We start from the raw sequence: 144,179 nt of genomic DNA on the forward strand, positions 1-144,179 counted from the left end.
GGAAGCTGAAAATGTCCCAGTTCTTCCATGACCTGCATACTCACCAGACATTGAGCATCTCTGGATCGACTTGTACGACAGCTTCCTGACAATTCCTGCCAATATCCAGCAACTTCGCACAGCCATTGAAGAGGAATGGGACAACATTCCACTAAAGGGCCACAATCAACAGCCTGATCAAGAAGGAGATGTGTTGCACTACATGAGGCAAATGGTGGTCACACCAGATACTGACTGGTTTTCTGATCCACGCCCCTACCTTTTTATTAAGGTACCCGGTACCAACAGATGCATACCCATATTCCCAGTCATGTGAAATCCATAGATTAAGGCCTAATGAATTGATTTAAATTGACTGATTTCCTTATATATATATATGAACTGTAACTCAGTAAACTCTTAGAAATTGTTGCATGTTGTGTTTATATTTCTGTTCAGTGTATGTTCAACAATATATTGAACATTTAGCTAAATAATTTTTTTGATATTTTCATAATTACAGTATTTAAGATATGCAGTAAAGCTTTACATGACACCAATGTTTGCTTTGTAGCACCTACAGATGAAACGGGAGGCCTGGGTAAGGTCAAAATGTAATAAATATGACAACTTTGATCAATCATTTCTCAATGATGTTTCAAGATACAAATGTGAAACATACAGTATGTCACCAATCCTTCCTCCAAAGGACCATTCTATGGATGACATTTTGTGAAAATCCCCCAAATCGTGGTATATTTTTGTCTGGGTTTCTCTCTCTCGTCTGCGTTTCCCCCTTCTCTCTTCCAGTGGCAGTTGGTACCATTTAAAATAATGGAGGACGATTATTTTTTTACGAGTATGGCCTTATATCTATTACAGCATGTTGGATGACTGTCATTCATATTCCATTCACCCAGCTCAATGTAACATCAATAGGTTTAGGCTACTACATGATACTCTAATGTTCCCTATACCCATCATGAGGTTGCTACAACCTAGCCTATGAATTAAAGTTTACAACGTAGGTGCACAGGTCAAGAGAAACATTTGAGTTATCAAGGTGGCAGACATTCAATACCGCCTTGCACACTCTTGCCTGCACTTAGCTGATATCGGGTGTAATCATTAGTCCAGCAGTTGCAAACGAGAGTTTCTATTGGACAAAGTCAGGTATGTTTATCCCTGTTTCGATCCGTTTGCTTCCATTTAAGAAATGTTTTTCAACAGAAATGGCGGAATGAAACACAGTTTGCTTTCATATAGCGTGTGCCGAGTAGTCGGACAAAACAAGTATCGTAACGGATACGGGCAATTCTCTGGATATGATTATGATCGGAGAGTATTATTTGGAATTATCTGTGATCGGGGAAAAAAAGTTATTTTTGAGTGTCAGCAAGCATCTTTCTCATGTCAGTCAGTCACAGAGTTGTTAAACCATACTGTACTGTCTTTGAGTCAGACATGTGCTGTATAAATAACTCAACCGTACATTGATCCCGTTGTTTTGATTGGATAGAGTGAAGCTGTATTTATCTGCCCACACTGCCTGTAGACCTGATCCCGTTTCTTCGCATGTTTTCGGGTTTGATCATTTAGATTGCTGCAGCCTGCTTCCAAGATGAATCACATGGCAAGGACATTGCTATCAACGTCGCAATTCAAAGGCTTAGACACGAGACGTGTTTGTGGTCTACAGGCAATCGCAGACTACAAAAAGAAAACCGGACACCGACGTCTTGCTTCCAGACAAACAAAACACCTTCTTTGCCCGCTTTGAGGATAATGCGGTACCACCGACGCGGCCCTCTACCAAGGACTGCGGGATCTCCTTCTCCGTGGCCGACGTGAGTAAGACATTTAAATGTGTTAAGCCTCGCTAGCCACGTCCTCAGAGCATGCGCAGACCAGCTGGCTGGTGTGTTTACGGACATGTTCAATCTCTCCCTATCCCAGTCTGCTGTCCCCACATGCTTCAAGATGGCCACCATTGTTCAAGAGGAATACCTATGTAAGAATGCTGTTCATTGACAACAGCTCAGCATTCAACACCATAGTACCCTCCAAGCTCATCATTAAGCTTGAGGCCCTGGGTCTCAACCCCGCCCTGTGCAATTGGGACCTGGACTTCCTGACATTGCCGCCCCCAGGTGGTGAAGGTAGGAAGCATAATCTCCACTTCGCTGATCCTCAACACTGAGGCCCCACAAGGGTGCGTGCTCAGCCACCTCCGGTACTCCCTGTTCACCCATGACTGCGTGGCCATGCACGCCTCCAACTCAATCATCAAGTTTGCAGACAACACAACAGTAGTGGGCTTGATCACCAACAACAACTAGACAGCCTATAGGGAGGTGATGAGGGCACTCGGGGTCTGGTGTCAGAAAAACAACCTCTCACTCAATGTCAACAAAACAAAGGAGATGATAGTAGACTTCAGGAAACAGCAGAGGGAGCACCACCCCATATTCACATCAATGGGATAGCAGTGGAGAAGGTGGAAGGATTTAAGTTCCTCGGCGTACACATCACGGACAAACTGAAATGGTCCACCCACATAGACAGTGTGGTGAAGAAGGCGCAACCTTTTACAGATACACAATTGAGAGCATTCTGTCGGGCTGTATCACTGCCTGGTACGGCAACTGCACCGCCCACAACCGCAGGGCTCTCCAGAGGGTGGTGCGATCTGCACAATGCATCACAGGGGGCAAACTACCTGCCCTCCAGGGTATCTACAGCACCCGTTGTCACTGGAAGGCCAAAAAGATCATCAAGGACAACAACCACCCGAGCCACTGCCTGTTCACCCCGCTACCATCCAGATGTCCAGGTCACATGCATCAAAGCTGGGGCCTGAGAGAGACTGAAAAATAGAGAGAGGCTGAAAAATAGCTTCTATCTCAAGGCCATCAGACTGTTAAACAGCCATCACTAACACAGAGGCTGCTGCCTACATACAGACTTGAAATCATTGGCCACTTGAAAAAATAGGTCACTAGTTACTTTAATAATGCCACCTAGACTTCCGGCGCCGACAGAGATGGCCGCCTCGCTTCGCGTTCCTAGGAAACTATGCAGTTTTTTGTTTTTTTTACGTGTTATTTCTTACATTAGTACCCCAGGTCATCTTAGGTTTCATTACATACAGTCGAGAAGAACTACTGAATATAAGATCAGCGTCAACTCACCATCAGTACGACCAAGAATATGTTTTTCGCGACGCGGATCCTGTGTTCTGCCTTACAAACAGGACAACGGAGTGGATCCTATGCAGCGACCCAAAAAAACGACTCCGAAAGAGAGGGAAACGAGGCGGTCTTCTGGTCAGACTCCGGAGACAGGCACACCGTGCACCACTCCCTAGCATTCTTCTTGCCAATGTCCAGTCTCTTGACAACAAGGTTGATGAAATCCGAGCAAGGGTAGCATTCCAGAGGGACATCAGAGACTGTAACGTTCTTTGCTTCACGGAAACATGGCTCACTGGAGAGACGCTATCCGAAGCGGTGCAGCCAACGGGTTTCTCCACGCATCGCGCTGACAGAAACAAACATCTTTCTGGTAAGAAGAGGGGCGGGGGCGTATGCCTTATGGCCAATGTGACATGGTGTGATGAAAGAAACATACAGGAACTCAAATCCTTCTGTTCACCTGATTTAGAATTCCTCACAATCAAATGTAGACCGCATTATCTACCAAGAGAATTCTCTTCGATTATAATCACAGCCGTATATATCCCCCCCAAGCAGACACATCGATGGCTCTGAACGAACTTTATTTAACTCTCTGCAAACTGGAAACGATTTATCCGGAGGCTGCATTCATTGTAGCTGGGGATTTTAACAAGGCTAATCTGAAAACAAGACTCCCTAAATTTTATCAGCATATCGATTGCGCAACCAGGGGTGGAAAGACCTTGGATCATTGTTACTCGAACTTCTGCGACGCATATAAGGCCCTGCCCCGCCCCCCTTTCGGAAAAGCTGACCACGACTCGATTTTGTTGATCCCCGCCTACAGACAGAAACTAAAACAAGAGGCTCCCACGCTGAGGTCTGTCCAACGCTGGTCCGACCAAGTTGACTCCACACTCCAAGACTGCTTCTATCACGTGGACTGGGAGATGTTTCGTATTGCGTCAGATAACAATATTGACGAATACGCTGATTCGGTGTGCGAGTTCATTAGAACGTGCGTTGAAGATGTCGTTCCCATAGCAACGATTAAAACATTCCCTAACCAGAAACCGTGGATTGATGGCAGCATTCGTGTGAAACTAAAAGCGCGAACCACTGCTTTTAATCAGGGCAAGGTGTCTGGTAACATGACCGAATACAAACAGTGCAGCTATTCCCTCCGCAAGGCTATCAAACAAGCTAAGCGCCAGTACAGAGACAAAGTAGAATCTCAATTCAACGGCTCAGACACAAGAGGCATGTGGCAGGGTCTACAGTCAATCACGGACTACAGGAAGAAATCCAGCCCAGTCACGGACCAGGATGTCTTGCTCCCAGGCAGACTAAATAACTTTTTTGCCCGCTTTGAGGACAATACAGTGCCACTGACACGGCCTGCAACGAAAACATGCGGTCTCTCCTTCACTGCAGCCGAGGTGAGTAAGACATTTAAACGTGTCAACCCTCGCAAGGCTGCAGGCCCAGACGGCATCCCCAGCCGCGCCCTCAGAGCATGCGCAGACCAGCTGGCCGGTGTGTTTACGGACATATTCAATCAATCCCTATACCAGTCTGCTGTTCCCACATGCTTCAAGAGGGCCACCATTGTTCCTGTTCCCAAGAAAGCTAAGGTAACTGAGCTAAACGACTACCGCCCGTAGCACTCACATCCGTCATCATGAAGTGCTTTGAGAGACTAGTCAAGGACCATATCACCTCCACCCTACCTGACACCCTAGACCCACTCCAATTTGCTTACCGCCCAAATAGGTCCACAGACGATGCAATCTCAACCACACTGCACACTGCCCTAACCCATCTGGACAAGAGGAATACCTATGTGAGAATGCTGTTCATCGACTACAGCTCGGCATTCAACACCATAGTACCCTCCAAGCTCGTCATCAAGCTCGAGACCCTGGGTCTCGACCCCGCCCTGTGCAACTGGGTACTGGACTTCCTGACGGGCCGCCCCCAGGTGGTGAGGGTAGGCAACAACATCTCCTCCCCGCTGATCCTCAACACTGGGGCCCCACAAGGGTGCGTTCTGAGCCCTCTCCTGTACTCCCTGTTCACCCACGACTGCGTGGCCACGCACGCCTCCAACTCAATCATCAAGTTTGCGGACAGTGGTAGGCTTGATTACCAACAACGACGAGACGGCCTACAGGGAGGAGGTGAGGGCCCTCGGAGTGTGGTGTCAGGAAAATAACCTCACACTCAACGTCAACAAAACTAAGGAGATGATTGTGGACTTCAGGAAACAGCAGAGGGAACACCCCCCTATCCACATCGATGGAACAGTAGTGGAGAGGGTAGCAAGTTTTAAGTTCCTCGGCATACACATCACAGACAAACTGAATTGGTCCACTCACACAGACAGCATCATGAAGAAGGTGCAGCAGCACCTCTTCAACCTCAGGAGGCTGAAGAAATTCGGCTTGTCACCAAAAGCACTCACAAACTTCTACAGATGCACAATCGAGAGCATCCTGGCGGGCTGTATCACCGCCTGGTATGGCAACTGCACCGCCCTCAACCGTAAGGCTCTCCAGAGGGTAGTGAGGTCTGCACAACGCATCACCGGGGGCAAACTACCTGCCCTCCAGGACACCTACACCACCCGATGCTACAGGAAGGCCATAAAGATCATCAAGGACATCAACCACCCGAGCCACTGCCTGTTCACCCCGCTGTCATCCAGAAGGCGAGGTCAGTACAGGTGCATCAAAGCTGGGACCGAGAGACTGAAAAACAGCTTCTATCTCAAGGCCATCAGACTGTTAAACAGCCACCACTAACATTGAGTGGCTGCTGCCAACACACTGTCAATGACACTGACTCAACTCCAGCCACTTTAATAATGGGAATTGATGGGAAATGATGTAAATATATCACTAGCCACTTTAAACAATGCTACCTTATATAATGTTACTTACCCTACATTATTCATCTCATATGCATACGTATATACTGTACTCTATATCATCGACTGCATCCTTATGTAATACATGTATCACTAGCCACTAACTATGCCACTTTGTTTACATACTCATCTCATATGTATATACTGTACTCGATACCATCTACTGCATCTTGCCTATGCTGCTCTGTACCATTACTCATTCATATATCCTTATGTACATATTCTTTATCCCCTTACACTGTGTATAAGACAGTAGTTTTTTGGAATTGTTAGATTACTTGTTCGTTATTACTGCATTGTCGGAACTAGAAGCACAAGCATTTCGCTACACTCGCATTAACATCTGCTAACCATGTGTATGTGACAAATAAAATTTGATTTGATTTGATTTTAATAATGTTTACATATCTTGCATTACTCATCTCACATGTATATACTGTATTTTATTTCCATCTATTGCATCTTGCCTATGCCACTCGGTCATCATTCATCCATATATTGATATATTATTATTCCATCCCTTTACAGATGTGTGTATTAGGTAGTTGTTGTGGAATTGTTAGATTACTTGTTAGATATTACTGCACTGTCGCAACTAGAAGCACACGCGTTTCGCTACACTCACACATGGTTAGCAGATGGTATTGCATGTGACCAAAACAATTTGATTTGATGTATCAAGCTAACAATGTGCATAATATCTAACAGGTGGAGCAAGGGTAGGGAAAGTTGAGGACACACAGACACAGAGGAGCGCACATACACACCCGACCCTTGGCACTTCTCCTAATCTACAGCTTTCTTTGCAGTGAGAACATGCAGGGAGGTATTTTGCCAACATCTATTTTTAGCCTGTTAAAACGCTTCAGTTTTTTCTGATCATGAGTATCATCCGATTCGACTATCAACATCTATGTTCTCTCCTCCTCTCACCTTTTCCCTTCACTTGTGGAGTTCAGTGCACAACATCAGCTGTCTGTGACCAGGCGAAAAAACCTTTCCAGGCCAAATCTTCATATCATAACCACTACACCAAGCCTACATGTTTGTCACCGTATTAGCTAATGTCAGGTCAATATAGCTACTACAACTAACGTGTTAGTAAACCCACTACAATCATGCAGTGCAGTGTACAGTTAGGAAGCAGTTTAGCAGTTACACCGATGGGCCTTGTTGGCAATGAATTAATCAAACCAAAAGCTTACCTTGACTTGGAAGAGTCAAGCCATAGCCAGCTAGGTAATATATAATAATATACCATCCCTCTCTGTTTGAGTAGGCTAAACTAGCTAGATGCATTTGCTAAGTAAGTGAAAGTGAAATACAAAATATAGCTCTCTCTCTCTTGCTTCTCCTTCATTTTTTGAAGAAATGAAATTTGTTCAAAACAGTTAAACTATTGTCTTTCTCTCACTTTGAGTCAACTACTCACCACAATTTATGCACTGCAGTGCTAGCTAGCTGTAGCTTATGCTTTCAGTACTAGATTCATTATCTGATTCTTTGTTTAGGTGGATAACATGTCAGTTCATGCTGCAAGAGCTCTGCTAGGTTAGAGGACATCCTCCAGAAGTTGTCATGATTACTGTGTAAGTCTATGGAAGAGGGTGAGAACCATGAGCCTCCTGGGTTTTGTATTGAAGTCAATGTACCCAGAGGAGGACGGAAACTAGCTGTCCTCCGGCTATACCATGTTGCTGCCCTACACAGTGCTGTTGAGGCTACTGTAGACCCCTTCCTCCTCTCAAGAGCCTCCACTGCTTTCTTCCCTCCCTCTTTCCCCCTCCTCTGCCCCCCTCTCTTTTCTCTCTTTCCCCATCCCCAGCTTACTGTACAGAGAAAGAGAAAGCAGAAGAGATAGAGAAAAAGAGAGAGAGAAGTGTGTGGAGTGCCTTACAGACCTCGAGCTCGCTGTGCAGTAGGTTATTGAGCTATCTGCAACAGCAGTGGTGCAGGATTTGGCTTTGGGCAAAGGAGTGAGTGCTTTCCATTCCAATCATTACTATTGCTGACCAACCAGGAAGAGTTGAATAAAGAAAGAGACAGAAAGAAGGGTGGGAGGGAGAGAAGAAAAGAGGGTGGAAAGGGATAGATAAAACGAAAAAGAGATGGGGGAGAGTGGGGTATGTTGAGCCATTTTGTTTTTTACATTCAGCAACACTACGTCAAGGGAAATATAGTATTCGTTCTAACAGTGTTTGAGGAGTAGTGAACTTCATGTAGTTCAACTAGTAATTGAATTACATTTTGCTGTAGCTTGGTGGTAGTTTAAAGTCAAATCTTGGTTGTGTTTTCTGTTGTGAATAACTTTTCTGCCATGTAGTGGTATAGCTAACTACTGGAACTGCACACTATTTTTGCAAAATGAAAATAAAACATAGGAAATTCTTGCCTACTTTACACTTCTTCTTTGGTATCAGACCTGCCTAATTCTCACTTGAAACAGACAGTGCATTCGGAGAGTATTCAGAACCCTTGACTTTTCCACATTTTGTTACGTTACATACAGCATTATTCTAAAATGGATGAAATTGTTTCCCCCCCTCAATCTACACACAATACCCCATAATGACAAAGCAAAAACAGGTTTTTAGAATATTTTGCAAATGTATAAAAAAATGTAAACTGAAATATCACATTTACATACCGTATTCAGTATTCAGACTCTTTGCTCAGTACTTTGTTGAAGCACCTTGGCAGCGATTACAGCGATCAAGTATTCTTAGCTTGGCACACCTGTATTTGGGGAGTTCCTCCTATTCTTTGCAGATACTTTCAAGCTATGTCAGGTAGGATGGGGAGCGTTACTTTCAGGCGTTACTTTCAGGTCTCTCCAGAGATGTTCAAATCGGGTTCAAGTCCGGGCTCAGGCTAGGCCACTTAAGGACAGTCAAAGACTTGTCCCGAAGCCACTCCTGCGTTGTCTTGGCTGTGTGCTTAAGGTCATTGTCCTGTTAGAAGGTGAACCTTCTCCCCAGTCTGAGGTCCTGAGCACTCTGGAGCAGATTTTAATTAAGGATCTCTCTGTGCTCTGTTCATCTTTCCCTCAACCCTGACTAGTCTCCCAGTCCCTGCCGCTGAAAAACATCCCCACAGCATCATGCTGCCATCACCATGCTTCACCGTAGGGATGGTGCCAGGTTTCCTCCAGACGTGACGCATGGCATTTAGACCAGACCAGATAATCATGTTTCTCATGGTCTGAAAGTCCTTTAGGTGGCTTTTGGCAAACTCCAAGCAGACTGTCATTTACCTTTTACTGAGGAGTGGCTTCCGTCTGCCCACTTTACCATAAAGCCCTGACTGGTGGAGTGCTGCAGAGATGGTTTTCCACAGAGAAACTCTGGAGCTCTGTCAGAGTGACCATCGGGTTCTTGGTCAACTCCCTGACCAAGGCCCTTCTCCCCTGATTTCTCAGTTTGGCCGGGCGGCCAGCTCTGTGTTCTTGGGGACCTTCAATTCTGCAGAAATTGTTTGCTACCCTTCCCCAGATCTGTGCCTCGACACAATCCTGTCTCCGAGCTCTAAGGACAATTCATTTGACCTCATGGCTTGGTTTTTGTTCTGAGATGCACTGTCGACTGTGGGACCTTATACTGGTGTGTCCCTTTCCAAATCATGTCCAATCAATTTAATTTACCACAGGTGGACTCCAATAAAGTTGTAGAAACATCAAGGATGTAACGTAACATAATGTGGAAAAAGTAAAGTGGTCTGAACACTTTCCAAATGCAATGTATGAAGGGCCTACGTGTATCAACTTTCTCAGCGTATGCTTTTGTTTATACATTTTGTGCGAATGAATTGAACATCGCCAAATGCATCACAAAACAAATATTGCACCTATTTAATGCAACCCTTGCTGTTAATAGATCACAAAGCAGTACAAAACTGAGATAAACGTTTGGAAATGACAAGTTCACTTTCTCCTTCATAGCCTGAAAATGCATATCAAGTTCAAATGAGCTGTTTAGCTCACATCTGAAGGTTGGGGGGCTTTTAGGACGTCTTAAACTGCGGACCACTAAAATAGCATAATGATTATGATCACACTTCCTCAATTAAAAAATGATGGTGACACTATTCCAAAGATGGTTTACAAACTTGGGAACCAAGGTCGAGTTATCAGTGTAGCCAGTTATCGCCCTGATTTGTTGAAATACCAGTGTCTTCACGCATAGAAAAAAAAAACCCTCCAGGCTTCCATCTCCTGTCAATTTATATAAAATAGATAGATAGATAGATAGATAGATAGATAGATAGATAGATAGATAGATAGATAGATAGATAGATAGATAGATAGATAGATAGATAGATAGATAGATAGATAGATAGATAGATTAGATAGATAGATAGATAGATAGATAGATAGATAGATAGATAGATAGATAGATAGATAGATAGATAGATAGATAGATAGATAGATAGATAGATAGATAGATAGATAGATAGATAGATAGATAGATAGATAGATAGATAGATAGATAGATAGATAGATAGATACAGTTGAAGTTGGAAGTTTACATACACTTAGGTTGGAGTCATTGAAACTCGTTTTTCAACCACTCCACAAATTTCTTGTTAACAAACTATAGTTTTGGCAAGTCGGTTAGTACATCTACTTTGTGTATGACACAAGTCATTTTTCCAACAATTGTTTACAGACAGATTATTTCACTTATAACTCACTGTATCACAATTCCAGTGGGTCAGAAGTTTACATACACTATGTTGACTGTGCCTTCAATCAGCTTGGAAAATTCCAGAAAATTATGTCATGGCTATAGAAGCTTCTGATAGAATAATTGACATAATTTGAGTCAATTGGAGGTGTATCCATGGATGTATTTCAAGGCCTACCTTCAATCTCAGTGCCTCTTTGCTTGACATCATGGGAAAATCAAAAGAAATCAGCCAAGACCTCAGAAAAAAACATTTGTAGACCTCCACAAGTCTGGTTCATCCTTGGGAGCAATTTCCAAACGCCTGAAGGTACCACGTTCATCTATACAAACAATAGTATGCAAGTATAAACACCATGGGACCACGCAGCCGTTGAACTGCTCAGGAAAGAGATGTGTTCTGTGAACGTACTTTGGTGCGAAAAGTGCAAATCAATCCCAGAACAAAAGCAAAAGGACCTTGTGAAGATGCTGGAGGAAACAAGTACAAAAGTATCTATATCCACAGTAAAACGAGTCCTATATCGACATAACCTGAAAGGCCGCTCAGCAAGGAAGAAGCCACTGCTCCAAAACCACCATAAAAAAATCCAGATTATGGTTTGCAACTGCACATGGGGACAAAGATCGTACTTTTTGGAGAAATGTCCTCTGGTCTGATGAAACAGAAATAGAACTGCTTGGCCATAATGACCATCGTTATGTTTGGAGGAAAAAGGGGGAGGCTTGCAAGCCAAAGAACACCATCCCAACCGTGAAGCATGGGGGTGGCAGCATCATGTTGTTGGGGTGCTTTGCTGCAGGAGGGACTGGTGCACTTCACAAAATAGATGGCATCATGAGGATGAAAATGTGGATATACTGAAGCAACATCTCAAGACATCAGTCAGGAAGTTAAAGCTTGGTCACAAATGGGTCTTCCAAATGGACAATGACCCCAAGCATACTGCCAAAGTTGTGGTGGCAAAATGGCTTAGGGTCAACAACATCAAGGCATTGTAGTGGCCACCACTAAGCCCTGACCTCAATCCTATACAACATTTGTGGGCAGAACTGAAAAAGCGTGTGCGAGCATGGAGGCCTACAAACCTGACTCAGTTACACCAGCTCTGTCAGGAGGAATGGGCCAACATTCACCCAACTTATTGTGGGAAGCTTGTGGAAGGCTACCCGAAACGTTTGACCCAAGTTAAACAATTTGAAGGCAATGCTACCAAATACTAATTGAGTGTATGTAAACTTCTGAGCCACTGGGAATGTGATGAAAGAAATAAAAGCTGAAATAAATCATTCTCTCTACTATTATTCTGACATTTCACATTCTTAAAATAAAGTGGTGATCCTAACTGACCTAAGACAGGGAATTTTTACTTGGATTAAATGTCAGGATTTGTGAAAAACTGAGTTTAAATGTATTTTGCTAAGGTGTATGTAAACGTCTGACTTCAACTGTAGATAGATAAATAGGAGGATTATAGGGGCCAGTTTTGAAAAAACGAATCCTGTCTGAATCATCCTCTAGAATAACGGACATTGTTGGTTAATAAATACATAACCAACATTCTCTAGTAATATTAGTGCCATGCAAATAGGGCTTAAGCCCCGTCGCCCCACGAAATAAGCTTTTTTTGTGTATGGAAAATTATATTTCAACTCATGAAACATGTTACCAACACTTTACATGTCGTATTAATATTTTAGTTCAGTGTATTTCATGCTATTGTGTATCCCTGGAAATAATCAGAAAAATCTGAAAACATTGCCCACCGGGTATGGAGTAAATTGAGCATAGGGACAGAGTAAGTTAGCTTGCCTGGCTACCCAGATTCCTTGCTCTGGCCAAACGCTATGCCACGCCCACAGACGTTAGTTTCTTCTCCGTAATAAGTCTGGATCTGAGTATCTCTGGAACATGAACACATTCGGGCCGTCTGATTGGTCCAGAAACCAATGTTTTGGGCCAGAGCGGGAACACACATGGGTAAATTGGCGGTTAAAAAATGAATCATTGGCTTTGATTCTTCTATTGCTTAGAGATGATCCAATTACTGATGACTTTCTTTTTTACAACACCCCTCGTGACCACAAAATAGTTCAATTATGGCACTCTCAGACTTCAGTATGGAGCAAATGAAAGAGCAGGGGAAGAATTTACTGGGAGTCGTCAGGCTAAAGTTAAGCCACCTTGGGGTAAGTGGGTGAATGTGCTGGTTGGTCAAAGTTGAATTCATGGAATGGGGATGTGGTATGTATGCCTACCTTCAGATATAGAGCCCTCTGTTCATTTTCCATTTCTTGAACAGTTGTCTGGGACAGGGATGTTGTTTCGATGTGCCAATTCGTGAGTTCTCAGCATTTGAGGCTACGCAAGATACTGGTTTGCAAGATTCTTGATATGTTCAGCAAGCTCAGACTCCATGTCATCAGATAAGATCTTGTGTGCCTCTGCTACTCTGTCATAGCTTCTCTTTCACACAGGCACATTGGCTCTTTTTTTGTCAATGTTCCTCTTCAGTGTCATTGTCACATTTGTTCATCCCTTGCTGCTGCTCAGATGGACTTCTTCCTTGGCCGCTCTCAAGAAGCTCAAGGGGGGTTAGATCCCTGCTTGTTTTACTTTTGATTTTTTAAGGGGCATGATTGAGTTCATATGCAGAAATAAAAAAATACTATGCATAAAACTGACAAAATGTACTCATCATTTGTATGGGGTATGGTTGCCATTGGCTCAACCCCAATGCAAACATTTGGACTATATTTGCCCACACAGCCACAAGGACACACTTTCATCCTAGGTTTATTGTAGTTTATAGAGACCCCCAACTGATGTATAAAACAATCTTAAAACGATCTATATACTTTGGTTTAGATACAAGCATCATGAAACCTATTACACATTTTTCCATGTGGTTTCTTCCTTCACAGACTCCATTACATGATGACCTCTTCCTAAATATCACATGAAAACATTGTGTATGGTTTCCTAGAAAGTAGGGGAAGATTTCAATTCCATACTCGTCTCCTTCTCAAAACCCATTGGGTGAGAGCACCAGAGGTCCCTTCCCTCTGACCTTCTCCTCCAATGGGCTTTGAGAAGGAAACAAGGCGAGAGCATGCGAGGAGTATGTGATTGAGATCTTCCCAAGGGGTGGCTCAACTAACCCTTTGGCCTAACTTACCCCACTCTCCCCTACTGTTAGTAAAGTAAGCGTGCAGGCAGGCAGTGCTGGAAAGTGGAAAGGGGAAGGCTGCAGAAAAGTGTGGGCTGGGTTAGACTGCTAGCCACTTAAAAAGGAGCCGGCTGTGGCGGCTCAGCATTTAAGGAACCGACAGAGGCAGTAGGAGAAGAGAAGCAGGAGGGAGACTTGGATGAGAAAAACCCAGGGAAGGTGTTAGTTACTCTACTCTCACAGCAACAAGTGTATTTTTAGCCTTCTCTACTTCTCTCTAGGGCCGGAATGGCCAGAATGCTTTGGGGAGCGGTGGTGGTGCTACTGCCACTCTTGGGACTCTGTCATTTTGTCCTGCCGCCCGAGTGGGGGCCAGGGACCTTCCCTGCCACAGAGGCCGGGGCCAAAGACTTTGTCACTGCCTACAATACCGCCGCTGAGCTGGTCATCTACCAAAACCAAGAGGCCAGCTGGACATACCAGACCAACATTACGCCCCACAACGCCGAGAAAAAGGTAGGACCCTTCCCCCACTCAGCACACAGAGGTGTTTGAATGAAATGTTGACAGTTGTTTAATTACTTAGTTGTTGGCCTCTTCAGTCCAAAGCTAACCACTATGGACACGTTTTGTTGTGAGTAACTGTGAAAGCTAACTGTGCTTCCCCTCTAGTCGCATTACACATGTTGATATTGCTTGGTCACCTCACCCAACATTCATTTTGGTTGAGTAGGTTATACCTAAACTAAATCGTTCCTGAACATTGAAGATAAATAACAGTAGGGGAGAGTGGGGTAAATTGAGCCCTTTTTTTTTTTTTGCATTATTCAGTCAAGGGAAATATTATTTCTAACAAAGATATCTACATATTTTAGGATGTTTGTATCCCTGGAAATAAGCAGAAGTAATGTAAACATTAGACAGACTTAACACAACACTAGTCAAAAAAATCTATAGAAAATGCTATCAGATTTATTGGATTATAATCCTATAAAATACAAATCTATAGGTTAGAATCGCATAAGAGTCCATTAGGACTGGGTCCAAAATCTGATAGGATTTCTCGGTTGGTCCCACTGCAAATGAACTTGCAGCCTTGAATCCCTCCAATATTACAATGGTGTGTGAGAACCATCACTGGTGGGAGTAGGTAAATATATGGAGATTGTGCTCTGGAGACACAGGAGAGAGGCTGTTCTTCAGTTTGCTGGTCTTTAACCTTGATTACAGTTGGACATAAATGTGCAGGTTTCTGTGCAATATTTAGCTGTGAGATTGTCCAATAAAGCTGTATGTATACAATTGTGGTCTGAAATAACAATGAATAGAATACTATGGGTTCTAATAAAGTAGGCAGGGTGACTGAACAGGCTTGCTGCACGGTCACTATGGGAGCTCTTTCTAGAGCGCCTGGTTAAAATTGTGCATGTGAGTATGTTTTAACTCTGTGAATGGCTAAACTAGTGAGACGTGTGTACACAATCCGCCTAAATTGAAATGTTGATTTATTTGGACAGTACGTGTTACAGAACCTCATGTTTTGACCACATCCTTTTTTACCTCTGGTTAGTGATATGTACGTTTATAGTGATCACAATGACAAATCGATTGCTTAAAACAGATCAATATCATTGGTTTTTTTACCTTTTGATTTTGTCATACATGCTGGTGGTCTTACGGCGTTGGAGAATGCTGGTTGTCTTCGGCATGTTGTCCTCTAACGAGTGACACTCAATATTTCCAGTTCCATGTGGTTTGAATCGTTAGTTTCAAAAGCGAATACAACTTGATTTCCCCCCTAATCAATATGAGTGGTGCATATGCAGATTAAGGTGCTCGTAAAAATAAATGATATGATTACTATTGTGGCACGTATGTAGTACATTTTATGTTTTCAAGATATCACAAACGGATTATTGATTCAGACACTTCACAACGGTGTTTTGACACTGGGCTATTTATCAAATTACTGTTGCTGCTTCCCATTGACAATATCATTTAACTTTCAACATTAATTTCCAATAGCATTCTACTTAGTTAAAAAAAAACTGCCAAAAACTGCTGTATGAGTCCAAAAACGTGATTTTATTTTGATGAGCTACCAGAAATTATGAAAACGGGGTTGACTTGCCTATAAAAAGGCACATCTACTTTATTTAGCAATAACATGAAAACATTTATCCTCTGCGATAACAATCCAGTGACTCAAAAAAGACAACTAGTATAATAGTATACTAGTATAATGACAGGCAAAATGTGGCGAACAGTTGTTTCTTAGTTAGCATAACATTCTGTACAATGATGAAAATGACTAAAACATTGACAACTTCGTCAGGAAACAAATGATGTACTCACAGTTCTTGCATTCACACACAGTAAACGATAAAACCGATAGTATCATAATGTTAGCAAACCAGAGATTCTCTGCATAACCACAGGTGGCAAACTGAATTTGGGAGTAAGGCTAATTAACACCGTTAGCTGTGACATCAGTCACTCTTAAAGGGACAGGCTTTCTTACAAGTGAATAAAATAGAAAGGAATAGAACTTTTTTTAAAGTTGTATTATTAACCCATCCACCACGGGATGGGTTAAACTGTTTCCAGTGGCTGGAGAGTATAAATCTCAGGTGTAGGCCTTTTGAGAGATTTAATTCAAAATGTCCACCTGCCTCTGCTGTGAGTCCTAGGGCTAGTCACGACTGATCGATTGTCAGTCTTTATCTTCTTTTGACTAGTTTCAATCAGTTTCATTACTTTACTTTGAGCCTGGTCCAGCATCTTGTTGGATAAGTTGAACCTTTTGTAAATACCTGCACTTGCTCCAAGAGCTTTAAAGGGATAATTCAACCAAATTACATATTGGCTTCCTTACTCTGTAAGCAGTCTATGGACAAGGAATGACCAAAAACCATGATTTGGTCTAGTTTCCCTGGCATTGCTTCCAAATGCTAATGTTTTAGCATTTGTGGGCCAAATCCCATTCAAGTAATCAGACTGATATTTACATTTTTCATGCATCATGTCTAAATCATCACCCGAAATTATCTCCTTTGTATTGTGAAGCTTACCAATGTCACTTATAGATTATTTGAACATTATGCGCAAAAAAATCCTAATATCAGTCCCATGGCTTAAATGGGATTTGTGCCACAGTTCCAGCCACTGCCAGGGAAGCTAAACCAATGGATGGATTGCTGTCATACCTTGTACATGGACTGCTTACAGGGTAAGGAAACCAACAAGTCATTTTGTAATGTGGGTGAACTATCCCTTTAAAATAAAAACCATGTATTGGATATTCTACTTCCTGCCTCTCCTTGCTAACCAACGCCAGACAGCCTGAAGCATTCAGGGCAAGTAAGGGGCCTACCATTCACCCTTACAGTAACACTTTATGAATGCCTACATAAGGGAGGATACAGTAAAGGCTTTGTGAATGTTGTATAGCTGGTAAAAAAAGGCTTTATGGGGTACTGTAAAGTGTTACCGAGTTGTGTTTGCCAGGGGTTCCTTGTATGACAACAGCACCCATAGAGGGATGTTTGTTGGGTTGAGCCCTGCACGGCTTTACAACCAACACTATTCATCCTCATCCAAAATGATATGCTCAGTTCCTCCCATTTCTGCCAACTCGGCTTGTGTGTTTTCTGAAATCATCAAAAAACACATGTGGTTCGAGGGGTGGTGGTGTGTGGAGAGGGGAGAATTGGCCAAGTTATTTTTATTAAGTTCAGAAGCCTGCTTATTTTCCAAGCATTGTACAAAATGCAATTTCACAGGTTGATGCACTTGACATTTTATAACATGGATTTCCAAAGATAAACAATAAAAGACTGTAGTGCGGTTTAAATGGGACTTTTCAGAGTGGAGTAATGAGACATTTGCATGCTACTGCCACCAGCTTATCTTTTACTGCTCCTCCCGTCTCACCATATGATAGCAGGAGAACATTTGCATAATCGTATGGGCTGGTTATGTTTGCTGGAGACTTAAAAATGAGAAAGTAGAGCCACCCAGGCATTTGGAGGGATCAATGAAACTGCAGAGGTGTGAGGCAGTATTCTGTAGCGCTGAGAGATAAAAGCACACACACAACACCAGGCATTGAGTGTCTATGCCTCAAAGTTATCCTCCCTAGCCAGACGGCTGTCTCAACAGGGTTTTCCTCCACTAGCCAGGCTTAGAATGGAACGATGGCTCCACCCCACGTTGGCCACAACAGGTGTAACCTCTCCGGAACCCAGCCCGTGTCACCGGTGTCAACTTACACAATGCCTGCTGCTTTCCTCTATCCAACAGTGAGCCGAGGATGTGAGGTGAAAGAAAAGCAAGCTCTGGTCTGACTGGTAGGTTGCCAGTTATGAACGCTATTATTCCTTACACATCAAAGATGGGATCAAAGAGGATCAGGGGCTTTGCGTTCTATAAGATCTGGCAGGCAGAGGGGAGCCTGCCAGGTCTCTCTCCGAGTCTCCTCCCCACAGGCCCCGACACTGAATTGGCATGACCGTCACATTGACTGGCGGGGGATGTACTGAAGAGTTAACCCCAACATTCCATTCAACTTGGGCTGGGATTACCACGTCACTGAGTTCATCTTTGTCTCAGTCCTTGTCTCAGACATGAGCTTTGTCCTAGTGGATTAGATTCTGCACATCAGCCTGAGGCGAAATGTACTCTTGTACCGTTCCATAGTAAAGCATGTTAGGTAGTTGAATTTGGGTAGATATCCCCCCCCCCCCATCTCTATGTAGACACACGTAGGGACGCACGCATGCACACACACCTATGATAACCTCGCAGTCTCAGAACACATTATTCAATCTCAGTGCAAATTAGCCCATGCCGAGGAGAGCAAAGGATCAAACGGGGGATATATTAAGCCGCCGGACAAATCTCAATTAGGCTCTGAAAATGAAACTCTCAAAGAGCACCGCTGGTTTTGGGCAACAATCAGTTACTTTGTAACGCCGCTGGAATATCAACTACCCAAAAAGTACACGAAGCGTGTGCACCCACGGCTGTCAAAGCAGGTCCAAATCCATGGTGTTGTGACGTCCTCACAACCTCTTGGCTGCTACACCATCTGTATCAATGACTGATTTTCACCTATCGGCCAATTCCTACACTTTGCACTTAAAAGTAAATCTCGGCTATGTTAAAAATACAGGGAATACAAACCATTATATTTACATAGTGATTCAGGAGTAACATTTAAAAAAGAATATGGCCCACTATCATTAGACAAGTATACTAAAACTCAAATTGTTGAAATAAGTCAATGAGAGAATAGTCAGATTAACTGATAATTTAAATAGCAGTGCAGATGGAATTCTTTTGTTAATTGTAATTATTTATTATAGGTAGGATTTTGTGGAGCAGCAGAAAGATCAGCATACCCTAAATCCTATTGGGGTACATAGTCAGTACTAAGTGATTATTTCAAATGTAATCATATTGTCATTGATTCAATATCTTTACACTATTTTAGCTGAACAGCGTAGTACCTTACAACCCTGATACCATTTTTACTTTACTTATAATGGTTTGGGACACCCGGGACAATCAGGGGAGCTTTGAGACAATAACACAACGTAACAAGACTGTCCTAAAAACATCCTAAGGGATGTCCAAGGGACACACAAGGAACTAGACAAAACCTCCTGAGGACCATGATACAATGTCCCAAGAACGTCCTAAAAATGTCTTCGGGGATGTCCCCAGGACAAAAAGGGACCTAGAAAAAAGGTCCCCCAGAAAACGTTCCCAACTTCACGCGACATCCTAAGGACAGTAAAATGTAAACTTCCTGAGAATGTCCTACAAAAAGGTCCTGACACAGTCCTCTATGACGTCCTGGGAACTTACAGGGAACTAGACAAAGATCCCTTTCTTAACATTTCCTTGGAACCCTTATGCAATGTTCTTAAAACGTTCTCAGAATGTCAGAGGGTTAACGTAGTGCCAAAACCGTTAAGGTACCTGGTGGAAATGTCGCCGAATGGCCTTAGGACATCCCCTGTTTGCTGGATACACTATACAGTCAGGGCCTTCGAATTAGAGGCCAACTTTCATAAGCGAGTGAACACATTCAATGGCCTTGAGAGAGAGAGAGGAGGGCAGTCAACAGCTTTTCACCTTCTCTTTATTATCCTATAGAAATATACAGTGGGGCAAAAAAGTATTTAGTCAGCTACCAATTGTGCAAGTTCTCCCACTTAAAAAGATGAGGCTTGTAATTTTCATCATAGGTACACTTCAACTATGACAGACAAAATGAAAAAGAAAATCACATTGTAGGATTTTTTATGAATTGATTTGCAAATTATGGTGGAAAACCTTTTATTGACCAAATACTTATTATCTCAATACTTTGTTATATACCCTTTGTTGGCAATGACAGAGGTCAAACGTTTTCTGTAAGTCTTCACAAGGTTTTCACACTGTTGCTGGTATTTTGGCCCATTCCTCCATGTAGAGCTCCTCTAGAGCAGTGATGTTTTGGGGCTGTTGCTGGGAAACACTGACTTTCAACTCCCTCAAGATTTTCTATGGGGTTGAGATCTGGAGACTGGCTAGGCCACTCCAGGACCTTGAAATGCTTCTTACGAAGCCACTCCTTCGTTGCCCGGGCGGTGTGTTTGGGATCATTGTCATGCTGAAAGACCCAGCCACGTTTCATCTTCAATGCTCTTGCTGATGGAAGGAGGTTTTCACTCAATCTCACGATACATGGCCCCATTCTTTCCTTTACACAGATCAGTCGTCCTGGTCCCTTTGCAGAAAAACAGCCCCAAAGCATTATGTTTCCACCCCCATGCTTCACAGTAGGTATGGTGTTCTTTGGATGCAACTCAGCATTCTTTGTCCTCCAAACACAACGAGTTGAGTTTTTACCAAAAAGTTATATTTTGGTTTCATCTGACCATATGACATTCTCCCAATCTTCTTCTGGATCATCCAAATGCTCTCTAGCAAACTTCAGACGGGCCTGGACATGTACTGGCTTAAGCAGGGGTACACGTCTGGCACTGCAGGATTTGAGTCCCTGGCGGCGTAATGTGTTACTGATGGTAAGCTTTGTTACTTTGGTCCCAGCTCTCTGCAGGTCATTCACTAGGTCCCCCCGTGTTCTGGGATTTTTGCTCACCGTTCTTGTGATAATTTTGACCCCACGGGGTGAGATCTTGCGTGGAGCCCCAGATCGAGGGAGATTATCAGTGGTCTTGTATGTCTTCCATTTCCTAATAATTGCTCCCACAGTTGATTTCTTCAAACCAAGCTGCTTACCTATTGCAGATTCAGTCTTCCCAGCCTGGTGCAGGTCTACAATTTTGTTTCTGGTGTCCTTTGACAGCTCTTTGGTCTTGGCCATAGTGGAGTTTGGAGTGTGACTGTTTGCGATTGTGGACAGGTGTCTTTTATACTGATAACAAGTTCAAACAGGTGCTATTAATACAGATAACGAGTGGAGGACAGAGGAGCCTCTTAAAGAAGTTGTTACAGGTCTGTGAGAGCCAGAAATCTTGTTTGTATGTGACCAAATACTTATTTTCCACCATAATTTGCAAATAAATTCATTAAAAATCCTACAATGTGATTTTCTGGATTTTTCTTTTCTCATTTTGTCCGTCATAGTTGAAGTGTACCTATGATGAAAATTACAAGCCTCATCTTTTTACGTGGGAGAACTTGCACAATTGGTGGCTGACTAAATACTTTTTTTGCCCCACTGTAGTTGGGTGTGGGACAGCAAAACCGAGGTTAAGAGAGGGGGGGGAGGGGGAAAATGGGGAGGAGAAAGGTCAGAGTTAAGGCCTCAACACTGTTACCAGTTTTCCGTTCAGCCCATTGTTAATCAGTGGTGTTAGATACACATCAGCTAAGCTGGAAGTCAATGAAAACATCACAGTAACAGAAGCTACTTTCCTGACAGGATGTCTATGTCCTGGGCTGTGACTGCAGACAGCCCCAGTGTAGTCAGTGTCCTGACAGTGGCTCTTTGCTCTGTGGTTAAGAACACAACCACTGGACCTTCTTCAACCCCTAACACTGTGGATGTCAACAGATTCCCTGTAGGAAAACACAAAGTGAGAAAGGCAATATGTGATTTGTTTTTAATAGCACAAAAAAAACAAGGGTACCCAAATGGGTTAAATTAGCAATGCATTGAGAGCACCCGAAAGTATACAAAGGCAAGTTACCTAAGGTCCGTCTATTCAGTTTAGGAACAAACAGGAGGGAAAGGAGTGGCTTTGTTTTCCCCAAATGTGAAAATAGAGTATTCAGAAACCCCAAACTACTGTAGCTGGTAGCATATTCACAGTTAGGGAAACATTATAATGTTAGCATGTGTGACTGTGTGCATTAGGCGAAGTTCACTATACTGTAAAAACACCCTAAACTGATAATAAAAACAACCCTAGTTAATATGTTTGACAGTCTAGTTTTTGTCAGTATTGGTAAAAATCAGCTGTCAGAAGCAGGAAGCTGAACTGAGGCGGCTTAGCTAGAGCTTCTCAACCCTTTGATACATCTTCAATGTGCTTCAGTCAGTGTCAGAACTGAAAGGATAACATGTTATGTACTGTGTGTGACGTTCTGAGCGGCCTTGCCTTCCAGTGTCACCCATTTTGTCATCGTTATAATTCAGTAGTAAGAGAACAATATGTCTGTATGCCATCCTTGAACTGTGAGTGATGGTGCTTTCCCAGTGCAGTAGTAGTCTTCACTACTTATGTATTAGGCACTTTTTTTTTTATCCGGCGGTGAGGGTTCTCTAGCTTTACTCCCACTCAACCCCTGTGCTTTAACTGTTACCAGAATGAGGGCCTTCTGGCCCCACAGCTAATTGCCACCATCCACATTAACATTCAATATGCTGTGGGCCTTTGCCTGTGATTGGTGCAATCAGTCTAACAACACTAGACCAGAAGTAGGGAATAAGAAAAAAATACAGTAGGAAAATGATTGTGTGATTGGCCATTGTATAAAAAGGGCAACTACAGTTAATGGGTTCCTTGAGTCTGGCAAGTCGTTTTGGTAGGGTTATTAATCGTTTTCTGAACAAAACATATCAATGTCCCAAATGATTGGATGTCAATAGTACACACAGGTACCATTTTCACCTTGGACTGTGACTACTAGTTACGTGTGCTACTTTATCCAAAATACGGGATGCTGTGAAGCGAGGGCTGTTGGGCAGCTAGATTATATAACCTGATCACCGGTCTGTGTCTACAGGTGGAATCTGATGGGATGAAGCAGGCCTTCACAGAAGCCTGGGGGAAGAAGGCTAAAGATAACTTCTCTCCTACTGTGTTGGCCACCTTCAACACTACTCTGCAGAGGCGTCTCAAGAAGATCAACATCCTGGGAGCGGCTAACCTACCTGCAGGAGAAAGAAATGAGGTCAGTCTTCTATTGTCTACATCTTATCAGATGAGTCGGACTCAGATGTGGTGTATAATGTGATACTGAAATGTCAGAGAATCTGTAGCAGATGTTATAAAACATAATCCGTTTATTTCAGCTGTTGAAGGACGGCGTCAGCAAGGTCTGAATGAAGTCAGGGTAATTGAGTCGTTTCACAATCTCCTTATTTCCCCAGTACAACGTCATACTAAGCAAGATGTCTGAAATATACTCTACCGCCAAAGTGTGTCCAAAGACTAATGAATGCTGGTCTATTGAGCCAGGTAAGTGGCTGTCTTCATGTAATTACAGTTAAAGACATGCTCTGGTACTTTGGCGACTAAGAAACCTCCCGCTTTGGGCTGAATGTGTCCATGTGTAGTTCTTCCATGCATCATCTATGAGCAGAATTACTGTCTCACCTCAATTAGCAATGACTTGCACGAGACAAGGTGTCATTATAGAACAGACAGAGACAGACTATACTTTTGGCTAGTGAGCGCTGCTTTCAGAACTACAAAAGTACCAGAGAATCTCTAAGACAAAAAGTAAAACATTTTTGTTTTTAAAGTAGGGAAATGTATTAACAAAGAGGGGTATAGTTGTCCAAAGAAAGACAAGAGAAGCGGTAAATATTATATCAAGTTAGAAAAAGCAACAGGATGAGGGTAATTACTTTGAAGAGGTCTCTGGGGGAAGTGGTTCAATTCCAGCTCTTTAGGAACGTTGAAACGTCCTGCTACTGGTCATCAGACTACAGTGCAGAGCACGTCGACTTCATCAGTCATTCCCAATTATCTATGTGTTGGTTTAAACCCTGGCCTGTGCTTTGTGGGCTGTGCCCGCCCAAAAAATAATTGTGAACTATCATGATTGCCAAAAGACCGATGTGTGAGAAGATTGTGTGAGAGCCATTTCCAATGCAACATTCAGTAATGCACCCAAACAATCCCCGTTGCACTTACTGTAAGTAATTTACCAATGTTATACAGTGTAGTGGACGTAAATCAAACGTCAACAAAAACGCTCTTACAGTCCTGCTACACTGTGTACATTTTGACGCCCTAATATACATTTCAAACCAGTTCATGGAAACGGTTTCTGCTAATGTGTTTACACTCCAAAATGAGAGTCCACTTCCACCCCAGATGATTCCTCATTTCACAATCTACTAAAGTAAACATTGGGTGGTCCTGGGTAACTAAAGAATCTGACCGGTGTTGAAAAACAACACTTTGGGTTGTATTATAATAACAAACAGGGACCCCAGCCATTGGATCATTGCTTTTTTTCCCCCCCAGCAAACTCATTTTGTTCAGTGGCCTTCAACTTTCCTCACCTTCACTTCCTATGCTCAGCCTGTAAAATACAGTGCCTTGACTTCTTCCACATTTTGTGCTACAAAGTGGGATGAAAATTGAAATCTACAGTACACAAAATATTTTAATGTCAAAGTGGAAGAAAACATTTATAAAAAGTAAAACACTATGATTAGATACGTATTCACCCCCTGAGACAATACATGTTAGAAACACCTTTTGGGTAAGTCACTAAGAGCTTTGCACACCTGGATTGTACAATATTTGCCCATTTATTCATTTTACAATTCTTCAAGCTCTGTCAAGTTTGTTGTTGATCATTGCTAGAAAGACATTTAAGCCTTGCATTAGATTTTCAATACGATTTCAAGTCAAAACTGTAACTTGGCCACTCAAACATTCAATGTCGTCTTGGTAAGCAACTCCAGTGTAGATTTGGCCTTGAAATGTTAGATTATTGTCCTGCTGAAAGGCGAATTTGTTTCCCAGTGTCAAAGCAGACTGAACCAGGTTTTCCTCTAGGATTTAGTCTGTATTCCGTTTATTTTGATCCTAAGGACAAGCATACCCATAACATGATGCAGCCACCACCATGCTTGAAAATATGAAAAGTGGTACTCAGTGATTTGCCCCAAACATAACACTTTGAATTCAGGACAAAAAGTTCATTTCTTTGCCACATTACTTAAGTGCCTTGTTGCAAAACAGATGCATGTTATGGAATATTTTATATTCTATACAGGCTTCCTTCTTTCCACTTTGTCATTTAGGTTAGTATTGTGGAGTATTTACAATGTTGTTGATCCATCCTCAGTTCTCATATCAGAATCATTAAACTCTTTAACTGTTTTAAAATCACCATTGGCCTCATGGTGAAATCCCTGAGCAGTTAACTTCCACTCCGGCAACTGAGTTAAGAAGGATGCCTGTATCTTTGTAGTGACTGGGTGTATTGATACACAATCCAAAACCTACTTAATATCTTCACAATGCTCAAAGGGATATTCAATGTCTACTTTGTAAAATATATATATTTTTATACATCTACCAATCGGTGCCCTTCTTTGGAAGGCATTAATAAACCTCCCTGGTCGATTGAGAGACCTTACAATTATCTGTATGTGTGGGGTACAGAGATGGGGTAGTCATTCAAAAAGTATGTTAACCACTATTATTGAATACAGTGAGTCCATGCAACTTTTTATGTGAATTGTTAAGCACATTTTTACTCCTGAACAAAGGGCTTGAATAATTTCACATTGACATTATGGGGTTGTGTGTGTGTGTGTGTGTGTGTAAAATGTAGATCAGTCACACAAAATCTCAATTGAATCCATTTTTAACTTCAGGCTGTAACACAACAGAATGTGCAAAAAGTGTGTGAATTGTTTTTTGGCCACTCTGCCGGTGTTGCGTCATCATAACTCAAAGCTAATCTCTTAGAAGATGTATCTGTAACCCACCTGTCGCACGGAGAGGAGATCAGGAAGTCATTTGACCACTTAAATGCCTCATTGTTTTAGGAAAGTTACGACTATTGTTCTCTCTTCGTTGGCAACGTTTGGAAAACCAGTAGTCCCCTATGTGCTCTAGCAGTTTCTGTATTCTGTAACTAAGGGTGTCTGACTTTGGCTCCACAGAGCTGACAGAGACCATGGCCAACTCACGGAGCTACAAGACACTGCTGTATGCATGGGAGGGTTGGCACAATGCATCGGGTGTGCCACTCAGGGCAGAGTATACAAAGTTTGTGGAGCTTAGCAACAAGGCCTATAAAGCTGACGGTAAGAATGTCACGTTCACCTTACATATGTGTATCACTGAATGTCACCATTTCTAACATACAGTGTTGTAAGTTATGGCCATAGCTGTAGTGAAAGAGGACATTTCACCTCGTCCACTCATTGTTGATAAATATTATGGTTATGTCCTCTATAGGTTTCGATGACACGGGAGCATACTGGCGTTCGTGGTACAAGTCAAATACTTTTGCGAATGACCTGGAGGCTATTTACAAACAGGTGCAGCCGCTCTACCAGAATCTTCACGCCTTTGTGCGCCGCAAGCTCTACGACCATTACGGACCGAAATACATCAATCTTAAAGGACCTATCCCTGCTCACCTGCTAGGTGAGTTTACCTTTACAAGTCTGTGTTAACTTATAGCCAATGCACGATGTCCAGTCACTGATTTATCAGCCATTTTTCAAACTAACTCAGTCCATCGTAGCTTAGCATTAGCTTTAGCTAGAGCCCTGAGTTTTTCATTATTACTTGTCCCCTGATCTGGGCCCTATAATATACGTTACTGTCAGCCACTCAGTAGGTTAGAACGGGCTCCGATGTTTCCTGATCAAGTGACTGTGTCAGGAAAGCAGGTTGGCATTGATTGTCATGAATCTTGCCCTGGAGGCAGCTCTGCAGAGTGATCACTAGCTGGCACAGCCACAAAGTCATAAAATCTGATTTTAAACCAAACCTCAACCACACTGCTAGTGCTAACCCTAACCTAAAATGAAGACCAAAAAGCAATTTTTTTTCATGAATTTTTACAATATAGACCATTTTTACTTTGCAGCTAGCCCATCTAGCGGAAATCTCAGTTCTGCCTCCAGGGCAAGATTCATGACAATAAATGTGCGCCAGGAACCCCCCCGCTGCGAGCTATAATGCAATGGCGGTATTTGCTCAGTGTCTGTGACTAGGAAGGCTCAACCAGTAGATTTATCAAGCCTCTGGCTAATGCTAAGTGCCTGGGCTTCATTTCCTCAGGAAACATGTGGTCGCAAACCTGGAACAACATCTATGGCATGATGATCCCCTTCCCCGGCAAACCCAATGTGGACGTGACCGATGAAATGGTGGCCAAAGTAAGCTGGTGAAATATGAGATTTTATTACTGTAGATCAGTTTACATGTAGAACTGTGAGAAATTGTGAGTTGAAAGTTAAGGAATTACATTACTGTATATAAAAAAAACTACATCCAAAAACACTGTTAAAAATAAAAGCCCAAAGTTATCTAGCCTAGTTGAACTCCCTTTTCCCAAATTATTCCTAATCACTTTAACTCAGGTAAAAGTAAAAGTTCGTCCATTGGAGGTCTGTTAACATTAGCTTGGCCGTATATACCTGAAATACAACGATTTTCCTCATAGAACTGGAATGCTACTCACATGTTCCGGGTGGCTGAGGAGTTCTTCACCTCCCTCGGCCTCATCAAAATGCCCCAAGAGTTCTGGGACAAGTCTATGTTTGAGAAGCCAGAAGGTCGCGAGGTGGTGTGTCATGCATCTGCCTGGGACTTCTACAATAGAAAGGACTTCAGGTGAGCAAGTGGAAATGAACTCAAAGAGAGGGGATGCGAAAGAAGGTTCCGGTGTCTTCATATGTGATGTCTCCTCACATTCAGGATCAAACAGTGCACCACAGTCAACATGCAGCAGCTTTTCACAGTGCACCACGAGATGGGCCATGTTGAATATTACCTGCAGTACAAGGAACAACCTATAAACTTCCGCCGCGGTGCTAACCCAGGCTTCCACGAGGCCATTGGTGATGTCATGTCCCTCTCTGTGTCCACACCTAAGCATCTGGCCAGCATCGGCCTATTGTCTAACGCGACCAATGACAACGGTATGCTCCAATTTATTTGCTACCTTGTTTTGAAGTGTATATACAATTTCCTTTTGTGGTTAGTAGGTAGTTTTTCTAAGTAAGTAAATTTGTCACAGAAATTCTAATTAATAATGAGGAGAGACCAGGGTAATCACCTATCAGGATATTACTTTATTCAAAACGTATTAATAAGAAGCAGACCACACACACACACGTGAATGGAGTGAGTGCTCAGCAATAATGAGGCTGACCTGACCCAACACTCTTGAGCCTGACCTTTCAGAGGAATCCTGGTTCTTATACACCCAGATTAGCTGCAGGGAGCTAGAGTGGAGACCATAAAGACACAGCATTAGTAGAACAGAAATGTCTTATCTGTTAACTATTAATATCAAACAAATCAGGTAAATACGTAATTTCTCTCACATTAGGAGTGTAAGAAAGTTCATAAGTAAGTAGCCTAAGTTATTATGTAACTGAGTAAGTTAGTTTCTTACTTACATGCTGACCACACCGCTCGTGTTGCAAAATAAATGTACACATACATGTTATTCAATCATTGCACCCACACTCCTAGCGAGCGTCTGCATGGTCAGGCGGTAAAATAGAAATAGGTTCTATTTGTGACGCTCAATGCGCTGCAAGTCCGGCCTCTCCCATCTCCTCATTGGTTTTTAGGAGCACATACCCACGTGGGTGATTGGAAGAGGAATTTAGGTCCACACTCCGGTTGGTTGTAGTAATGCTGTGAAGTTGGTTGCCAACCGCCACAAAGTCCAAAGAAAGAAAGCCTGAAGGAAGGAGAGAAAACAGTAAACTGAATTAGTGTCTTATCTGTGGATTAATTGTCGGAGTAAAAATTGTCAACCTTGTGCATTTCAGGTAAAATAACAACCCAATGTTTATATACTGGGATAAATTAGCTAGCAACAGCAAGCTAGCTAGCTAAATTGCCATAAATGTTTAATGGTTTTTGACCTGTCCCCAAATGAATATAATTGGTTCAGAGTTTGTTTTGATATTTCAATCTGAGTGTCCTGAATGCTTCTGGTGTGGGTGAACAAAATCAAAGTGTGCGCGTGTCAAGTTTTGTCAGCGTGTTAGTAACTAAGGTGCTTAGTTACTTATTGTTGTGGTTATTCTTTTGTGTGATTTAATTGGCTTGTTTATTGTAGAGAGTGACATCAACTACCTGCTGAAGATGGCTCTGGACAAGATGGCCTTCCTTCCCTTTGGCTATCTCATTGACCAGTGGAGATGGAGTGTGTTTAGTGGGCGCACCCCCCCAGAGCGATACAACGCAGACTGGTGGCACCTCAGGTGAGTGGCACGAAAATATTTAACATGAGGGAAATTGTTAATATCCAAAATAAGTTTCATTATATAAAATGCACTGTTTCAGAAAACACTGTCAATTTGCCTTCCCTTGTTCACTTTTCAAGGACAAAATACCAGGGTATATGTCCACCCACCAAACGCACAGAGGAGCACATGGACGCTGGAGCCAAATATCACATTCCAGGAAACACCCCATACATCCGGTAGAATTCTCTTTCAAACCATCTCTTCTTTTCCTCAGATCCATATACAGCAGTATTATAATGGACGATGTATAGTCATTTCTAAAAAAAACCCACTAAGAATAAAGGCCACTGAGGGAATATTAATATTTCAAATACACATCAATACAAAATCGATCCTCAAACCCCATCAAAATCGATCCTCAAACCCCATCAAAATCGATTTGACAACATTGATTAACTGTGTCGTTTTTCTCTCCTGCAGGTACTTTGTGAGCTTCATTCTGCAGTTCCAGTTCCACAAGAAGCTGTGTCAGGCAGCCAATCAGACAGGACCCCTGCACACATGTGACATCTACCAGTCCAAGGAGGCTGGAAAAATTTTAGAGTATGTACACTGTTAGTCACCTACACTATGGTGTTACCTGATCAAGTGAGATGAGACACAAAAGATGGCCTTTGAATCTCTTAGTGACCCTAAGAAATAAGTTGATCTTTTCACATTTTAGACTAATTTGAACTGTGGTATTTTCCCCCTACCTGAATCAACCATCAAGCATTGTCTCTAGACTTGCTAAACCATACAAAGTTATAGTAAATTGTGCATGACACATTTCCCTAAGTGCCTTTGACTTTTACAGGGCAGTCCTTAAATCCGGAGAATCCAAGCCCTGGGAACAGGTGCTCCAGGAAGCAGTCGGGACAAACAAGATTGACGCCAGCTCCCTGATGGAATACTTTGGTCCCATCATCACATGGTTGAAGGAACAGAATGCAGCAATGAATGAGACCTTGGGCTGGCCTGACTTTAACTGGGTTCCACCCGTACCAGAGGGCTACCCCGAAGATATTGGTGAGCCAGTAAATAGGTTTAACTGAAGGAGGATGATATTCCAATAAAATAATGGATATTTCAATAATAATTTTCAACATGGTTCTTTTGCATTGAATGTCTGTCCCCCTACTTTTGGCAAATGGATTAAAAAAAATGTATCCACTTTAAACAAGAAAATATCCAATTAAGCTTAGATTTTTTCAGGACAAATTCAGGAAAACCCATCTTAAATCTATTAATTTTTGTTCTGTTTGTACGTTAATCTTAAAATAAAAAAATAAAAAAAAACTTATTTATGAATTCATTTTGTTTATCATTTTTCATTAAATGTTCCTTTTCTGACTGATTATGGCGTTACAAAAATCTGTAATTATAATATGAACACTTAATTGTTGGTCATGAATGTCTTTGTTGATTGAATCCAGACTGCAATTATTGTGATTGTTGTAATCGTTATTATTAATGATCATGATGATTATTGTAGTTATTATGAGTGATGGGTATTTTTTCCCTTGTTTGGACATTACATTTAGAACTCATTGTTACAATGTGCATTGAAACATGGGAAAGATCAATACAAATATGTACTTCTCTCTTTAAATTGTGTATGGTGACATTGAAAGATGAACTTGCATACAAATTTAAGCTATACTCACTTAAGTTAGAATCGGGCCACGGTCACAGAGCCATGTACAGTGGGGCAAAAAAGTATTTAGTCAGCCACCAATTGTGCAAGTTCTCCCACTTAAAAAGATGAGAGGCCTGTAATTTTCATCATAGGTACACTTCAACTATGACAGACAAAATTAGAAGAAAAAATCCAGAATCACATTGTAGGATTTTTAATTAATTTATTTGCAAATTATGGTGGAAAATAAGTATTTGGTCAATGACAAAGTTTATCCCAATGTCATTGCCAACAAAGGGTATATAACAGAGGTGAAGACTTACAGAAAACGTTTGACAAGGTTTTCACACACTTGCTGGTATTTTGGCCCATTCCTCCATGCAGATCTCCTCTAGAGCAGTGATGTTTTGGCACTGTTGCTGGGCAACATGGACTTTCAACTCCCTCCAAATATTTTCTATGGGGTTGAGATCTGGAGACTGGCTAGGCCACTCCAGGACCTTGAAATGCTTCTTACGAAGCCACTCCTTCGTTGCCCGGGTGGTGTGTTTGGGATCATTGTCATGCTGAAAGACCCAGCCACGTTTCCTCTTCAATGCCCTTGCTGATGGACGGAGGTTTTCACTCAAAATCTCACGATACATGGCCCCATTCTTTCCTTTACAAGGATCAGTCGTGCTGGTCCCTTTGCAGAAAAACAGCCCCAAAGCATGATGTTTCCACCCCCATGCTTCACAGTTGGTATGGTGTTCTTTGGCTGCAACTCAGCATTCTTTGTCCTCCAAACATGATGAGTTGAGTTTTTACAAAAAGGTCTATTTTGGTTTCATCTGACCATATGACATTCTCCCAATCTTCTGGATCATCCAAATGCTCTCTAGCAAACTTCAGACGGGCCTGTACATGTACTGGCTTAAGCAGGGGGACACATCTGGCACTGCAGGATTTGAGTCCCTGGCGGCGTAGTGTGTTACTGATGGTAGGCTTTGTTACTTTGGTCCCAGCTCTCTGCAGGTCATTCACTAGGTCCCCCCGTGTGGTTCTGGGATTTTTGCTCACCATTCTTGTGATCATTTTGACCCCACGGGGTGAGATCTTGCGTGGAGCCCCAGATCGAGGGAGATTATCAGTGGTCTTGTATGTCTTCCATTTCCTAATAATTGCTCCCACAGTTGATTTCTTCAAACCAAGCTGCTTACCTATTGCAGATTCAGTCTTCCTAGCCTGGTGCAGGTCTACAATTTTGTTTCTGGTGTCCTTTGACAGCTCTTTGGTCTTGGCCATAGTGGAGTTTGGAGTGTGACTGTTTGCGGTTGTGGACAGGTGTCTTTTATACTGATAACAAGTTCAAACAGGTGCCATTAATACAGGTAATGAGTGGAGGACAGGAGCCTCTTAAAGAAGTTGTTACAGGTCTGTGAGAGCCAGAAATCTTGCTTGTTTGTAGGTGACCAAATACTTATTTTCCACCATAATTTGCAAATAAAACCTACAATGTGATTTTTCTGGATTTTTTTTCTTATTATTTTTCTGTCATAGTTGAAGTGTACCTATAATGATAAATTACAGGACTCTCATATTTTTAAGTGGGAGAACTTGCACAATTGGTAGCTGACTAAATACTTTTTTGCCCCACTGTAGCTTGAGCTATGAAAGCTATTCTACTCTACTTGTACCTTTCTTTCTATACCCAGACTTGATTGCAGATGAGGTGCAGGCGAAGAATTTCCTGGAGGAGTACAACAGCACTGCGGAAGTGGTCTGGAATGCCTACACTGAGGCATCATGGGCCTTCAACACTGATATCAATGAGAAGAACAGGCAGAACATGGTAACAGTTGTCTGAATGGAGCATCTCTCATATTTATACTGTACACAGGCAACTAACCCACAAATTCCTCTCTGTATTTCTGAAACATGGTTCGGAGGAGTTACTGGATGAGCAGGCTTTTGTTCTAGCCCACCACTAACACACTTGATTCTACGGCTCAACCTGCATCTTTTCTGGCACATTTCTTGCACTTGGACAAACCAATTTCGACAAGTGTGTTGTTTACTCTGTCTCCAGCTGCAGAAGAATTTGGACATGTCTAACCACACACTGACCTACGGAAAGGAGGCCCGCAAGTATGACACCACAGACTTCCAGGATGGGGCCTTGAAGCGTATCTTGAATAAACTCGGTGACATTGAAAGGGCCGGACTTCCCGACGAGGAACTGAAAGAGGTAAGAATTAGCTGAATGCTTTTATTGACCCAAGACCTTCAAATAATCCCCTATTCACACACCAAAACAAGAGCAAAAATCACATTATATTGACCTTTTTAATTAAATTATTCTAAAGCGATTTAATAAGTAGGCCTATTAACAAAACTTGAATCTACATTGGGCAGTTGCACGTTCTTATGCCGTTGGTCATTGTTTTTCACTTAGTACAACAATTTGCTGGCCAACATGGACACCAAGTACAGTGTGGCTGAGGTGTGCAGAGCCAATGGGACCTGCCATCCACTGGACCCAGGTAAGATCCCACAATATATTTGCCAAATCCCATGCCTGGTTCAGGGCCCTAAAACACTTACCTAATTGAAAGGTCCATCTGTTGTCAATTTATATAACTGGTTTGTATTATTAGTCCATGTGATTATTTTAATTTTATTTACATCCAATATAATGAACTATCTGGAGAAAAATTTGACAAGAGGTGACATGACTAACTCATAAGGAATTCCACTTTCCCAGGGGATTTGAATCAGAGATGGAGTCTTGGTCTTGTGGTCCCGGTCCCAATACACTGGGTCTTGGTCTCAGACAACCATAGTTTCTATAGTCTTAACTCATGTAGTCAATATGCAAGACATTTAAAAAAAAAAAATAGTTGGTCCAGGTCTTGTTCTTTTACATTTATTGGTCTCATCATGGTCTTGATACACTGGTTCTGGGTCTCAAGAGGTTGGGTTTTGGACTTGGGTCTCCAGGGGTCTTGGTTTGGGTCTCGAGTTCTGGGCCTGCTTTCCCGATAGCGATGGAACGCAGGCTTATGAGTGTTTTAACGATGCATCGTTCCTACAACGGCCGAAGATGTAATATACGTTTCCCAAAACACCACGCAGAAAGAACGTTTGTTAAGTGCGTCGTTGGGACATGTGTCGATATTGATAGGATCCAAAGAAAGGCATAGCTGCTCTCGGCTCAGCTTTCTCCATTCACATCTTACTGTAACATTATAATAATTCCACAATACTGACGTTGAATGTTTACATACACTTAGGTTAGAGTCATTAACTAATTTTTCAACCACTCCACACATTTCTTGTTAAACTATAGTTTTGTCAAGTCGGTTAGGACATCTACTTTGCATGACAAGTGTTTTTTTTTTCAACAATTGTTTAGACAGATTAGTTCACTTATAATTCACTGTCACAATTCCAGTGGGTCAGAAGTTAACATGCACTTTGTTGACTGTGCCTTTAAAACAGTCAACAAAATGATGTCATGGCTTTAGAAGCTTCTGATAGGCTAATTGACATTGTTTGAGTAAATTGGAGGTGTACCTGTGGATGTATTTCAAGGCCTGCCTTCCAACTCATTGCCTCTTTGCTTGACATCATGGGAAAATCAAAAATCAGCCAAGACCTCAAACATTTGTCGACCTCCACAAGTCTGTTTCATCATTGGGAGCAATTTCCAAATGCCTGAAGGTACCACGTTCATCTGTACAAACAATAGTAGGCAAGTATAAACACCAAGGGACTACGCAGCCATCATACCGCTCAGGAAGGGGACACATTCGGACTCCTAGAGATGAATGTACTTTGGTGCGAAAAGTGCAAATGAATCCCAGAACAACAGCAAAGGACCTTGTGAAGATGCTGTAGGAAATGGGTACAAAGTTATCTATATCCACAGTAAAACGAGTCCTATATCGACATAACCTGAAAGGCCGCTCAGCAAGGAAGAAGCCACTGCTCCAAAACCACCATAAAAAAGCCAGACTATGGTTTGCAACTGCACATGGGGACAAAGATTGTACTTTTTGGAGAAATGTCCTCTGGTCTGATGAAACAAAAAAATAACTGCTTAGCCATAATGACCATCAATATGTTTGGAGGAAAAAGGGGGAAGCTTGCAAGCCAAAGAACACCATCCCAACCGTGAAGCACGGGGGTGGCAGTATGATGTTGTGGGGGTGCTTTGCTGCAGGAGGGACTGGTGCACTTCAAAATAGATGGCATCATGAGGAGAGAAATTATGTGGAGATGTTGAAGCAACATCTCAAGACATCAATCAGGAAGTTAAAGCTTGGTCACAAATGGGTCTTCCGAATGGATATTGACTCCAAGCATACTTCCAAAGTTGTGGCAAAATGGCTTAAGGACAACAAAGTCAAGGTATTGGAGTGGCCATCACAAAGCCCTGACCTCAACCTATAGAACATTTGTGGGCAGAACTGAAAAAGTGTGTGTGAGCAAGGAGGCCTACAAACCTGACTCACTTACACCAGCTCTGTCAGGAGAAATGGGCCAAAATTCACCCAGTTAATTGTTGGAAGCTTGTGGAAGGCTACCCGAAACGTTTGACCAAGTTAAACAATGTAAAGGCAATACACTCAATTAGTATTTTGGTAGCATGTAAACTTCTGACCCACTGGGAATGTGATGAAAGAAATAAAAGCTTAAATAAATCGCTACTATCACTCTGACATTTCAAGTTTTTAAAATAAAGTGGTGATCCTAACTGACCTAAGACAGGGAATTTTTACTAGGACTAAATGTCAGGATTTGTGAAACTGAGTTTAAATGTATTTTGCTTAGGTGTAAGTAAACTTCTGACTTCAACTGTATATTATCACCTACATGGCTGCAAATAGTTTATTCTAGCCTAATGCTTAACCTACCCTATAATGACACACTAAATCGTAGATATGGCATATCATTGAGCACGTTGCACCATTTAAATATATAGAGGCAAATTTGACAGCCTACAATTAGCAAAATAGAACTCAATTGAATCAAATTGATTTCAATATGATTGAAATACTGAGCATACCAAACATTAGGAACGCCTTCCTAATATTGAGTTGCAGCCCCCTCTTTTGCCCGTCAGAACCGCCTCAATTTGTCGGGGCATGGACTCGACAAGGGGTTCGAAAGCGTTCCACAGGGATGTTGGCCCATATTGACTCCAATGCTTTTAACAGTTGTGTCAAGTTGGCTGGATGTCCTTTGGGTGGTGGACCATTCTTGATACACACAGGAAACTGAGTGGAAAAACCAAGCAGCGTTTCAGTACTTGACACAAACCGGTGCCCCTGGCACCATACCCTGTTCAAAGTCAGATTTTTTTGCCTTGCCCATTCACCCTCTGAATGGCACACATACACAATCCATGTCTCAAGGCTTAAATTCTTCTTTAACATGTCTCCTCCCCTTCATCTATACTGATGGACGAAGGGGAGTGGATTTAACAATTGACATCAATAAGGGATAATGGCTTTCACCTGGTCAGCCATGTTCTTAATGTTTTGTATACACAGTGTATAATGTAGTCATCTGTTTTTTACTTGAAGCATATTTGTATTCTTGATTGTAACAATTGCAAAGACATTGGCAAATTTGTATTTGTAGTCAACTTCGTTCTGAAGTTATCAGCGGTCACAGACAGAAACTTGATTTTATTTTTAATGGAGATCTTCTCTGTATAAAATGACATAGAAAGGCAAAGATGTATCTAATGACACTGTTCTACAAGTGTTTAAGTGCAAGTGTAATAACGAGGGTTTTGGGATGCTCCTATGAAGGTTCTTACAATAAACTTCGTCTTAAGATACTTTTGGGAAACCGGGCCCTGGTCTTGACTCAATCTCCTCTGGTTTCTCTCGTTTCAGACCTCCAGAAGATCATGGCTGAGTCCAGAGACTACAATGAGCTGTTGTTCGCCTGGCAGGGCTGGAGAAATGCCTCTGGCAGAGAACTGCGACAGGACTACAAGAGATATGTGCAACTGGCCAACAAAGCTGCCGCTCTTAACGGTAAGGTCTTATTACAGACCCATTCCTAAAGCCATTTCAACCTCCCCAACTGCCAGCATCTGTCTTCTAATTGGTGCAGGCCGGTTTCAAGTGCTAACACAAATAAAATAGGTGATGGGGGAAGCCTTGTCAGTTTCCGCAAATTACTTGTGTGCTATTCAGGCACTGAATTCCCCTCACCCTAATGCTGTCTGTTCATACTGTAGGACATTCTGACAATGGGGCGTTCTGGCGCTCCATGTACGAGACCCACTCCTTTGAAGAGGATCTAGAGCATCTGTGGAAGGAGCTGGAGCCCCTCTATCTCAATGTGCACGCCTACGTGCGCAGGTCTCTTTACAGGAAGTATGGAGGCAAACACATCAACCTGAAGGGACCCATCCCTGCACATCTTCTAGGTGAGACTGTCAGAATACAGCGTGGATTCAGCACCAAAGGCCAAAACTCCTTTTACGTTCTGCATGACCACTGCACATTGATGTTCTGCTGATTTATGGAGTTTTTTGGGGGAGAATCAACTGGATTTCGTTTGCTTTCAGAAGCATTGCACGTGACAGTGACAGGCTAGGGATTGACCTGGCTTTGAATCTAAATCCACTGGTTTGAGCTCTGTCGGTGGTGCAAGGATGGAATATAAAGTAGTTTCTGTTGAACATTTAGTTTAGTTATGGATAAAACAGCACAGACATGTTTCTCTTGTCCTATCAGGCAACATGTGGGCGCAGACCTGGTCTGGCATCATGGACTTGGCCATTCCGTACCCCGATGCCACTCAAGTAGATGCGACACCAGCCATGATAGCCAAGGTAAGAAGACCGTCACCACTGCAGGTGTTTTTGTTTAAGGGCTGTATGTTGAGTCTCCATGTGACCGGACCAGGAAAACCTTTTTTGGGGTTTTCTCCACAGGGCTGGAATGCCACCAGGATGTTCCAAGAGTCAGACAACTTCTTCACTTCTCTGGGGCTATTGCCCATGCCTCCAGAGTTCTGGGTCAAGTCCATGCTAGAGAAACCCAATGATGGACGCAACGTGGTATGCCATGCCTCCGCCTGGGACTTCTACAACCGCAAAGACGTCAGGTACTTTGGAGGGACGTAGAGTCTGTAGCTTCCTCAGAACATTACAACGCCAGAAACTTTGTCAAGGGCTTTGGAACTCTTGGTCTAATAACTTGGCTATTGGAACTGACATGTACTTGGTTGCAGATTTGAGTCCCAACCAAGCTACCCCCCCACCCGTAGTCTTTGTTTTTTACCTTTCAAGATGTTTACATTCCCTATGAAAAACAAAGATGACAGCCCCTTTTGGCCATTAAAATGATGAATTCTTATCCTTCATTTCCAGGATCAAACAGTGCACCGTGATAACCATGGATGACCTCATCACAGTGCACCATGAGATGGGTCATGTGCAGTACTTCCTGCAGTACAAGGACCAACCTATTTCCTTCCGCGACGGCGCCAACCCAGGCTTCCACGAGGCCATTGGTGATGTGCTGGCCCTGTCCGTCGCCACTCCCAAGCATCTAAAGGAGATTGGTTTACTAGATGTGGTGGAGGACAACCCAGGTGAGCGCATACTAATGATTAGTTTTGACCCTGGCCAGATTTTTTCGCTCTTATAAATGAGGAAAATAACTAAACTAAATAACTAATTTTCAATTCACTACTAAGACCTTCTGCCAAACATAACAAAAAAGGTTATGTGGTGACAGTGCAGCTTCAGCCATAGCATTAACAAAACATCTATTTTAAAGCAAGCTGTGTGGTGAACATAAATTAACTAGCTATATGTTGTGATTGCACTACACCACTCTAACCTTGAATGTGTCTGTTCATTTCCAGAGAGTACGATCAATTACCTCATGAGCATCGCCCTGGACAAAATAGCCTTCCTGCCCTTCGGGTACTTGATGGACCAGTGGAGGTGGAAAGTGTTTGATGGACGCATCTCTCAGGGGGAGTACAACAAGGAATGGTGGAACATGAGGTAAAGACCACTTTTGTCACTTATGTTTACTTACCCTACATTACTCATCTCATATGTGTATATACTGCACTCGATACCATCTACTGCATCTTGCCTATGCCGTTCTGTACCATCAGTCATTCATATCTTTATGTACATATAGTCTTTATCCCTTTACACGTGTGTGTGTGTGTGTGTGTGTGTGTGTGTTTGTTGTTGTGACATTGTTAGATTACTCGTTGGTTATTACTGCATTGTTGGAACTAGAAGCACAAGCATTTTGCCACACTCGCATTAACACCTGCTAACCATGTGTATGTGACAAATACAATTTGATTTGACTACATTTGCTACAACAAAAAAAACTTTTAGGGGAGGATGGAGAAGGGGGTTATTCGCCATCTATGTAAAAGTAACAAATACAATTTCTTTATACTGTCTGTCCCTTCCAGAGTGAAGTACCAGGGCGTGTGTCCACCTGTGGCCCGTACTGAGCAGGACTTTGACCCAGGTGCAAAGTTCCACATCCCTGCTAATGTGCCCTATGTCAGGTGCGTCGTCTGACGTTTATTACTCTTTAACTAGAGGAAGCTAAAGGAACGTTTGATGAAATCAGTGGCGCAACGCACTTGAAGAAAAGTGAACCAAACGTTCAACTGTAAACCACCTAACTTTCATTTGATCACTTTTCTGTCTTGTTCATAAAAACACAAGTGGGCCTACATTGCGTTTACTGATACTCTTACCATGTCGATCAGTAGATTTAAATGGCATTCATAAAAACAGAGCGTTTTTGTATGTGGGATGCAGTGGGAACGTCATGTGACGGAGTGTCTTCCTATCAGGTACTTCGTGAGCTTCATCATCCAGTTCCAGTTTCATCAGGCTCTGTGTAACACCGCCGGGCATGTCGGCCCTCTCCACCAATGTGATATCTACCGCTCCAAAGAGGCAGGGAAACTTCTAGGGTCAGTAATGTACACCCTCAAACCAGTAGCACTGTCAATCTTTTTTTATGTGATAATGTTGTTTACGTAAATGTGTTCGAAGTTGTCGTTCAGATATGTGGAAGTGTTGTATAGTATATAAACTGTTGCATCTGAAACATTTGTTTGACTGTAGAAAAATTCTTTCCCATAGACTTTTGGAATGACTGTTTCATCCATTTCCTGTGTTTTTGCAGTGACGTGATGAAGCTGGGTTTTAGTAAGCCCTGGCCTGAAGCGATGGCTATGATCACTGGAGAGCCTATCATGTCCGCCAAGCCACTGGTACAGTACTTCAAACCTCTCACTGATTGGCTGGAGGTAGAGAACAACAAGAATGGCGAGGTCAGAGGCTGGCCGGAATATGACTGGAAACCACCAAGTAAGTCTGATAGCCAGGCCCAGTGTTGTGGGGGGGCTTAGGGGGCCGTGCCCGCCCTACCGTACCTCCTTTATCCAAATAAAATGGTTAAATAAAATTTAGCATGACTGAATCAGTTGTTACTATGACACTTAAGCTATGTATTTTTAGCCCATTTAAAATAAAATTACCCCCCCAAAATATTGAATTGTTAAATGAAATACAACTCGTAATTATGACGAACGGTTTTAGACCTATCGTGAAGTGCACGTCTCTTTACCCACCCTCAGCGGGGCTGAACTAAAACGGATGCATCCAGTTTTCTGGGTAAGTAGAAAGAGCTTGTAACGTGACTTCTGCTTTTGGACGTTAAGGTGACACTCCATCTTAACTCCTCCTCCACATTTACTGGATTGGTTGAACAGTGCAGAAGAGAATCTCAACATTTTTTCCCCCCAAAGGTTTCAGGCCTTTCTTTTAAACCTGCTACGTTAGGTTACTTTTTACCGATTCAAATGAATAGTGAGTGGAGCGTTAGGTAAAGTGTTCGAATGTCAAGTTCGTCGTAATTTGTCTCACACAATCAATTGTGTTAAGGGCCATCCACAGCAAGGACGATAACGATAAACTATACATGTTGGCGAGCATCCACACGAGAAGTTTATCGTTCTACAGTATACCTGTCAATCAGCTGATCAACGCATCAGCTGATTTAAAAAAAATAATAATAATAAAAAAAAAATTGGGGGGGTCTACTAAGCTAACAGATGGAATTGTTTTAAGATGGTCATGCCATGAATCATTTGGTATTTGAGGTATCCCCCCCAAAAAAAATGTTTATGGCCAGATAAGAAAGTTCAGGAAGTCATTTTGATTTGACACATTTCGCACCTTATTTTCGTTGGCACAACTACCTCCATACTTCCATTCATTTGTACCCTCAGACGAGTCCCGTGACATGTTGGAGTCATCGTTCCATAGAGTGGTCATATTAGTTTAGGCCAAACAATTTGGATGCTAGACGTTTGTGAGAAGACCGATTTTTCTGGGATGTCTCATGGTCTGACAACCACCGCTATGTCACCTTCCACCACAGATGCAGAAGGCTGACAGAATTTTTTTTCATGGTGCATCTGCCTATCTTCAAGTGACAGATTTTGATGGGGGTGGTTTTATGTTACTTAGATTGACAGACAGGTGAATCAGAATCTTAAGGATTCCATTTAGTGTTGATAGGCACGTTAAGGAGTGCACACACCGTGGGTGGTGAAGTTCAGTCACCTGCCGACATGGCAGCCACGTTTGCAATCTAGCAAATCACCTAAACTTACCCTGTTGCTTCCTCATTATTGGGATTGTACTTTCATGTCACGTACAGAATACTTGGCGACGAAGTGGATACGGACTAGAATGGAAGAAGATTCATGAGTAAAGTGCCAAAGTGGAGTTTCCTCTTTCGTGGCAATCATGGTGGAGTTTATTGATGAAAATGATAGCTCCTGGGAGGAGTACGTTGAAAGGCTGGAATGTTTTGAGGCTAATGAAATTGATAATGGTGAAAAATAAATGAGCTGTGCTGCTGAGTGCAGACCTACCTACTGCAAAGAGTTATGATGATGCCCACCTGTGTGACAGAGCTGGCCATATCCCGTGCACATCAAGATGTTAAAATAATAACTGAACTGATGAAGATTGTCAGAATTGAATAAATATTTTAGGCTTATAAAACAGATGGGTTCAAAGAGGTTAAAACACAGGCTAAAAGCTTAATTAAAATAACAAAAACCTTTCCTGCAGAGTATATAGCATGTCTACCTCTTCCAAGCATTTCTTTTCCCACTGTTCAAACAGACCACCTTTCAAGACCTCAACCAATTAAGATCAGGTATGGCCAATTACTAGCAATGGCCAACACACTTGAACACTGAAATTGACAAGACAAACTACTGACTGAGGAGGAAGTTGATGGTAATGTGTACATCACAGGAGGCTGCTGAGGAGAGGAAAGCTCACAATAATGTCTGGAATGGAGTAAATGGAATGGCATCAAACATGGAAACCATGTGTTTGAGTTCAATACCATTCCACTTACTCTGTTCCAGCCGTTACTATGAGCCCATCCTCCACAATTAAGCTGCCACCAACCTACTGTAGTATACATATATGGAATGGGTTGAATAATGAAACTGTTTTGGACCCAAATAAAATACAAGTAACAATCACATTTGAAAAAGGTATAAGTAAAGATGCATTGAATGCAATAAAATGCCACCTTCACAGCCTACTCTTCACCCTGAAGGCCCGGTCCTACTCCAACTGTGTCTGGAGCATGTAATGGAGGATAGACCCAGGCTCTAGATGTTCACTAATTAGAGAGGAAACTTACCATGCATTGTGGCTTTTGCAAGACAATGAAGTGTTAAGGCAATGATCACAGGTCCAGTTAGAGGTGGGGGGGGTAGGATTTTTGTGGTTGTGCGCTATCGAGGCAACCACAGAAAGCTACCCCTTGTTTTACCCTAATTCTGACTAGAACTTCAAATTTGTTGATTATAATTTTATACATTCTAATCAATTCCATACAATTATATGGTTTCAGGGTGGAATATTCTAATCATTCAATTAACAGAGAAATCCCAGTAACACAATCCCAGTGTACAACAATCCCAGTGTACAACAAGCTATTGTAGTCTAGATTTTCCTGAGGTTCCAATAGCTAAGAGGAATATCTGTAGCTGAGAGAAACTTTTGTACTTATAGTGGCTGCCACTATAATGTAAAAAAAAAATAGTAGAGTGATTTCTTTCAGCTTTTATTTCTTTCACCAAATTCCCAGTGGGTCAGAAGTTTACATACACTCAATTAGTATTTGGTAGCATTACCTTCAAATTGTTTAACTTTGGTCAAACGTTTCAGGTAGCCTTCCACAAGCTTCCCACAATAAGTTGGGTGAATTTTGGCCAATTCCTCCTGACAGAGCTGGTGTAACCGAGTCGGGTTTGTAGGCCTCCTTGCACGCACACACTTTTTCAGTTCTGCCCACATATTTTCTATAGGATTGAGGTCAGGACTTTGAGATGGCCACAACTTTGGAAGTATGCTTGTGGTCATTGTCCATTTGGAAGACCCATTTGCGACCAAGCTTTAACTTCCTGACTGATGTCTTGAGATGTTGCTTCAATATATCCACATAATTTTCCTCCTCATGATGCCACCCGGCCCTCCTGTAGCAAAGCACCCCCACAAAGTGATGCTGCCACCCCCGTGAGTCACGGTTGGGAGGGTGTTCTTCGGCTTGCAAGCCTCACCCTTTTTCCTCCAAAAATAACGATGGTCATCATGGCCAAACAGTCCTATTTTTGTTTCATCAGACCAGAGGACATTTCTCCAAAAAGTACAATCTTTGTACCTTCAGGAGTTTGGAAATTGCTCCCAAGGATGAACCAGACTTGTGGAGGTCTACATTTTTTTGGTGTGGTCTTGGCTGATTTCTTTTGATTTTCCCATGATGTCAAGCAAAGAGTCACTGAGTTTGAAGGCAGGCCTTGAAATACATCTACAGGTACACCTCCAATTGACTCCGGCTAATTGACATCATTTATCAGAAGCTTCTAAAGCCATGACATAATTTTCTGGAATTTCTCAAGCTGTTTAAAGGCACAGTCAACTTAGTGTATGTAAACTTCTGACCCACTGGAATTGTGATACAGTGAAATAATCTGTCTGTAAACAATTGTTGGAAAAATGGCTCGTGTCATGACTTGCCAAAACTATAGTTTGTTAACAAGACATTTGTGGAGTTGTTGAAAAATTAGTTTTAATGACTCCAACCTAAGTGTATGTAAACTTCCGACTGTACTTTGTGCCAAATTTTGTACAGTTGACTATTGATTCCACATTTTCAGCACATTTTCATACTTGCGTGCACCAATAGTATACTAAAGAGATTATACAGTGCATCAATCTACACTCAATAACCCATTATGACAAAGCAAAAACAGGTTTTTGGAAATGTATTAAATACAAAACTGAAATATATTTATGTAAGTATTCAGACCCTTTCCTCAGTACTTTGTTGAAGCACCTTTGGCAGCAATTACAAACTTGAGTCTTCTTGGGTATGACGCTACAAGCTTGTCACACCTGTATTTGGGGAGTTTCTCCCATTCTGCTCTGAAGCTCTCAGGTTTGATGGGGAGCGTCGCTGCACAGCTATTTTCAGGTCTCTCCAAAGATGTTCAAGTCTGGGCTCTGGCAGGTCCACTGAAGGACATTCAGAGTTGTCCCGAAGCCACTCCTATGTTGTCTTGGCTGTGTGCTTAGGGTCGTTGTCCTGTTGGAAGGTGAGCTTCCGCCCCAGGCTGAGGCCCTGAGAGCTCTGGAGCAGGTTTTCATCAATGATCTCTCTGTACTTTGCTCCGTTCATCTTTCCCTCAACCCTGACAAGTCTCCCAGTCCCTGAAAAACATCCCCACAACATGATGCTGCCACCACCATGCTTCACCGTAGGGATAGTGCCAGGTTTCCTCCAGATGTGATACTTGTTATTCAGGCCAAAGTGTTCAATCTTGGTTTCATCAGACCAGAGAATTTTGTTTCTCATGGACTGAGTCTCTTAGGTGCCTTTTGGTAAACTCCAAGCCGGCTGTCATGTGCCTCTGACATGCACTGTCAACTGTGGGACCTTGTATAGACAGGTGTGTTTCTTTCCAAATCATGTCCAATCAATTACATTTACCACAGGTGGACTCCAATCAAGTTGTAGAAACATTTCAAGGATGATCAATGGAAACGGGATGCACCTGAGCTCAATTTCAAGTCTCATAGCAAAGGGTCTGAATACTTATGTAAATAAGGTATTTCAGTGTTTTTATTTTTAATACATTTGCAAACATTTCTAAAAACCGGTTTTCACTTTGTCATTATGGGGTGGTGTGTGTTGTGTGTGTGTGTGTGTGTGTAGATTGATGTAGAACAATATGATTTCATCCATTTTAGAATAAGACTGTAACGTAACAAAATGTGGAAAAAGAGAAGGGGAATGAATCTATTCCTAGTGCACTGTATATTTAATTTCCCTATCTTACCACAGTATTCAGGTAGCCTAGTGGTTAGAGCGTTGGACTACTAACCGCAAGGTTGCGAGATTGAATCCCCGAGCTGACAAGGTAAAAATCTGTCATTCTGCCCCTGAACAAGGCAGTTGTTTCTATGCTGTCATTCAAAATAAGAATTTGTTCTTAACTGGCTTGCCTAGTTAAATAAAGGTAAAGTTGATAAATACATTTATGATATTTTATTGTTGTTATATAGTTGCTTGACAAACTCCTAACATTTCCGAAGGATCAGAAAAGTTTTTCGAAATTAGGACATTGTTTAACCTCTTGGGGTCAAAATGGACCCTTAATGACACTTTTTAGGGTTAATTAATTTAACTGAATTACTAAATTCCGAGTCATAGTTTAGTAGTTAAGCTTGACGATTTGATGACTTGGAGACGTGTGTTGGGTGAAAAAAAAAAACGTATGGCCTTGTAGCGTCTTATTTTTAATGACACTTTATCAGAGTAGCAGTTCAGCTGACTCAGGACAGTTTTGGGACCAAAGCCAGAAGAACCTAAAGCTCAATATTGGTATTATGATAACAAGATGAAAGTACACTTCCTTAAATATTTCTTTCCAATAGCCCTCTTTCCAATGTACCCAGAGGGCAGTGTTTTCAGTACTGTAGTTTAGCTGAAGTCGAGCCAAAAAAAGACAGCCCAGCCCCATAGAGAAATCCAATTAGAACATTCCTAAAAATACACTTTCATAATCACCATTGTGCTGGGGCCGTTTATTATCATTTTTTAATGATATTTTATTCATAGCCGAAGATATTAACATTTTATATTCAACTGATGTCTGCTGTGTTTTTGGAAATTGTGATGACATCATCGCTGCTCATGCTGACCTCCAGTGCACACTAAGTGCTGGTGCACAAGCGTTATGGGCTCAGTAAAGCAATGGCAGCCACCACGAAACTGCATATGCGAATTTGAGTAGATTACGTTGAAAACAACAGTCGGCCATTTTTGACGGTGTCTCCAGTTCTTTTATAGGTCAATGAATAGAGCCACTAAAATTCCAATGTACTTAAGCTGAAACCAATCTGCAGAGAAACAACTGTTGTCAGGCCTGAAGCATTGTTTTTCGTGGGTTTAGAGGCTCCTAGCAATGAAATCAATACCTCCAATCCTTTATGATGAGTTCCTGCTGAAAGGAGTTTGAGATTAGATAGAGCGAGGAGACAGGTGGAGAACAATGGAGAGAGATGGACTGGGATGTCGAAAAGACAGGGGGAAAGAACACGATAGAGGGGAAACTGGAATGTCAAAAAAAGAGGGGGAGTGCAGAAGAGACCTCTGTTCTCTGACCACACTGACTGAACAAAGATGAAATGGCAGAAAGGATAAACTCTTTCCTTTCTAAATATGCATTAAACACGTTTTTCTGAGATTAAGACTTGGTCTCAATGTTTTGACAGAAGCAATCTTAAAGTAATGTACACTGAATAAAAATATAAAGTGTTGGTCCCATGTTTTATGAGCTGAAATAAAACATCCCAGAAATTTTCCATGTGTACAAAAAGCTTATTTCTCTCAAATTTTGTGCACAAATTTGTTTACATCCCTGTTAGTGAGCATTTGTCATTTGTCAAGATAATCCATACACCTGACAGGTGTGACATATCAAGAAGCTTAAATGGCATGATCATTACACAAGTGCACCTTGTGCTGGGGCCAATAAGGCCACTCTAAAATATGCGGTTTTGTTACACAACACAATGCCACAGATGTCTCAAGTTTTGAAGGAGAGTGAAATTTGCATGTTGACTACAGGAATATCCACCATAGCTGTTGCTAGAGAATTGAATGTTCATTTCTCTACCATAAGCCGCCTCCAATGTCCAACCGGCCTCACAACTGCAGACCACATGTATGGCGTCATGTGGGCAAGCGGTTTGTTGATGTCAACGTTGAGAGTAGAGTCTCCCATGGTGGAGTTGGGGTTATGGTAAAGGCAGGCATAAGCTACGAACAAAGACCATAATTGCATTTTATTGGTGGCAGTTTGAATGCACAGAGATACCGTGACGAGATCCTGAGGCCCATTGTTATGCCATTCATCCGCCACTATCACCTCGTTTCAGCATGATAACGCCTGGCCACATGTCGCAAGGATCTGTACACAATTCCTGGAAGCTGAAAATGTCCCAGTTCTTCCATAGCCTGCATACTCACCAGACATGTCACCCATCGAGCATGTTTGGGATGCTCTGTATTGAAGTGTACGACAGCAAATGGTGGTCACACCAGATACTGACTGGTTTTCTGATCGACGCCCCTACCTTTTTTTTAAGGTATGCATCTGTTGGTCACAGATATCTGTATTCCCAGACATGTGAAATCCATAGATTAGGATCAAATGTATTTATTTGAATTGACTGATTTCCTTATGAACTGCAAACTCAGTAAAATCTTTGAAATGGTTGCATTTTATATTTTTGTTCAGTGTAGTTTCTGAATTTTCAATCAGTAAGGCTGGTCTGAATGCTCTTTTTGAACTTTATCCATTAAGTACAACGTCATTCACATTGTATACATTCCCACTATGCCCGTAGAATGGGAAACAAAGGTTTCATCAGCATAGGTCTTGTTTCATGTTCTCTTTTCTACTTTACCATGTGTGGAATGTCATTACCCCATTTACCTTTTTAGACTATGAGCACGGCACAATAATGCATATTCCTTATGCTTGTTGTTTAACCTATGGGTACACACTTGCAATCATCCCCTTCCTCTCTCTCAACCAATGGGCATACATCTTGGGATGTATTTATATGTCAAAGTAACACGCAAGTGAAAGAACTTGTGTACCAACTAAAGTTAACAACAACCCTCCACCAGCTATAATAAAGGTAGACTTCGCTTCATGTTGTTCACAGCGTGGTAGCCAGGGCAGCAAACAGCAGAGAAATTGAGCCTCACGCTTCAACGGTCTTAGTTGTTGCGGAAATATGTACCCACTATGCTGTTTTCGTTCCGCATCTATGTCATATCGTTTTCTACCTTTTTTAAATGAAAGATGAACCCATTTTTTTTTAATGTTATGTAGTATTTATTCATCTCAGAGCGATGTTCTGTCATTCCTGTGGTAATTTTCATGTGACGCAAAACTCGTCATAACTGCTGTATCGCTGCCTGCTTGAATAACGAATAGCTCAGATACACTCCCACATTAAATGACCCTGGAAATCAATAGAATATCACTCAGATGCACAAATACGATATAACATTCAAAATGGGTGAATCTTTCCTTTTAAGGCCCGTCATTGGAACTCCTCATCAGTAAACTATTTATTTAATAAAATGTCATATTGCATTCCGTCTCTTGTTTGTTCATTTAAGCCTAGTACTAGATTGAAACAGGATAAGAGTATGTCTTCTGATTCGCATCACTCACCTCTGTGTGTTTCCAGGTGACGGCTCAGAAACATCTCCCCCAACCCCAATCCCAGTTCTAGATAATGGTAAAGTGAACTTTCTGGGCATGAGTCTGGATGGTGCAGCGGCTGCAGCAGGCCAGTGGGTCCTACTGGTCCTGGGCCTGGTGCTCCTAGTGGCCACCATCCTCCTGGGCTACAAGTACAAGAAATCAAAACGAAGAAATCTGTCCTCATCTGAGCTGGAGCTGAAGTAAGGCTGCACGTACTACTCTATTGGGGAAAATCACATTCCCCGGTAACAGCAGTGTCATCATCAGTGTTTGTTTGTACCATGCATCCTGATTGGTTTTGTTTATTATTTTGGTCTGCTTCTCCCATATGTTGGATGTCTTGTATATTTATTGTATAAATTTGGAATCAAAATCATTTTTACTATGCAAAGAATCTAACGGTTATGTAATTTATTTGTAATAGTTGAAACACTGAACAAATGTTTCAATTGATTGTTTGTAAAGTCATTAATTGTGTGTGCATTTTTTTGGAAATATTGGATTTTTTTTTCATTCAATACTTTGCCTTTCGAGAATAAAGAGGAATGTCCATTTGCTCTCTATTCATTGGTCAATGAGGTTCTGTGTGGCAAGATAAGATGGATAAAACAATTAATAGCAATGTGTTTAATCGAGCAGGTAATAACAAGTTGTCTATTCAATCAAATAATGGGTATTAATAACAGGTAAAAACTGTTTAATTACAATACATTGACACAGCATGGTATAAAATAACACTACAGTGCAGTGGCGACCCGTCTTTCAGGCAGAGCCCCACCTGTTTTGAGTCCCACATTTTAAGCAAAAAAATAATATATTTTTTATATATATTTTTTGGGGGACTTGCCTGTTTTGCATGTTATTTTGGCATTAATACGTATCACATATCAGTTTCCAAACACTGTAAAAATATATATATCATTGTGTTAATAAAGCTGCATGCAAACATGGTCTCTTGTTGTTTTGAGTAAAGCAGCTCCAAAATGCAGGTGTTTCAGCCTAGCTCAGTGCTTTCTGTGGTGGTGGGGCAAGCCAGCAGAAAATATGGAGCGCTGCGCCGTGAATGGCTAAGTGTTCTGTCACTCATGGGGACACTACGTCCCCTCCAAGTCTAAAGGTAGAGCAAGAAAAATCAAGCTCCTTGGGTGCTGCCATAGAGTTATATTAGGAGTGCCCATCCAAGAAGGCTCAAGGTCATTGGCCACAGATAAAATTACGTCAAATCACATATGTACAGTAGTTTTGATTGGACTGATCATGTCAACATCAGACTTTCAAAATCTTAGCTAGCAGTCATCCTCATGAATCAAGTAGACGATCTACTGGCTAATCCTTTTTAATCCTTGTCATATAATGAGAAATTATAGAAAATGTATCGGTGCTCATCTGCCATTAGACATAAACATTATCCAACAAGAAGGAAATCGGAAATTCAACAATGAGCGGTTTGGAAGGAATCAGTCGGTAACTGCAAGCATTGCATAGCAATCACTAGCCTGCTATTCAGTGGAGTGGCTGTGTGGTCCCAAGTCTCTTTTCCAAGTTTAAAATGATAAACATTCAACATTGGCTGTGCTGTCAATGAAGCATGATTTGTGCCGCGCTCAAAACTGCAAAATCGGAACTGCAAAATCTGACTTTTAGTGAGTTCAAGACAACTAGGGAACTCAGGAAAAATGAGCTACGACTGGGAAAATACGTTTTGAACTTTCATCCAACTCGTAATTGTAAATTCGGAACTCGGGCCTCTTACTAGAGCTACGACCTGAAGATCACTGACGTCGTCATGATTCTACTTTAATTTGTATTTTTCCAGTTGTCTTGAAAGAACCATAAATCCAGAGAATGACAGACTTTGATGACAAAGACTGATGACAAAATTTGCCCACAAAGAACTACTTTGCCACCTTCCTGTTCAAGTGAGCCCAGCACAACAAGGTGAGTCCAAAAATGTATTGTATGCTGCTGCATAAATTATGAAACATGCCAGGGAGATATGTATACTGTAAGCTAAGAAAGTAATACTAAGTGTATGTTGTGCAGTAAGCTGTTAGTAGCCCATGTGCCTCACCCAAATAATTTGGTATATTTTCACCTCTTAATTTCACCTACTGTTCTGACTTGGTGGTGCACATGTAAGCCTTTAACCTGTTTTTGAGAAATGTAATTATCGACTATTGTAAGCGCTTTCATCGTCTGCTTATATGTCCCCTTTTTTTTATCCTACGGTTCTGACTTAGTGTACAGGGAGAACACTGTAACAACAGCCCATGTTCTAAATTCTGTCGCTGTACATTTCAAAAGTGCTGAACAAATAGTTATATTGACAACGGACGTCCTAGCTCGCTCATTAATGTCTTAATCGAAATTATGGATTGCCTCATCCGCTAGTCATCCCCTCATGCCATAGTTTGTACATCTCAATTGTCAGTAGAAACCACATTTTTTAACAAGTCAGCCATATCAGCTATGTTTTAAAAAAAATAGGCAGTAAATGAGGCTCCGTTGATAGCCAGGTGTAGCAGTGGTAAGGCGTTGGGACTGCTGTTGGGACAGCTTTATGTAGGCCCTAGCAGTTCGCCACTGTCGCTATACAGGGCTTGTAAGTAAGCATTTCACGGTAAGGTCTACACTTGTTGTATTCGGCGCATGTGACAAATAAAGTTTGATTTGACATCCCCCCTCCGTCCCCAGCCATTTTGTGAGTCAATGGAACGTCTGTAGCAACGGCAACAGATGACCGGTTAAAGAATCTCTTTGCAGAATATCTCTGGTGCCTCAGGTGATGGCTACTGGAGTGGTTACACAACTGTCTGCTGCAGACCAAACGGCACCCTATCCCCTATTTATTGCATTACTTTTGACAAGGGCCCATAAGCAGTCCTGGAAAAAGTACCTAATTGTCATACTTGATTAAAGGTAAAGATATCGTAATAAAAAAGGACTCAAGTAAAAGTGAAAGTCATCCAGTAAAATAGTACTTGAGTAAAAGTCTAAAAGTGTTTGGTTTTCAATATAATTTAGTATCAAAAGTAACTGTAATCGCAAAAATGTACCTAAGTAGTAAAAGTATAAATCATTTCAAATTCCTTATATTAAGCAAACCAGATGGCACCATTTTCTTGTTTTTAAAATTTACGGATAGCCAGGGGCACACTCCAAAATTTAGACATAATTTACAAATGAAGCATGTTGTGCTTAATGAGTCTGCCAGATCAGAGGCAGTAGGGATGACCAGGGATGTTCTGTTGATAAGTGCGGGAATTGGACCATTTTCCTGTGCTGCTAAGCATTCAAAATGTAACGAGTACTTTTGGGTGTCAGGGAAAATGTCTAGAGTAAAAAGTACAATATTTTCTTTCGGAATGTAGAGAAGTAAAAGTCGTCAAAATAATATAAGTAGTAAAGTAAAGTAAGGATACCCCAAAAATATACTTCAGTAGTACTTTCAAATATTTTTTACTTAAGTACTTTACACCACTGCCCATAAGGTCTGCTCAAAAGTCAGTGATGGAAAAAGTACCCAAATGTCATACTTGAGTAAAAGTCACCCAGTAAAATACTACTTGAGTAAAAGTCTAAAAGTATTTGGTTTTAAACATACTTAAGTATCAAAAGTAAATGTAATTGCTAAAATATACTTAAGTATCAACAGTAAAAGTATAAATATTTTTAAAAAAATCCTTATTTTAAGCAAACCAGACGGCACAGTTTTCTTGTTTTGAAAAATTTACTGATAGCCAGGGGGACACTCAAACATCATTTACAAATGAAGCATTTTTGTTTCGTGAGTCTGCCAGATCAGAGGCAGTAGTGATCACCAGGGATGTTCTCTTGATAAGTGAGTGAATTGGACCATATTCCTGTCCTGCTAAGCATTCAAAATGTAACGAGTACTTTTGGATGTCAGGGAAAATGTATGGGAAAAAAGTACATTATTTTCATTAGGAATGTAGTGAAGTAAAAGTAAAAGTTGTAAAAAATATATATATAAACAGTAAAGTACAGATACCCCCCCAAAAATACTTAAGTAGTACTTTAAAGTATTTTTAATTAAGTACTTTCCACCACTGTCAAAAGTAATGCACTACGTGGGGAATAGGGTGCCATTTGGTGTGCTGACAGACAGTTGTGTAACCACTCCAGTAGCTGTCTACTCTCTGTATACTGACAAATGTTCTGTGGGCATTAGTTATGCCGGTTGACCACAACAAGAAATGCTCTATGGGCATTAGTTATGCTGGTTGACCACAACAAGAAATGCTCTGTGGGCATTAGTTATGCCGGTTGACCACAACAAGAAATGCTCTGTGGGCATTAGTTATGCCGGTTGACCACAAGAAGAAATGCTCTGTGGGCATTAGTTATGCCGGTTGACCACAACAAGAAATGCTCTGCCGCACACCAAACATTCCACATAACTTCACAATATGAAGCACAGTAATGAACGATGGAAGAAACTACGCAAGTAAAATGTTACAATGTAAATGATTCAGGAGAAATGCAGTCATTCAAACAGTCATTCCATTTGAGCAGTCACAGGGTAACTTACAACGAGAATATGAATACATCAAATCCCGTTGTTCACGCTCACAATCTACAGTACACTGTGCGGTACAGCGTTTACCGTGAATGCAGTCTCCGCTAACGCGGGAGAATTGCCTTTAAATTCAAATCACGCTGTAACGCTGAATTTCCACAATACGGATTGAATATGGCCCTAAGTGTAGTGTCTGTAGCCCGCTGACATTGCTGTCATGTACAGTAATCAGGCCAAAGACCTATACATTAAGTTCAGTGTTACGACTCCCTCTATATGATTACATCAAGAACAACCGCACCGGCGCTCTACTGTCGTAAAATCACACAGTTCAGTGAAATAAATCCTAATTTAGGGAAGTGTTCATCTCTCGTCGGCCACTCACAGTTCAAGTGCACTACAACCATCCCATCCCACCACCGAATATTGGCTTGTTTCAAAGATGGAGCATAAAAACAAGCAACCACTAGGCTATTCTATGTCTTGCTGGAGTGCTTAGGAGCCATTGTGAGAAGCAGATATGCAGAGGATGGATAGGGCCAGTAGGGTCACATACAGTATGTACTGCCATTTCATACCGCAGGTAAATGTCTTGTCCTGGAGGCAGCTACAAAGTTGAAATTTGCTATATTGTAAAAAATAATGAAAACAAATATGAGCTTTTTGTTTAAATTCCGATTTGATGACTTTGTGGCTGTGCCAGCTCAAATAAAATCAAATGTTATTTGTCACATACACATGGTTAGCAGATGTTAATGCGAGTGTAGCGAAATGCGTGTAACCGAGGCGGCCATCTCTGTCGGCGCCGGAAGTCATTAGCTAGTGTCCACTCTGCAGAGCAGCCTCCAGAACAAGACGTCCATGACGAAAAACGCTAATCTGCTTTCATACAACTTGTTTTTCTTGTTTCCCTTCTGTAATGTGCTTTCTGTCCATCCAAGATCTACTGGAAACAACAGTGACTTTAAACTCTAACTTTAAACCCTGAAAATATGCTCTGTCTAAAGCTGTGCAGATACAAGTTTCCTGTTTGCAATGCACCAACATTATACTGCTTGATCTTGCACTGGAGAGTACTACATGCAATCCACAGACATACAATGCCTTCAGAAAGTATTCACACCCCTTGACTTTTTCCACATTTTGTTGTGTTACAGCTTGAATTTAAAATGGAATAAATTTAGATTTTGTGTCACTGTCCTACACACAATACCACATCGTGTAAAAGTGGAATTATGTTTTAAGACATGAAAAGCTGACATTTCTTGAGTCAATAAGTATTCAACCCCACTCTAAATAAGTTGTGGAGTAAACATTTGCTTAAGTCACATAATAAGTTGCATGGACTCACTCCGTGTGCAATAATAGTGTTTAACGTGAAATTTGTTGAATGACTACCTCATTTCTCTACCCCACACATACAATTATCTGTAAGGTCCATCAGTCAATCAGTGAATTTCAAACACAGATTCAACCACAAAGATCAGGGAGGTTTTCCAATGCCTAGCAAAGGGCACCTATTAGTAGATAGGTAAAAATTTAAAGAAGCAGACATTGAATATCCCTTTGAGCATGGTGAAGTTATTAATTACACATTGGATGGTGTACCATATCCAGTCACTACAAAGATACAGGCGTACTTCATAACTCAGTTTGCCTGGAGAAGAAGAAAACTGCTCAGAGATATCACCATGAGGCCAATCGTGTCTTTAAAACAGAGTTAAATGGCTGTGATAGAAAACTGAGGATGGATCAACAATATTGTGGTTACTCCGCAATGCTAACCTAAATGACAGAGTGAAAAGAAGGCTGTACAGAATAAAAAAAATATTCTAAAACATGCATTGTGCTTGGAATAAGGCACTAAAGTAAAACTGCAGAAAAATTGGCAAAGAAATTAAATGTATGTCCCGAATACGAAACGTTATGTTTCGGGTAAACGAAAACAACACATCAATGAGTACCACATATTTTTTCAAGCATGGTGGTTGCTGCATCATGTTATGGGTATGCTTGTCATCGGCAAGGACTAGGGAGTTTTTTTTAGGATAAAAAGAAACGGAATAGAGCTAAGCACATGACCTAAGACATAATACACTGGAGTTGCTTACCAAGACGACATTGAATGTTCCTGAGTGGCCTAGTTACAGTTTTGACTTAAATCGGCTTGAAAATCTATGGCAAGACTAGAAAATGGCTGTCCAGCAGTGATCAACAACCAACTTGACAGAGCTTGACAAATAAAAAAAATTATTATGTGCAAATATTGTAAAATCCAGGTGTGCAAAGCTCTTAGACGTACCCAGAAAAACTTACAGCTGTAATCACTGCCAAAGGTGATTCTAACATGTATTGACCCATCGGGTGGGAATACTTATGTAAATGAGATATTTCTGTATTTAATTTTCAATATATTAGCAAACATTTCTAAAAAAGATGTTTCCCCTTTGTCATAATGGGGTTTTGTTAGTAGATGCGTGAGACTTTTTATTTATTTAATCCATTTATGATTTCAAGCATTGTAACACAACAACATGTGGAATAAGTCAAGGGGTATTGAATACTTCCTGAAGGCCCTGTAGAGTGTCATCACTGAATCGATCTCTTTTAAGGCACTGTCATTGTTCGGTCATAACAAAGTCATCCTGATGATTAATAAACCTCTGCACAGTTCAAAATAATCTCCCAAACTACTGTTGTAGTGACGTCATCACTAAACCACTGACAATCAGGGACATTCTAAAACAAAGAGATATGAAAGGAACAGTACATTCACTAAGAATTTTTACAGACTCGTTCACCTGATTAAAAAAAGAAACAGTGGCGACAAAAAAACTACTTTGCTCAGGAACTTGCTGATAGATCATATGGAAGAAAAATATACATGCAAAGGTTTTGTTTTTTTTCAGTACTTAAATATGCAGTGGTAGGAAAATAAATCAAATTTACAACCAAACTGGGATTTTTAAACACTCTTTCAATGTACAACACTGCTTTCATCAAAATACTTTAAACATTGCAATTTCTGAAACAGAATATTTGGCATATTGCACAAAAAAAGAACAAAAAAATATTTTGATGAAATCTACAGAGGAGAAAGGTTCCAGAATCAATGTGGTCAGTGATCAGTATTCACAATTGGTCTGTGTGCTGTGCCCTCCAAGTTGTGTGACATCCCAAAAACCCTTGTGTCCTTCCGTCACAATGCTCCTGAACTTTGGCAGAGGTCAAGAGTTCAGAGTTCAGGGTCATAGGTCAGGGTTTCAGTAGTAGTAACGTTGCATCTCTGTCCAGTTGGTGATCCAGTACTTCTTGTCTGGATCCTCTGGCTGGAAGCCCATGTTAAACTGGTAGCGTTCCTCCTTACGGATTTTCACTCCATGGTACTTTGGCATAATCCGGTAGTAGATGGCCCGCTTGAAGAAGCCAAGCTGTTGAGAAGACAGACAAGTAGACAACACAGCATTAGGGAAAGCCATATTCAAATAGTGTTGAACTGTTGATTTTTTTTTAAATGTAAGAATTGGAATATCTGGAGGCTAAACTCAGGAATTAGACAAAGTTAGACCATTTCTGTTAGAAATGTATTTTCCCATAGAGTAAAAAAAGTGATTGAAGAGGAAAGAGAGTAGTCATTCATCAGGAGAGTGAGAGATGCTGCAGAATAGATACTTAGTAAATACGGTAGAACAGACAAGTAGAAAATATTAGGTACAGCACACTATCAGCCTGAAAAAGAAGGGGGACACAAACGCTAGTTAGAATTGACAATGAAGAAGAGTTAGTATGGAATAAATCCAAAATTCCCCTTCGACACATTACTAGCCAACAACCAAATTCATCCCACAATCTACAAGGCGTTACATCTAGTGTGCTAGACGCTGCCCGTGGCGGAGGCCGGAGGACTGCATTACCCAGGCGCCCTAGTGGAGTGTAGCATGGCCCCTCATTGGGGGCCTCTCCTGTCTCAGTAGTCCTCAGTCAGCCTCTCCGTCTCTGAGGGCTGGCTCTTCATCTCAGCCTTCTGGCCTTTGGCCTCGTACATCTCCCTCCTGCTGGCCCTCCTGAAGAAGCCACACTGGGGGACCACGCGGTACAGTTAGACTGGAGCTACATGGAGAACCTAACGACTACAGTAGCTCGCGGTAGCGAGCTAGTGCTATTGGGTTTAATGCGGCAGCACTTATACATACTGTAGGCTAGTCACTAGCAGTAGCATGCTAAAACTAGCGCAGTTGAGTTTAATGGAGTATTACTGATAGGTACAGTATAACATACCTGATACAAACAGTCAATATAAAAAGGCAGTCACAAATGTAGGCAAAATAGAATAATTTATTTTACTGGTGCATTGGAGTAAATGGGATACTATTGCAAGCAAGCAGTGTACAACAGACATGTCATAACAGGTTTACATTCAAAAATGATACCCACAAAAAGTATAGTTATAGTTATTAATCAGAAAGTCATTAGGGTTCTCACCTTCCACAGTATGATGCTGATGACTCCTAACAGCAGGATTCCTGCTACCACGGCAACGATGATGATCCACAGGGGAACCTCGTAAGGTGTTTCCACCCCAAGGACTGGGTCAATGTCCACTATGAACTGGAGGATGGAAAAGAAAGAGAGAGAAAGAAAGAGAGAAAGAATGAAAGAGAGGAATATCACAATCAATATACATATCATCCATACCATACTAAGAATACCATTTGTCTACATCATCATCATCGTTATGACACTAACCTCTCTGGTCTCATTTTCCATCTTGATGGTGGGGTTGTCCGTCACAAGTTTCAGTGTGGCCTGACCTCTAACCTTAATCCTCAAAGCATTTTTATAGTCCTGCCAAACACACACAACCCAAAAAGGTATGGTCATGACCCTATTCAGATTTGGCAATTTGACCCTTTTGGTCAAAGAGTCTTGCTGTATCATCTGACCTCTCACCTCTAGCATAGTGCTGTTCCACACCCGTGACCTCACAATGATCTTGGCAGAGGTAGACATGTTGATCAAGGGACAGGTGAACGTCACACAGCGGGCTGTCCACTTTGAACAATCCTTCACAACAAAAACATGCCCAGAATTAGGACCGGACACTAGACACTAGGCTCATCAATGGTGCTTCTAGAGCCCTTAAATTACAGTAAGTGTCTGGATGAGCTTTTATGATCACAGCATCAGAATTGTTAGATCATGGACATAATTAAATTGTCTAAATGGCCTGTCCTCACCAGTAGGTAGGTCTCTTTACGAGGAGTCAGCACGGTAAGGACAGCCTGTGGCTCGATGATGCGAGGGTGTTCGCCCTCCACCGCTCGCTTGGGACGTTTGCTCCTGTTCTTGGACAACTGGGCAGAGAGAGACAGACAGGAGAGGAGGAGAGGACGAGAAAGAGAGAAAAGGTAGAAGAGGAATATACAAAGAAGGGGAGGCGACAGACAAAGAGGCACATTACAACAGTAATTACTGGAATGGAAATAAAGACAACTCCTGCTAACTTCTCAAAATATCATTGACCTTTTTAGTCTATCTTTGTGCAGACATAGGGCTCTATTCAATCTGTATTGCTGAAGCGTTACAGATTCCAAGACAGAACTGTATAGGTCATTTCCGATTGAGCAGACATACGCAGCGTTTACCGTGAATGCAGTCTCCGCTAAAGCGGGAACATTACCTTTAAATGTCAATCATGGTGTAAAGCTGAACGTCCGCGGTGCGGATGGGCTCGATTCAATCAGATCTGCTTTACCCGACATCTGCTTAGCGATTGTTTTGGTGGTGTGAGAACCTTTTACCTTCTGAGAACCTTTTTTTTACCATGGTTTTTTGTGTGTGTGTGTTAAAGTTAGGAGAACATTCCCTTAATGTCACACAGAACCTATCTAGAACGTGATTACAGAGTTCTCAGAGTACACAACACTAATGTTCTAGACACGTTGCAAGAGCATTTATTTGCTTCAAGTTGTCAGGACGTGGTCCCAAAGACATATTCTCACCCTCAAAAAAAAGTCATCAAACATCACACCTTGCTACTGTTAAAACAGAGCCAATCACAGTTATTTTTGTCTGTTGGCAAGGTTAGGGACACACACACACACACACACACACACACACTGTGCATGTTCATTTACACAGTAATTATTATTCAACATGTCCTCACCTGGGATTTGTACTCACAACCTCTTGGTTCACGTCTTTCAGCACTTCCTGTTACGCCACCATGTGTTCCAGTAATCAATTCATTTGACTGTTCTCTTATCGTTGATTTGATTGACTTATTTCAACAATTTCAGCATTTTCTGCTTTGTTGTCTAATGTTGGTGGGGCATATTAACCTGTTTTAACGCCTGTGATCAATAAACTTTTTTCTTTAGTGTACTTTTAACAGAGCTGAGATTTACGTCAAAGTGCATTCGCACTTTTGCTTACGGAGGAGAGCTTTGGGTTTCTTCTGGAAGAGGCCCTAACTATCCTGGCCAAATAAGCACATGCTCTAGAGATATCCCTTATTGGGACAGTGACTTGGTTGTTCGTCATTGATGGTGGCCTGGATTCTAGACCCCGCTAGTGGTGTCAGACAACTCTAACTTCCTGAGCAATAGATGTTCACGTCTTCATTTGGCAACAGTTACAACACAGCTATCTGATCTAATTTAAATGAGTTTCTCATTGAAAGATGGGAACTGGTAGAACTCTAGACCGTATTTGTTAAATCCACACAACATATATTCTGTGTAGAACAACATACGTCTCTGATAAAGACTCCCATCAGCATCTCGTCACTGGATTTCGATCTGCAACACCCCTAATTGGTTGCTGTAAGGTGGCTCAGGTGATAGTGTTGCTTCTGATAGAAACATACCTAGAACATGGTTGCCATGTTGTCAGAATATCAGAAATGTGTATATTTACAGTACAGTAGCATGTCTGCCAGTTGTAACAAAAACAATACACAACACAGAGTTCCATCTCCAAGTTTTAATGTGGAAAAAAATGGTCAAATGGCAACAGAATCACTTGAGACCAATGTTTGGGGGTAACATATTACTTACAGTTGTATTACTTTTATTTGTAGGAGTGATATAACGAGTTCATGTCTTCAAATACTGTATTGTTATTACAGTTACTTTTTCAAGTAAGCCATATATTACTTTCAGAAACATACCTCTACCGGTGTGTTATATATATTTTTAAAGCTTTGTCTCATACTAACAGAATTCATGCTGTAGGCTAACACGTTTCCAATAGGCTACCGTAAAGCTGAAAATCAAAGAAAGATGGCAGCTGTGTTCTTACCCCGCTTAGCCTTTTCCTTGTTGAAATGCTCCCATTATTTTGAGTTAATCAAGGTGAAAGAGAACAACGTTTAAGTCAAATGCAAACTCTGTGACCTCCCAAGTGGTGCAGTGGTCTAAGGCTCTGTTGGTGCAGTGGTCTAAGGCTCTGTTGGTGCAGTGGTCTAAGGCTCTGTTGGTGCAGTGGTCTAAGGCTTTGTTGGTACAGTGGTCTAAGGCAGTGGTCTAAGGCTCTGTTGGTGCAGTGGTCTAAGGCTCTGTTGGTGCAGTGGTCTAAGGCTCTGTTGGTGCAGTGGTCTAAGGCAGTGGTCTAAGGCTCTGTTGGTACAGTGGTCTAAGGCAGTGGTCTAAGGCTCTGTTGGTGCAGTGGTCTAAGGCTCTGTTGGTGCAGTGGTCTAAGGCAGTGGTCTAAGGCTCTGTTGGTGCAGTGGTCTAAGGCTCTGTTGGTGCAGTGGTCTAAGGCTCTGTTGGTGCAGTGGTCTAAGGCTCTGTTGGTGCAGTGGTCTAAGGCTCTGTTGGTGCAGTGGTCTAAGGCTCTGTTGGTGCAGTGGTCTAAGGCTCTGTTGGTGCAGTGGTCTAAGGCTCTGTTGGTGCAGTGGTCTAAGGCTCTGTTGGTGCAGTGGTCTAAGGCTCTGTTGGTGCAGTGGTCTAAGGCTCTGTTGGTGCAGTGGTCTAAGGCTCTGTTGGTGCAGTGGTCTAAGGCTCTGTTGGTGCAGTGGTCTAAGGCTCTGTTGGTGCAGTGGTCTAAGGCTCTGTTGGTGCAGTGGTCTAAGGCTCTGTTGGTGCAGTGGTCTAAGGCTCTGTTGGTGCAGTGGTCTAAGGCTCTGTTGGTGCAGTGGTCTAAGGCAGTGGTCTAAGGCTCTGTTGGTGCAGTGGTCTAAGGCTCTGTTGGTGCAGTGGTCTAAGGCTCTGTTGGTGCAGTGGTCTAAGGCTCTGTTGGTGCAGTGGTCTAAGGCTCTGTTGGTGCAGTGGTCTAAGGCTCTGTTGGTGCAGTGGTCTAAGGCTCTGTTGGTGCAGTGGTCTAAGGCAGTGGTCTAAGGCTCTGTTGGTGCAGTGGTCTAAGGCTCTGTTGGTGCAGTGGTCTAAGGCTCTGTTGGTGCAGTGGTCTAAGGCTCTGTTGGTGCAGTGGTCTAAGGCTCTGTTGGTGCAGTGGTCTAAGGCTCTGTTGGTGCAGTGGTCTAAGGCTCTGTTGGTGCAGTGGTCTAAGGCTCTGTTGGTGCAGTGGTCTAAGGCTCTGTTGGTGCAGTGGTCTAAGGCTCTGTTGGTGCAGTGGTCTAAGGCTCTGTTGGTGCAGTGGTCTAAGGCTCTGTTGGTGCAGTGGTCTAAGGCTCTGTTGGTGCAGTGGTCTAAGGCTCTGTTGGTGCAGTGGTCTAAGGCTCTGTTGGTGCAGTGGTCTAAGGCTCTGTTGGTGCAGTGGTCTAAGGCAGTGGTCTAAGGCTCTGTTGGTGCAGTGGTCTAAGGCTCTGTTGGTGCAGTGGTCTAAGGCTCTGTTGGTGCAGTGGTCTAAGGCAGTGGTCTAAGGCTCTGTTGGTGCAGTGGTCTAAGGCTCTGTTGGTGCAGTGGTCTAAGGCTCTGTTGGTGCAGTGGTCTAAGGCTCTGTTGGTGCAGTGGTCTAAGGCTCTGTTGGTGCAGTGGTCTAAGGCTCTGTTGGTGCAGTGGTCTAAGGCTCTGTTGGTGCAGTGGTCTAAGGCTCTGTTGGTGCAGTGGTCTAAGGCTCTGTTGGTGCAGTGGTCTAAGGCTCTGTTGGTGCAGTGGTCTAAGGCTCTGTTGGTGCAGTGGTCTAAGGCTCTGTTGGTGCAGTGGTCTAAGGCTCTGTTGTATTGGTTATTGTGCACATGTTTTTATGGGTCTCATCCCCTGTATTATTTATAGGTTTACACCTCGCTCTTGTGTTTTTGTTACATCCCTGTGTTATATAAATACGTGTTTGTTTTTGTTACAACCCTGTGTTATATACACACACACACACGTGTTTGTTGTTGGGCTTCGTCCCCGTCATTTTCATGACGTACTTTATTTTGGGTTGGAGAAATAAAAAAAAACTATTACGTATTCCTGCGCCTGCCTCCCATCATTATACAGCGTGACAATATCTATAGGGAATGTGCTTATTGGGCCAGTATAGTTAGGCCCTGACCAGAAGAAACCATAACCCCTCCTCCCTAGGCAATTGTGATCTGATTGGCTCAACAACAGTAACAAGATGTGATGTGTAATGACATTTTGGGGGAAACATGAATGTTCTTGCAACGCTCCCATGAAACTTGTCTAGAACATTAATATCTTGTATTCTGGGAACATGGCAACCATGTTCTGTGTATGTTTGGTGGGACGTTGATTGAATATTCTCCTAACCCCCCGAAAACTGGACACACAATTCAACTTGTCTATAACATGAATAACTTGTGTTCTGTGAACATGGTAACCATGTTCTGGGTAACTTCAATGTGACATTAAGGCAATGGTCTCTTGGAGACATTCCTTGCACATCATGGAAAGGTTCTCATGAAAACGTTAGTTCATGACCTAATGACACTATTATGGGAACGTTCTCTAAAGTTGTAGAAACCTTTGTTGTTAGCTGGGGAGCAGCTGCTCACCGATTTGACAGCTCCAACATAGTTACACCTCCGTCACCGCCAAAAAACAGAGATCGAGGAGTCCTACATTAATCTTATTTTATAACACACTGGTCCCAGATGTCCATAGAGATACAATATAATTCGGTGGCCTGTATAGAGCCTCAGCAAGACTCTGGAAACTCACTGTGAGGTTGAGAAGATTGACGATGTCCCCTGGAGGGACACAGTGGGTCTCAGTTGTCCCCTTGGTGACGATCTCAGTCAGGTAGAGAAGCCACTTCCCACTGGTCACCTCGAAGGGCCACTCAAACTCTACGGCCAGGATCCCCAGCGCCCCCAGAGGCTCTCCCTCCACTGACACCTGGTGGTAGCAGGGTGGTATCAAAGTCACCACAGGACAGACACAGGGCAACAGGACAGATATCGATATAGAAATACAATGTATACAAAGCTGACAGGATTCCTCATTCTGTGACAGCAAAGCATGTCTGTTCTACATAAAGAATTGGCAAAGTCTTTCCATCCACAAATTACCTCACAATACTGTTAACGCCTACAAGTACAGGTCAGAATGTAAGGGAAACATGACTCACTAGCCCACAACATGGCTGACGTTAGCTAAGTGTTGGTGTCTCACCTTGAAGGTGTATTCCACAAGACTGCCCACATCACTGGTCGTGTTCATAGCTGATTCTCCCATCACCTCCCCGCTGAAGTAGGTCTGGACCAGGGGATTCTCTCTGTTTAGAGAGGGAGAGAAGGGGAAGAAGAAGAGAGAAGAAGAAGGATCAACAGTCAAAGTTAGTTGGCTACAGTGTTATACCTCCTTATCCATTTTGAATGAATCCAGCCACACAGCATGGCATCAGGACAACATCAAACATGTGTTAAAAGTTCCACTTACATGGAGAAGGAGGTCTGGATGGAGGTCTCTATCAACAGAGCCACAGACACCGGGTACAGGTCATTCTGCTCACTCAACCTGGGGAAACAACACCGACACAAGTGTTTATTCAGCTAGCTTACCCACTTAACCCTATTCATATTTCAACCTTGGACATAAAGACTGACTGTTGCCGATCTGATAATGAGTTCACGATATAGAGCGACGACAAATGCCTCCTGTTACTTACGTGGACAACAGCAACTGAGACTCAATCTCCCTGGTTTGGAGGTTGATCCCTGTTGTTTCAAAGATGAGCTGCAGAGAGACCTGCGAAACCCCAGGATGGTCATAATATTTGAACTACTGCCAATCAATATTCCAATAGGTTCAAATGAATGCACGGTATAAATGATACGTGGAATAACACCGTGCCCTTACCTTCTCATTGCTCCTCAGTGGATTCCCCAGCTCACACATAACAGTCTCTCCAGCACGACATTCTACACCAGTATCCTGCACATAATATAGGTATGGTTCTACTGTCTGCATGTACAGGACGTACTACAGTTAAAGGAGCAATTCAAGTCAATAGCCAGAATTCCCCCTAACCCTCTGTCACCCTCCGGTGGACTTACATGGGAGCGCACGCCAGAGTAACGGAGCGTGGAGGGGGTGGAGATGTTGAGCATGGCCTGGTGGGCGTCCTCAGCTACCTTCCCAGGGCCTGGCACGTTAGTTATCTCCACAAGTAGCACCACCTTTTTCACATTACTGCTGTACTGCAGCAATTGGCGTTTCCCCTGACTGCGTACAAACAGAGAGCAAGCATCACAGTTCATGCATGATTTATTTAGCCTTTATTTTACTAGGCAAGTCAGTTAAGAACAAATTCTTATTTACAATGACGGCCTACACCGGGCCGATACTGGGCCAATTGTGTGCCGCCCTATGGGGGCTCCCGATCACGGCCGTTGTGATACAGCCCGGGATCGAACCCGGGTCTGCAGTGACACCTGCGTTACTCGGTCCCTTAAATTATTAGGGGCCTTATACAAAATACTGCACCAGAGAGAGATCGTGTTGAATCTGAAGCACTGTGGTCCCCGCCGTTTTTTGGGGAGGTCTACTATATTTGGATAGTCCATCTGTAGATGCTCTACGGATTGTCATACTATCAACAAACTATCTGTTGATGAGCAACTGACTATCTGTTGATAAGCAACTGCTTCCTGAAGTTAGGTTAGGGTTTTCGGGTAAGTTTTAGAATACGGGTAGGGTTTAGGTTAGAGTTAGGATAATGGTTAAGTTTAGGGTTAGTAGATAGTCTGTAGAGTGGACAATGCAAAGAAATTGTCACCAACTATTCTACATGATTGGGGCTTGATCAAGTCTCGATTAATTCAATTCCAACTTAATTTTCAACGTATTCAGACTGATACCCCGTGTTTTACATATCTTCCTCTGTGTTTTCCACATACCTGGGGTAAGGCTTCAGTAACTCGTTCGCAAACGCAGCTGTTAGCTGCAGGTTACTGGTGCACCTGTTGTCTGAGCCACACTCCTTCTGGAAGTTGATCTGCAAAGGAGGAGAAAGAGTTCCAAAACGTACTCATCACTACATACATACTCAATGGAATTATTCCTAAGCCCGTAACATACCTCTTTCCTCTCAGTCACTTTCTGTTTGTGGCTCAGTACAGGGTAGGAGTCCAGGTTCTGCAGGGCCTTTCTAACTTTGGGTTTCTGCTCATCCAGGGACACGTTGAGGGAGAAAACCACCGGCTCCAGTTTGTCCCTCACAGGATCCTGGAGATGATGATACAGATGAGTGTGTGTTTGGTCATATGTGTGTGTGCCTGTGTGAGCAGTCATATACAGTGCACTTGGAGAGTATTCCGTTTTGGTGCCCTTTCCCAGATCTGTGCCTCGACACAATCCTGTCTCGGAGGTCTACGGACAATTCCTTCGACCTCATGGCTTGGTTTTTGCTCCAACATGAACTGTCAACTTAAGGGACCTTACATAGACAGGGGTGTGCCTTTCCAAATCATGTCCAATCAATTGAATTTACCACAGGTGGACTCCAATCAAGTTGTAGAAACATCAAGGATGATCAAAGGAAACAGGATGCACCTGAGTTCAATTTCGAGTCTCATAGCAAAGGGTCTGAATAATTACGTAAATAAGTAAATCTGCTCAAATTCCCCAAAACTTTTTTTTGCTTTGTCATTATGGGGTATTGTGTGTAGATTGATGGGGGGAAAAATGTAATACATTTTAGAACAAGACTGTAATGTAACAACATGTGTAAAAAGTCAAGGGGTCTGAATACTTTGCAAATGCAGTGTGTGTGTGTGTGTGTGTGTGTGTGTGTGTGTGTGTGTGTGTGTGTGTGTGTGTGTGTGTGTGTGTGTGTGTGTGTGTGTGTGTGTGTGTGTGTGTGTGTGTGTGTGTGTGTGTGTGTGTGTGTGCGTGTGTGTGTGCGCGCGTGTGTGCAGTATTTACCTCTAGTCTGAGCTCCAGCACCTGACACTCGGTCTTGGGAGATGGCATGGTAAGGAGGCCTGTGTAGGTGGCAAGCTTATTGACAAGGAAGAGAACTCGAGGGCTCCGGCGATGCATGTCGGCTTCCACTGTGTACTTCACCACTGCAAAGGGAGGAAAAACAAAAGTAGTTAGATGCACAGCCATACATACAGTACATCCCCCTCCATACTGTATGTATTTAGACAGTGAAGATTTTTTTATTTTTGTTCGGCTCTATACTCCAGTTTCATATTAGGGGACATTATAGCATGTCAGCTTTTAGTTGAGGGTACTTTCATACATAAAGTGTATCTGTTTTACAGTTTAGAAATGAAAGCACTTCATGTTTCAAGTCCTCCCCATTTAAAGAAGTCCTAAGTACATTTTTATATTTTAGCAGACACTCTTATCCAGAACAACCAGGGTTAAGTGCCTTGCTCAAGGGCACATCGACAGATTTTCTCCTACCCGGCTCGGGGATTCAAACAAGCAACCTTTCAGTTACTGAACCGACGTTCTCAACCGCTAGGTTAAATTCACTTATAATGTATTCAAAAGCTTATTATTGGGTCCCACATTGCTTGCATGCAATGAATACATCATGCTTGTGACTGCACAAACCTGTTGGATACAGTTGCAGTTTGTTTTCACACAGTAGGAACACAATGGTGAATACTGTCTTGTGCAATTGGACAATTGGACAAGGACATCCCTGTCGGGCCAAACCCTCCCCTAACCCGGATGAATTGTGTACCGCTCCATTGGTCTCCCAGTCGCGGCCGGCTGCGACAGAGCCTGGACTCAAACCGGGATCTCTAGTGGCACAGCTAGCAGCTGTGATGCAGTGCCTTAGACCACTGCACCACTCGGGAGGCGGCAGTTTCAATTTTAAGAGTTCAGAAACATCTTATCTCACCACTTAGAAAGAAAATTACTCCAGTCATCATTCACCATTCAGTTACTATTGGGCAAATTATAACCCAAAACCCAACCAAAACAAACAGCAAATGCATCCAAAGAGTTTGTAGAGTCACAAGCGTGATGTCGTCATGGGACCAAATGCTACTTTATTCCACTGTAAGTGAATTTGTCCAAGTACTCATGACTTATTCACATGGGGAGACTAGAAACATAAAGTGATTTAATAAAAAATAGGTAGTAGTTACAGTCTTGTCTCATCGCTGCAACTCCCGTACGGACTCAGGAGAGGCGAAGGTCAAGAGCCATGCGTCCTCCAAAACACAAGCCAACCCAACCAAGCCGCACTGCTTCTTGACACAATGCACATCCAACCCGGGAGCCAGCCGCACCAATGTGTCAGAAGAAACACCGTACACCTGGCAACATGGTCAGCGTGCACTGCACCCGACACAGGAGTCGCTAGTGCACAATGTGCACGAGGATATCCCTGCCAAGCAAACCCTCCCCAACCCGGACAACGCTGGGCCAAATGTGCACTGCCCCATGGACCTCCCGGCTGCAACAGAGCCTAGGTTCAAACTCAGAATCTCTGGTGGCTCAGCGAGCACTGCAATGCAGTGCGTTGGACAACTGCGCCACCCGGGAGGCAGGGCTTTCATCTTTAAACGGTAAAACAGATAAGTATGAAAATACCCTCAAATAAAAAGTTACATTCTGTACTGTCACCTCATATGAAACGTTTGATCTCAAATCCAAAATGCTGGGGTATAGAGCCAAATGTAAAAAGTTAGCTTCACTGTCAAACACAGGAGGTCGGTGGCAACTTAATAGGGGAGGACAGGCTCGTGGTAATGGCTGGAGCAGAATAGGTGGAATGGTATCAACTACATCAAACACATGATTTCCATGATTTCCTCACCAGTCTCCTGTGCTGTTCAAATACATATAAAGGCGAGTGCATTAGTCCGTATTAGAAAGGGAATGAAACTCACTGATGTTTTTCTTGAAATCTTTGTTTCCATTGCTGAGTGTGTAGGAGAAACACACTGTCACAGTCACACTGTAGAAGACATAGAAGAGACATTAGTCAAATAACAGTTGACATGAACTGACTTCATACAGCGTGATCTGAGAGGAACCTTTCTCACCAGGATTTGTTTCCACGGGGACAAAGGTTAGGGTCCACAATCTCTGGCAGCACGGTGAAGTTCTTAGAGAGATGGATAACTGGACGAGCCCTGGAAATGAACAATGTCAAAAGGTTACTGGAAGAATAACAAGACAGAGACGACAATAAAGATATTATTATCAAGAGAAGACGTGCTGGAGAGACAGATGGAATAAAGTGAGACACAAACCAGATCCTGGATGAATATATCCAAGTTTGTTATGGCAGTTTTAGCTGATTCAATTCAATTCAATACATACTGTATTTATTGCCCACAACTTACCTGAGCAGAGCGATGCGGTCATCCAGAGAACCAACCAGGAGGTCAGGGTAACTGTTCTCATCCATGTCCATACCTCCACTGATGGAATAGCCAAAAGTCTGGAACCCACCACTACCCACTGACTTCCCCTCAATAACCTATAGGGGCAACACGAACACATTACAAAACTACATAGATCGTGATACAGTATCTTTCCCCCATTTCCCTGCATTCAACTCTGTTCTCCCCGTCCTTTTGGCTTCATAGCAGATAATGTATTGTGCATTACTGGGGGAATATTAATTAACTATGAACTATTCATGTATAAAAGGAATCAAACCAGTCTAATGTACCTGTTTTCATTTGATTGTCAAACAAATCACTTCAAAAAGTAGGTTACCTTCGACACGTTCATTCAAAATAATTCCAGAATCCGAACAGTGCACTGCGCACCCGCCAACTTTCCTTCCATTCGCAAATGGTTGAAACTATCTCATTGGAGAAAGCATCGGAGCGAGCGAAACAGCGCCCCTCTGTCTTATAATATGTAGCTCATGTATCTGATGCTGTCTGGCCAAAAAGAGTATGACATGCCAAACTCATTTTGGCTGGAGCGCATCAGATACATGGCCTACACATACATGTCCTCCGCCTCTACGATGAGGGTAGTATTATCAGCAGCACCTGTGTTTTTAATAAAGAAATGCATATCGTATCCTCTTAGAGAGTCTAAGTGCCCGAGGCTAGGTTTCTACTAAGCTATATGGAATTGTTTCAAGATGGTCATACCAAGGATCATTTAGCTATTTGATTTTGAATTTTAGGACCCCTGCAGGTATCCCAAAAAATATATAAAAACATTAATTGACCTTGCTGCTATTAGCCCATAGAAACGCAGTGAATAACAGATTCACCCATGGAAAAAAAAGATGTAATCAAAAGGAAGTATGTTTTGAAATGTCTGTCCTATATATGAGATATATAGGACGGACAAAATAAATCAGGAAAATAAATGAATACATTTTACCCGTATACTTTTTAAATGGAAATGCTCTATTCACTTCTATTCATTTTTTGGCACTTCACTTCCATTCAAGTTCCGTGACACTTGTGAGGGTCATAGAGCAAAACGGACAACACCAACATGTTCGTGAGAATCTCATATTTCCATAGAGGGGTAACCCAAATCGCGTCTAGCCCAAACCATTCGGACTCTACCAATGTTTTTGTGAGAAGACCGATTTTTAAGGATGTCGCCTGGTCTGGCAAACCCCGCTGTAGCTCTGTCACCTTCAAAAAACTGATATCTCTAGTTTAAAAAGGTGAATTATTTATTATATATACAATTATATACAGGTACTTTTTTTTATTGCCCAGGTCACGAGGCCCCATGATGATGTGAGGCCTCTTCTGCCTGATGCTAAGTATGCCAGTGTGTACCTGACTAGGCTCCTCAGAGATTCCCTTCTTGCTTCCCATCCAGATGTAGACATTCCCAGTCTCATGGAATGGGGCTCCTACTGCAAAGTCTATAGAGGAAAAATAGGCATTGGAAATACATGACCATACATTTTTGAAAATGACCAATTAAGTTTGCTTCAACAATTCATAATCTGCATATTTGATGCATGTAATACATGAAGTAAGTAGTGTGTAGAATACCATCTCTGATAGGCAGAGAGCAGAGCGAGAGCAGAGAGGAAGAGGCAAAGCGGGAGGTTTTACTCCCGCCAAAATGTGTTTCTATGGGATTATTTTGGACCTAAGCTTCTTGCCTGCCTTTCCGCCTTTTGGAAAACGACTCCCATTGTTACGGCGGAGACATGATCATCTCATCATTATTTACAGATCTCTGCCTATAGTTCCAGTGTAAGCCCTTGTGCTGGCTGTATTTCGCCACTAGGTGACAGCAGGATGACAGTAGAAATGTTTTTAATGGCCTGGAGAGCCATTTGTGACATTCTTTGCTATCCGGAATCCTTTGATGTCCAACTCTGATGTCCAACTCTAACCCCATTGAAGGTTACATATAAAATGGTTTAGGTAAGGGTTAAGGTTAGGGTTAGGTATGGGTTATGGTTAGGTTAGGGACATCCCAAGATCCCAGAAAACCCATTTGTAACCTGTCTGATTACACCAATGCTATTTCCCTCTATCATATCGGTGAGACTGTAACATTTAACCACACACGTCCAACAATAAGAGTCTGAGCTTGGATCAGAATCACACAATGGATTCTGATAGGAAGTTAACCATGATCCTCTTCCTCTTCTACGTCCTCATTGCGGTACAGTTCTGCACCGTTCAAATTCTTTAAAAGTGCATCTTTCCTCCTCCGTTCTTTGTAGAAATCACTGATTAGAATTGACCGGACAGGTGAAAGCCACGTGGTGGAGCCCTCGCGTTCACCTGCCCAATCATGTGAAATCAGTGATTACTTCAAGTAAAGGAGGAAGGAATTATTCCCTTTTAAGGAATTTGAACAATGCCCAAAAGGTTACCCGTTATGGTAGGCCTACCTTGGAATCCATCTTGGTTGACGTCGCCAATGGCTGCCACGGCGAATCCAAAGCCAGATGCCGTAGGACCCTTCAGTACCATGCTAGGTGTCTTCTGGAAAGAGCCGTTCTCATTCATGAAGACGTACACCGCTCCTCCCTCCTCCTTCTGACGGTCAAAGTAGAATGGGGCACCTACGATCAGGTCATTCCAGCTAGGATGGTGCAAATGAAAACACGAAAGTATAAACACACAACCGTACACATTCTGTATCATTGTAGCATATAGGATCATAATCATTATATGGATTACCAACCATTTTACCCACCTTATTCTTCATTCTGATTGGCTTTTAGAGAGGGCAACAAAGCCTATGACATGCTTTATATCTTTTGGCTTGTCTTTTGTACAGCCAAAATATTTTCTTGACAATGTGTTATTCAGTATAATCTTTTTCTCGGACATGCTGACAGACCATGAACACAAATGCTCAAGGTTTTATTCAAGCCATAATGTCATGTCAGATACCGTATCAGAGGTGGTGAAACGACGAGGACAACCTCTCCAATTCAACCACTACAGTACTGTATTCTCTGCATCACTGGTCAGGTAGAGTGTGTATTCCAAATAGTAGAGGTAAACGCTACAGATGACGGGCTATCGGTAAATTTGCATTTTATTGAGTGATACAATTCAAACTCAATCAATCCCGTATCAAAAGAATAACAAACTGTTCTCAATACTATTCTCAAAAGATTAGCATATGCTATTCTTTTGCCTCTGAGTTTGCTATTGTTTTGTTCTAGATAATCAAGCTTTTGGCATATGGCACACTGAGAGACGCACTAAAGCTGGGGATTTCCTATGGACAGTGATGACATACTTGTCATTGTTGAGGTCGGTGACAGCTAGGCTGTTCCCAAAGTACGAGCCCACTTGCTCTCCTGGGATGATGAACTTGGTCACCAACGCTGTGTTGCCCTTCTTAGCCAGCATCACTGAGCCCTTGGATTCATCTCTGGGAGACCCCGTCACTACCGTGAAGTAGTCTTGACTCAGCAGCTTCTTGTCCTCATTGACAGAGTAACCTGTGGTGTTAAAACAACATTAAAACAATGTTACAGTACCATTTATGGCAGGTAGGGCTAATCATCGCCCTTCTGCACAAAGGCCAAAGGTAACTTCCTGTGATACAGTTGCCACTATGCTAAACGGAGCGCCGCCATCTAGATAGCATCGGTAGTTCCTTTTTCTAGTTCTCTTTCAATTCATACGTTCAAAAAGATGTTTATCTTTCTGAATGGGGGAGTGGTTATGTTTGAGAGTGTTTTGAAATGGAAGAGCAAGAGACACTCCCTTACAGTAAGCTTCCTAGTCTACCCTGTTAATCCAGAATTGGCTCTACTAGCCAGGTCACTGATATACCCATGTAGCCGTATCGTCTGTTCAGTTGCCCAAAGTCTTTGTCACTTGAGTCCCATGCGTTTCCTGGATCAGGGTCTCTCCACGTTACATGAACGTTGCCTAGGTAACAAAGACAAAAGAAAACAATACAGTTTCACATTAACTTTTAAGCCATGACCTTCCAGAACCGCGTCCAGAAGAAGCCTCGTTTACTATGTTACGTCTAGTCTATGAGACCGGGCTGTAACTCCTTTTGGTGCCCACCTTGCCACACGTAGCTGCCCACAGAGCCGATGTAGACGTCCGTGTCGGTCATGCCCCCCGAGATGCCCATGTTGCACAAGCCCTCCAGCTCCATGTCGAAGTTGGGGTTGCACACCTCATAGCTGTGGTCCTGCCATTCGTCGTTGGGGTCGAAGGTCAGGTCATTGCCCCTGACGTAGCACTTCCCCACCATCCGCAGCTGCTCCTCCGCGCCCCCCCGCACCACCTTCACGTAGCGATGCCCACAAGCCTGGACACGAATTAGACATTACAACACAGGAGTAACTTTTTGTTCTAGTAGTGGTATAATTGAGTAAATTTGACATTTTTTACAGTAGCAGGTGTAATAAGATGAGTTTGCTGTAAAACCTTAGTGCCTATGTCAAATGTAGGTAGGGCTGCTCATTTGAATTTCCTGTCTTTATATGTCAATTAGAACATCGTTTTTTGTATTTAATATTATGTCTTTATTGACCAAACAACAACCTTTTCTTCCCATACTGTTGCATTGTGGTCATATCACTGTAGGGAATCCTGAACTGTCAATGCAGCTGAACACTGGGACACAGAACATATGCAAACCAAATACATGGTCAAACAGCAGGCCAGAGACTCTGAATATGTGACCTACAGTATGTACTAACTTACCAGTGTTTTTCATACTGCATGTATATAGTGTATTGTGTTTGTGTATTTGTATGTAGGTTTCACAATGGACAATAAAGTATATTGTATCGTATATTGTATCGTATCTAGTGTCTAAGCCTATGCTTTATCTATGGTCTTAAATTGACCTTATATTACCCTCAAATGGCTAGCTTTATCAGGAACAAACTTGATGTCCATAACTCAAACTTTGGCATAAATCATGAACTGATGTCACTGTCAAAGACAGATCTGTGCGAAATGTTTTGTTATAAGCATCTAGTATCTCAAGATAGGAGACGGTCCACTTTCAGTGAGGAAAGAGAACCAGAGGGTGTTGTCCCACTCTCACCAGCACTCGACCCCCTGGCAGGTCTCTCTGGCTGGCCACAGTCACTCCCAGCCACATCCCCTCCACCATCTCAGACGAGTCCGCTGTGGGAGACACACATCGCACTCATTGCTTTAAAGGGAATGCTTTATCTTAAATAGAAACATAGTTCCTGTGTTCACGCTGTGTACTGTTGTCTTCTGCAACTGTTAATTATCATGACCGTATAGTCAGAAGTGATCAATAATAAGTTACTGGTTGACTCAATGACAAAGAATGAATCGTGTATTCAATGTAATTAAAAGATTATAAAGCTTCCAGATGTACTTTGTTTTGTACACTTACATGAAAAGTAGCAACAGAGCAGACATATACATACGACAATGTCTGACTGTTATTTGGAACTTAAGGTTCCAACTGAACAAACCCCAAAATATAACCACAGGATGTTCATCATGAAAGTAAGACACCTAGCAACAAAAACAGCAGCAGTCTCATCCAATGTGGATCAAGCCTGAACAAGTGTAAACCCCAAAAATGTACAGAGACTGACTAACATCAAAAAGTGCATTATCATTCTTACTTTCAGCCTCTGAGGCTATAATTGCCTCCTCGGTGAATCAGTCTACCGTAACCTTTAATTAAGACTAATTCAATATGTTCCTTCTTGGAGCATGACTTTCAGAGATGACAGAGGCTAATACTTGCTGGTTGGGCTTAGCCTATCAGGGCAGAGGTAAGGGTTTGGGAAGCAGGGGAATTTGTCTAATTTGATAGTCTACCTTTGGGAGCAGGAGGTATTCTGCTTGGTCTGGAATAAGTATGAGATAGCTAGACCTTGATATCAAATACAGGCTATCCTACAGTGTTTTTTAAAATGTATTATTTTAGATACAGAGCAGTGTCAGAAACTGACAGTAAATGCTTTGGCAAGTTTGTATGGATTGTTTTTGCAATTTTGAAAATTCCACATAGAAAATTCCACTCACGGGTGAATCCCCACTCAGGTGAGTGAACCCAGTCTCCACAGTAACACATAACATACAAAGCATCATTCAGTGGTTCTAACAAACACATCCTTATCTAGCCACCTAAAGAACCTCCCAACCAAGCCCCATGTCACCCATTCAACCAGGAGAACCCTTTTATATAGAGAGGACACTTCAATGACAGTGAGAGTGCCAGTACTTACTGGAGCTGACCAAGTCCATCCTTTCACAGTCGTTAAGCTCTGTGGTGACAGGACAGGAGTAGATGGCGCCCGTCTCATTGACGTTCCTCAGAGCCAGGGCTTTCTCCTTGGGTGCTCCTGACAGGAGACTGAGTACGTACAGACAGACAGACAGACACAGACAGACACAGACAGACACAGACAGACACAGACAGACACAGACAGACAGACAGACAGACACAGACAGACAGACAGACAGACAGACAGACAGACAGACAGACAGACAGACACAGACAGACACAGACAGACACAGACAGACAGACAGACAGACACAGACAGACAGACAGACAGACAGACAGACAGACAGACAGACAGACAGACAGACAGACAGACAGACAGACAGACAGACACAGACAGACACAGACAGACACAGACAGACACAGACAGACACAGACAGACAGACAGACACACAGACAGACAGACAGACAGACAGACAGACAGACACAGACAGACAGACAGACAGACAGACAGACAGACAGACAGACAGACAGACAGACAGACAGACAGACAGACAGACAGACAGACAGACAGACAGACAGACAGACAGACAGACAGACAGACACAGACAGACAGACAGACACAGACAGACAGACAGACAGACACAGACAGACAGACAGACAGACAGACAGACAGACAGACAGACAGACAGACACAGACAGACAGACAGACAGACAGACAGACAGACAGACAGACAGACAGACAGACAGACAGACAGACACAGACAGACAGACAGACAGACACAGACAGACAGACAGACAGACAGACAGACAGACAGACAGACAGACAGACAGACAGACAGACAGACAGACACAGACAGACAGACACAGACAGACACAGACAGACACAGACAGACAGACACAGACAGACAGACAGACAGACAGACAGACAGACAGACAGACAGACAGACAGACAGACAGACAGACACAGACAGACAGACAGACAGACAGACAGACAGACAGACAGACAGACAGACAGACAGACAGACAGACAGACAGACAGACAGACAGACAGACAGACAGACAGACAGACAGACAGACAGACAGACAGACAGACAGACAGACATAACAGAGCCATAAAGTCTGTCAGGTTTATAATATAGCCTACTGTATATCAACATAGGGAACATAGGCAATCATGACAGGAACTATAATTCATGGATATTCACGATTAGGAACTATCACTCTAGGAAGTTGGAACTATTTGATTCAGAAACTATTTGATACAGCAAAACTGTTATTGTTCATCTTGTACAACAACTTGGGACACGTAGCTAGAATTGATTGACTTCACTTAATGATTTGGTCAGCCTTCTCTAGCCCACCCCGACCATGTCTTCCCCACAACCACCCACAAAGCCTCTGGGCTGGGAGAGAGCAACCACATGACCTTTAAAATTTCTCAGAGGGAGGAGATCAGAGTGTGGGGGAGCCAAAGCATGAACCATGGTACAAGTCTGGACGCAACAGACAGCGGCTTAGGGAGCCAACCCTGTCTTTTTCTTCACTCACCCGGACAGCCACAACATTAGCACCAGGGTAAAAAAGCTGTGAAGCAGCCAGCGTTATCTTATCAAGGGAACTGACCCTGTGGCTAGCCGCAGCATTCACAGTCAGCACACGATTTATCAAACCTAATTTGTATAAATTAAGTAAGTATGTAAGCATGAGACACATTTGTATGAAATATGGTTAGCGATTAGCTAAGATGCTAAAAATGAATCAATGTTGTCAATGAAGAAATAAAGCACTGAGTGGGACTATGGTCTGTTGTGAACAGTCCCAGCTCAATGGTCAAAATATCCTACTCCATTGCTCAATTTGACTTCAAATGGTTAATTTTCCAAAATCAACCTTCACAAAGTGTTTACCGTATGACTGTAACATTGGGTCATGTTATTGGCACAACTCGCTGACGTCAACAGGAAGTGGGTTGAGTGTTTTTGGTGCCTTGAGTTAAAACTCAAGTCTCACACCCATGTAAATATCAAGTCTCACACCCATGTAAATATCAAGTCTCACACCCGTGTAAATATCAAGTCTCACACCCATGTAAATATCAAGTCTCACACCCATGTAAATATCAAGTCTCACACCCATGTAAAACTCAAGTCTCACACCCGTGTAAATATCAAGTCTCACACCCATGTAAATATCAAGTCTCACACCCATGTAAATATCAGGGTTCATACCTCACTGAGAAGTAAAAGTAAATCCATTGCACTGAGTGGAGAGATAGGAGCCGCCCAAGAAGAAACACAGCCTACATTCAAGGAGAGTGCTCTATGTTGAGAAATACAAAGAGAGTTTCAAAGTAAATGTCTTAAGCTTCTGAGGGGAGTGGCAGGATTTCATTTGAGGTATAGGCATTTGAAGGGAGGATGAGATAGTCCAGGTGAATATTTCAAAGATGTCCAGACGTGATAAAAATGACTCAGATAACATACAGTTCACCTTGTGAGTCATACTGGTGAAAACATTAAGGGGTGGTTTGTGTGTATAAAGTGGAGATTGTGGACCGTGTGCCTGGCACCACCAGTCCTACAAAGGCCTCAGTGTTTATTCACTTAACACGACACAGGATGGCTAGCCGACCTTCCGAAACGCCCACATCAGGCACCCTTACTGCTTATCAAAAATAACATATGCCATTTCCCAGATGCTTTTATCCAAAGTAACTTTACAGTCATGTGTGCACACATTTTACCTGTGGGTGGCCCTGGGAATTGAACCCAGCCATTACAAGCACCATGCTTTACCAACTGAGCCATATAGGACCCCATTAGAAAGGTGAACACTAACAGCATTCTACACATAACAGAACTGTACTATGTCATACGCCAAGGGGGTTTTCCTGGTCATGTGACCTGAGGAGGAGAAACCTCCTGTCTCATGTCACACAGTGACAATGTACAGAAGTCTCCCACTACTAAATGGAACAAGGTAATTCAGCCCACATAAGACTATACAATAAACAATGACCCGAAAGAGATATAAAGACAGATTACTGGTGCAAGGGTATCCTGCGCCCAACCGTTACAGGAATTACTGGCATCCCCTCTCCCAAGAACATGGCTCTGACATACTTCAGCTACAACAGCAATCACTGCCTCATCTGAAACAGCGACGGGAGACAATTATCCCTCCTTTCTCTCGATGTGCATTATCAGCCATTAATGAATTACCTTGCCTGGGTGATGACAACCAGGGCCAATGTGACCCAGGTCTGCACACTGTGCACGACACTGTGCGTCTTCCTGGGACTTACGAGAAGTGTTCCCACACACAGTATGCTCCTTAGGGAGGCAGAGAGACTTTGGCTCTGGGGGTCACTCTGTAGCCAGGCTGTATCTGAGATTCCACAGACAGTCGCAGGATCGAGACCAGACAGATATGCTGTAGTAGGACCCAGCACTAGGTTTAAAGGAAGGAGAGGAGAGGCCCATTATGCAGCAACAGGGTTGTGTGGTGTGTGTGTGTGTGTGTGTGTGTGTGTGTGTGTGTGTGTGTGTGTGTGTGTGTGTGTGTGTGTGTGTGTGTGTGTGTGTGTGTGTGTGTGTGTGTGTGTGTGTGTGTGTGTGTGCGTGTGTGTGTGTGTGCGCGCACATGCGTGCGTGAAGAGTCAGACACCTGTGTGGGCCTTTGTGTGTGTGTCCACACACTGGAATGTGCAGTAGCTTGTTTGAATATATGTCTGGCTGCTAAATCTTGAGACAAGGCCACCCAAGGAGATATTCAATTGAAAAGTCACACCAAGGGTGAATACAAGGACTTATGGATAAAGTCTAAATCTATAAATGTCAAATATGGGGCTTGCTATTCCTGTGGGAAAACTCAACACCATTTACATGGATTAGCCGACCTCGACAATACCCGGGAGACAATAGAGTTATAGACCTTTGCTCATTGTGAGAAAGTAAACAAAACAATACACAAAACACTTGATTCATTATTGTTGTCCAAAGCTGTGATGAATTGGGGCACAGAGTTCACTAACCGCTAATCTGGGCAATGGGAAGCTAGGGCCAGTGAACTGCTGGAATAGCACACTACCAAACAAAAGTGGATCAGTTTGACCTCATTCACAGACCCGTCTGTGAATTCCACAAAACGGAATGTCCTCACTAGCCCTCATCTCCAGTACTGCAGCACGTGGGTCACCTTTTGTTTATTTTGGCAATTCAGCCCTGCTGCTAGACAGACTTCTCACCCATAACAATTCTCACATGTAGACCACAAGAGGTTGGTGGCACCTTACTTGGGGAAGACAGGCTCGTGGTAACTGCTGGAGCGGATAGGTGAAATGGTATCAAACACATGGTTTCTATGTGGTTTCATTCCAATCGCTCAGTTCCAGCCATTATTATGAGACGTCCTCCCCTCAGCAGCCTCCGCTGATGTAGTCATGTTTTTGAAAGTCCCCTTTAGACAACATAGAGAACCTGTAAATAGAGTTACTAATCGGTTTCATTTAATTAAAGTTGCTTTGAAGATTAAAGCTGGAATCCATAGAGGGGAAACAGCCACGTCCTTTTTTAGCGATATTACAACAACAAACTTACCTCAAACAACAAACCCCCCCCCCCCAGACATCATTGCACATGCGATAAAACAGCAGAGTTTGTATTACGATCCTTTTTTACTACGATGATGGATGCTCCTCTCGTCTCCTCTGTTTCATAACCACTGGGCGACCGATGGCCTGGTTTCCCCTTCCATCTTTAAGGAATTGTCACGCCCTGACCTTAGAGATCCTGTTTATGTCTCTATTTTGGTTTGGTCAGGGTGTGAGTTGGGGTGGGTATTCTATACTCTATCATTTGTATTTCTATGTTTTGGCCGGGTAGGGTTCTCAATCAGGGACAGCTGTCTATCGTTGTCTCTGATTGAGAACCACACTTAGGCAGCCCTTTTTCCCACCTGTCTTGGTGGGTAGTTGACTTTGTTTAAGGCACATAGCCTGTTTTTGTAGTGTTTATTGTTTTGTTCGGTGTCTTTTTTCCAAATAAAAAGAGAAATGTACGCTCACGTTGCACCTTGGTCCTCTTCCTTTAACAGCCGTGACAGGAATAGGCTACATTAAAGAAATGTGACAACCAGAAAACATTGTTTGTAAAAAAATAAAGTACACAATGAGCATGTTATGAGCATGTGAGCATGTTGTGACATTATTGTAGCTATCCTTATCGATGATAGATTACACACAACCCTCAAAGTCTCTCAATATAAAACACCCACTGTATCCTGTAAGCAGTTGAGCTCAAAAACAATGGCAATGTTGTCTATTCTTGACCTTCACACAATGATATTCTCTCGCTTATTCAAAATGAAACAATATGGCCACCCATATTTCCCACTCTGCTCATCACCTTTTAATATACAGTCTCAACTCTCTCTCTGGATCAGGAACAAGGTGGTTGGAGCTGCATTCCAACTCAAAGGACATGTTGAAATGTGCCCCTCTGGCCTTCCTTAACCAAACATTTGCTGTAGATCACAAGGTGCGTCGCCTCTGCATTCTTGAAATGTAGGGCTCTATTCAATCTGTGTTGCTGAAGCGCTACAGATTCCGCGCTAGAAACGGTAAGGTCATTTCAGATTGAGCCGATGTGTGCAGCGTTTACTGTGATACAGTCTCTGCTTAAAGCGGGAACGCTGCCTTTACATGTCGATCGCGCTGCAAAGCCGAACCTCCACGATGCAGATTGAACCCTTTAGAGAAAAAAGACGTTGGAAAGAGGAGTGTCTGAATGAATCATATTCTTATCAAAATGGTTGCAATAATGCGATAACCTTTTCCACGAAGAGTTGCTGAGTCACAAATGACCATTCTATGCCAGACTTGCATAAGACAAGGTGTCATCTTAGAACAGAGGAGGGAGAAAGGAGAGAGGGGTAGAGAAGAGAGGGGAGAGACAGAGAGAAAGAGAGAGGAGAGAGAGAGGGCGGGCGGAGAGGAGAGGAAGGGATGGGGGAAAATGAGAAGGGAGAGGTAGAGGGGAATAGAGGGGAAAGAGAACTGCATAGCCAGACAAAGGAGAAAGTGACACTACAAGCAAGGCGGAGGGTGTCTTGTTTTGGTAAACAATCCTCTGTCTTCCAGACACCTAAGCCAACACACTTCCAGTCGCACCCCTACAACATGTTGGAATGGGGCCATATACTCTCCTTCACTGCCCATTCTCTCCCTCTTCAGCTTCAAATCAAACGTCATATGCTCTTTGAATACCTGGTTGGAAGACATCGTTCTGTGGAAGAAGATCCTACTACAACCAAAAAATTGTTTGAATTGCTGGGTCATCTCTCCTTTTCGTCTGAATGCGGCAAAATACTTAAAAGACAAGTCCAGACACAGTGCCAATGAGACAGGTCTACAAAGGAGCATAGTTCCTGTCAGGGTGCATCCATCTCTCTCCAGTCTAAACAGTGGCGTGATAAGGTATGACACAGGGCTGGTGGAAATAGACGATAGCCATCGGCCCAGCTGGACTGGCACCCTGCCCGAAGAGCCTGGAAGTGTGAGTGGGTGTGTGTGTACGCATGATTGCATGCGTGTGTGTGCTAATGCCTGTGCCTGTGTGTGTGTGTGTGTGTGTGTGTGTGTGTGTGTGTGTGTGTGTGTGTGTGTGCGTGAGTGAGTGTTTGTGCATGCCCGTGTGTGCGAGCATGCATGTACTGTATATGCAGGTGATTGATCACCTGTCTAGATAAGCCCAGGGAACCTGTTCGTCATGGGGACCAATAGCAGGTCTGAGATCAGGCTTACAGAGCCCGCATAGCGTTGAGGTTTACATGATAACCCAGTGTTCATTGACAACCAGTGATGTGCAGACAGGGTAGTAGGCAGAGTAGGAAGTACTTACCCTGAGATAAACTAATAAAGAAAGCAGTTACGAAAAGCCAAATAAGAAATACAATTATATCTTTTTTTAAGTCACTATTTTTGGATATCTAATGTTTTTTTCTCAATGATTCTGGTGGTTTTTATGCTACAAAAATCCCCAAATGTGCTAAAACGGCACCAGAAGGCGCCAGGGCATTCATGCCTTCCTTTCCAGCCATTCAAATACATTCAAATCGTTGACGCCATGGCTGTTCCTGAGTCCAGTCACTGTTAATGGACAGGGTCAGCATAAGCGTCGCTGCTTCGCCTAGCTTAAAGTAGCTTCATTGGCTATTTCATATTTTGCGCATGCATGTTGTCTAAACAATGTTGCGTGGGTATTTCCTGGGGTAAGCTGTGCACATTTGGGCGTGTCAACATAATGTGGCCCTCGCTTCCCTTGAACTTAACAAAGCTAGCTAGCTAGCAAAAACAATCTGACAAACAGACACTATTGCACCTCAAACTATTTTCCAAGTTAGAATAATGTTTGAAGCGCCGTTTGGAGTGTTCGAAGAGTGGAACGTCAACTATAATGACAGTTAAGACCAGACAGACAAAGGCAGCATACAGGAGCTCTACACACAATACCTGACATGACAAGCAACCACCATCTCCCTCACTGCTAGCTGTCAGACAGGCGAACAGTGAGTACTGGACTGTCCACTTATCTGAAACGTCATTACCAATTAATACTTTTTACACAGACTTTTACACATCTTGGACATTACATTTTGCTTTGTGGACATAATAGGAATGGAAAGGACTTTTTGTGTCAGTGTGAAAATGGAACCCGAAGGAGAACTTGGGGATGTGTCTCCCTGCTTAGTGCCTGCAGAATAAAATAATGAGGGTTCTGCTGTGACTTCTACAATGCTGTCACGAGAGGTTCACCAGACAAATGGACTTAATTTACAAGCAAAGGTAGGCCTAAATGCATTTTCCTTTGCAATTTGCAGGTTCGGCTACAGCTGAATCATGAGAACAGACAACATCCCTTTGAATGCATTTGAACTATCAAGCAAGAATTTTGTTTTGAATAGACCCTTTTTTTAAAAAACATTTTGAACTGCCTTTTTAAGTCATTTTGATTGTCGATATGGACATTTCATTGAGAACCTTATGTATTATATACAGTGGCAAGAAAACCTATGTGAACCCTTTGGAATTACCTGGATTTCTGCATATATTGGTCATCAAATTTGATAATTTGATCTTAAACTAATAACACACAAATGATTGTATATTGTATATTGAATACATAATTTAAACATTCACAGTGTAGGTTGGAAAAGGTATGTGAACCCCTAGGCTAATGACTTCCCCAAAAGCTAATTGGTGTCAGAAATCAGCTAACCTGGAGTCCAATCAATGAGACGAGATTGGAGACTTTGGTTGGAGCTGCCTTTCACCATAAAAAACACTCACACAAAATGTGAGTTTGCTTTCACAAGAAGCATTGCCTAATGTGAACCATGCCTCGAACAAAAGAGATCTCAGAAGACCTAAGATTAAGAATTGTTGACTTGCATAGAGCTGGAAAGGGTTACAAAAGTATCTCTAAAAGCATTGATGCTCATCAGTCCACAGTAAGACAAATTGTCTATAAATGGAGAAAGTTCAGCACTGTTGCTACTCTCCCTAGGAGTGGCTGTCCTGCAAAGATGACTGCAAGAGCACAGCGCAGAATGCTCAATGAGGCTAAGAAGAATCCTCGAGTGTCAGCTAAAGACTTACAGAAATCTCTGGAACATGCTGGCATGTCTGTTGATGAGTCTACGATACGTAAAACATGAAACCAGAATGGTGTTCATGGAAGGACACCAGGGAAGAAGCCACTGCTGTCCAAAAAAACCATTGCTGCACGTCTGAGGTTTGCAAAAGTGCACCTGGATGTTCCACAGCGCTACTGGCAAAATATTCTGTGGACAGATGAAACTACAGTTGAGTTGTTTGGAAGGAACACACAAGACTATGTGTGGAGAAAAAAAGGCACAGCACACCAACATCAAAACCTCATCCCAACTGTAAAGTATGGTGGAGGGAGCATCATGGTTGGTGCTGCTTTGCTGCCTCAGGGCCTGGACAGCTTGCTATCATTGATGGAAAAATGAATTTTCAAGTTTATCAAGACATTTTGCAGGAGAATGTTAGGCTACCTGTCCACCAATTGAAGCTCAACAGAAGTTGGGTGATGCAACAGGACAACGACCCAAAATACTGAAGTAAATCAACAACAGAATGGCTTCAACAGAAGAAAATACACCTTCTGGAGTGGCACAGTCAGAGTCCTGACCTCAACCCGATTGAGATGCTGTGGCATGACCTCAAGAGAGCAGTTCACACCAGACATCCCAAGAATGTTGCTGAACTGAAACAGTTTTGTAAAGAGAAATGATCCAAAATTCCTCCTGACAGTTGTGCAGGTCTGATCCGCAAATACAGAAAATGTTTGGTTGAGGTTAGTGCTGCCAAAGGAGGGTCAACCAGTTATTAAATCCAAGGGTTCACATAGTTTTTGCACCCTGCACTGTGAATGTGTACACGGTGTGTTAAATAAAGACATGGAAACGTATAATTGTTTGTGTTATTAGTTTAAGCAGACTGTGTTTGTCTATTGTTGTGACCTAGATGAAGATCAGATAAAATTTTATGACCAATTTATGCAGAAATCCAGGTATTTCCAAAGGGTTCACACACTTTTTCTTGCCACTGTATGTGTGTGTAAGGATATTCAGTGTGTGTTTGCACACAGCGCATTGGAATAATTGTAAATCCATTGTGAAAGGCTATGGAGTTTGAGTTGCGAATTATTCGGATTAAATGTGTCCATATATTAGTATTTTAGTGGCAGCTATCAGTTGTAACTGTGGATGCAACATTGGTCTGTAGCTGAGCTGGTAAGCAGTGTGTAATTTTTTCGATGACACAGCAAGACACAGCAAACAACACAATAACTAGATAGATAGTGTAAACAAAGAGCAAGGTGACAGTACCAGTGTGTGGGCCTTGAAGTATAAACCAATTACATTATAGACGAGCAGTAAGACCAGATCGATTCCTGGAAAATGTTGCCGTTTGTCCCGCTAAACTAATAAATGGGGTAGTAATACTGAATTCAGCTCGACTCAATTATCAGATTCGATTTTGCATTAGAACAAGGGGAACGAGGTTTAAAATCTATTTGTCTCTTTGTAATGGTGTAATGACTGCTTTGAAAGAGCGGTAATGTTGAAATGCTAGCTACAGGAATACACAGTCCGACTACACTAACTGGAAAGGGACATCCTGTCCTCACTTGATATGAAACGTTGTGTGTGTGTGTGTGGGTGGGTGGTTGAGAGAGAGAGAGAGAGAGAGAGAGAAGGAAGGAAGGAAGGAAGGAAGGAAGGAAGGAAGGAAGGAAAGAAGGAAGGAAGGAAAGAAGGAAGGAAAGAAGGAAGGAAGGAATACAAATTTTCTGTGTCGGGGGGGGCTATTTGAACACAACATTCTCTGTAATTGATGTGTTTTCAGCAAATATCTGTCTTTTCTTTGAAAAGCACACAAACCCACGAGGGTACACATTGCTAGCGGAATATTAACGGTGTGCACACCTAGCTGTTAGCACATTCTTTGTGCGCACACACATAGCTTTTAGATGAGTCGTGACAAGGCAAACAGTTTAGTTGAAACAGGCTAGTTGAAACACCTGCTGCCTTTGGAACTGTGGTTAGTCGGCAGACAAACACGCCTACAACATTATTCACCTCCTCTGATCCACTAGGTATCAATGCTGACTTAGTTGACTTGTTCCTTCCAGATCGTCGTGAAGCAAAGGTCCTCAACATCATTAATACATGGAAAATACACAAAAGCACTCACGTTATTTAATTGACTGACCCTATGCAGATAAGAAACACTGAAATCATGCTACTTCCACCAGATATGAAAGTGATGACATCATCAATGCACTCAGTAGTGACTTCCATTCACTTTGTGAATGATCCCTGGATGTTGAATGGTGTTTACTGGTGAACCACCTACTATAAAATAGTCGTTGTTGTGGCAGCATGTGGCTGAAATACAGTTTCTCATTCAAAAACTACAAGAGATAGCAGTGTATAGATAGTGTACAACTCTGTAACTATAACAGGATATAGTCAAAATAACATCATATTTTGAAGGTCAATGCTAGTTTTCTGGTGGATGCTAGTTTTCTTGCAACCAAAAACCAGCCAAAGATCTTTTTGAACTCGATAAACCCACTGAATAGGGGTCTAGATCAAATTTCAGCTAGATATCTCCAGGCTAGCTGACTGCCACTGATGCTAGGTTGCTGAGGGGAGAGTTGGCCAAGCATTTTGTTGGCTTCCCCCTCTCACTTCTTCTCCAGTCTTCTCTTTCCAGAGGCACTTTTCACATCACTCCGCTTGTCAAACATCTCTCTTCACAATGGTGTCAGACATTTTAGACAACATTCCAGGCGACACTTGGATATGCATACAAGGCAATGGACACGTCCCAAATGGCACCCTAGTCCCTATATAGTGCACTTTATAGGCAATAGGGTGCCATTTAGGATGCATCCAATGCGTCCAGTGAAAGCCGGGGATACAGGAAATTAATTAACGCATCATTGGGATCAATGTCAACAATTCCTTGAGGGGTCCATCTAATCGGACAGGAAATACACATGAAGAATACGTGCGTTTTAATACGATGCTGTACATCACAGGAGGAAATGACACACTATCCCCCTGGCACGGAACAAAGACATGTTTGAGGAACAGTTCATGTTAGGCCTCGCATGACTGGAACATTGAATAACCCCCTCTGGTTTCTCTTTCACACAGTCACAGACCTGCACACGCATGCACGTGCATAGGCCTACACACACACACACACACACAAACTCACACACACACACACAAACTCACACACACACACACACACACACAAACTCACACACACACAAACTCACACACACACACTCACACACAAACACACACACACAAACTCACACACACACACACACACAAACTCACACACACACACACAAACTCACACACACACACTCACACACAAACACACACGCACGCACACACACACACTCACACACAAACACACACGCACATGAACACACACACAGGGATGTAAGAATGCACACACACACTGTTTTTTTCTGGTTCACTGAAAGTCAGTAGACCAGACCCAGCTGCTATTGCATTGATGTCTATGGGAGACCGACCCTGTTAAGTAGACCGGAACTGAATATTTTTTTCACTTTTCTTTTCACTTTTTTCAGGCTGTGTAAGGGCCATTTGATCAATAAGGAGAGTGATATGGGGCCGCATCAGATGACCTGGCCTCCACAATCCCCCGACCTCAAACCAATTGAGATGGTTTGGGATTGTTGGAAAAGCATTCCTCATGAAACTGGCTGAGAGAATGCCAAGCGTGTGCAAAGCTTTCATCAAGGCAAAGGGTGGCTACTTTGAAGAATCTCAAATATAAAATATATTTTGATTTGTTTTAACACATTTTTGGTTACTACATGATTCCGTGTGTGTTATTTCATAGTGTTCATGTCTTCACTATTATTCTACAATGTAGAAAATAATAAAAATAAAGAAAAACACTTGAATGAGTAGGTGTATCCAAACTTTTGACTGGTACTGTATATTTACTGTATATTAATTTATCCACCATCATTGGTGTCACCTTCTTAAAGTCCAAAAGCAGATGCCGCGTCATAGTCTCTTACCATTTCCTGTGAAAACCGCACGCATCCGGTTTATACCGGCCCGCTGAGCGTGTCATTGGTCTAACAGTGACGGGAGAGCAAACTCTCATTTGGAGTCTGTGAAATAATTAGAGTGTGGTTGTTCACTCTATCATAATACACAACGTACGCTTTACTGTAACAGTCAAATGTGACAACGGCCTGACAACAGGCACTGAATGTGGTTTAAGCAGGGACTGAATTCCATTGACATCAATGGTTTGACCCTTAAAGCACTGGAACACCTCACTCCACTATGCCTCACACGTAAGTGCTTTACCAGACTGAGTGATGTCACAGGGTGACCATTGGGGGGGTTCCCTAATCCCTACCCTACCACTATAAACGCATAACACTGATCTATTGACTTAGAATAACTTTATTTTCCCCAAGGGAACCTCAGAAAAAACATTGTTTGATTCATACCCCAACCATGCACTGTACCTTGGTCCCCTGACTAGAACCCCCACAGCTGCAAGTCTTAAGTCTGGACATGTGTTTCTGGGTTGACCTGGGAGATCATTGGCCTCAAGGTCTCAAATCTTTACAAGGCCGCAAAATCCGTGGCCCACGTTGAGCAAACCAGGAGCAGCCACTTCCACCTCCCTCACTGCCCCCACAAAGCCATGAGGTTTCACATAGTGGAATTTCCAGCAAGTTAACCCTGAGTTGATCAAACCTGTCTTGACCACAGAGTTTAGCCATGATGGAGGGATAGAGGTGGGACGGCTCAGGGGGTTATTTAAAGGCTGTTTGCACCTGGCTGACGCCATGTTAGCGTGTTTGGCTATTGGAAATGGTCGTTGTGCTTTGACTGTGTGGATAGAATGGATCGTTTCGTTGTGTTCTTTGTATGATACTTGAAGACCGCAAAGTTTTTGTCACGGGAAACATGTAATGTAGCCTACTAACCTATCACAATAGTTACATTTGAAAGCGTCTCAAGTTCTGTTCTCAACTAGCAAGAATAACTGCAGAAAAGCATTGAAATCAAGACGGCACGTAACCTACGGATACTGTGCACTGTTCAACACGAGACACATTGACACAGCTTGTTTGTGTTCATTAAAAGGGCAGTATCTGACTGGTCGTCTCATACATAGCCAAACTACAGTATCTCCCAACTGTACCTTGTAGAGAGAGAGAGGTGCAGAGAGACATGCCAAGTGTAAACGGATCTCTCCATCCATATCACATTACCCTTCCTGAGATGAAGAATGACATGCAGAGTGAAAGACAGCATGTTGCTCCCTTGGCGACCACATATACCCCATTAGGGGCCTACGGCACCATGGCAAGTGGTAACTCTATGCTTTTTTAAAACCTGTTTATACAACCAGATAGGGGACAAAGGATGTGTTCCCGTGTTTGTAGGGTAGAAGCAGAGTCGTCTCTGCAGGTAGTCCCGAGTGAAAGCCCCTCTAGAGGGATTCTCCATGGTAGAGATACTGGGTGATAGTGCGGGGGGGCCAGCTGGGGTTCAATGACCAGCTGGGGTTCATTCATTATAACATGTTATTAGAAAGTCATTCATTCTAATGCTCCACACACTGAGGGATGCCATGCTATCTCTAAGCACGGATTGTAAATGCCATTATGATTATTGTTCATTGCAATGGATAGTCATAATACATTCACAAACCCAATGAAATAGCAAGGAAGTGAAAGTAAATAGGCCTACAGCAAATTTGACCCAGCATAAACAGAGATAATTCTTGTTCCATTATGAGATACTGTCTAAACTAATCACAGTGTAAAGATCTTGTAGTGTATTTGAGGTTTAAGAAAGTTTTTATTTTAATAAAAATGTAGCAACCCCTACAAAAATGTCCATTAATTATAATCCACATAATAATTAATATTTCCTGTTGCTGCAGGATTATTTTCCTACTGTAGTAGCAAACTGGCTCAAATGAAGATACTACAGCTGTACAAGAAGCACATACATTGGTAGATAACCCCTGACTCATAATACTTCAGACACATGACACATCCTTTTCAGACAGGTGTCAACTTAGAAAAAAAGGGTTCCAAAAGGGTTCTTCAGCTGTCCCCATAGGAGAACCCTTTTTAGTTCCAGGTAGAACCCTTTTTAGATCCAAGTAGAACTCTTTTGGGTCCCATGTAGAACCCTCTGTGCAACGTGTTCTACATAGAACTCAAAAGGGTTCTACCTAGAACCAAAAGATTTGAACCCAGTGATGTACTGTATATAAACCCTGGATTGATGATGTTATGTATTGGCCATTGAGACACTTTGAAGCCACCTGTCGGCCATATTGGCATAACCCAGTAGGAGCATTCCTCCATAGGAATGAATGGAATTCTACAGTATTTCAATTAAATGTATTTAAGTATTTTTGGGGGGTGTAGTGGGGACAGTAACGTTAGTTAACTCAAAAAATTATACTTTAAGGAATGTTCTTAAAAATATACAGTACCAGTCAAAAGTTTGGACACATCTACTCATTGCAGGGATTTCAAATCAAATCAAATCAACCGTGAATTTACCGTGAAATGCTGACTAACAAGCCCTTAACCAACAGTGCAGTTCAAGAAGAGTTAAGAAAAGATTGACCAAATAGACTCATATAAAAAGTAATAATAAAAAGTAACACAATAAGAATAACAATAACGAGGCTATATACAGGGGGCACCGGTACCAAGTCAGGGTGCGGGGGGGTACAGGTTAGTTGAGGTAATTTGTGAAGTGACTATGCATAGATAATAAATAGCGAGTAGCAGCAGTATACAAAAGGGAGGGGAGTTAATGTAAACAGCCCGGTGGCGATTTGATTAATTGGCTTGTGGGTAGAAGCTGATGAGGATCCAGTTGCAGAGGGAGGTGTTTAGTCCCAAAGTCCTTAGCTTAGTGATGAGCTTTGTGGGCTCTATGGTGTTGAACACTGAGCTGTAGTCAATGAACAGCATTCTCACATAGGTGTTCCTTTTGTCCAGGTGGGAAAGGGCGGTGTGGAGTGCGATTGAGATTGCGTCATCTGTGGATCTGTTGGGGCGGTATGCGAATTGGAGTGGGTCTAGGGTGTATGGGAGGATGCTGTTGATGTGAGCCATTAGCAGCCTTTTTTTAAATGTATTTTTATTTCACCATTAATTAACAAGTTCTCATTTACAACTGTGACCTGGCCAAGATAAAGCAAAGCGGTGTAACACAAACAACAACACAGAGTTACACATGGAATAAACAAACATACAGTCAATAATAAAATAGAAAAAGTCTAAATACAGTGTGTGCAAAGGAGGTAGGATAAGGGAGGTAAGGCAATAAATAGGCCATAGTGGCAAAATAATTACAATCTATCAATTAAACACTGGAGTGATATATGTGCAGAAGATGAGTGTGCAAGTAGAGATACTGGGGTGCAAAGGAGCAAAATAAACAAAATAAATTACAGTATGGGGATGAGGTAGTTGGATGGGCTATTTACAGATGTGCTATGTACAGGTGCAGTGATAAGCACTTCATGGCTACTGACGTCAGTGCTACGGGGCGGTAATCATTTAGGCAGGTTACCTTCGCTTCCTTAGCCACGGGGACTATGGTGGTCTGCTTGAAACATGTAGGTATTACATACTCGGTCAGGGAGAGGTTGTTTCTTTAGTTTTAATATTATCTACATAGAATAGAATAATAGTGAAGACATCAACACTATGAAATAACACATATAGAATCATGTAGTAAGAACCAATAAAGAGTTAAACAAATCAAAATATAATTTATATTTGAGATAATTCAAAGTAGCCACCTTTTGCCTTGATGACAGCTTTTGACAATCTTGGCATTCTCTCATTTCAATGATAAAAGTTCATTTGTGGAATTTCTTCCCTTCTTAATGTGTTTGAGCCAATCAGTTGTTAGTGACAAGGTAGGGGTGGTATACAGAAGATACCCCTATTTTGTAAAAGACCAAGTCCATATTATGGCAAGAACAGCTCAAATAAGCAAAGCGAAATGGCAGTCCATCTTTACATTAAGACATGAAGGGCAGTCAATCTGGAACATTTCAAGAACTTTGAACGTTTCTTAAAATGCAGTCGCAAAAACCATCAAGCGCTATGATGAAACTGGCTCTCATGAGGATAAGTTCATTAGAGTTAACTGCACCTCAACAAACCCGTCTTCTTCATTTGTCTACCATGTGGAAGGACATTTTTCTGCCCTAATTATTTTGTTAGTCCATATTTTACAGTTCTCAGGCAGCAGAGAATGAATTGGAAGGAAAAAAGTAGACCAGGCAGTTGTGTATAATGTACAACAATTCATCCTCATATTGTTTTACATAGTGCCTGAGCACAGTGAGAGAGGGAGGTGACACACAGTGCCTTCAGAAAGTATTCATACCCTTTGACTTACTCCACATTCTGCATGAATTCAAAATGGATTGAATAGATTTTTCACTCTCGCCCATCTACACACAATAGCCTATCATGAAAAAAAGGAAAACATGTCTTTATAAATCTAAATGTGAATTTACTGAAATCGAAAAATAGCAAATTTCCATAAGTATTCACACCCCTGAGACAATACTTTGTAGAAGCACCAGTGGCAGCGTTTATAACTGTGAGTCTTTCTGGGTACGTCTCTAAGAGCTTTCCACACCTGGATTGTTTAACATTTGCCCATTATTATTTTCGAAATTATTCAAGCTCTAGTTGTTGATCATTGCTGGACAACCAATACATTTACAAACATTTCTAAAAGCATGTTTTCACTTTAGTCATTATGGGGTATTGTGTGTAGATGGGTGAGAAAAAAACATATATGTAATACATATAGAATTCAGGCTTTAACACAACAAAATGTGGAATAAGTCAAGAGGTATGAATATTTTCTGAAGACACGATATATGTGGGGTAGAGAGATGAGGTAGTCATGAAAAAATCATGTTAAACACTATTATTATGTGACTTGTTATGTGACTTGTTACTCCTGAACGTATGTAGGCTTGCCATAACAAAGGGGTTGAATACTTATTGACTCAAGATATTTCAGCTTTTCATTTTTTATTAATTTGTAAAAACAATTAAAAACACAATTCTGCTTAGACATTATGGGGTATTGTGTGTAGGCCAGTGACTAAAAAATCTCAATATAATCCATTTTAAATTCACGCTGTAACACAACAATGTGGATAAGGTCAAGGGGAGTGAACACTTTCTGAAGGTACTGTAACTGAAATGAACTGAACCGAAGCTCAATGCTTTTTCTAACATGGAAATCTGTTAGCAAACCCTGCAGTTTGTCTATAAAAGGTCTGACAGCAATCTACAGTACTTTACACCTCAGTGAAGAGAGGAGAGAAATAGGGGAAGGCCCCATCAAATTAAAGGCAGCGTTTTCATGGCCAGGGGCCACGGCCCTCAGACAGAGATGAGATGGCTAAACTGCACCTCTCCCCTCTGATTAAAAGCCTTGGAGACTTGAGGCATTATGACCATTGATTGGCCTATTTAGGAGTGCTGTGGTTCATAAACTTCATCTAGGTTGAGAAGTGGCAGACAACATTGTCTGTCTACTGTTGAAGGTTGAACAAGACAGAAGATAGAAGACACATCCAAGAGTTGCTGAATTGTGAATTCCCCCCAAACTAATTTCATCCATGTCCCAACCTGCAACCTGGCAAGTCGAGTGTACAGGGAAGGGTGAAACATTCCAGGCATACCATGGGTCAGAGGCCTGAAAGGAGCCAATCAGAGACCAGCTGACAGCATTGCTACCTCCTCCCTCCTTGAAGTGGGTGGTGGATGTGAATGTGATGGGAAGGGAGGGGTGAGGGTGCAGGGAAGAGTGCCATATTTGGCTTCAGACAGGTACAGGTACTGTGTGAGGAACGTGCAACGCTATCCAGGTACCAGATCTTGTCTTGGGGGGGGGTCTGGGTTTTCTCTATTGCCATCAAGCTTCTCCACAATGGCCAGAGAAACTCTCAAATCTCGTTGCTTCACTTGAGTTTAAGTACTGTCCTGGAATCAGTCAAACTGGATGATGGTATTCACTTTAAACCAGTGGTCACCAAATGGTCGAAAGCGATCGACTGGCAACTCCAAGGCATTCCTAGTCAATCACGAAAAATGTATATAAAAACAACAGCGATAAAGCCTTGCGTTCCTTCTTTTTTGTTGTCTCGCACTGTTAGCTGTAGGTGCACTTGTTTCAGCTGCCCTGCACGCCGGGTAGGCGAAGTGTGCCCATTTTGAACCGTTTCATGTGTCTGAAGAAACAAATTCCGCCTACTTGGCGTGCCTGGAGAGCAAATCAAGTGCACCTACAGTATAGGCCTACCGTTAGCCAATCGGATTGCTCAGATCACCGTGTCTGCACTCCGCAGCTTCCTTCTAGCACATAGCAAAGTAAGTTGATACTGTGATTTCAAAACGTCTAAAACCATGACTAGAGAGAAACTGTCAACGTATACAGCAAAGAGCTGCTGTTTTATGAGTGAGTTCATGTTTAAGTTTTTATTCAGCACTGTCAACATTTTGTATTCAACACTGTTATGAAATGCGCTTCTCCACTCACGCTGCAACCAGCACTGCAGTTTCTAATAGTGAGGAATATTTAACTTCCTCTGGTCATAGGAGTAACAACATGAATTTCTACATGAGCCAGAAATAGTGCGGTGTGACTCGAGTTTCGCCATCAGCTCGAAGACGGTTTCCCCTTTTTGGTCAGTATTAGCGAAGGGGGATGAGGTGAGGGATGGTCCAACGGTGATGCTCTCCGCTGAGTCGTTACTAGTTACCACAGCCACAAAGTCATAAACCCGCCTATTTCTACAATGTATCTTTTTTTAAATTAATATGATTTTAAACATAACCCTAACCCTAACCTGACTAAGAAGGTAATCCCAGCTCAGAAAATTCTTTTGAAGGTAAGGAGTTAAGCTAAGAGTGTAAATAATACTTCACTAAGGTGAAACCATTGTTGACATTTTGGCTGAAGGGTCTTCCACTCCTTCTGCTCCTCTATACTGATAAATCTGTTACAGCTCCCAAACAGGGTCCTTGTCACCAAGTCCCACAGGCCTCCAGCCTCATTACCATGGCCATATGGTCCCCTTCTTATGTTGCAGCTTCTGGACGATGACACCATCCCTCAGGGGACAGAGCAAAGACGGTGCATCGATCTGGTGTCAGCAGGACGCAACCATCCCATTGCATTGACTGACCAAGAACGAACTCTCAGTTTAACATATCAATCCACCACTTAGAGCACATGAAACAGATAGGCGGAGGCTTACTCGGACGAAGGCAGGAGTCATCAATTCCCAATTCTGCGCTTCCACTGTTAGCTCACAGGAAGTGCAGGGTTTGGTTTACAATTCTCTTTCCTGCTTAGTGCACGCAAGAAATTACTAGCAATTACGACGAGCACAAAACAAAACTCAAGAGATCAAAAGAACTAAACTTCTCGTGGATGCTGCAGAATGATATGGCCAGTTTAATTGGCAAGAGGAAGTCCTAAATACAACTGAGGTAGTCTAGGGTTCTTCAAAGAGCACACATAAGGACAACAGTGTTTGCTGTTCGGAGGGAGATCTATTAGAGCCTCCAATAGGTAGCTGTTAGGAGAGAGCAAGTTAAACTTGCCTACAGAAGCAAGCAACCACCAATTCAAACAGGCAAAAACATCCTAATGAAATGAATGAAAAAGGAACCGTCTGAAGGCTGATGCTATTTCAATTGCTAATTATTTCTTACTTTTTCTTGTGTAAATTACTCCATACAAGCACTTCGGAAATAACAACATACATGCATTGGTTACTGGCCAAGGCCAATGAACACTGTATTGCAAAACACAAACCAAGGTCTCAGTTGAGTGAAATGGTCTGGGCATATGTGGAAAGTAATGTATGTCGAACCACAGTGTGTGTCGAAGGCACAGTGCCTTCAGAAAGTATTCATACACTTACTTATTCCACATTTTGTTGTGTTACAGCCTGAATTTAAAATTGATTAAATAAATACAAATTCTCTCACCCATCTACACATTACCCAATAATGACCAAGTGAAAACAGGTTTTTAGAAATGTTAGGAAATGTGTTGAAAATTAATTCAAATCTAATTTACATAAGTATACTCCCACCCCTGAGTCAGTACTTTATAGAAGCAGCTTAGGCAGCGATTACAGCTCTGAGTCTTTGTGGGTAAGTCTCTAAGAGCTTTCCACACCTGGATTGTGCAACATTTCCCCATTATTCTTTTCAAAATTATTCAAGCTAACTACCATTCCAGTGTTTTACTTGCTATATTGTATTTACTTTGCCACCATGGCCTTTTTTGCCTTTACCTCCCTTCTCACCTCATTTGCTCACATTGTATATAGACTTGTTTATACTGTATTATTGACTGTATGTTTGTTTTACTCCATGTGTAACTCTGTGTCGTTGTATCTGTCGAACTGCTTTGCTTTATCTTGGCCAGGTCGCAATTGTAAATGAGAACTTGTTCTCAACTTGCCTACCTGGTTAAATAAAGGTAAAATAAATCAAATTAAAAAAAATTGGTTGTTGATCAATGCTAGACAACCATTTTCAGGTCTTACCAGGGATTTTCAAGAAGAATTAAGTCAAAATTGTAACTTGGCTACTCACGAACATTCACTGTCTTCTTGGTATGTAACTCCAGTGTTGATTTGGACTTGTGTTTTAGGTTTCCTGCTGAATGGTGAATTCATCTTACCGTGTGTGATGGAAAGCAGACTGAACAAGGTTTCCCTTAGCTCCATTACATGTATTTTTTCTCCAGAAAAACTCCCCAGTCCTTAACAATTACAAGCATACCCATAACATGATGCAGCCACCACGATGCTTGAAAATATGGAGAGTGATACTCAGTAATGTGTTGTATTCGATTTTCTCCAAACACATAACACTAATTGCTTTGCCACATTTTTTTGCAGTATTACGTTAGTTCCTTGTTGCAAACAGGATGCATGTTTTGGAACATTTTTATTCTGTACAGGCTTCCTTCTTTTAACTACAATGTTGTTGATTCATCCTCCGTTTTCTCCTATCTCAGCCATTTAACTGTTAAAGTCATCATTGGCCTCATGGTGAAATCCCTGAGTGGTTTCTTTCCCCTACGGCAACTGAGTTAGGAAGGAAACCTGTATCTTTGTAGTGTTATTAATAACTTCTTCATGATCAAAAGGATATTCAATGTCGCCTTTTTTATTTGTACCCATCTACCAATAGGTGCCATTCTTTGCAAGGCATTGGAAAACCTCCTGGTCTTTGTGGTTGAATCTGTGTTTGAAATTCACTGCTTGACTGAAGGACCTCACAGATAAGTGGATGTCTGACGTACAGAGATGAGGTAGTCATTCAGAAATCATGTTAAACACTATTATTGCACACAGAGTGAGTCCATGCAACTTATTATGTGACTTGTTAAGCAAATCCTGAACTTTTTTAGGCTTCCCTTAGCAAAGAGGTTGAATACTTATTGACTCAAGACATTTCAGCTTTTCATTTTCAATTAATTTGTAAAAATTTGTAGGCAAGACATTTCTAGAACACTTTGACATTATGGGTAATTGTGTGTAGGCCAGTGACCAAAAAAAATCTATATTTTTAAGTCCGGCTGTAATACAACAAAATGTGGAAAAAGTAACGGGGTGTGAATACTTTCTGAAGGCAATGTACATGTTCAAGACTGAGAAACTCCAATGCATATAAAGCATACTTAAGAGAACATAAGCAAAGGAAAACGTGTTTGTGTGTGAGAGGAATGGTATGGTATTCCAACTGAAAATCAATAGTTGCTTTTCCTTGTGCCATAATAAGTTAAACCCTTGAGGATACATTTTCTTCGGCATAGATGCCTTTTAGGACCTTCAGTGCACTCACCACACAGACATGCTGCAGGCTGTAAACACAGATCACCTGGCCACACCTGTTTCACCTGCAGCCGGGGGCTTCATGCACCACAAACAAATCTGAAGGGGCACAAAGTAATGGTGTGTAATGAGGAGCAAACAGATGGTCCACTTGACACATTTATGAAATTGCTTATTCCAGTTATTAATAAGCATGCACCCATTCAGGAAATTACTGTAAAAACTGTTCAATCCCTGCGGATTGGTGAGGAATTGAATAATTGTATGGTTGCGAGGGATGAGGCAAAGGGAATGACATATAAGTCTGGCTGCACAACCGATTGGCAAACGTACTGCAAATTGAGAAATTATGTCAATAAACTGAATAAAAGGAAGAAGAAACTACACTATAAAACAAAGATAAATTAAATAAAAGATTATAGTAAAAAGCATTGGAGCACCTTAAATAAAATTTTGAGGAAAAAGGCAAACTCAGCTCCGTCATTCATTGAATCAGATGGTTCATTCATCACAAAACCAACTGATTTTGCCAACTACTTTAATGATTTTTTAATTGGCAAGATTTTTTAATTTTTAATTTTATTTCACCTTTATTTAACCAGGTAGGCTAGTTGAGAACAAGTTCTCATTTACAACTGCGACCTGGCCAAGACAAAGCATAGCAGTGGAGTAAACAATAAACAAGTCAATAACACAGTAGAAAAAAAGAAAAAAAAAGAAAAAAAAGAGTCTATATACATTGTGTGCAAAGGGCATGAGGAGGTAGGTGAATAATTACAATTTAGCAGATTAACACTGGAGTGATAAATGATCAGATGGTCATGTGCAGGTAGAAATACTGGTGTGCAAAAGAGCAGAAAAGTAAATAAATAAAAAGAGTATGGGGATGAGGTAGGTAAATTGGGTGTGCTATTTACCGGACTATGTACAGCTGCAGCGATCGGTTAGCTGCTCAGATAGCAGATGTTTAAAGTTGGTGAGGGAGATAAAAGTCTCCAACTTCAACGATTTTTGCAATGCGTTCCAGTCACAGGCAGCAGAGAACTGGAAGGAAAGGCGGCCAAATGAGGTGTTGGCTTTAGGGATGATCAGTGAGATACACCTGCTGGAGCGCGTGCTACGGGTGGGTGTTGCCATCATGACCAGTGAACTGAGATAAGGCGGAGCTTTACCTAGCATGGACTTGTAGATGACCTGGAGCCAGTGGGTCTGGCGACGAATATGTGGCGAGGGCCAGCCGACTAGAGCATACAGGTCGCAGTGGTGGGTGGTATAAGGTGCTTTAGTAACAAAGCGGATGGCACTGCGATAAACTGCATCCAGTTTGCTGAGTAGATTATTGGAAGCCATTTTGTCGATGACATCGCCAAAGTCCAGGATCGGTAGGATAGTCAGTTTTACTAGAGTAAGTTTGGCGGCGTGAGTGAAGGAGGCTTTGTTGCGAAATAGAAAGCTGATTCTAGATTTGTATTTGGATTGGAGATGTTTGATATGAGTCTGGAAGGAGAGTTTACAGTCTAGCCAGACACCTAGGTACTTATAGATGTCCACATATTCTAGGTCGGAACCATCCAGGGTGGTGATGCTAGTCGGGTGTACGGGTGCAGGCAACGAGCGCTTGAAAGCATGCATTTGGTTTTACTAGCGTTTAAGAGCAGTTGGAGGCCACGGAAGGAGTGTTGTATGGCATTGAAGCTCGTTTGGAGGTTAGATAGCACAGTGTCCAAGGAAGGGCCAGAAGTATACAGAATGGTGTCGTCTGCGTAGAGGTGGATCAGGGAATCGCCCGCAGCAAGAGCAACATCATTGATATATACAGAGAAAAGAGTCAGCCTGAGAATTGGACCCTGTGGCACCGCCATAAAGATTGCCAGAGGACCGGACAACATGCCCTCCGATTTGACACACTGAACTCTGTCTGCAAAGTAGTTGGTGAACCAGGCACGGCAGTCATTAGAAAAACCGAGGCTACTGAGTCTGCCGATAAGAATATGGTGATTGACAGAGTCAAAAGCCTTGGCCAGGTCGATGAAGACGGCTGCACAGTACTGTCTTTTATCGATGGCGGTTATGATATCGTTTAGTACCTTGAGCGTGGCTGAAGTGGAAACTTAGGCATAACATGCCAACAACAAACGCTAACACTACGCATCCAAGTATATATGACCAAATTATGAAAGACAAGCATTGTAATTTTGAATTCCGTAAAGTGAGTGTGGAAGAGGTGAAAAAAAACGTTGTTGTCTATCAACAATGACAAGCCACCGAGGTCTGACAACTTAGATAGAAAATTACTGAGGATAATAGCAGATGATATTGCCATTCCTATTGACCAAATTTTCAATTTAAGCCTATTAGGAAGTATGTGCCCCCAGGCTCGGAGGGAAGCAAAAGTCATTCCCCTACCTAAGAATAGTAAAGCCCCCTTTACTGGCTCAAATAGCCGACCAATCAGCCTGTTATCAATCCTTAGTAAACGTTTGGAAAAATGTGTGTTTGCTGGAAAAACGTATTTGTGTTATGGTGTTACACCCCCCCCCCCTGCTATATTGTGGATAAAGAGTTACCTGTCTAACAGAACACAGAGTCTGTTCTTTAACGGAAGCCTCTCCAACATAATCCAGGTAAAATCAGGAATTCCCCAGGGCAGCTGTCTAGGCCCCTTACATTTTTCAATCTTTACTAATGACATGAGGAAAGCCCGTGTGTCTATGTACGCAGATGACTTAGCACTATACATGTCAGCTACTATAGCGACTGAAATGATTGCAACACTTAACAAAGAGCTGCAGTTAGTTTCAGAGTGGGTGGTAAGGAATAAGTTAGTTCTAAATATTTCTAAAACTAAAACCATTTTATTTGGACAAATCATTTACTAAACCCTAAACCTCAACTAAACCTTGTAATAAATTGACTGCAAAGGGAAAACCAGCCATGTCGCAGACACTGACGTCTTGCTTCCGGACAAGCTAAACACCTTCTCCATCAGCTTTGAGGATAACACAGTGCCAACGACCGACGCGGCCCGATACCAAGAACTATGGGCTCTCCTTCTCCATGGCCGACGTGAGTAAGACATTTAAGCGTGTTAACCAGCGCAAGGCTGCCGGCCCAGAAGGTATCCCTAGCTGCGTCCTCAGATCATGCGCAGACCAGCTGGCTGGTGTGTTTACAGATATATTCAATCTCTCCCTATCCCAGTCTGCTGTCCCCACATGCTTCAAAATGGCCACCATTGTTCCTGTACCTAAGAAAGCAAAGATAACTTAACTGAATGACTATTGGCCTGTAGCATTCACTTCTGTCATCATGAAGTGCTTTGAGAGACTAGTCAAGGATCATATCACCTCTACCTTACCTGTCACCCTAGACCCACTACAATTTTCTTACCACCCCAATAGATCCACAGACGATGCAATCGCCATCACACTGCACACTGCCCTATCCCATCTGGACAAGAGGAATACCTATGTAAGAATGCTGTTCATTGCCTATAGCTCAGCATTCAACACGATAGTACCCTCCAAGCTCATCATTAAGTTTGAGGACCTGGGTCTGAATCCCGCCCTGTGCAACTGGATCCTGGACTTCCTAACGGGCAGTTCCCCGTTTGGTGAAGGTAGGTAACAACCTCCACTTCATTGATCCTCAACACTGGGGCCCCACAAGGGTACATGCTCAGCCTTCTCCTGTACTCCCTGTTCACCCATGACTGGCTCAAAGTGGAGGAGAAACCAAGCACGCCTCCAATGCAATCATCAAGTTTGCAGAAGACACAACAGTAGTAGGCTTGATTACCAACAATGATGAGACAGCCTACAGGGAGGAGGTGAGGGCTCTGGGAGTGTGGTGCTAGGAAAATAACCTCTCACTCAACGTCAACAAAACAAAAGAGATGATTATGGACTTCAGGAAACAGCAGAGGGAGCACCCCCCATTCACATCGATGGGACTGCAGTGGAGAAGGTGGAAAGCTTCAAGTTCCTCGGAAAATACATCACTGACATCACTGACAAACTGAAAAGGTCCACCCACACAGACAGCAACAGCGCCTCTTCAACCTCATGTGGCTGATGAAATTTGGCTTGGCACCTAAAACCTTCACAATCTTTTACAGATGCACAATTGAGAACATCCTGTCGGGCTGTATCACCGCCTGGTACGGCAACTGCACCACCCCCAACCGCAGGGCTCTCCAGAGGGTAGTGTGGTCTGCCCAACGCATCACCGGGGGCAAACAACGTGCCCTCCAGGACACCTACAGCACCCGATGTCACAGGAAGGCCAAAAAGATTATCAAGGACAACAACCACCCGAGCCACTGCCTGTTCACCCCGCTATCATCCAGAGGTGAGGTCAATACAGGTGCATCAAAGCTGGGACCGAGAGACTGAAAAACAGCTTCTAAATCAAATCAAATCAAATCAAATCAAATTTTATTTGTCACATACACATGGTTAGCAGATGTTAATGCGAGTGTAGCGAAATGCTTGTGCTTCTAGTTCCGACAATGCAGTAATAACGAGCAAGTAATCTAACTAACAATTCCAAAAAAAACTACTGTCATACACAGTGTAAGGGGATAAAGAATATGTACATAAGGATATATGAATGAGTGATGGTACAGAGCAGCATAGGCAAGATACAGTAGATGATATCGAGTACAGTATATACATATGAGATAAGTATGTAAACCAAGTGGCATAGTTAAAGTGGCTAGTGATACATGTATTACATAAGGATGCAGTCGATGATATAGAGTACAGTATCAACGTATGCATATGAGATGAACAATGTAGGGTAAGTAACATTATATAAGGTAGCATTGTTTAAAGTGGCTAGTGATATATTTACATCATTTCCCATCAATTCCCATGATTAAAGTGGCTGGAGTAGAGTCAGTGTCATTGACAGTGTGTTGGCAGTAGCCACTCAATGTTAGTGGTGGCTGTTTAACAGTCTGATGGCCTTGAGATAGAAGCTGTTTTTCAGTCTCTCGGTCCCAGCTTTGATGCACCTGTACTGACCTCGCCTTCTGGATGGCAGCGGGGTGAACAGGCAGTGGCTCGGGTGGTTGATGTCCTTGATGATCTTTATGGCCTTCCTGTAGCATCGGGTGGTGTAGGTGTCCTGGAGGGCAGGTAGTTTGCCCCCGGTGATGCGTTGTGCAGACCTCACTACCCTCTGGAGAGCCTTACGGTTGAGGGCGGTGCAGTTGCCATACCAGGCGGTGATACAGCCCGCCAGGATGCTCTCGATTGTGCATCTGTAGAAGTTTGTGAGTGCTTTTGGTGACAAGCCGAATTTCTTCAGCCTCCTGAGGTTGAAGAGGCGCTGCTGCGCCTTCCTCACGATGCTGTCTGTGTGAGTGGACCAATTCAGTTTGTCTGTGATGTGTATGCCGAGGAACTTAAAACTTGCTACCCTCTCCACTACTGTTCCATCGATGTGGATGGGGGTGTTCCCTCTGCTGTTTCCTGAAGTCCACAATCATCTCCTTAGTTTTGTTGACGTTGAGTGTGAGGTTATTTTCCTGAGACCACACTCCGAGGGCCCTCACCTCCTCCCTGTAGGCCGTCTCGTCGTTGTTGGTGATCAAGCCTACCACTGTTGTGTCGTCCGCAAACTTGATGATTGAGTTGGAGGCGTGCATGGCCACGCAGTCGTGGGTGAACAGGGAGTACAGGAGAGGGCTCAGAACGCACCCTTGTGGGGCCCCAGTGTTGAGGATCAGCGGGGAGGAGATGTTGTTGCCTACCCTCACCACCTGGGGGCGGCCCGTCAGGAAGTCCAGTACCCAGTTGCACAGGGGGGGTCGAGACCCAGGGTCTCGAGCTTGATGACGAGCTTGGAGGGTACTATGGTGTTGAATGCCGAGCTGTAGTCGATGAACAGCATTCTCACATAGGTATTCCTCTTGTCCAGATGGGTTAGGGCAGTGTGCAGTGTGGTTGAGATTGCATCGTCTGTGGACCTATTTGGGCGGTAAGCAAATTGGAGTGGGTCAAGGGTGTCAGGTAGGGTGGAGGTGACATGGTCCTTGACTAGTCTCTCAAAGCACTTCATGATGACGGATGTGAGTGCTACGGGGCGGTAGTCGTTTAGCTCAGTTACCTTAACAACAATGGTGGCCCTCTTGAAGCATGTGGGAACAGCAGACTGGTATAGGGATTGATTGAATATGTCCGTAAACACACCGGCCAGCTGGTCTGCGCATGCTCTGAGGGCGCGGCTGGGGATGCCGTCTGGGCCTGCAGCCTTGCGAGGGTTAACACGTTTAAATGTCTTACTCACTTCGGCTGCAGTGAAGGAGAGACCGCATGTTTTCGTTGCAGGCCGTGTCAGTGGCACTGTATTGTCCTCAAAGCGGGCAAAAAGTTATTTAGTCTGCCTGGGAGCAAGACATCCTGGTCCGTGACTGGGCTGGGTTTCTTCCTGTAGTCCGTGATTGACTGTAGACCCTGCCACATACCTCTTGTGTCTGAGCCGTTGAATTGAGATTCTACTTTGTCTCTGTACTGGCGCTTAGCTTGTTTGATAGCCTTGCGGAGGGAATAGCTGCACTGTTTGTATTCAGTCATGTTACCAGACACCTTGCCCTGATTAAAAGCAGTGGTTCGTGCCTTCAGTTTCACACGAATGCTGCCATCAATCCACGGTTTCTGGTTAGGGAATGTTTTAATCGTTGCTATGGGAACGACATCTTCAACGCACGTTCTAATGAACTCGCACACCGTATCAGCGTATTCGTCAATGTTGTTGTCTGACGCAATACGAAACATCTCCCAGTCCACGTGATGGAAGCAGTCTTGGAGTGTGGAGTCAGCTTGGTCGGACCAGCGTTGGACAGACCTCAGCGTGGGAGCTTCTTGTTTTAGTTTCTGTCTGTAGGCAGGGATCAACAAAATGGAGTCGTGGTCAGCTTTATATGCGTCGCGGAAGTTAGAGTAACAATGATCCAGGGTCTTTCCACCCCTGGTTGCGCAATCGATATGCTGATAAAATTTAGGGAGTCTTGTTTTCAGATTAGCCTTGTTAAAATCCCCAGCTACAATGAATGCAGCCTCCGGATAAATCGTTTCCAGTTTGCAGAGAGTTAAATAAAGTTCGTTCAGAGCCATCGATGTGTCTGCTTGGGGGATATATACGGCTGTGATTATAATCGAAGAGAATTCTCTTGGTAGATAATGCGGTCTACATTTGATTGTGAGGAATTCTAAATCAGGTGAACAGAAGGATTTGAGTTCCTGTATGTTTCTTTCATCACACCATGTCACGTTGGCCATAAGACATACGCCCCCGCCCGTCTTCTTACCAGAAAGATGTTTGTTTCTGTCGGCGCGATGCGTGGAGAAACCCGCTGGCTGCACCGCTTCGGATTGCGTCTCTCCAGTGAGCCATGTTTCCGTGAAGCAAAGAACGTTACAGTCTCTGATGTCCCTCTGGAATGCTACCCTTGCTCGGATTTCATCAACCTTGTTGTCAAGAGACTGGACATTGGCAAGAAGAATGCTAGGGAGTGGTGCACGATGTGCCCGTCTCCGGAGTCTGACCAGAAGACCGCTTCGTTTCCCTCTTTTTCTGAGTCGTTTTTTTTTTGTCGCTGCATGTAATCCACTCGGTTACACTGGTTGTAAGGCAGAACACAGGATCCGCGTCGCGAAAAACATATTCTTGGTCGTACTGATGGTGAGTTGACGCTGATCTTATATTCAGTAGTTCTTCTCGGCTGTATGTAAAGAAACCTAAGATGACCTGGGGTACTAGTGTAAGAAATAACACGTAAAAAAACAAAAAACTGCATAGTTTCCTAGGAACGCGAAGCGAGGCGGCCATCTCTGTCGGCGCCGGAAGTTCAAAGTTCTATCTCAAGGCCCCTAGACTGTTAAATAGCCATCACTAGCACATTAAAGGCTGCTGCCTATATACATAGACTTGAAGTCACTGGCCACTTTAATAAATGGAACACTAGTCACTTTAATAATGTTTACATATCTTGCATTACTGATCTCATATGTATATACTGTATTCTATGCTATTCTACTGTATCTTTAGTCTATGCCGCTCTGACATTGCTCGTCCATATATTTATATATTCTTAATTCCATTCCTTTACTTAGATTTGTGCGTATTTGCTATATGTTGTGAAATTGCTAGATATTATTTGCACTGTCGGAGCTAGAAAAACAAGAATTTCGCTACACCCACAATAACATCTGCTAAACACGTGTATGTAACCAATAAAATGTTATTTTAAATAATATGCAAATTGAGGAAGTTAAGGTGACTAAACTGCTTGGAGTAACCATGGATTGTAAACTGTCATGGTCAAAACATATTGATACAACAGTAGCTAAGATGGGGAGAAGTCTGTCCATAATAAAGCGCTGCTCTACTTTCTTAACAGCACTATCAACAGGGCAGGTCTTACAGGCCCTAGTTTTGTCGCACCTAGACTACTGTTCAGTCGTGTGGTCAGGTGCCACAAAAAGGGACTTAGCAAAATTGCAATTGGCTCAGAACAGGGCAGCACGACTGGCCATAGATGTTCACAGAGACCTAATATTAATAATATCCATGTCAATCTCTCCTGGCTCAAAGTGGAGGAGAGATTGACTTCATCACTACTTTATGAGAGGTATTGACGCGTTGAATGCACCAAGCTGTCTGTTTGAACTACTGGCACACAGCTCGGACTCCAATGCATACCCCACAAGACATGCCACAAGAGGTCACTTCACAGTCCTCAAGTCCAGAACAGACTATGGAAGGCGCAGAGTACTCCATAGAGCCATGAATACATGGAACTCTATTCCACATCAAGTAACCGATGCAAGCAGTAAAATTAGATATAAAAAACAGATAAAAATGCACCACAAACATATGAACAAACACATGCACACACACACACACACGATAACATACTCACTATACACACACGTACACATGGATTTTGTACTGTAGATATGTGATAGTGGTGGAGTAGGGGCCTGAGGGCAGGAAGAGTAGCTGCTACCTTGTCCGTACATTGGAGAATGAAGCATTTTTCAAACATCTGAAACAGCCATAATCACTGTGCTGAATTCTTGGTTAACAAATATATATATACATGTATTTTCTTCTGCATATCTAAGCATACCTCTTGAGCTGTCTGTATCCTCCTGACTGGTGGTTTTTTTATTTTATTAAACTGGGTCAAAAATTGAAAGGAATGTGAGTCTTTTTCAGTACATTTAGTTATTGCTTGCTTTTCAAGTCTGCCAACCTTGGCAGCAGGCCTACAAGCTAAGATAGTCAGACAAGCTAGCTACTGTAACTTGATTGATAGCCTGATATGGCTTCTTGGTAGCTAGTTATGAGGTTGGGATATTGGGAACCTATCTGGGCTAGCTAAAGCCAACTTCATAGAATTGCTAGGTGGCTAGTAGAATTACAGAGAAACAACCCAATTATTATTATTTGTATTTATTTTTGAACATGACAAATCTGAGGGGGCACGTGCCCCTGTGCCCCCTATGAGCGTGAAGTATCTGCCTGCGGCTATAAAACACTGCCCACTTAATAAGTAACAAGCATTTAAGTACTGATCTTATTCAACAGCTCTGCAGTTGTTTATCGTTTATAATCTCTTGTTGAGATCAGGGTACATAAATCAGTGCCATGTTTATTATTATTAACATTTTACAGCGTTGTAATAACAATTGTGTAGAATGACGGGTATGGATTGTCATGACAGCCAACGAGGGACAACATCATCAATTTAAGACCATTCATATTATCATAATGGGACAAAGCCTTATTCGTTGAGCAGCACGTTCTGTTTTTTAACCACAGGCACCGAACCCATTGTTTCTCTCACACTTACTAACTAGAGAGAACAATTTAACTGAAATTAAAGAAAGTTGAGGAAACGTGGAAAATAATGTGAGTGATCGTAATGTCGGCCTACACTATAAATGTATGCTTCTTCTCGGGGGGTTGCCTAAATATTTTCTGGATACAGGTGTTGGCTACACTTTATCCGTACAAAAAGGTGTAGCTATATTGGCGGACCGTATTTCATGAATTGCGTACACGCAAGCAAGGACAGCCTACAGTAGGCTATGGTCACTGAAGTCTATGTTATAGCCTATGTTTCTTTTAACCCTGTTATTTTAGATTATATGCTATGTATGTTTATATCAATTAAGCATTTTGTACGATTGACCAAATAAGAAGCTCTTGAATGAAAGTATAGGATCGCTGGTTCCCGAGTTCGGACAGGTGTCTGACATGTTGAAATTGTACTGAATTATGAGATTGCAGCCAGCAGAATATAAAACAATATAAACTCGGCCAATACCCGCTTATTTTGGACAGGTGTTCTAGTGAACTTCATAAAGTGGGCTAATCTAAACAGGCTCTACATCAAAAACTATTGAAGTTTCAAATAACTTGGAACCTTTCCGACATTAAAGACGTGCACATGAAAGGAAGAAAGGTGTTTTAAAGAGCAAGAACAGATGGAACTTCTAAGTAGCTCGTTTTCCTTTTATGTCGTTTCTAAACTAAGTGTACCTATCCAAATCGAATTATCAGTGGAACGCCACAATTTATGGCGCCTGAAGAGGATAGAACAGTTGCATAGGAGGTGCACCGCGGATACTCACAGGTATTTCGTGGACCCTTCCGTCTGTTTGTGTAAGGCAACAGCAAATCCAAAGAAACTGCCCTTGGTTTTCCCTTCTTTGATAACTGGAAACCGTGAGTCTATATTAAATCCATTGCAGGTTAGAGTCACACAAAACACAGCCAAGGCCCCGTGGAGATATAGACTTGGGGCCATGTTTATTCCTTGCGCGCAATTTTCCCTTCCCGCAGCTGCACGATCAACGCCGGATTGCAAAATATTTTTTCCACTCTGAGGTCCTTGTACAGGCTATGGTTCAAAATACGCACTCCATTGAGAAACGTCTATCCCCTCTCGTCTTGTGGATATAACTGCCACTGCCTAGGTGTCGATGTCTGCCTCTCCTCCCTCCCCTCCCGCTTGTCCGCTCCTCCACACCCATTTGAACAAGTAGCCTACCCGGACAGAATTCAAACCTGTCGCCTAAGCACTTTCACCAGTTCTTTCCGGTAGGTTGGAAGCATACAGTGAGTGGTCAGTGGAATTAATTATTGGCTTGATAGAATATGTTGGTACTGCAGTGCACAGCACTTTGATAATGCACTTTATGCAATTAGTTGTGTAAATTCACAGCAGGGACTCTCTTTCTATCGCACACACGCGCACGCGAGCTCGCACACACACACAATACTTGACTTTACCATATGCATTTGCCAAACTTTCAAACATACCGAGCTCTGGACATATCAGTAAATATGTTATTGATATTTCTCTAATGTTTGGTAATTAGATGTCACACACACAAACAGCACCCTTTTTATTTCTCTACACGGGTTGAATTAGATTTATTCCATGTGATAAACAAACACGTGCAGCATAATCCCAGAAGAGTTTGGCCAGTCTATTTCCCATGACTCATTGCTCATTGTTGTGCTGGAGTAGCCTTATCTAACTGGAGGTCATTCTGAACTGAGAGAGCTCTCAACTGGTCTCTAATGAATGTTTGTGGGAGCCAGCCTCATAAGAGCCGGGCCTCGCTCCTGACTCTCCTCTTCCAGGCCAACTGATTGGCATCGCCTGACCTCACATGAATGCCCTGATAAGAGCCACCCTCCACATTCACTCCCCAGCCTGCTAACTTGTTTCCCTCAGCCCCCCCCAATTCTTCTTCTTTTGACTCTCTTCTTGGAGCCAAAGAGTACTGGAGGGAGTCCGGGAGACCACCCTGACCTGAGACCATACTCCATCACCCTCCCTGACGATTGTGAGATTGTGACCACAAGGCAATATGTGATCCCTCAAGATATCTGCCGTTTTGTAGGATGACTCCTGGTTCAGATCCTGTATCACTGACCCACTTAAACTGCTGAATTCCATTTCTGCTTTCTGGCAGTTTTGTAGCTCTAGGTGAAACCCCTCTTTCCTCCTCAAATAAATAATGACTTTGGAGATAACAGTTCAGTTTACATTCCAATGTGAACTAATAAATTGTTGTCACTTATACTGAACAAAAATAAATACATATAACATACAATAATTTCAAAGATTGAACTGAGTTACCGTTCATATAAGGAAATCAGTCAATTTAAATAAATTCATTAGGCCCTAATCTATGGATTTCACATGGCTGAAAATACAGATAGGCATTTGTTGGTCACAGATACCTTAAAAAAATGGTCAGAAAACCAGTCAGTATCTGGTGTGACAACCATTTGCCTCATGCAGCGCGACACATTTCCTTCTCATAGAGTTGATTGGGCTGTTAATTGTGGCCTGTGGATTGTTGTCTCACTCCTCTTCAATGGCTGTGCAAATTTCTGGATATTGGCCGGAACTGGAATACGCTGTCGTACAAGTATACCCAGAGCATCCCAAACATGCTCAATGGGTGACATGTCTGGTGAGTATGCAGGCCATGGAAGAACTGGGACATTTTCAGCTTCCAGGAATTGTGTACAGATCCTTGCGACATGGGGCCATGCATTATCATGCTGAAACATGAGGTGATGCGGCAGATGAATGACACGACTATGGGCCTCCGGATCGCGTCACGGTATCTCTGTGCATTCAAAGTGCCATCAATAAAATGCAATTGCGTTCATTGTCTGTAGCTTATGCCTGCTCATACCATAACCCCACTGCCACCATGGGGCACTCTGTTCAAAACATTGACATCAGCAAACCTCTAGCCCAAACAACGCCATACACATGATCTGCGGCTGTCAAATCAAATCAAGCAAAAATGATTTGTCACATGCGCCGAATACAACAGTGAAATGCTTACTTACAAGCCCTTAATCAACAATGCAGTTTTAAGAAAATCCCTAAAAAAGTAAGAGATAAGAATAACAAATGGACAGTTGGACATACTGCCAAATTCTCTAAAACAACGTTGGAAGCAGCTTTTGCTAGAGAAATTAATATTTAATTCTCTGTCAACAGCTCTGGTGGGCATTCCTGCAGTCAGCATGCCAATTGCACGCTCTCTCAAAACTTGAAACATCTGTGGCATTGTGTTGTGTGACAAAACTGTACATTTTAGAGTGACCTTGTATTGTCCCCAGCACAAGGTGCACCTGTGTAATGATCATGCTGTTTAATCAGCTTCTTGATATGCCACACTTGTCAGGTGGATGGATTATCTTGGCAAAGGAGAAATGCTCACTAACAGGGATGTAAAGAAAGGTGGACACAAAATTTGAGAGAAATAAGCCTTTTGAGCATATGGCAAATTTCTGGGATCTTTTATTTCAGCTCATGAAACATGGGACCAACACTTTACATGTTGTGTCTATATTTCTGTTCAGAGGTGCTGATATTATGGATCTCTCATATAACTTGTACTGTAGGTCCATAAATGGACATGCCATTTGGTTGACAATGGCACATTTATTTTATTTGATTTATTTAACCTTTATTTAACTTGGCAAGTCAGTTAAGAACAAATGATTATTTGCAATGACGACCTACACCGGCCAAACCCGCACGACCCTGGGCCAATTGTGCGCCGCCCTATGGGACTCCCAATCACGGCCGGTTGAGATACAGCCTGGATATATATAACATGTTTAACATGGTTAAAACATTGTCACATGCATTCTTTTCTTTAACATCTGTCTAAAATTTATTTGAGTAAAAATAGACATAGATAGCTTTATTCATAGTGATCTCTCTACTTGTTCTCAAGTTATCTCACAAGGTCCAGTAAATAGCATTTAACCCAAAGGTGAGTGCATAACACGCCTGTGTATAAAGTGTCAACAACCTGATGCTGCATTATCACGAATGCATCTTGTACAGCAGTGATGTTGAACAGATCCATGCAATAATGTAAACAAAGACTACAACTCTTGACCTCTCTGACTTGCTTCAAGACAGACGTCCGTGTGAGACCTGAGTTGATCTCTTAAAAGGAATTTGAGATAACTAAACGAGAATAGACAAGCTACATGAATACATCACGATGAATGCCGACCCCATTATTTCCAGAGAGAATGTACATCAGTTTGTATCTCAGCTGTGTACATCCCCCCAGGCCAACACCACGCTGCCACTCAAGGAATTGCTCAGGACATTATACAAACTGGAGACCACATATCCTGATGCTGCATCTGATATGGCTGGGGACTTTAACAAAGGATATATGAGAAAAATGCTCCTGAAATTCCACCAACACATCTCCTGCCTCACTCGCGGGAAAAATACCCTGGATCATTGTTATTCTCCATTCCGAGACGGATACAAAGCCCTCCCCCCTTTGATAAATCAGACCACGCCTCCATCCTGCTTCTACCAGCTTACATGCAGAAATTAAAGCAGGAAGTACCCGTAGTAAGATCTTTTCAGTAAGATCCCAACCGTGTGTAAATAGCAACATCCGCATAAAACTGAGCATGTGGACCAATGCATTTAAATCCGGTGAGATTTCTGGGGATATGGAGGAATACAAAAAGATCAGCTACGACCTCCAGAAATCAATAAAAGACACAAAAATACAGTACAGGGTACAAAGTGGAATCGCATTTCAACGGCTCCATTTTGAGACACGTGGCAAGGACTACAAACCATAACGGACTACAAAGGGAAAACCAGCTGTGCAGCGAAAACTGAGGCCTCTCTCCCAGATGAGCCAAACACTTTCTATGCTCGCTTCGAGGTAATCAACACCGATCCTCCTACGAGGGCCTCCTCTGCTCTAGAGGACTGTGAGCTCTCGATCTCTGTGGCCTACGTGAATACTCGCAAAGCAGCCGGCCCAGACTGTATCCTCAGCCGCATCCTCAGAGCATGTGCACACCAGCTGGCTGGAGTGTCAAAGGACATATTCAACCTCTCCCTGATTCAAGATCTCCAACATTGTCCCTGTACCCAAACAAACTAAGGTAACTGGCCTAAATGACTATTGCCCTGTCATGCTTCAAGAGGCTGGTCAAGGACCACAGCAGCTCCACCTCACCTGACACCCTGGACCCACTACTACCCATCTGGACAAGAGGAATACCTATGTGAGAATGCTGTTCATCGACTACAGCTCGGCATTCAACACCATAGTACCCTCCAAGCTCGTCATCAAGCTCGAGACCCTGGGTCTCGACCCCGCCCTGTGCAACTGGGTACTGGACTTCCTGACGGGCCGCCCCCAGGTGGTGAGGGTAGGCAACAACATCTCCTCCCCCGCTGATCCTCAACACTGGGGCCCCACAAGGGTGCGTTCTGAGCCCCCTCCTGTACTCCCTGTTCACCCACGACTGCGTGGCCATGCACGCCTCCAACTCAATCATCAAGTTTGCGGACGACACAACAGTGGTAGGCTTGATTACCAACAACGACGAGACGGCCTACAGGGAGGAGGTGAGGGCCCTCGGAGTGTGGTGTCAGGAAAATAACCTCACACTCAACGTCAACAAAACTAAGGAGATGATTGTGGACTTCAGGAAACAGCAGAGGGAACACCCCCCATCCACATCGATGGAACAGTAGTGGAGAGGGTAGCAAGTTTTAAGTTCCTCGGCATACACATCACAGACAAACTGAATTGGTCCACTCACACAGACAGCATCGTGAGGAAGGCGCAGCAGCGCCTCTTCAACCTCAGGAGGCTGAAGAAATTCGGCTTGTCACCAAAAGCACTCACAAACTTCTACAGATGCACAATCGAGAGCATCCTGGCGGGCTGTATCACCGCCTGGTATGGCAACTGCACCGCCCTCAACCGTAAGGCTCTCCAGAGGGTAGTGAGGTCTGCACAACGCATCACCGGGGGCAAACTACCTGCCCTCCAGGACACCTACACAACCCGATGCTACAGGAAGGCCATAAAGATCATCAAGGACATCAACCACCCGAGCCACTGCCTGTTCACCCCGCTGTCATCCAGAAGGCGAGGTCAGTACAGGTGCATCAAAGCTGGGACCGAGAGACTGAAAAACAGCTTCTATCTCAAGGCCATCAGACTGTTAAACAGCCACCACCAACATTGAGTGGCTACTGCCAACACACTGTCAATGACACTGACTCTACTCCAGCCACTTTAATCATGGGAATTGATGGGAAATTATGTAAATATATCACTAGCCACTTTAAACAATGCTACCTTATATAATGTTACTTACCCTACATTGTTCATCTCATATGCATACGTTGATACTGTACTCTATATCATCGACTGCATCCTTATGTAATACATGTATCACTAGCCACTTTAACTATGCCACTTGGTTTACATACTTATCTCATATGTATATACTGTACTCGATATCATCTACTGTATCTTGCCTATGCTGCTCTGTACCATCACTCATTCATATATCCTTATGTACATATTCTTTATCCCCTTACACTGTGTATAAGACAGTAGTTTTTTTTTGGAATTGTTAGTTAGATTACTTGCTCGTTATTACTGCATTGTCGGAACTAGAAGCACAAGCATTTCGCTACACTCGCATTAACATCTGCTAACCATGTGTATGTGACAAATAAAATTTGATTTGATTTGATTTGATTTGAACACGGAGGCTCCCCAGAGGTGTGTGCTCAGCCCCCTCCTGTACACTAGATACCTACTAGATACCCTCCTGTACACTAGATACCAGGTCAACTCAATATACCCGAGATCCGACCCAGGCCCTATCGGGTTCAGGTCTGAAATGCTAACTTGTCCCTCGGGTCCGGGTCGGGTCCTGTTTGATTGTCATCGGTTCTATGTAACTACAGCTGATAAACCCATATGGACCCGACCACGGCTCTGCATAGCCTATATAATATTTACTTTTTTTGTCACTCAGGTCCAATCGGGTCTGGTCTAGTCACAGACCAGTTAGGGTACTAAGACTGCTGAACAGCCAACCCTGGCTGTCTCTCTGCACAGACCTGCACCTTAGAGATTATTGTACCTTAGAGACTATCTGCACTGTATTTGCACTGACTACCCAGACATCCAACCCTTACACACAAACGTACACAAACATACACAAACCACCCATAAATACACCCAAGCACCCATATGCAGTTATAACTCTCTCATACACAAACACACACACACACACACACACACACACACACACACACACACACACACACACACACACACACACACACACACACACACACACACACACACACACACACACACACATACACACACACACACTTACACACACTCAACGCTGCTGTTCTTGTATATAGTATTAATTCCACTGCGTAACCAAGTCACTACCCATTTTATATTTGTAAATACAGTATAATACAGTCCATTATCACTATGCATACTACCTTTCTTAATACTTCTATTATTTGTTACTTTTTACTTGACTCTTTTTATTGTTATTATTGTTATTGACTAATGTACTGCATTGTTGAGGGAGCTAGCACATAAGCATTTTGCTGCACCTTTTATACCTGCTGTAAACTGTGATTGTGACAAATACATGTTTATTTGATTTGATTTACATGTGTGCTCCCCAGACCCAAATGAAAGCCAACAGCAGTTTCTGTGAACTTCCGGACAAAGGTCCTAAATCAACTGCCACCTACCCCTAGATACCCTCTACCCCAGACCACAACTAACACATTTATCTCCCAGTTTTTCTGTTTTCCCTCTCCATTCCCATATTCCGGAAAAACAAGAACTCGTCTTCCATCACATTATTTCTCTGTTTACCACTTTATTGTAATATCTGTCTAATTAAATAGGTTAAATGTATATGTTTTCCACTTTTGTTTCGAATTTGGTTTGTGGTTGTCTCAGTTCCAGTCCCAAATGACTGCACAAAGTCTTCTCTGGGAGACATACAGTACTTTCAAAGGGAGTGGAGGGTGGATGGGTGGGTGGGATGGTATCAGGACTTCCTGATTGTGAACATGCGATAGCAGATATTAATATAGTAAGCGTATCTGTCCAGCCCACTCATTGAGACTGTAGTGCTTTAGTCAACTCTGCTTCCCCGACAGATCTGGAAACAGACGTCACCCTCTCGGAGCCAGATTCACCTTTTTGCCCTGCCCTCAACTTCCGGACTTGTCTCAGTGCTGTTGTGCTGTTTATTACTACTTGACTATCTGCCAAACTCTTCGGTTTTTACTTTTAAAACATTTACCAATGTCTTAGTTTTTTCCTCACTCAACTTTTTTCATTCAACTTTTTCAGCCCAGATGCTTTATCTGGATATGGTTCTACAGGACCTCCACCAGCCGAAGCTAAGTAGTAACAGTAACACTATGCCATCTAATTGCAGTCGCTGTATTCATCATATACAGGAGAACTATCGCCTTATGGTGAGGATAGCCATGTTGGAAGCACAGCTCCAGATGCAATCGTTACGCAAGAGCAATTTAAGTGTAGGAAAGGATGAAACAGCGTCTGTGCCACCAGTAAGTACAGATAGTAGTATAAATCCCCCCCCACAGTCACCGCAGCCGGACAATTTTCTCAAGGAAAGAAATGCTGTCGGCATACTCAACCGGTGTCGCTCATTCAGCCGACAGAAACTGTCAACCAACGAGTCGGAGTCAGAGGCTGAGCCTTCTCAGGTCTCTCCTCTACACATCACGGGGTCTGAGCCGCCGAAGCTTTCCACCATTAGCTCTGACAAATTGAAAACCCTTAGTCATTGGCGACTCAATTACCCACGCAACATTAGACTGATAAAGAATCATCCAGCTATCATACACTGTTTACCAGGGGGCAGGGCTACCGACGTAAAGGCTAATCTGAAGATGTTGATGGCTAAGGCTAAAATTGGCGAGTGTAGAGAGTGTCGGGATATTGTTATCCACGTCGGCACCAACGAAGTTAGGATGAAACAGTCAGAGCTCACAAAGCGCAACATATCTACAGCGTGTAAATCACCTAGAAAGATGTGTCTGCATCGAGTCTATGGCCCTCTACCAATTAGTGATGTGCTCTACAGCAGACTCACAACTCAATCCCTGGTTGAAAACTCTTTTCTGCCCCTCCAAAAGATAGAATTTGATGATAATTGGCCCTCTTTTTGGAGCCAGCCTGCCAGCTTAGTGGGGTCTGCAACTAGTACAGTCAGTTTAGTCAGCTCAGCTGTCCCCATTGAGACTGTGTCTGTGCCTCGATCTACGTTGAGCGAAACTAAACATGGCGGTGTTCGCCTTAGCAATCTCACTGGAATAATGACCTCCTCCATTCCTGCCATTATTGAAAGAGATGGTGATATCTCACATCTCAAAATAGGGTTACTTAATGTTAGATCCCTCACTTCCAAGGCAGTCATAGTCAATGAACTAATCACTGATCATAATCTTGATGTGATTGGCCTGACTGAAACATGGCTCAAGCCTGATGAATTTACTGTGTTAAATGAGGACTCTCCTCCTGGTTACACTAGTGACCATATTCTTCACAAATCCCGCAAAGGCGGAGGTGTTGCTAACATTTACTACAGCACATTTAAATAAAAATACATTTAAAAATGACTGTGTTTTTGTATTTTGAGCTTTTAGTCATGAAATATATGCAGCCTAATCAATCACTTTTTATAGCTACTGTTTACAGGCCTCCTGGGCAGTACACAGTGTTCCTCATTGAGTTCCCTGACTGTGTAGTCATAGCAGATAATATTCACATTTTTGGTGACTTTAATATTCACGTGGAAAAGTCCATAGTCCCACTCCAAAAGGCTTTCGGAGCCACCGTCAATTCAGTTGGTTTTGTCTAACATGTCTCCGGACCTACTCATTGCCACAGTCATACCCTGGATCTAGTTTTGTCCCGTGGATTAAATATATTGTGGATCTAAATGTTTTTCCTGATAATCATATCGGACCACCATTATATTACGTTTGCAATCACAACAAACAATCTGCTCAGACCCCAACCAAGGATCATCAAAAGCTGTGCTATAAATTCTCAAACAACCCAAAGATTCCTAGATGCCCTTCCAGACTCCCTCCACCTACCCATGGACATCGGAGTACAAAAATTGGTTAACCACCTAACTGAGGATCTTCATTTAACCTTGTGTAATACCCTAGATGTAGTCGCGCTCCTAAAAACAAAAAACATTTGTCACAAGAAATGTTCTTCCTGGTATACAGAAAATACCCCCAAGCCTTGAAGCAAGCTTCCAGAATATTGGAACGGAAATGGCGTGCCACCAAACTGGAAGTCTTCCGACTAGCTTGGAAAGACAGTACTGTGCAATATCGAAGAGCCCTCACTGCTGCTCGATCATCCTATTTTTCCAACCTAATTGAGGAGAATAAGAACATTTATTTTAGCTAACTAAAAAGCAGCCTTCAACAAGAGAGGATAGCTTTCACTTCAGCAGTGATAAATTCATGAACTTCTTTGATGAAAAGATTATGATCATTAGACAGCAAATGATGGACTCCACTTTGAATCTGCATATTTCTCCAAAGCTCAGTTGTCCTGAGTCTGCTCAGAACTACCAGGACCTAGGATCAATGGAGACAATCAAGTTTTTTAATCCTGTATCTCTTGACACGCTCATGAAAATAGTCATGGCCTCTAAACTGTCAAACTGAATACTGGACCCTATTCAAACTAAACTACTGAAAGAGCTACTCCCTGTGCCTGGCCCTCCCATGTTGAACATAATAAATGACTCCCTATCCACCGGATGTGTACCAAACTCACTAAAAGTGGCAGTAATAAAGCCTCTCTTGAAAAAGCCAAACCTTGACCCAGAAAATCTAAAACAACTATTGGCCTATATCGAATTTCCCATTCTTGTCACGCCTGCTCCTACTCTCCCTCTATGGTGCTCAAGGGCGCCAGGCTGCCCTTCATTATGCAAACCTGTCACCAACATTACGCGCAGAAGCACTCATTGGACTCACCTGGACTCTTTACCCTTGGTTGATTGTCCCGTCTATAACTGTCTGCTCCCCCGTTTGTTCCCTGAGTCAGCATTAATGTTGTTATGTGTTCATGTCCAGACACTGTCCTGTCCTGTTCCATGTCCGTATTTCATTAAATATTCACTCCCTGTACTTTCTTCTTGTCTCCAGCTTCGATCCTTGCAATTCCTCTCAAAAAAATAAAAAAGCTGTTGCCCAGTAACTCACTGCCTTCCTGAAGACAAATAATGTATACAAAATGCTTCAGTCTGGTTTTAGACCCCATCATAGTACTGAGACTGCACTCGTGAAGGTGGTAAATTACCTTTTTATGGCATCAGACTCTGCATCGATCACCACATTCTTTTGGAGAGATTAGACACACTAATTGGTCTACAAGTTCTTGCCTGCTTTAGTTCTTATCTGACGGAAAGATATCAGTTCGTCTCTGTGGATGGTTTGTCCTCTGACAAATCAATTGTAAGTTTTGGCATTCCTCAAGGTTCCGTTTTAGGACTATATATTCTATATATTCCACCTCTTGGTGATGTCATTCGGAAACACAATGTCAATGTCAACACAATGTCAACTTTCACTGCTATGCCGACGACACAGCTGTACATTTCAATGAAACATGGTGAAACCCCAAAATTGCCGACCTGGAAGCCTGTGTTTCAGACATAAGGAAGTGGATGACGGCAAATGTTTAACTTTTAAACTCGAACAAAATAGAAATGCTAGTTCTAGGTCCCAAGAAACAAAGAGATCTGCTGTTGGATCTGACAATTAATTTTGATGGTTTTGCAGTCGTCTCAAATAAAACTGTGAAGGACCTCAGTGTCACTCTGGACCCTGATCTCTCTTTTGACGAACATATCAATAATATTTTCAGGACAGTTTTTTTTCCATCTTCGTAACATTGCAAAAATCAGAAACATGTGGTCAAAAAATAATGCAGAAAAGATCATTTGTGCTTTTGTCACTTCTAGATTAGACTACTGCAATGCTCTACTCTCCGGCTACCCGGATAAACCACTAAATAAACTTCAGTTAGTGCTAAACACGGCTGCTAGAATCCTGACTAGATCCAAAACATTTGATCATATTACTTCAGTGCTAGCTTCTCTACATTGGCTACCTGTTAAGGCTAGGGCTGATTTCAAGGTTTTACTGCCAACCTACAAAGCGTTACATGGGCTTGCTCCTACCTATCTCTCCGATTTGGTCCTGCCGTACATACCTACACGTACGCTACGGTCACAAGACGCAAGCCTCCTTGTTGTCTCGACCTTTAAGTCTTTACTGAAGACTCATCTCTTCAGGAGGTCCTATGAATGAATGTAGTCTGGCCCAGGGGTGCGAAGGTGAATGGCAATGCAAATGGTCTGGGTGGCCATTTGATTAAATGTTCAGGAGTCTTATGACTTGGGGGTAGAAGCTATTTAGAAGCCTCTTGGACCTAGACTTGGCGCACTGGTACCACATGCCGTGCGGTAGCAGAGAGAACAGTCTATGACTGTGGCTTGGCCTTCCTCTGACACCGCCTGGTATAGAGGTCCTAGATGGCAGGAAGCTTGGCCACAGTGATGTACTGGGCCGTACACACTACCCACTGTAGTGCCTTGCGGTCCGGAGGCCAAGCAGTTGCCATACCAGGCAGTGATGGTGCAGCTGTAGAACCTTTTGAGAATCTGTGGACCCATGCCAAATCTTTTCAGTCTCCTGAGGGGGAATAGGTTTTGTCATGCCCTCTTCACAACTGTCTTGGTGTGCTTGGACCATGTTAGTTTGTTGGTGACGTGGACACCAAGGAACTTGAAGCTCTCAACCTGTTCCACTACAGCCCCGTCGATGAGAAGGGAGACGTGCTCGGCTCACTTTTTCCTGTAGTCCACATTCATCTCCTTTGTCTTGATCATGTTGAGCGAGAGGTTGTTGTCCTGGCACCACATGGCCAGGTCTCTGACCTCCTCCCTATAGGCTGTCTCATCGTTGTCGGTGATCAGGCACTGTTTTGTCTTTGGTAAACTTAATGATGGTGTTGGAGTCGTGCCCGGCAGTGCAGTCATGAGTGAACAGGGAGTACAGGAGGGGACTGAGCACGCACCCCTGAGGGGCCCCTGTGTTGAGGATCAGCGTGGCGGATGTGTTGTTACCTACCCTTACCACCTGGGGCCGGCCCATCAGGAAGTCCAGGATCCAGTTGCAGAGGGAGGTGTTCAGTCCCAGGGTCCTTAACTTATTGATGAGCTTTGAGGGCACAATGGTGTTGAACGCCGAGCTGTGGTCAAGGAAAAGCATTCTCACATAGGTGTTCCTTTTGTCCAGGTGGGAAAGGACAGTATGGAGTGCAATAGAGATTGCATCATCTGTGGATCTGTTAGGCTGGTATGCAAATTGGAGTGGGTCTAGGGTTTCTGGGATAATGGTGTTGATGTGAGCCATGACCAGACTTTCAAAGCATTTCATTGGTTACAGACCTGAGTGCTACGGATTGGTAGTCATTTAGGCAGGTTACCTTAGTGTTCTTGGGCACTAAGATAACCTGGCTTAGTAGTGCTCTTTCATGCCGTTCCTAGGAGGGTGCGTCACTTGAGTGGGGTGAGTCACAGAGGTGATCTTCATGTCTGGTTTTGCGCCCCCTCAGGCTCATGCAGTGGAGGAGATCTTCGTGGGCTATCATCAGCCTTGTCTCAGGGTAGTAAGTTGGTGGTCTGTTGATATCCCTCTAGTGGTGTGGGGGTTGTGCTTTGGCAAAGTGGGTGGGGTTATATCCTGCCTGGGGGTATCGTCGGACGGGACCACAGTGTCCCCCGACCCACCCCTGTCTCAGTCTCCAGTATCTATGCTGCAATAGTCTATGTGCCGGGCAGCAGTCTGTTATATCTGGTGTAATTCTCCTGTCTTATCCTGTGTGAACGTAAGTATGCTCCCTCTAATTCTTTCTCTCCCCCTCTCTCCCTCCCCTCGCGGAGGACCTGAGACCTAGGACCATGTCTCAGGACTACGTGGCCTGATGATTCCTGGCTGTCCCCAGTACACCTGGTCATGCTGCTGCTTAAGTTTCAACTGTTCTGCCTGAGGCTAGGCAGAAAAGTTCACCGGACATGCTACCTTGTCCCGGACCTGCTGTTTTCAACTCTCTCTCTCTACCGCACCTGCTGTCTCGACCTCTGAATGCTCGGCTATGAAAAGCCAACTGACATTTACTCCTGAGGTACTAACCTGCTGCACCCTCTACAACCACTAGGATTATTCTATGAACGTTTGAAAATCTTGAAGAACAATCTGGCCTTAGATGGTTACGTACTCTTATAATCTCAGCTCAGCACAGCCAGAAGAGGACTGGCCACCCCTCAGAGCCTGGTTCCTCTCTAGGTTTCTTCATAGGTTCTGGCCTTTCTGGAGAGCTTTTCCTAACCACCGTGCTTCCACATCTGCATTTCTTGCTGTTTGGGGGTTTAGACTGGGTTTCTGTATAGCACTTTGTGACATCTGCTGATGTAAAAAGGGCTTTATAAATACATTTGATTGATTGATTGATTAAAGACCAACGTTGGTCAAAGAAAATTGTGATAAATAAAAAAGTGTACCAGTTTCATTTAAAGAACAGAAAATGTACAACTGTGCCATATAGATTGCAAAATAGTTGGGAAGAGATTTTCGATGTACCGATTCCATGGCACATGGTTTATGAGCTGATACACAAAACAATGCCGGATTCAAAACATAGAATTTTCCAATGCTATTATTATACAAAATGACTATAACCAAAAGAAGGTTATATACAGTATATGGGGAATAAAACCGTCCCAGCTCTGTAGATTTTGCTGTGAAGAGATCATTTGTTTTGGTACTGTCCATATGTAGCTTGTTTTTGGTGACATGTTCAGAAATGGCTGACGAATTGCAAAGATTTACCCGCAAATAGCACTGCTGGGTGATTTGAAAAGGCATAGTCAGTCGATCAATAATACAATAATACTTTTAGAAAAATGTCTTATCTACAATCTGTAGAAACTATGTGAATGGAAAAGGTTCAGAACTTTTGTGAAATATCACAGCACAGTCGAAAAATATATGGCAAATAGAAACTGGATGGTGTTAAGAGATAGATGGGACGGGTTGAGTGGAGCTGAAAGTTGGGACTAAAAACAACAAGATAACTAATGTCAAATATACTGGGTCCGTAAAATGTATATAGGTTCAGAACTTTTGTGATGCAGCCCAGTTAAAAATATATGTCAAATAGAATCAAAACTGGATGGTCTTCGGAGATAGTTGGGAGGGGTTGAGGGCAGCTGAAGGATGCAATTAATAACAAAAAAAGAGAACAATATTGTAAAATACATTGTGTCCGTAAAATGTACATAAACTCAGCAAAAAAAGAAACTTCCTCTCACTGTCAACTGCGTTTATTTTCAGCAAACTTAACATGTGTAAATATTTGTATGAACATAACAAGATTCAACAACTGAGACAAACTGAACAAGTTCCACAGACATGTAACTAAAAGAAATTGAACTGAACAAAGGGGGGTCAAAATCATAAGTAACAGTCAGTATCTGGTGTGGCCACCAGCTGCATTATGTACTGCAGTGCATCTCGTCCTCATGGACTGCACCAGATTTGCCATTTCTTGCTGTGAGATGTTACCCCACTCTTCCACCTAGGCACCTGCAAGTTCCCGGACATTTCTGGGGGGAATGGCCCTAGCACTCACCCTCCGATCCAACAGGTCCCAGACGTGCTCAATGGGATTGAGATCCGAGCTCTTTGCTGGCCATGGCAGAACACTGACATTCCTGTCTTCCAGGAAATCATGCACAGAACGAGCAGTATGGCTGGTGGCATTGTCATGCTAGAGGGTCATGTCAGGATGAGCCTGCAGGAAGGGTACCACATAAGGGAGGAGGATGTCTTCCCTGTAACACACAGCGTTGAGATTGCCTGCAATGACAACAAGCTCAGTCCAATGATGCTGTGACACACCGCCCCAGACCATGACGGACCCTCCACCTCCAAATCGATCCCACTCCAGAGTATAAGCCTTGGTGTAACGCTAATTACTTAGACGATAAACGCAAATCTGACTATCACCCCTGGTGAAACAAAACCGAGACTCGTCAATGAAGAGCACTTTTTGCCAGTCCTGTCTGGTCCAGCGACAGTGGGTTTGCGCCCATAGGTGACGTTGTTGCCGATGATGTTTGGTGAGGACCTGCCTTACAACAAGCCTACAAGCCCTCAGTCCTGCCTCTCTCAGCCTATTGTGGACAGTCTGAGCACTGATGGAGGGATTGTGCATTCCTGGTGTAACTCGCGCAGTTGTTTTCCATCCTGTACCTGTCCCGCAAGTGTGATGTTCGGATGTACCGATCCTGTGCAGGTGTTGTTACATATGGTTTGCCACTACGATCAGCTGTCCATCCTGTTTCCCTGTAGCGCTGTCTTAGGCGTCTCACAGTACGGACGTTGCAATTTATTGCCCTGGTCACATTGCAGTCCTCATGCCTCCATGCAGCATGTCTAAGGCATGTTCACGCAGATGAGCAGGGACCCTGGGGATCTTTCTTTTGGTGTTTTTCAAAGTCAGTAAAAATGCCTCTTTAGGGTTCTAAGTTTTCATAACTGTGACCTTAATTGCCTATCGTCTGTAAGATGTTGCCACAGGTGCATGTTCATTAATTGTTTATGTTTACATACACCTTAGCCAAATACAATTAAACTCAGTTTTTCACAATCCCTGACATTTAATCCTAGTAGAAATTCCCTGTTTTAGGTCAGTTAGGATCACCACTTTATTTTAAGAAAGTGAAATGTCAGAATAATAGTAAAGAGAATGATTTATTTCACCTTTTATTTCTTTCATCACATTCCCAGTGGGTCAGAAGTTGACCTGCACTCAATTAGTATTTAGTAGCATTGCCTTTAAATAGTTTAACTTGCAATCCCTCCTGCAGCAAAGCACCCCCGCAACATGATGCTGCCACCCCCTTGCTTCACGGTTGGGATGGTGTTCTTCAGGCTTGCAAGCCTCCCCTTTTTCCTTGAAACATAACAATGGTCATTATGGCCAAACAGTTCAATTCTTGTTTCATCGATCTTTGTCCCCATGTGCAGTTGCAAACCATAGTCTGGCTTTTTTGTGGCGGTTTTGGAGCAGTGGCTTCTTCCTTGCTGAGGCTCCTTTCAGGTTATGTCAATATAGGACTCGTTTTACTGTGGATATAGATACTTTTGTAACTGTTTCCTCCAGCACCTTCACAAGGACCTTCACTGTTGTTCTGGGATTGATTTGCACTTTTCACACCAAAGTACGTTCATCTCTAGGAGACAGAATGCATCTCCTTCCTGAGCGGTATGATGGCTGCGTGGGCCCATGGTGATTAGGCTGTACTACTGCTTGTACAGATGAACGTGGTACCTTCAGGCATTTGGAAATTGCTCCCAAGGATGAACCAGACTTGTGAAGGTTTACAATTTTTTTTCTGAGGTCTTGGCTGTTTTCTTTAGATTGTCCCATGATGTCAAGCAAAGAGGCACTGAGTTTGAAGGTTGGCCTTGAAAGACATCCACAGGTATACCTCCAATTGACTCAAATGATGTCAATTAGCCTATCAGAAGCTTCTAAAGCCATGACAGAATTGTCTGCAATTTTCCAAGCTGTTTAAAGGCCCAGTCAATTTAGTGTATATGAACTTCTGACCCACTGGAATTGTGATACAATGAATTATAAGTGAAATAATGTGTCTGTAAACAATTGTTGGAAAAATTACTTGTGTCATGCACAAAGTAGATGTCCTCACCGACTTGCCTAAACTATAGTTTGTTAACCAGAAATGTGTGGAGTGGTTGAAAAATGAGTTTTAATGACTCCAACCTAAGTGTATTGAAACTTACAACTTCAACTGTATATACATTACCAGTCTTGACACACCTACTCATTCAAGGGTTTTTCTTTATTTTTACATTGTAGAATAACAGTGAAGACATCAAAACTTTGATATAACATATATGAAATCATGTATTAACTATAAAAGTGATTCTTCAAAGTAGCCACCATTTGCCTTGATGACAGCTTAGCACATGCTTGACATTCTCTCAACCAGCTTCACCTGGAATGCTTTTCCAAAAGTCTTGAAGGAGTTCCAACATATGCTGAGCACTTGTTGGCTGCTTTTCCTTCACTCTGAGGTCCAACTCATCCCAAACCATCTCAATTTGGTTGAAGTCGGGTGATTGTGGAAGCCAGGTCATCTGATGCAGCACTCGATCTGTCACATCCTGATCTGTTTCACCTGTACTTGTTATTGTCTCCACCCCCTCCAGGTGTCGCTTGTTTTCCCCAGTGTATTTATCCCTGTGTTTCCTGTCTCTCTGTGCCAGCTCGTCTTGTATGTTTCCATTTTTTCCCGTTCTCCTGCTTTTTAATCAAGCCTACCAACAGTGGTAGGCTTGATTACCAACAACGACGAGACGGCCTACAGGGAGGAGGTGAGGGCCCTCGGAGTGTGGTGTCAGGAAAATAACCTCACACCCTAGTCAACAAAACTAAGGAGATGATTGTGGACTTCAGGAAACAGCAGAGGGAACACCCCCCTATCCACATCGATGGAACAGTAGTGGAGAGGGTAGCAAGTTTTAAGTTCCTCGGCATACACATCACAGACAAACTGAATTGGTCCACTCACACAGACAGCATCGTGAAGAAGGCGCAGCAGCGCCTCTTCAACCTCAGGAGGCTGAAGAAATTCGGCTTGTCACCAAAAGCACTCACAAACTTCTACAGATGCACAATCGAGAGCATCCTGGCGGGCTGTATCACCGCCTGGTACGGCAACTGCTCCGCCCTCAACCGTAAGGCTCTCCAGAGGGTAGTGAGGTCTGCACAACGCATCACCGGTGGCAAACTACCTGCCCCCCAGGACACCTACACCACCCGATGTTACAGGAAGGCCATAAAGATCATCAAGGACATCAACCACCCGAGCCACTGCCTGTTCACCCCGCTATCATCCAGAAGGCGAGGTCAGTACAGGTGAATCAAAGCTGGGACCGAGAGACTGAAAAACAGCTTCTATCTCAAGGCCATCAGACTGTTAAACAGCCACCACTAACATTGAGTGGCTGCTGCCAACACACTGACACTGACACTGACTCAACTCCAGCCACTTTAATAATGGGAATTGATGGGAAATGATGTAAATATATCACTAGCCACTTTAAACAATGCTACCCTATATAATGTTACTTACCCTACATTATTCATCTCATATGCATACGTATATACTGTACTCTATATCATCGACTGCATCCTTATGTAATACATGTATCACTAGCCACTTTAACTATGCCACTTTGTTTTCATACTCATCTCATATGTATATACTGTACTCGATACCATCTACTGTATCTTGCCTATGCTGCTCTGTACCATCACTCATTCATATATCCTTATGTACATATTCTTTATCCCCTTACACTGTGTATAAGACGGTAGTTTTGGAATTGTTAGTTAGATTACTTGTTGGTTATTACTGCATTGTCGGAACTAGAAGCACAAGCATTTCGCTACACTCACATTAACATCTGCTAACCATGTGTATGTGACAAATAAAATTTGATTTGATTTGATTTGATTTGATTTGATTTGATTTTTACTATTGTCCTTTTTCTAGTCCTCCTGGTTTTGACCCTTTCCTATTTCTGGACTCTGTACCCGCCTGCCTGTGTATTCTGCTTGCCTTGACCTTGAGCCTGTCTGCCACTCTGTACCTCCTGGACTCTGAACTGGTTTTACCTTTTGCCTGTCCACGACCAGTCTATTGCCTACTCCTTTTGGATTATTAAACATCTTAAACTCCAACCATCTGCCTCCTGTGTCTGCATCTGGGTCTCGCCTTGTGTCATGATACGATCACTCTCCTTGGTCAAATAGCCTTTACACAGTCTGGAGGTATGTTAGGATGTTCTGTTGAAAAATAAATTAATGCTTTGGTAACCATGCTGGTTAAGTGTGCCTTGACTTCTAAATAAATCACTGACAGTGTCACCAGAAAAGCACCCCTACACCATCACACCTCCTCTTCCATGTGTCACGATGGGAACCACACGTGCAGTGGTCATCCGTTCACCTGCTCTGCGTCTCACAAAGACATGGTGGTTGGAACCAAAAATCTCAAATTTGGACTCATCAGACCAAAGGACAGATTTTCTCAGGTCTAATGTACATTGTTGGTGTTTCTTGGCCCAGTCAAGTCTCTTCTTATTATTGGTGTCCTTTAGTTGTGGTTTCTTTGCAGCAATTCGACCATGAAGGGCTGATTCATGCAGTCTCCTCTGAACAGTTGAGGTTGAGATGTGTCTGTTACTTGAACTCTGAAATATTTATTTGGTCTGCAATTTCTGAGGCTGGTTACTCTAATGAACTTATCCTCTGCAGCAGAGGTAACTCTGGGTCTTCCTTTCCTGTGGCGGTCCTCATGACAGGCCAATTTCATCATAGCACTTGATGGTTTTTGCTACTACACTTGTATATCTTTCAAAGTTCTTGAAATGTTCCATAATGACTGACATTCATGTCTTAAAGTAATGATGGACTGTCATTTCTCTTTGCTTTTTTGAGCTGTTTTTGCCATAATATGGACTTGGTCTTTTACCAATTAGGGCTATCTATTGTATACCACTCCTACCTTGTCACAACACAACTGATTGGCTCAAACACATTAAGAAGGACAGAAATTCTACAAGTTAACTTTTAAAAAGGCACACCTGTTAATTGAAATGCATTCCATGGGAATACCTCATGAAGCTGGTTGAGAGAATGCCAAGAGTGTGCAATGCTGTCATCAGGGCAAAGGGTGACTACTTTGAAGATTCTCAAATATTAAATATATTTAGATTTGTTCAATACTTTTTTTGGTTACTACATGATTCTATATGTGTTATTTCATAGTTTTGATGTCTTAGCTATTCTACAATGTAGAAAATAGTCCAAATAAAGAAAAACCCTGTCCAAACATTTGACTGGTACTGTACCTATTTACAAAAATATATATATTTGGATTGGAAATGATGCGGACAATTACGTTGATGGAAGCTACAATCTTTCTGCAATATTAAAGTTGATCTACCCCGTTAAAAAAAGCATATCTGGTAGTGGTTGGGCTGCGACTAATGCAGAGAAGTGCACTTAGGATAGAGGGAAGGCCTGTTCCATATATACTCCTCCTCACTTCCTTCCTTCAGTTACGTCATGCCTGGGTCAATTGTAAATAGATTGGAGACCATGTAAATGGAAGCAAACAGATCAACCAAATGGCCTCGGAAATGAGAGGAAACCTCATAAAGAGAAAAACAAACAAAACAACCTCCTGAAACAAAACACAGTTATGATAGACTTCAGCTTACTTTATTGCAGTAAATGGCTACCTCAGACAATAACAGTAATGAGCTTGAGAATAATAATAAAGCCTTTGGCTACATTGTACGTTATACTGTAAGTATGAACACAGTGGTTGATGGTCATTAGTGGAATAGGAAACACAGCATGCTCTCTCAGCACCTCAGTGAGAGAGCCAGCCGTTGCCATGGAGCTCTCAGTTGCTATGTGGCCAGTATGTTGCTTGCAGCAGCTGCATGGGGAGGAAGACACTGCCGTCTATTTAAACTCCAGCCAAGTCTCTCACTGTGCTGATATGAAATACAGTATCTCATATTCTGAGATATGTCCAGACACCGGCCGTGCACCAGGCCTCAATATGCACACAAACATGTGCGAATCAGCATAGGAATCCATATCATGTAACAAAAAGCATTGATTACTTGCATTATAACTAAGATGTACACATAGGCCTAGCTGTGTTTGCATGCTATTTCAGTCTGTGCAATTAGTTCATGAGATTTGGCATCAGGCACTTAAGCACTTGGCTAGAGTTCATAATATTAAGTATTAGATAACAACTCTTTCTACACTGAGGAGACCCTTTTTTCAGGTACATTTTCTCCAGCAGAGATTTGACACGAATGGCCCAAACAAAATCTTTTTTTAGAAGAGCAAAACAATTACTTGAGAAAAAACATAGTGGAAGGGAAAGGTGGTAATGTACAGTTCAATGCATCTGGAGAGCCAGTGGCCGAAAACGAGTCATTGATCAAAGAGAACGAAAGAGGCTGACACGAATTGTGCAGAGCAACTTACGGGCTACAGTTAGTCAACTGACAGTCCAGTACAGCATTGGTGCCCAAAGTCCCATAATAGAATGCACAACTTTTAAATGCACAACATTTGTGTCAAGTCATACCTTGACACAAGTGGGGTATGGCAGCCGACAACCTTACGGAGTTCCACTTCTTTCAGCAAAAAGCAAGAAACTGTCGTTGTCCTGGGCTAAGGATCAACAACACTGGACACCAGAGAATTGGAAAAGCATTGCCTGGTCTGATGAATCCCGGTTCCTTCTGTTTCACGCTGAGGGAGGACTAGGGTATGGAGAAAACCACATGAGTACATGCATCCATCATGCCGCGAACTTTGAATATCCCACTGAGCACCATTAAATCCATTATTAAAAAAATGGAAAGAATATGGCACCACAACAAACCTGCCATGAGAGGACCGCCCACCAAAACTCACAGACCAGGCAAGGAGGGCATTAATCAGAGAGGCAACAAAGAGACCAAAGATAACCCTGAAGGAGTATCTGTCCATAGGACCACTTGACCTGGGCTTCACGGAAGTTTGGCCAGAAATAAAAAGCCAATTGCTTAAAGAAAAAAATAAGCAAACACGTTTGGTGTTTGCCAAAAGGCATGTGGGAGACTCCCCAAGCATATGGAAGAAGGTATTCTGGTCAGATGAGACTAAAATTGAGCTTTTTAGCCATCAAGGAAAATGCTATGTCTGGCGCAAAACCAGGGGGTGAATAGTTATGCAAGCTCAAGTTTTCATTTTTTTGTCTTATTTCTTGTGTGTTTCACCCCAAAAATATTTTGCATCTTCATGTTGTGTAAATCAAATTATACAAACACCCCAAAAATCTATTTTAATTCCAGGTTGTAAGGCAAAAAAATAGGAAAAATGCCAAAAGGGCTGAATATTTCGCGAGCCACTGTACAAACAGACATCACCGGCAACATCGTTGACTACGGGCACAAACCCACTGTCGCTGGACCAGACAGGACTGGCAAAAGGTGCTCTTCACTGATGAGTCACGGTTTTGTCTCACCAGGGGTGATTGTCGGATTCGCATTTATCGTCGAAGGAATGAGCGTTACACAGAGGCCTGTACGCTGGAGCGGGATCGATTTGGATGTGGAGGGTCTGTCATGGTCTGGTCGGTGTGTCACAACATCATCAGACTGAGCTTGTTGTCATTGCAGGCAATCTGTGCACTACAGGGAAGACATCCTCCTCCCTCATGTTGTACCCTTCCTGCAGGCTCATCCTGACCTGACCCTCCAGCATGACAATGCCATCAGCTATACTGCTCGTTCTGTGCGTGATTTCCTGCAAGACAGGAATGTCAGTGTTCTGCCATGACCAGCAAACAGCCCGGATCTCAATCCCATTGAGCACGTCTGGGACCTGTTAGATCAGCGGGTGAGGGCTAGGGCCATTCCTCACAGAAATGTCTGGGAACTTGCAGGTGCCTAGGTGGAAGAGTGGGGTAACATATCACAGCAAGAACTGGCAAATCGGGTGCAGTCCATGAGGAGGAGATGCACTGCAGCATTTAATGCAGCTGGTGGCCACACCAGATACTGACTGTTACTTTTGATGTTTGTCAGTCTCTCGGTCCCAGCTTTGATGCACCTGTACTGTCTTCTCCTTCTAGATGGTAGCGGGGTGGACAGGCTGTGGCTCAGGTGGCTGAGGTCCTTGGTGATCTTCTTGGGCTTCCTGTGACACTGGGTGCTGTAGATTTCCTGGAGAGAAGCCAGTGTGCCCCCGATGATGCGATGGGTTGACCGCACCACCCTCTGGAGAGTCCTGCGGTCGCGGACAATGCAATTGCCGTACCAGGCGTTGATACAGACCGGCAGGATGCTTTCAATGGTGCATCTGTAGAAGTTTGTGAGAGTCTTAGGGGCCAAGGCGAAATTCTTCAGCCTCATGAAGTTGAAGAGGCGCTGTTGCTTCAGGTCCTGTTTGATTGTCATCAGGCCTTGGGTCTATGTAACTACAGCTGATAGACCAAGTGGACCCAAATGAACCCGACCACGGCTCAGCATAAGCTATAGCATATTTACATTAAACATTTTAGTCATTTAGCAGATGCTCTTACCCAGAGCAACTTACAGGAGTATTTAGGTTTAAGTGCCTTGCTCAAGGGTACATTGACAGATTTTCACCTAATTGGCTAGGGGATTCAAACCAGTGACCTTTTGGTTACTGGCTCAATGTTCTTAACCACTAGACTACCTGCTGTTAATAAGGTGAATTTGTTGCATTATGGAAGGCCTAGCCACTATATAAAGACATATTTGATAACCAAAAGACCAAAAGACCAAAAGATCATTTTTTTGTCACTTGGGTCTGGTCTAGATCCAGACCCGTTAGTGTACAGGTCGGGTCTAGGTTGAGTTGTCAGTTTGGGTCCAGGTATGATTGTTTTCCTGTCCGTTTGAGTACCAGGTCCATCTTTTTGGACAAGTGAAGATCTCTACTATAAACCCATGACTGTGTTTCCATGAACGACTCCAGCACCATCCTTAAGTTTGATGACGGCGATGAGACAGCCTACCGGGAGGAGGTTAAAGCCCTGGCAGAGTGGTGCCAGGAAAAAAGCCTCTCCCTCAATGTCAGCAAAACCAAGTTGCTGATTGTGGACTACAGGAAACAGGGCGGGAGAACACCCCTATTGTCATCGACGGTGCTGCAGTGGAGAGAGTCAAAAGCTTCAAGTTCCTTGTCGTTCCTTTCCTCAGGCGACTGAAGAAATTTGGCATGGGCCCTTGAATCCTCAAGAAGTTCTACAGCTGAATAATAGAGAGCATCTTGACACGCTGTATTACCGCCTGTCAAGGCAACTGCACCAGCCTCAACTGGAAGGCTCTACAGAGGGTGTTGTGGACAGCCCAATAGATCACTGGGTGCGAGCTTCCTACCCTCCAGGACATCTACTCCAGGCGGTGTCTGAGGAAGGCCCGAAAGATCCTCAAAGAGTTCAGCCACCAGAGCCATGGACTGTTCACTCTGTTACCATCAGGCAAGTGATATTGGAGCATTTTGTCTGGGACCAACAAGCTCTGAGACAGCTACTACCAACAGGCCATCAGGCTACTGAATAGCTAACCCTAGCTGTCTCCCTGCACAGACCTGCACCTTAAAGACTATTGTACCTTATTTGCTCTGACTACACACACATCCAACCCTCACACACAAACTTACACACAAACACACATACTTACTTGCTTATGCTAGTCCATCGTATCCGATGATGACTTCCACTTCAGAGTTAATGGTGAATTATTTGGTTGCTGTAGAGATCAATCCAAGGTCCACAAACTTTATTGCAGCATGCTGTCTGTGTTGGCGGGGGCTGTGTCTTTGTGCTCCTCCTCTGACCTCTGTACACCGCTCTGGCAGAACTGCCAGAAGGTGGAACAGTCGGAAGCTGCATTCCTCCAGGTCTGTGGGTTTGATGCTGCACTTCTTCAGCAATGTTTTCAGCTGGTCCGTGAAGTGCTTCATCTGCCCCCCTGCAGACCGCCGGCCAAGGTGTAGCTGGCCAAACAGGATCTTCCACGTAAAGTTCTCCTGAGACATTCTAATGACATGTCCGAGCTAGTGCAGTTGGTGTTGGGTGACCATGGCCTGCATAGTCTTAGAGTTGGTCTTAGCAAGTATTTATGTATGGGGCAAACAGTTATGCCAGGTGATGCCCAGGATGCGCTGCAGGCATATTATGTGGAATCGCTCCAGCTGCTTGTTGTGGCGACTACAGTGTCAGGCCTGCAGGGTCAGGCCTGTAAGTGACCCAGGCTTCACAGCTGTAAAGAAGTGTGCTGATGCAGACGGCTTGATTATAAGGGCACAGGGCCTGACCCAGATGCAAACACGCGAGGCAGATGATTTGAGTCTCTGATATAAATTATAGTCCAAGGGGCAGGCAAGAGAATGGTTGTGGACATGCAAAAGATCATGAACAAGGTCAGAGTCCAGGAGGTACAGAGTGGCAGGCAGGCTTGAGGTCAGGGCAGGCAGTATGGTCAGGCAGATGCGTTCAGAGTCAAGGCAGGCAAGGGTCAAAACCGGGAGGACTAGCAAAAGAGAGATAAGAAAAAGCAGGAGCACGGAAAACCACGCTGGTTGACTTGACAAGACAAGCTGGCAACAGACAAACAGGGAACACCAGAATAAATACCCAGGGACTAATGGGGAAAACGGGTGACACCTGGAGGTGGGTGGAGACAATCACAAAGACAGATCATGGCGTGACATTGATTTATGGTGACTGTGAAGGTGGCGATCCCTGTTTTGGAAGACCTTGCATCTGAGTTTCCCAAAGGTAGCTGAGGCTGGCTTGATCCTGTTTTGGATTTCAAAGTCAATGCTGCCCAGGTATTTGAATGACGAGACTATTTTCAGTGATTTGTGTTCAATGGTGAAGACAGGCATGGTGGTTGGAGGGATGGATCTCCATTGGCAGACCTCCTCTGTCTTGGTGGTGTTGATAGAGTCCCATCCTGCTATAGATGTTCATAGCCATTACAAGGATAGACTGAAGATCTTCCTGAGTGTGGGCCACGAGAGCACAGTCATCAGCATACTTCAGCTTAAGAACCTGCTCTGTGGAAACCTTGGGGCTTGCTTGGAGCCTCCTGATGTTGAATAGGTTTCCAAGTCCACCGCAACCCCACTGCTGGCCTCAAGCTCCTTGTGGAGAAGCTGGGTAACACATAGGAGGAAGATGTTAAAGAGTACAGGTGCCAGCACACACCCCTGCCTCACACCAGCACATATTTCAAAGGGCACTGACTCCTGCCCTCCTATGGCCACCCGAGGCATCATCCCATCATGGAACTGGCAAAGGATGTTGTCAGATATGTCTGGACAGCCAAATTTAAGAAGAATGCCCCATAGTAGTTCCCTGCTCAGTGTCGAAGGCCAGGAAAAGGTCCTGATGTTGTTCACGGCGCTTCTCCTGGAGTTGCCGTGCCGTGAATATCACACACACACACAAACACACACAGTCTTGTATAACTAACCTTCTGGGGACACACAATTCAGTCCCATTCAAAATCCTATTTTCCTTAACCTGTACCCTAACCTTAACTTTAACCCTAACCTGAAAACCTAACCTTAACCCTAAACCTAACCCTAGCTCCTAACCTTTACCCTAAACTTAATTCTAACGCTAATTCTAACCTTAATCCTAAACCCCCTAGCAATAGCATTTAACCTAAGAAAATGTCCCCAGTTGTTCGAAATTTTGTTTGTTTACTCCACAAGTATAGTTAAACACGTCCCCATAAACAAACACGCACACAAGCACCCACACGCACTCAGAACTCACACACACATACGCACACACACAGTCAACACTGCAGTTCGTTTTATATACTATCTTTCCACTGCATAACTGTAAATACAGTGTAATACAGTCCATTATCACTATGCATACTACCCCTCTTATTACTTTTATTGCTTGTTATTTTTGACTTGACTTTTTTTATTGTTATTATTGTTATTGACTAATGTACTGCATTGTTGAGGGAGGTAGCACATAAGCATTTCACTGCACCTGTTATACCTGCTGTGAACTGTGTGTGACAAATAAAAATGTATTTTATTTTTTAAATGTGTGCTCCCCAGACCCAAATGGAAGCCAACACCACTTTCTCTGAACTTCAGGACAAAGGGCTTACTGCAACTGCCATGACACCTAGAGACCCCCTGCCCCATATCACAAACAGCACATTTATCTCCCAGTTTCCCCTCCATTCCCATATTTCAGGAAAAACAATAATTACTCCTCCATCTCATTATTTCTCTATTTTACCTCTTGGTTGTAATACTTCTATATGTTTTCCCGCTTTCGTTTGGAATTTGCTTTGTGGTTCACTCAGTCCCAAATGACTACATAAAGTCTTCTCTAGGAGACACTTTCAAAGGGAGTAGAGGGTGGACAGGGGGGTGGACATGGGTGGGGGGAGGGTATGGTATCAGGACTTCCTGATTGTGAACATGTGATGGCTGGAATGAATATAGCAAGTGTATCTGTGCAACAAGATCTCACAGTCTCACGCCAGAATTAGAAGTTCATCAACGTTTCTCAAAGGTCAAAGTTGGACGTTGTTCCAAATGTCAAATTTTGAAGTGTTTGGTTACTTCTCTGTATTGATCTAAGGTTAAGTTTAGGCATTAACTCTGAATTCTTAAGGTTAGGCATTAACTCTGAATTCTTAAGGTTAGGCATTAACTCAGAATGGTTAAGGTAAGGATTAAGGTTTGGAATAGATTTAAAAGAAAAATATCAAAAACAACTTTCTATCACTGGATTCAAACATGCTACCTTTGGAACCAGATGCTTACGCCCGTCTGCCATCCCCATCCACAATGCCCCAGCAAAACTAAAGCCTACTTGAAGCTAACAGCGGTCACTGTTGCCCCTAGTGGCCGGTGTTTACATCATCTCCTGACGTCTTCAGACATGGATGGGCGTTGAATAATGACTTGTATCAGGGGTGACCTGCATGATCTGGTAGTGGTTGGGCTGGGTCTAGTGCAGAGAAGTGCACTAAGGAAAGAGGGAAGGCCTGTTCCATATACTCCTCCTCCCTCCCTTGGCTCCTGCCCTTCCTTTCAGTTACGTCACGCCTGGGTCAATTGTAAATAGACTGGAGACCATGTAAATGGAAGCAAACAGATCAACCAAATGGCCTCGGAAATGAGAGGACACCTCATTAATGAAGAGAAAAAAAGAAAAGAAAACATCCACCTAGAAAAAAAGTTTAAATAGACAGTAGCCTACAAAATGGCTACCTCAGACAATAACAGTAATGGGCTTGAGAAAAATAATAAAGCCTTTGGTTACATCGTACGTTATACTGTAAGTATGAATTCAGACCGACTTGAGGCACGAACGCAGTGGTCGATGGTCATTAGTGGAATAGGAAACACAGCATGCTCGCCAGCCAAGTTCTCTCAGCACCTCAGCGAGAGAGCCAGCCGTTGCCATGGAGCTCTCAGTTGCTATGTGGCCAGTATGTTGCTTGCAGCGGCTGCATGGGGAGGAAGACACTGCCGTCTATTTAAACTCCAGCCAAGTCTCTCACTGTGCTGATATGAAATACAGTATCTCATATTCTGAGATATGTCCAGACACCACCCCTGCACCAGGCCTCAATATGCACACAAACATGCGCGAATCAGCATAGGAATCCATATCATGTAACAAAAAGCATTGATTATTTGCATTATAACTAAGATGTACGCATAGGTCTAGCTGTGTTTGCATGCTATTCAGTCTGTGCAATTAGTTCATGAGATTTGGCATCAGGAACTTAAGCTCTTGACTAGAGTTCATAATATTAAGTATTAGATAACAACTCTTTCTACACTGAGGAGTTGCTTTTTTTCAACAACAATTTTTTCAGTAGAAATCTGACACAATTGGCCCAAACTAATTTTATTTTTAGAACAGCAAAACAATTTCCTTAGAAAAAACTTAGAGGAATTGAAAGGTGGTAATGTACAGTACAGTGCATCTGGAGAGCTTATTACTCTTACAATCCAAAGAAATCAAAGTTTATTGATCGCGTGTACAGATTTGCAGATGGTATCGCAGGTGCAGCGAAATGACTGTGTTCCTAGCTCCAACAGTTCAATAATAATACCTAGCAATACAAAACAATGTGCACATAATCCCAAAATAAAAAAATTAAAAAAAATAAAAATATATATATACAGTACCAGTCAAAAGTTTGGACACACCTACTAATTCAAGTTTTACAATTTTCCACATTGTACAATAATTGTTAAGACATCAAAACTATGAAATATCACATATGGAATCATGTAGTAACCTAAAAAGTGTTAAATAAATCTAAATATTTTTTATATTTGAGATTCTTGAAAGTAGCTACCCTTTGCCTTGGTAACAGCTTTGCACGCTCTTGGCAATGTGAATGAGGAGGTGTGTCCAAACGTTTGACCGGTACTATATATATATATATATATATATATATATATATATATACTGTATACATAAAATGGTGTGTATAGACATTATATGAATAGTAAAGGTGTGTACAGCAGTAGTTATATAGGATGAGCCATGACTAGAATACAGTATACTGTATACATAGAAGAAGAAAAAATTATGTGACCAGTGTTCAATGGCTCTATGTACATAGGGCAAAGCAGTCTCTAAGGTCGTGTCTACACTTGACACTTACAAGTCTCAGAACTGCTTGCCAGCTAGCTAATATTTAAAAATTTTAAAAATGGTTTGGCTACAGTTATGCTAACATGTTTGCAATCCCTTTAGTATTGCATGCTAGCTTGCTGGCTAGCTAAATCAAATCACATTTTTATTGGTCGTGTACACATATTTAGCTGATGTTATTGCAAGTGTAGCGAAATGCTTGTGCCAAGTGATAGAGGTTAGCTGGCTAGTTAGCGACAGTGGTTAGCTACTTGCATCAGTTGTTGTGTTATTATCATATTTAGCGTATTCAACCCTTTTTAGAATGCATACTGGCATTTCAATATAGAGCAGGAAAAGGGAATCCGGACACACTGTGGACACGGTAGACACATTTCAATGTAGGCGCAGACGCATGACGCATTCAGAATTCCATGATCAGAACTCTATGATCAGAATACTGAAGCTGTATGAACTGTCAAGTCTAGACAGGTGCAGGGTAGAGTACCGGGTGGTAGCCGGCTAGTAGCAGTGACTAAGGTTCAGGGCAGGGTACTGGGCGGAGGCCGGCTAGTGGTGACTGTTTAATGGGTTGAGTTTGAAGAGGCGATATTGTGCCTTCTTCACCACACTGTGTGACAGGACAATTTAAGGTCATCAGTGATGTGCATGCCGAGGAACTTGAAGCTTTTGACCCACTGCACTGTGGCCCTGTCGATGTGGATGGGGCGGTGCTCTCTCTGCAGTCTCCTTTAGTCCACGATCATCTCCTTTTTGTTTACTTTGAAGGGGAGGATTATTTTTCCTGGCACCTCTCTGCCACGGCTCTCACCTCCTCCCTGTAGGCTGTCTCTTAATTGTTGGCAATCAGGCCTACCCCTGTTGTATCGTCAGCCAACATGATGACTGAGTTGGAGACGTGTGTGGCAATGCAGTCATGTGTGAACAGGTAGTACAGGGCTCAGCACGCACCCATGTGGGGCCCTAGTATTGATGATCAGCGTGGTGGAGGTGTTGCCTACCATCACCACTTGAGGTCGGCCCGTCAGGAAGTCCAGGACCCAGTTGTACAGGGAAGGGTTCAGGGTTCATTTTCTATAGGATTGAAGTCAGGGCTTTTTGATGGCCACTCTAATACCTTGACTTTGTTGTCCTGAAGCCATTTTGCCACAATTTTGAAAGTATGCTTGGGGTCATTGTCCATTTGGAAGACCAAGCTTTGGAAAACCAAGCTTTAACTTCCTGACTGATGTCTTGAGATGTTGCTTCAATATATCCACATAATCTTTCTTCTCATGATGCCATTTATTTTGTGAAGTGCACCAGTCCCTCCTGCAGCAAAGCACCCCCACAACGTGATGCTGCCACCCCTGTGCTTCACGGTTGAGATGGTGTTCTTCGGCTTGCAAGCCTCCCCCTTTTTCCTCCAAACATAACAATGATCATTATGGCCAAACAGTTCTATTCTTGTTTCATCAGACCAGAGGACATTTCCCCAAAAAGTACGATCTTTGTCCCCATGTGCAGTTGCAAACCATAGTCTGGCTTTTTAATGGCGGTTTTGGAGCAGTGGCTTCTTCCTTGCTGAGCGGCCTTTCGGGTTATGTCGATATAGGACACGTTTTACTGTGGATATAGATACTTTTGTACCTGTTTCCTCCAGCATCTTCACAATGTCCTTTGCTGTTGTTCTGGGAATGATTTGCACTTTTCGCACCAAAGTACATTCATCTCTAGGAGACAGAACGCGTCTCCTTCCTGAGCGGTATGACGGCTGCGTGGTCCCATGGTGTTTGTACTTGCCTACTATTGTTTGTACAGATGAACGTGGTACCTTCAGGCATTTGGAAATTGCTCCCAAGGATGAACCAGACTTGTGGAGGTCTACAATTTGTTTTCTGAAGTCTTGGATGATTTATTTGATTTTCACATGATGTCAATCAAAGAAGCACTGAGTTTGAAGGTAGGCCTTAAAATACATCCACAGGTACACCTCCAATTGACACAAATTATGTCAATTATCCTATCAGAAGCTTCTAAAGCCATGACAGAATTCTCTGGAATTTTCCAAGCTGTTTAAAGGCCCAGTCAACTTAGTGTATGTTAACTTCTGACCCGCTGAAATTGTGATATAGTGAATTGTAATGAAATAATCTGTCTGTAAACAATTGTTGGAAAAATTACTTGTGTCATGCACAAAGTAGATGTCCTAACCGACTTGCCAAAACTATAGTTTGTTAACCACAAATTTGTGGAGTGGTTGAAAATTAAGTTTTAATGACTCCAACCTAAGTATATGTAAACTTACAACTTCAACTGTACATCGGCCATGGAGAACGAGAGCACACAGTCCACGTGAGCGGAGGGGGCCTGCGTCGGCGTTTGTACAGAGTCTATGTTCCCAGTCACATTGCCATGGTTAAATGTGGTTATTCATTCTTCCAGTTTTGCACGATTGCTGCCATCTATCCACAGTTTTTGGGTTGGATCATTTGAAACTGTCACAGTGGGGACAACATCCTCTATCCACTTCCTGATGAACCAAGTCACCGAGTCAGTGTATATGTCAATACTATTCTCAGAGGCAATCCAGAACATTTCCCAGTCCACAAGATCAAAACAATCTTGAAGCATAGATTCAGATTGGTCAGACCAACCAGATTGGTCAGACCAAGCAATGCCTTGTACCCTATTGCACTGAGCAGTCGCCTGAACAAGATGCAAGAATCCTCACTCCGTCTGCCCATTGCTGACAGATAGGCATTACCTACTGTCCAAACACACTGCTGTTTGGAGTGTGTTCAATTCCTCCCTAACAAATGTTCACATTCACAACAGTGGGAAAGACAAATTATGCAGCCTTATATACCAATTCCTTGGCATGAAGGGGATAGTAGTCCTTAAAAATATCACCAGTGCTGTGCTAATATCACCAGTGCTAAGCTACGCTTCATCTCTTCTCCGGCCTGGGTCTGGCCACAATACTTCGTCCACATCACAAGATACATTTTCTCTTTCCAAACATCGAGGGAAGTATCTCCTAGCATGGCGTATCCAACCATGGACAGAGGCAACCTCTATGTCCCCACATGCGTCCTCCATTGCCTGAAGAAGTGGCATGCGTGCATAGGGTCATCATACACTTTCCAGCGCCAGGCTGAGAAGAATTCCTCTATGGGATTTAGAAAAGGTGAATATGGGGGTAGGTACAAAACTACAAATTGTGGATGGGTGGCAAACCAGTTTTGGACCAGAACAGCCCGGGTGAAAACTAACATTGTCCCATAAAACCACAAATCTAGCAGGCTCCTGATCTGGATCAGGGACAAGCATTGTGTAAATAGCATCCAGAAAAGTGAGCATATGGCCGGTGTTGTACGGACCCAGTGTGGCATTGTAATGGAGGACCCCGTTTTGAGTGATGTCAGCACACAGTTATATTACCCCCACGCTGTCCAGGGACATTGGTAATTGCCCTCTGTCCTATTACAATTCTTCCTCTGCGCCTGGTTTTGGTGAGGTTGAAGCCAACCTCATCCACATAAATAAATTAATGGCGAATGACATGGGCATCCAGCTCCAATACTCTCTGTAACAGACAAAAGGATATACAGATGAGTAAATATGGTATGTCTGAAGTACTAGAAGTAGTGTTGCATACATACCTCTACAAAGTCATGTTGCATATTTTTGACTCTGTCGGAGTTTCTCTCAAATGGCACCTTGTAAAGTTGTTTCATCGTCGCTCGGTGTCGTTGGAGGATGCGTTGTATGGTAGACAGGCTTACAGCATTGATGTTGTTAAATATGGTGTCATTCTTCAAGATATGCTCTCTTATCTCCCGAATCCTAATTGCATTGTTGGCCAAAACCATATTTATAATTGCAGTCTCTTGTACATCTGTAAACAAGCGGCCTCGTCCTCCATGATATCTTTGCCTTTCCACTCTGTACAGAATTCAAACACAGTATGTGTTCAGCATAGGAACTGTAAACAATGTACAAAAAAATGTAGTACAGCATGATAACCAACCTTATTCATTCAATGCAGTGCAGTAAATGGATGGCTTAGAGTTACAAATGTTTATGCAATACTATGCAGTCATACGTATTTTACAGTACATTACTGTAATGCTAAAATTGTCATTAGATAGTTGCATACCTGTTCTCATTTCTGAAGGTTCGAATTATGGACGCCACTGTAAATCGACTCAAGTTGGGCTGGACTCTCAGTCCAGCCTCTCTCATGGTCAAACCGTGGTTGATCACATGATCAACAAGTGTTGCCCTAATCTCATTAGAGATGGCTCTCCTTCCTTCTCTTCTTTGCCCTCGTCCTCTTCTTCCTCTTCCTCTCCCTCCTACTCCTCTTGCTCTCTGTCCATTGTTGGCATCCATTGTTCAAAACAGGTAATCTGACCTTTAACCTATTTATAGGCCTATACTACAGTAAAGCAGTGATTGGTTAGTGATCAGTTAAGCTATTAGTGTTTGCACATGTGAGGAGTGTGTGTGACCTGGTGAATAAGTGTAGCATTTTGATTGGTTGTGTTTGGAAAAGTAAAGCAAGTCACTTCCTGTTAGATGTTTGTGTTTTAGGTAGAGAATTGTGTGTAGTGTTTTGAAAAAAGTGTTTTATCTATTGACAACTGAGTCAAAGGCTGAGAAATAGCTTATGGTTTTGGATTATTGGTGTGTAGTTTTGCACTTTGAGTGAGAGGTTTCAAAAATCATGTGACATGAAAAGATTTTGTGAGTAAGCAGTTGGAAAAAACTGTAATCAATGATGGTCCATGAGAAAAACTGGTGATCATTTGTTGGGTTTGATATGTTTGAATAGCCATATACATATCACATGTGTTGTATGCATTCAATAGTAAGCTATTGTTATATGATACTAGTCCCATTGGCTGCATGATGAAATCACATTTTATAGGTTCTCACGGTTCCTGAGGTTGTCTTCTCCCTCTCTAATCTCTTGTTAAATCTTCAGAATGTGGTGTGTGTGTGTGTGTGTGTGTGTGTGTGTGTGTGTGTGTGTGTGTGTGTGTGTGTGTGTGTGTGTGTGTGTGTGTGTGTGTGTGTGTGTGTGTGTGTGTGTGTGTGTGTGTGTGTGTGTGTGTGTGTGTGTGTGTGTGTGTGTGCACACATGTGTGTCTGAGCATACATGTATGAGGATTCGTATGTCTGTCTGTGGTGGGACTGAAGTGTGGCAAAGGTTTGGGACCCATACAACAGGATATTCTTCAAGTTTTACATGAGCTGAATGACTAGCTATAGGAATGTATGCCCTGAGGTGGAGGGTGGGGTAGTACATAGTCTCCCACTATCCAAGGGCACCTGTTTTGGAGCTTTCAGAGATAGATCGAGAGACATGCGGCGGGAGGGCACATCTACAGAACTGGGCTTTGGAAACAAAACATCTGTTACTCCAACCCATATGGAATCTATATAGCCATAATCCATGAAAGACAAATGTATAATCTGACAGTATTTGAAACTTCCTGGTTTACCAATGTCATGGAATTGGAGCCAAAGGGCAGCATGCCATTAAGTCATTGACAAATTTAATGTAGTACAACTGCTCAATATGCAAGAGGAAGCAGACTTCCGACTGGAATTTATAATTTTCAAAGAATTC

General features: G+C 42.8%; 2 protein-coding genes across 3 annotated transcripts; one reads left to right on the forward strand and one right to left on the reverse strand.

Moving 5' to 3' along the window:
- The first annotated feature begins 14,061 nt into the window (after nt 1-14,061).
- On the forward strand, nt 14,062-50,108 carry LOC112223647 (angiotensin-converting enzyme). The gene is made up of 25 exons (XM_024386739.2): nt 14,062-14,452; nt 23,183-23,350; nt 23,550-23,637; nt 26,313-26,456; nt 26,611-26,802; nt 27,445-27,542; nt 27,830-27,999; nt 28,084-28,307; nt 29,465-29,609; nt 29,732-29,830; nt 30,075-30,197; nt 30,451-30,662; nt 32,967-33,103; nt 33,341-33,499; nt 33,707-33,794; nt 37,161-37,304; nt 37,511-37,702; nt 38,013-38,110; nt 38,213-38,385; nt 38,651-38,874; nt 39,151-39,295; nt 39,727-39,825; nt 40,120-40,242; nt 40,458-40,642; nt 49,142-50,108. Exons 1-25 carry the CDS (start codon nt 14,225-14,227, stop codon nt 49,360-49,362), a joined length of 3,879 nt encoding a protein of 1,292 aa, XP_024242507.1. The 5' UTR covers nt 14,062-14,224; the 3' UTR covers nt 49,363-50,108.
- Nucleotides 50,109-56,033: 5,925 nt separating this feature from the next.
- On the reverse strand, nt 56,034-109,254 carry itga3b (integrin, alpha 3b). Of its 2 annotated transcripts, none has more exons than XM_024386737.2 (26): nt 108,874-109,254; nt 75,680-75,807; nt 74,509-74,591; nt 73,512-73,761; nt 73,269-73,367; nt 72,727-72,931; nt 71,864-72,057; nt 70,785-70,873; nt 69,366-69,502; nt 69,063-69,152; nt 68,907-68,974; nt 66,973-67,115; nt 66,127-66,273; nt 65,946-66,043; nt 65,103-65,271; nt 64,906-64,980; nt 64,715-64,794; nt 64,486-64,563; nt 64,219-64,321; nt 63,766-63,942; nt 58,936-59,052; nt 58,649-58,762; nt 58,445-58,543; nt 58,181-58,306; nt 57,613-57,776; nt 56,034-57,129 (listed from the first exon to the last, which is right to left on the reverse strand). In XM_024386737.2, exons 1-25 carry the CDS (start codon nt 109,047-109,049, stop codon nt 57,666-57,668), a joined length of 3,156 nt encoding a protein of 1,051 aa, XP_024242505.1. In that variant the 5' UTR covers nt 109,050-109,254; the 3' UTR covers nt 56,034-57,129; nt 57,613-57,665. The 2 variants fall into 2 exon arrangements, with proteins under 2 accessions (XP_024242505.1, XP_024242506.1); XM_024386738.2 differs by lacking the exon at nt 108,874-109,254 and adding an exon at nt 77,907-78,358.
- Between the last annotated feature and the right edge of the window lie 34,925 nt (nt 109,255-144,179).

Source organism: Oncorhynchus tshawytscha, linkage group LG24 (assembly GCF_018296145.1).
Source record: "Oncorhynchus tshawytscha isolate Ot180627B linkage group LG24, Otsh_v2.0, whole genome shotgun sequence".
Lineage (NCBI taxonomy): Eukaryota > Metazoa > Chordata > Actinopteri > Salmoniformes > Salmonidae > Oncorhynchus > Oncorhynchus tshawytscha.

What these genes read in the sequence shown, in the direction of transcription:
- itga3b (XM_024386737.2), bottom strand. Translation starts at nt 109,049, where the DNA reads ATGGCCCCAAGTCTATATCTCCACGGGGCCTTGGCTGTGTTTTGTGTG. An exon ending in TTGTGGAATACACCTTCAAG is followed by an intron (nt 63,943 to 64,218) that starts GTGAGACACCAA and finishes TGCTACCACCAG; the next exon opens with GTGTCAGTGGAGGGAGAGCC. An exon ending in TCAATCTTCTCAACCTCACA is followed by an intron (nt 59,053 to 63,765) that starts GTGAGTTTCCAG and finishes CTCTCTGCCCAG; the next exon opens with TTGTCCAAGAACAGGAGCAA.
- LOC112223647 (XM_024386739.2), top strand. Translation starts at nt 14,225, where the DNA reads ATGGCCAGAATGCTTTGGGGAGCGGTGGTGGTGCTACTGCCACTCTTG. An exon ending in CCCACAACGCCGAGAAAAAG is followed by an intron (nt 14,453 to 23,182) that starts GTAGGACCCTTC and finishes CTGTGTCTACAG; the next exon opens with GTGGAATCTGATGGGATGAA. An exon ending in ATATGACTGGAAACCACCAA is followed by an intron (nt 40,643 to 49,141) that starts GTAAGTCTGATA and finishes GTGTGTTTCCAG; the next exon opens with GTGACGGCTCAGAAACATCT.